At 40.4% G+C, this 110,111-nt stretch overlaps 3 protein-coding genes across 6 annotated transcripts; 1 reads left to right on the forward strand and 2 right to left on the reverse strand.

Moving 5' to 3' along the window:
• The first annotated feature begins 516 nt into the window (after positions 1-516).
• On the forward strand, positions 517-36,868 carry LOC141765672 (protein arginine N-methyltransferase 8-B). Its single transcript, XM_074631825.1, has 10 exons — positions 517-1,645; positions 4,784-5,029; positions 9,166-9,321; positions 18,691-18,754; positions 20,588-20,730; positions 22,208-22,295; positions 23,561-23,676; positions 28,265-28,415; positions 33,292-33,413; positions 33,937-36,868. Exons 1-10 carry the CDS (start codon positions 1,577-1,579, stop codon positions 34,018-34,020), a joined length of 1,239 nt encoding a protein of 412 aa, XP_074487926.1. The 5' UTR covers positions 517-1,576; the 3' UTR covers positions 34,021-36,868.
• A 79-nt stretch (positions 36,869-36,947) lies between these two features.
• On the reverse strand, positions 36,948-57,887 carry cracr2aa (calcium release activated channel regulator 2Aa). Of its 4 annotated transcripts, none has more exons than XM_074631824.1 (18): positions 57,730-57,887; positions 54,029-54,436; positions 51,646-51,757; positions 51,358-51,547; positions 49,666-49,812; positions 49,418-49,508; positions 49,200-49,295; positions 45,923-46,110; positions 45,439-45,510; positions 44,792-44,837; positions 44,517-44,605; positions 44,024-44,357; positions 43,800-43,932; positions 41,672-41,753; positions 40,334-40,448; positions 39,966-40,067; positions 39,517-39,593; positions 36,948-38,340 (listed from the first exon to the last, which is right to left on the reverse strand). In XM_074631824.1, exons 2-18 carry the CDS (start codon positions 54,245-54,247, stop codon positions 38,253-38,255), a joined length of 2,181 nt encoding a protein of 726 aa, XP_074487925.1. In that variant the 5' UTR covers positions 54,248-54,436; positions 57,730-57,887; the 3' UTR covers positions 36,948-38,252. The 4 variants fall into 4 exon arrangements, with proteins under 4 accessions (XP_074487925.1, XP_074487923.1, XP_074487924.1 ...); XM_074631822.1 differs by having other exon boundaries at positions 44,003-44,357; XM_074631823.1 differs by having other exon boundaries at positions 51,358-51,562.
• Positions 57,888-69,730: 11,843 nt separating this feature from the next.
• LOC141765673 (myosin heavy chain, fast skeletal muscle-like) lies at positions 69,731-82,536 on the reverse strand. Its single transcript, XM_074631826.1, has 41 exons — positions 82,501-82,536; positions 82,330-82,361; positions 81,785-82,006; positions 81,565-81,708; positions 81,312-81,468; positions 81,193-81,220; positions 81,005-81,104; positions 80,808-80,900; positions 80,654-80,717; positions 80,474-80,572; positions 80,278-80,381; positions 80,028-80,166; positions 79,797-79,915; positions 77,858-78,007; positions 77,588-77,758; positions 77,199-77,499; positions 77,001-77,065; positions 76,813-76,900; positions 76,582-76,699; positions 76,374-76,497; positions 75,523-75,659; positions 75,184-75,439; positions 74,857-75,099; positions 74,596-74,772; positions 74,371-74,516; positions 74,190-74,280; positions 73,703-74,092; positions 73,465-73,591; positions 73,257-73,375; positions 72,975-73,171; positions 72,448-72,631; positions 72,174-72,339; positions 71,927-72,051; positions 71,505-71,813; positions 71,208-71,411; positions 70,978-71,103; positions 70,719-70,889; positions 70,522-70,626; positions 70,311-70,406; positions 70,057-70,188; positions 69,731-69,832 (listed from the first exon to the last, which is right to left on the reverse strand). The coding sequence occupies exons 3-41, from the start codon at positions 81,989-81,991 to the stop codon at positions 69,812-69,814; spliced, it is 5,793 nt and encodes a 1,930-aa protein (XP_074487927.1). The 5' UTR covers positions 81,992-82,006; positions 82,330-82,361; positions 82,501-82,536; the 3' UTR covers positions 69,731-69,811.
• Between the last annotated feature and the right edge of the window lie 27,575 nt (positions 82,537-110,111).

Consider the following 110,111-nt stretch of genomic DNA (forward strand, 5'->3'; position numbering starts at 1 on the left):
ATGATAAGAAAACGTTTTTTTAAACGGTCAATATATCCTGACAGTATAGTGCATGAGACGGGTAAATCATGTTCCTCTGTGTCCTCCAAGTGTCCTCTGGTGCTCCTAATGGCATCTGCAAGATTTCACGGACTGGAGGAAAACAACCAATCAGAGCCAAGCTGGAGTCAGCTGTCAATCACTCGCAAACTCCGATCAAACTAGGCAGCGCTGATCAAATATGAATCAATATTCTGTTATTGTAATGCCAATTTCTGAAATACTTTCAGAAACATCTTAAAATGAGAAAGTTTGTGACCCGGCAGCCATGTTGAGATCTGTTGAGGAAATACCAAGCACCGCCCACCAGCCAGAGCACAGCCAAAAGGAACGTTCAATAGGAACGCTCTCTCTAAAATGTCATTGGCCAAAGTCTCCCGTCACAGGCACTCGATTTATCTAAAGCCTGAAAACAGAGCCATGATGAGGTGCACAAGTCTAGTTTTCTCTCCGAGCACGTGAATTACAATATGCTGAAAGGTTACTATTTAATTTTTGCCCGATGATGCCAAAAACATTCTGCCTACTGATGCTTTAAGTAGGGGTCAAGTTAGAAAAATATATTTGAGGCATGTAACAGCTGAGAGAGGAAAAAGACATCAAGGAAAGGACTGAGTGAATGTGAGTAGTTCATCCCTGGAGAGAGCAGAGCAGGTGAAGCATATAACTGGCGGACAAACAGCTCTGACAACTGGCCCTCCAGCCAGAGAGACAGGAGTGGTCACTCTCCTCACACTATCTGTGTGTGCGTGTGTGTGCGTGCAACCTGAGCACACAGAGTCCTCGCTTTCCAACAGGGAGTGAACCAAACTCAAACTTTCTCTGCAGGCTGCAGTTCAGCACTTTGCTGGAGAGGATGGAGAGCTTAGACCCTAAACGCAGCTGCTGCATTAAAGAGGAGTTGCATTAAAAATAAAGAAGAACAAGGGGGACCGTTAATGGTGGCGCGTGGTAATAATAAATTCGTGGGCACGTTTTTTTAAGAGTCATTAGATTTCCGTGCATGTCTGCTGTCCTCTCCGTGGCTCTCTGCGAGGCAGCAGCAGCAGCAGCGGAGGACGCGGCGGTATCCTATTTTTAGATCCAATGTTGCAGTGGAAGAATCAATGAAAGTGGTGCTAAAGCAGTGTTCTCATGACAATCTGATGCTTTTTTTTAGTGCTGCAATCCTCTGAGACTCCTCTCTGCAGTTTGCCGGCTGATGGGTGCAGGACGTTTCTATCCATCTCATCTCTGATGCCGAATGATGCCTTTTCCTCTCACGCTCTCCAGGAAAGCTCTCCGGTGGACTGCAAACTTTTGCGCCATGGAATCCAGCGCACTTTATGGCTGCAACGCTTTTGGGACCTCCTCGAGCAGTTTTGTGTCTTTTTTTGCCAGTCTTAGATTTATTTCTAAAGAACACTGCAGTTGTGGGATGTGAATGAGAATTGCATGATAAGGAGAAAAAAATCGTCGAGGCACACACAGTTTTTTTTCTCATCCTCTTGTAGACTTCTATCAAGTGTGAGCGCATTTCTCTGTTTTGCCGGCTCCTATGGGAATTAAGCACTCGTCCCGGTGCATGCTCCTCAGGAGAAAGATGGCGGAGTCTGAGAGCATTGAGGTAAGTGTAAGAAAGACGTCTTTGATTGTGCTTTAAGAGTGCTCCTTGATGCGTCCTGCAGCGTGTTTTCCTACCTTTAGTGGAAGTTGCGCCTCGGACAAAATGCGGATAGTCTGGGTTGATAGGAGATAGGCTCCATCTCTGCAGGGATGCCCGGCTAAAAAACAGGCATTTTTGTGCAGAGGCAAGTGAGTATTTCCAACATCAAGCACACTTGGGAAAAGAAATCATGCATTGTCTTCCTATCTCAAGGTTAGTGTGTTCTGCAGTGGGTTCCACTTTTATTCTACTAAAAAGACAGGACAGGGACAGGATGCTAAAAGGAAGATCTGATCTCCCTCTTTCTGCCCACCGTTCTCAGACAGCGTCTGAATAAATCTAAATGTATAGGAATGTCTTTACATAAAAAAAGAATCCGGTCAATAAGGAGTTATGGTGTGAGGATGATGAGGCTGAACGAGGCAGAGTGTGCTGCTGCTGCTGCTTCACGCTGCGCTGAGAGCAGAATGACTTGCGCTGTCCAAGGTACTGCAGCAGCAGCACCTCGCACACCAACTAAACGGAGAATGCTGTATGTATGGGACTTGATGTGTGGAGCAGGTGTCTTTTGTTGGAGGAAAAGTAGGATGAGCTGAAGACGTGATGTGTCAGCGACGCACGAGTCTGTATTGGCTCCCTATAAGGTCCCTATGGAGATCCTCTTGCAGGGTGCAGGAAATAGTTTCACTTTACCATTTGCAGCCCCCCCATCCCCCTTCCAAATCTGATTCCCAAATGCACATTATGTGATCTACATTCTTTCATTGAAGAACTCATCTACAGTTTTAGCTATAAATTCAGAGCAGCACAACATCAGCAGCCCAATGTTTTATTGAGTGCAAGCCGGTGCCACATCTGTATTCCCAGTGTGACTGCTGGATGAGCAGTGCTGATAAGTAATGCTTTAAAGATTCAAACACCATGTGAAGATGTTGGAGAAAAGTTACCTCAAAGCAAGTTTATTCATGACAAGCCTGCTTCAAACTCTTTAACATTTTTTCAATGCGCTCACGTCTGGCACCTGATACATCATGATAATAGACACTGCCTGGATGGATGGAAGGATGGATGGATGGAGGGATGGATGGATCCTTCCGCTGCTCTCTGCTGTTTTGGAACATTTGTGTTCTCAGAGGCACCTAAGTGCCGTAATGGCAGAGGACCAAACAGATCCTCTTTCCAGACTGTGATGCTGATTCCCTTTGACCTTATCATAGTAAAAAGCCCTCCCTATAGTAGGCAATTACAGCCTTTAAGTCATCTGTCTGGTACCTTTCTCCGGATGTGCATTAAAACACTCATTTCCCTTCCATAGACTAAAGTTTTCCACACAAATCCACTCACTGACGTTATCGCTGACTTCAGGAACAGTAACAAGGCGTCATCCTCAACAGTCAAACAGCTACAAAATGACAGTGCGTTCCCATCCATTATCTGTAACCGCTTATCCCATTCCGGGTCATGGCGGGGGGCTGGAGTCGATCCTAGCTGGCATTGGACGAAGGCTGGGTACACCCTGGACAGGCCGCCAGACTATCACAGGGCTGACACATAGAGACAGACAACCATTCATGCTCACATTCACACCTACGGGCAATTTAGAGTTAACCTAACCTGTGGGAGGAAACCCACGATAACACGCAGAAGGGCCCCAAACTGGATTTGAACCTGCAACCCTTTTGCTGTGAGGTGGCAGTGCTAACCACTGCACCACCGTGCAGCTCCACTGTGTGTTCCCTCATAACAATAGTGCCAATTGAATGTCCTTCTCAAATGACAGTTCTCACCTCCGTGTAGGGACGAGGATCCAGTCTGAAATACAACCCAAAATGTGTTTATCTGTCTGGGGTGGGGGTCAGAGGCAAGGGCGTGAAGCCACCCTCTCCTTCCTGTGTCAGGGGGCCTCTCAGTTACTGCAGCTGCTCTCCTCTGACCGTGCTGCAACCCCAAGTCTGCTTTAATCTGTCTGTTAATGACGGCCAAGAGCGATTTCGTTTTTCTGCATTGCAACTTTTCGAAAGTCCTCATCGATTGTGTATTAAACTTGGCAGCCTTAATCACCGTTTCCGTGGCCTTGCCTTGTAAGTATTGACTCTGAGAGTGATGGTTTGGAGCCAGCTGTTTATCAAATCCTGCTTTTTTGGCTTTCACTGTTTTAATTTATTTTCATAAGATGAATGAGATGAAAAACTGCCTTTTGAAAAGCTGAATGGTCTCAGTTGGAGATTGAAGCTCTGAAAGATACGGTAGCAAAAATAAAACATGCAAGAAATGGTATAAATTCCAGCAGTTTGTATAATATAATATATATTTGCACTTGTATAATTGCAAACTGCAGAGGAAATAACAGTGGAAAATGCTTCATTCTTAAAATTACAGTAGTGTTTCAGATTGAACTACGTCAACCCTTCATTACCTTTCCTGAGTCACAAGCCTTTTCATCTTTTCTTCTTTTTTTGTTTATTCTCCAAGATTAAAAGTGAAATATACTGTTATAATACTGGAGCATCACTGTCAACAGCACCTATTTCTGTCCACCGCAACAATTATTTATAATTTATTTTTAGAAGGGCTAAAAGTTGGAATGAGAATAAACACCAGAATGGCTTACTGGCTCAAAAGTGAGATGCTGGGAGTCCATTTCTCAGTCTCTCTCTCACACACACACACAAACACACAGCATGGCTAGACCTCCCCAGCTGGCTTTAGAGGTGATAATCAGGGCATTATGGGCGTACCGTCTGTGCAGGGATGAGCTCTCTTGCCATCTCGGCCTTCTGTTGACAGACTTCATTTCAGTAATCAGAGTATTCTCCAGACTCAATAGACTCCCTGGACCCTGTTAAAATCACCAGACTGCTCCATGGACCGGTAGACTGACAGTTGAGCTGAGAGGGATGAGAGCAGATGAAATTGTTAAGGGGAATGCTTGATGAGTCGAGCCAATCACTACCCATGAATGCAAACCGTTTTGTGCTATGCCAAGTCGCTGTTACATCCTCGTTTTGTTTCTTACTCGGAAAGTGATTTGAATAACAAAAGCCCAGAGTCCTCAGCCTCTCGATGAAGTGTTTTCCCTCTTTATCGCTCTCTTTCCAGCAACCACAGCCACAGCCGCGGCCAATCCGCATAATTCCATCCCAGTCGGCACAGCCCACCTCGTTGCCCAAGCCGGTGCCTTCCATCCAGCATGCCTCACGGCCTCCTCTGCCGCCACACACGCCCCATGCTGCCAGCCTTTCTAACTGTCCCGGGCGGGGGAAGATGTCCAAGTTCCTCAGCCCGGAGGAGATGACCTCACGAGACTACTACTTTGACTCGTATGCCCACTTCGGTATACATGAGGTATGTCCTGTCACAGTGAGGATCACTGAAAAAGACATGTTTCTGTTTTCTTGTTCCTGTGTCTGTTCTTGTCAGGGATAATTAGACATGCATGACGACTGTTTTGGGCCAAATAGCCTCAGGAACAAATGTCGGGAACTAAAAACTTCAGGTTGCCACCACAGGCTGCAGGAAAAGCATAGGCTCTTGCACGGCATGCAGTTACTACTTGACCCCGACGAAAAAGCGTCGCTCTTGAAACACAAATTTTTCATCAGACAATGGTAATCCGAGCTCCGCATTCATCTGCACATTTTTGCAACAGTGTAAATTGTAGGGCTGTCAGTCGATTAGAATACTTAATGGCGATTAGTCGCATGATTGACCATAGTTAATCGCGATTAATCGCAAATTAATCATACATTTTTTTGTCAAGTAATTAATACTCGTATCAACATGGGAGTGGGCAAATATGATTGCTTTATGCAAATGTATGTATATATTTATAATTGGAAATCAATTAACAACACAAAACAATGACATATTGTTATGTTATGTTGTGTTAATATTGTCCAGAAACCCTCACAGGTACTGCATTTAGCAAAATCATAACATGGCGAACTCAAGCCCAACAGGCAACAACAGGTGTCAGTGTGTCAGTGTGCTGACTTGACTATGACTTGCCCCAAACTGCATGTGATTATCATAAAGTGGTCATGTCTGTGAAGGGGAGACTCGTGGGGATCCATATAACCCATTTTCATTCACATATCTTGAGGTCAGAGATCAAGGGACCCCTTTGAAAATGGCCATGCCAGTTTTTCTTCGCCAAAAATTCAGCATTAAGTTTGGAGCGTTATTTCGCCTCCTTCGCGACATCCTAGTATGACATGGTACCAATGGTTTCCTAAGATTTTCTAGTTTCATATGATACCAGTATCTAGCTTTAAAACTGAGCCCGCTACAGCCTGAATATTGCAAGTTGGGTTAATGCGTTTAAGTAATTAGTGGCATTAAAACGAATTACGTGTTATTATCTCATTAACTTTGACAGCCCTAGTAAATTCACAAATAAAACTGACAAATATACTCATATTTATATTGCAGTGTATCAAAGCTGTCATAGTGCTAACAACTGTTTTTTTCACGCTGCACTGCCATAAACCCTTCTAACTGTTGCTAAACACTATACCTGGAAAGGTTTAGCCGATCAGAAGCAGAGTAGCGGTGGGTCGTAGGGTCACCCAGCAAGTCGGTTTAGTCTCTCCCGCATACAGCCAATAGTAATGTGTGACATCATTAACGCAGGACCCTGGGCCAATCTGCCAGGCCGAGCACATCTGGTACCTACACCGTCTCTAAGACTGGGACAAAAAACAAATCCAACAAATAGATGGGAGGGATCTGTAAAGTCAATAATGTAGGGAGTGGATGAATCAAAATGTGCTGCACGGGTGTTGTGCTGTAAAAACAAGGAAAAGGAAACCAAAAGACATGAAGCAGAGATGTGTGGTGAGGAGATTTGCCACCAAACTGGCTGCTGCTCTGGTTTGTATTCATGGGGCACACCGGGCCCAGGTGTGTCCCATCATGCCGCTGATTAACCTCCAGGTCTGCAGCGCTGGAGGAGAGAGGAAACGCGACAGCAGAGCCACCAAGCAGAGGCCTTTTCTTTCGCCTTTTCACTTCCCCCATAAGTGGCTCAGATAATATAGTTAAACCGCAGACTTCCTTTTTGATCTGTGATGTGGTTTCCACAAAGGAGTAATGATTGATGCAAGTCCCAAGTTGTAAAAAAAAGAAAATGTTATTTTCCTTTTAACGGAGTTCTGAACCATTTTCCCATGGATTTTGTCCAAAGTTTCTATTATTAATTTGGATTGAAAGTAGAAATATCAGGCAAAAACAACTCATCTGCAGAGCAGTCCAGTTTAAATCATATTCCAGGAGTAGCTGACCAGCAGACCATGGCACACTTGGGCAAATGACAAAATTTACTGCATGCGGCCCCTCGTGGCCACGCAGAAATCATGGCCTTAATGGTTTTGTCTGACGGTCTCCAGGTCATTTTTTTTGTTTGCTTCTTTTTTTTTTCTCTTTTTATACCTAATTATTTCAGACTCCTCTATTGTGTGTTTGGTAAGGCACTTCAATGATGATCGTTTGTGATATTTTTCCTGAACTGAGCCTCCCAGCCTTCTCCTGCTCTGGACTACCCCAAAAACCTATAACAACCCAATGATGTCATAGACAGTTAGAACATAAGCCTGGGAGACTTAAAGGGGAACTACGCCCATTTTCAAAATTCATCCATGTTATTCCTTTGGTCTAAGACAGTCCCAAAAATATTAGTAAACATGAACAACTCTCTCCCAAATGCAAAAACTAGAGTGTTAAAACTCAAACTTGTGATGTCATAGGGTATAAAGTGTGAAACTGATCCATAGACAATGAATGGGAGAGATGTTCTAGATGACACTGAGAGCACCCAGGGGAATGATCTGAGTATATGGGAACATTTTCTGTTTCACAAATTAAAACACTACAATAGAATAAAGCTCATTTGGGTATAAAAAAGAAAACAAACATTCTCCCATGCATTGTCTATGGAGCAGCTCCAGACTGTAAACCCTATAGGCCTATTCAATTACTTTTTTATAAGGGCCAGATTTGAAAAACAGTGAAGTGCCAAGGGGCCACACATTTACATTTCCTATCATATCTGCAAAGTTGGAAATTTAAATGTGAAAACAATACACCTTTTTAATCTTAGTAGATTAGCATTTTTAATCAAAATGTTTAATTTAACATCTTTTTTATTCAGTTTGACTCCTAAATTCCCTCTGCTTAAACAGCCTGGGTTACAACTTTTTAACTAAATAAGTATTTATGTGCTTAAGAAGACGTAACTAAGGAATGGGATAATTATCCTACAAAAAATAATAAGCTTCTAATAATCAAAAAATGTGAACACCCATAAACTTGGTGTTATGTTAGCAGGTTATTTAAATAAATAAACAATGATATTGCTTTTAACAATCCATAATAGCGTAGATGGTAATGTTGATGAATAGGAATAAACTCTCTTATAGGAAGAAATTATTATTATTATTTTTTTAAATACTTTTTTTTCATCATTGTAAATGATCAAAGGGACGGTTTGAGGTTGTTCAGTTCAATATGTTTTTTATATAGCGTCAAATCATAACAGAAGTTATCTCAAGACTCTTTTCATATACAGTAGAGCAGGTTTAGACCGTACTCTATGATTTAGAGACCCAACAACAGATCCTCCATGAGCATTCCATAAGAATGCTCATGGAATGCTCTTACAGTGGCAAGAAAAAACTCCCCTTCAGCGGGTAGAAACCTTGTTAAAGGGCCGGATTCGGCCAACGGGCTGCCAATTGAATAGGCCTGCTCTATGAGATCACAAGTTTGAGACTTACTTCTCTGGTTTCGGACTCTGAGAGAGAGAAGTTCATGTTCACAAATATGGTTTGAACGGCCATGGAAATAACATATTGGAATTCTTAATTTTAGGTGGTGTTCCCCTTTAACTATAGCTTAGACAGAGAATGGTGGAGGACTGGTGCCACTTTGATTAAGATGTACTTCAGTCTTGATCAACAGTGAGCCATTATTAAACATCTTGATTTTTTAAAAAAATCTTTCTTTATGTGTCTCATATTTCCACTATTCAAGATGAGAATCTTTCATTAGTTTCGGCTGCATTGTAAGGAGAGGAGACAGAACGTATAAAAAGAGCACGTTCCTAGTGTGACCTGTGAGATGAATCTTTTATGTTTCTTTTATGAAAGTAGGTCAGGTGTATTTTTTTGTCATTTGAATATTCTTCACACTCACACATGCTCTGCACTCGGTAAGAGACGCAGACAGGCTGAGCCTGGAGGCTCATGGGGCTTATTCAGAAACAACCAACTATGGATTTGAATATAGAGCCATACGGCGGATGGCGTAATAGAGAGATTAGGTGAAGGCTGTGTGCTATTTGTCACCGCTCCACTGCAGATGTCACAGCAAATCCAGACCCCCGTTGTCCAGCCAATGTTTTCAATTCAACAAAATAAATAAATTGTCACCCTCCGCAGCTGTGTCAACATTTTCCTGATATTATTTGTCATACGCTAAACCAGGAGATGCTGAAGGACGAAGTGAGGACGCTCACCTACAGGAACTCCATGTACCACAACAAGCACGTCTTCAAGGACAAGATAGTGCTGGATGTTGGAAGTGGGACCGGGATCCTGTCCATGTTCGCGGCCAAAGCGGGGGCAAAGCACGTGTATGGGGTAAGACGTGTTTCCTATAAGTGGAGCGTTATCATGCTGGACCAGCCCGGCCTGACAAGCTGCTCACACTGTTCATCTACTGTATGTATGACTGATTATCTGTATGTTAACCATGTTTTCATCAAGCCTCACCGTAATCTTCCCAAGAATATCTCGTGTGACAGGCAGGTGATAAAAGTGCGTGTGGCCTCTCAGGCAGGTTGACAAGCTGAGCCGTAGCGCTTTAAGAGCTCTTCTCTGTTATCGTGTACTGGAGCAGAAGTAATTGCTAGTCAGGGCATGTCTGAGAATACATGCCGGATACACACCACCAGTTTGGGATAAACCACGTGGAACTTTTTTTTTTTTTTTTTGCTCCAGACAAGTATATTTGCTTCAGGGGAGGAATAATTGACTTGGAATTGCCAAGAGACTTGTTCTGAGCTACTGCTTGACATTATGTGTTTACGTGCGACTTTATGTGCCACATATTTGTTTTCCTTCCCTTTTCTGCTGTTCTCGCTCAGCTCCCCTCCATCCCTCTCCTTGTCCTTTAAACTGAAATATCACTTCAGTCCGTGCTTTGCCACAACACTTGCGTGACTGCTGCCCATCTGGAAGGAATTTATCAACATAAATGGGGCTAATATTTCAGGGATTTACTTCACCTTTGCCTTTAGATGCTCTCAGTATGAGCTCTGCACCGCTGTGCGATACCTTTATCATACCTAAAGCTCATAAAGCTCCATGTGAAAGATGGGCTTGTGAGGTGGAAGGGCTGGGCTTTGGGCCAATAATAACATCACTCTGTCATATGGACCTCGTTACATGAAAAAGGGAAAAGTGATAACCTTTATTCTGGCTCTACAGGGTACCCGTAAAATACTTTTTTGCCGATGCTGAATTCCATATGCCTCAGAGCCATATAATCACGATACACTGAGTCTTGATTTAACATATTTTATTGCTCATCGTCAATAACTAATTAGAATGAAAATAAAACTCAAATGTCTTTTAAAACTAACAATATTTTTTTGTTTGTTCAAATATCTAATAATGTTATTTGCAGAAGGAGTGTACATTAAAACACACAGACCTGTAGCATTAAGGAAACGTTTACCAGCAAGAGAGCAGCAACAAGTCCAGTAAATAAACAGTGTGTTTAGTCCATATGAATCATTCCAGCTTTCAATAACCCCCTGATATAAAACCAGCTAACACGTAAAGACTGTAAGTTGCCCGCCCAGCATGAAATCACAGAGGACCAGTGTAAACTAGATCTGCAAGCAGGTATACCTGTACATCTCAAAGCGACACTGAAATCAAATCATCGTGGAATAGATCTGCAACAGGTGGTTTATTATGTGTCGGGAAGGCTCAGAGGCCTGTTTGCCGTGCACAGTGACAGGATCTGATCCAGCCTTGGACCACAAGGGTTCAATAAATCATTTTGCATCTCATTCACGAGTGACAAAGGGTCTTGTCTTTTAGATAACTGCTCTCTGCAGTTAGTTGAAATTCTCATTACACCCCGACAGCAATCAATAAATCAAATGCTCTGACAAAAGAAAGATAAGAATCCAGCTCGAATAAAATAATTGGACGTACTATACCTGCCTACCTGCGTCCACTCTGCCCCGTGCACTCATTACGCGTCACCGGAGCTTGACAGCTGTGAGTACTAACAATTGCCATGTTCGTTGTTTACGTTCATTATGATAAGTTTGGGGCAGTGTCTTTGGAGGGAGGCCTGAAGAGACGGAACGTCAGTGTTACCGACTTGGCGGCTTTCTCCCTAGATTTAGGGGCTTTTGGAGCTAATGCTGCTACTTTCATTGGAAAAGACTAAGCAACACTTGGCTGTGTTTTTCAGTTTAGTTTTTTTGGTTGGATAATTTTTTAAATCTAGTGTATTCTTGCGAGTTTATCAGCATTATCGACCCTTCCTTTAAAGCCTAAAAGACAAAAGAGCCAAAGTATATGAGTGGTTGGTGAATTAAGCTGTAAAGGCAAAGAGAGTTGCCATCTTAACAACTTTCTTGCTAGATATCACAACTTTTTAGACCCCTAAAGCTAACAAATCTAACCTTTCTTTTTGTTCTAAATTATTTAACTTGACTAAGTTTTGTTTTATACAACAGCATTGATAAAACATTTTTGAACTTAGAAGATTTAGATACATATTGATGAAATGATAGCAGCTTGATAAAAAAAAAGGATGGCTAGTGATGCGCCAGCTACAGTCAGATAAGTTTAGATGTTTTCTAAACTTTGTATGTAAAGTATGTAAACAGATATGCAGATATAGCTTTAGCTACTTTCCATTAGATGTACTTTCCTCAGAATTTGATAGACCATAAATGAGCCAGAATCATAGACTTTATATAAGAAGTGGATGTAATTACCATGGCATCACCCATTGGTTTGTGGACTGCTATTTTGAAGACTCGAGTTCGGCATTTTGGCTGTTGCCATCTTGGTTTCTGCAACCAGAAGTGACAAGAGAGGGTGGACCTAAGTACAACCGAACGGTGAATAAGACATGTTTAGGCGACCAAAATGTTTCAACTAACTTTTTATAAACTGAAAACACACTGTGTTTTCGTCTTACAACTTTAACCCTTTCACAGACAACTCCCAGACCGGACAACGTCGTGGTAGCTTCCTATCAATCACAAGGTAGCCACGCCCTAAAGCATCCCCTGCTTTATGGTCTATTTGACTCTAAATGGGACCATCATTTACTAAATGAACATCATGCTGCATTGAAGAAGACTTGAAACTAATGATTGAGACCATAAACTCATTTTTAAAATGTTTACAGAGGAAATAAATCAAGTGAGAAGTAGGCTCATTTTCTAATAGACTTCTATACAATCAGACTTTTTTTTGCAACCAGAGGAGTCGCCCCCTGCTGGTTATTAGAAAGAATGCAAGTTTAAAGCTCCTCTGCATTGGCTTCAATTTTCAGACCCGAAAGTTGCTGACTGGCCAGAATTTGTTGAATTTCTCCCGAATGTAACATTAGGCTAAATGTTAAATAGTTGATAAGTTAATAGTTTGTCATAGCTTGTTTGTGTGAGTTTGTTGTAGAATTTACCATCAAAAATAGTTAGGATATTTTTAAATTCTCATAAACTAAAGACATCAAACTGAAACTTAAATGCTAAAAAAATGGAACTAAAATTTCATTGACTAGTACATTAACAAGTGTGGCTCAACTTATATCCGACTCACTGTTCTGTATGACTCACAGGTTAAGAGCTCAGATAGAGGGGAGAAGTGCATGACACCTGGGCGAAGTTAGAAACTTGTACTTTGCTGTGTCTCTCCAGAGAGCAGGACCAGTGGGAGCCCACAGGGACGACAAACAATGACAGTGACTGTTGCTGACACTAGTGAGAGGTGCAAGAGGCAGCGCGTGAGGGTGTGTTGACTCTAAACAAGCCTCGAGGCCTCAGCGCTCCCACTGAAGCATGACTCTGACGGACACATGGCTAATGGCTGTCCCTTCTCACACAGATTCAGGGAGGGACGAGGGATCATTGCCAATTAGAGGGCTGACGTTGGCGGCCCTATTATCACAGCAGCGCTCGCTTGCATACACCTGGTGCAACAAGAGGCGTTCCTGTTTGTTTACGCACTTGATGCAGTCTGGTTTTTAAATGGGCAGGTGAGTTAGGTGTTCGGTGTGAGCAGTTGACAGACAGAAGAGTGTGGGCGCCACCAGCAGCCTCCTAACCAGCCCTCCACTAATAGGCAGCAGAGAATAGGGCTGCACCAGGGAGGCAGAGTTAATGTCAAATCCCTGCAGCCCGTATGCATGCTCAGTGGGGAAACTGAAGACCTCAGCTAGAAAGCAGAAGCCAGAATTTCATTTCAGTATGTATATTATACCACAACAAAAATAATTTATATATACACTGCAAATTATTACCAGGATTTCACAAGATGCAACTGTAATAATTCATATTAAATTACATTATAATTACATCACAGGCCTTAACTGTGATATTCACAATATAATACAGTATTCATAATGTTATTGGGAAAATAACGCAAGGCATGGCTATCACAGCCGTGATTACTGGAAGCTACTGTGAATTCATCAGGAGAGGTTTCTCTCTACATGCCAAATAAATGTGTAAAATTGGTCATATTTTTGTGTTTATTTGAATTTAACCTAATTTTCAATGTTTTAAGTTATTGATGGGTTAACAGATAAAACTGTTTTTCAGTATTTTACAATGGTTTTTAAGTGTAAATTTACAGCACAGTACTGACTACTGAGTTGCATTAATGTAACTAGTATAGCCAGTAATTTACTGTCAGTCAAATATTTTACAGTGTACCGTTTACACTGTAAATCTACAACAGCCTTTCGCTAAATCACAGTAATCTAAACATTTACTGTGAAGTTACAGTTAAATACGGTAATTCTACACGCAGCATACTGCTAAATTGCAGTAATATACTGGCATAACTATACTGTGAGCTCACAGTATACAGCTGTCATTTCACAATACCTTACTGTGAAAGTAATGCAACTAGTAGCCAGTAATTTACTGTGAATTTACAGTGAAATAATTTACAGTGCAACCAAGAGGATATCTCTGAATTTGTCCACCTCACAGTTTTTGCTCATAGAGCATGTCTAATCCATCTCTCCCTCCAAAATAAAAGCCCTTTGCAGACCTAATTGTTCCACGAGAGTCTGAGGCAACAGCTGAGTGCTTCTATTTTTCAGCCTGCTCTCTCCACAAGGGTCCCTGCCAGGCATTTTACGATCCACAGCACCTAGAGTTCATTCAAAAGTACCCTGCTTGATTACGACCAGATGGACCTCTTGCAGCATGAATAAGTCTGCACACCTCTGACAAACCGAGTCCCAGGGGGTAGGCGGAACAGAGTGTACACACTCGGGTGAAAATCTATACTCTCAGACTCCCTGATGCTGTAAGAGGTCGGTATTGACAAATGCCTCCTCTTGAATTATGTTCTCGGTTTTGTTTGGGAGCTGCTTACTAGAAGTGTCCAGACGTTAGTCTGATGAATGAAGGAGTTTTATTTTGTGATAACTCTGTAATTGCTGGCACCTCAATAAATCAAGTCTGGCATTGGTGGGCAGATCAGGAAGTGCATAATATGTCAAGCAAGGAGCTCAGGGCTCAGAAAAGATATGGTGTAACAGAGAAGGCGTGGAGGAAATTGTGACAGATGTGCAGGGGTATAGAGCAATGGGACAAAGAAAGAAGCAGTGGGGTGAGGATAATTTAAAAGAATTTAAAATGTCAAAAGACTAATGAAAGTAGAAGTTGAAGGTCCCATCGGAGCTACACGGCTGGTTGCAGTTGAGCAGCGTCTAATCTTCACCGTAATTACTTAGAGTAAGATGCTCTGGTGGTGTTTCACAGAGGCTGGTCACCCTCTAAATTCTATCCCCCCGTATTGTTTTATCTTCCACTATTTTCAGCTTGACCCTTACAATGCAAAATTAACCTCCCTTGTTAGTTACTTGCTGCTGTCAGGCCAACAAAGTCACAATCATACTGTAAGTGATCAAAAGCTTCTTATCGCTATCAAACACTGCAGACAGGAGACAATCCCTTGACAGAATGCCTTCACAAACTCAAGGCTGATTAGCTATTGTATCTCACTCTCCCCGCTTTTTCTTAAAACTGGCAAAGATCCAGCCGCCCAGTTTGCAATTTTTGAAATCTTATGCAAGCGGTGTTGTATTCAGGACTGCAATGGAGGCCACCCACAGAGAGATTTTAAACAAAGATGACCTTGTTTCCGACACCAGAGAGCACCCTATGGTGGCTGCAGTGTTGGACAAACATCCCCGCAAGAAGCAGTACATCAAAAATAAAGATTGGAGTTCACTGTGATAAATCCCTGGATAGCGATACGAGTCATATCAACATGACGGAAGGGATTGGCAGCGCCTGTAAGGGTCTTCCACTAACCTTCTAAGGAAAAAAATAACATCTTGGTACAGTATCTCATCTAAAAACAGCATAATCTGTCTTAAGCAGTGGTGGAAAGTACATTTACTCAAGTACAATTTTGAGGTAATCACACTTTGCTTGATTATTTCCATTTTATGCTACTTTATACTAGGAAATATTCAGCTTTTTACTCTACTTAGCTTCAGCTCTTTTTCAGATAAAGATTTCAGATAATGAAAACTATAATAAGCTTATAAAATACAACACATTGTTTTAAACATTAAGCCAGTTGTTTCCAACCTTTTTGACTCATGACTTGTCATGACCCAAATCCATTATTTACCAAAACAAAAGAAGAAGTCTCACCAAAAAATGATTAAAATTTTTTGTAGCAGAACATGTTTTTTCTCCTTTCCTTTCCCATTAATCGTCCTATGACCCCCCAGATTTATATTGTGGCACTTTGGAGGGGTCTCGACCCCTGGTTTGGGAACCACTGGACTAAACCACCTAGCTGTATATCAGGAAGTTAAAACTAGCTACACCTTGACCAGCTACAACAGTATACGCTACTTTCAGTCCAGCAGGTGCAATCAAACAGTTTTTACTTACCAAAACAGGTTCGGTACACAGGTGAGCAGTCAGATAAAGGCAACTAGGGCTGACAAGGGTAAGACAAAAACGTGGTCAGAGAGAAAAAACAGGCAAAGTTCAGAAAAACAATATAACTAACACTAGGAAATCACTGGAATGCTTGACTCAGGGAACAAAGACGAATTGGCACAGAGATAGAGAAACAGACAGACTAAATCCATGGGGAGGTGAGGCTAATTGGGCGGAGGTGAAAGCAGTAGGGGCAGGGTGAGTAATCAGACCGGTGGGAAACACACAAGTGCAGGAAGTGAAGTTTCTGAAACAAGGAGGAGAGGTTGTTGTTTTTTTATTGATGATAATTCATTCATTTATAAACATTAAGGCATCATAACCTAAACAAGGACAAATTGGATAGGAACGATTTTAACTTAAATTATATAAAAACAATATAATAACTAAATTCAAAGAGAGTAAAATAATTAAAGGAAAAAATAAAATAAAATAAAAATAAGACGGCACTCTTCCATAGTAGCTGTCAAGTTATTGTTCAAGTATATGTGCAGTATCCCAACTTGAGAGAGATTGAAACATCCACTCGAAGATTTTAACTGGAATCCACTCAATGACAAACAGCTTTTCCTTTTTCTCTCCTTGATTTTGTAGGTTGAGTTGAAGGTTCATTTCATTTTGGAATTATTATCCATTAGTCATTTAGTCATTAGTCATTAGGTGAAAAACCTTTGAAATAGAAAAAATACAGAAAATAAAATATACACATTATTACAAAATAAGAACAAATTCGTTTTTTGAGACTTTGCAAAATTCATTAATCCTTATTTAATTTAATACACACACTCCTATTAAAATGCCTCATGTTAAATGCAAATAAACAAATGCCTGGGCTGCCATATAGCCTTTGCCTTAACATAAAGGTAGTATGTATATGTGTATTATATTATTTTATTTAATTACTATTTTTAAGTATTTATTTACACACAAAGTATTTTATAATTACGTTTGAGTTCGTATTAAATCCTGCAGTAATTTTAAACTACATTTCCCATAAGCCCCTGCACTTCTCACCACATTTGTGAATGAATGAACCAGGATATGCCCGCACTTAACAAACAAATCAACACCCTTTCAGCGCTTTGATCGTCACAATTCACCGTGCCTCTCACTGTATTATCTACCGGACATTCAGATGCATTAAACAAACGATCTGCTACAAACAAAGTTAAACTACCGGCACAAACAGCGCTAAACAACAGCATCAGCGATCTCCGCCAGGTAAACAGTCTCTCAGTCTGTGATCCAGTATATTCTTACCGGCTGCCTCTCACACTTTGTAGATGCCCGTTCTGCACTTAGTCTTACTGCAGATCGCATCGCTGTTTGAATGACAGCCCTGCTTGTTAGCTGCTAACTTTTCAGGACCCTTTCTACTGTGACACTGAGAGTGTTACTTTTCTAAACTCCGGGCTTAATTAGATTAATTAGTCCCCTTTGGTTTACTCCATGAGCACTCAGTTTTTCTAGTGGACTTATTCATTTACAAATTACTTTCTGATTTATTTATTTTCAATTTTTTCTTTCTGATTTATTTATTTTCTATTTTCTATTTTTATATTTATATTAATTGCTATTTATTAATTTTTATAAAGCTTAATTTCCTGCAACCTTCAGTTTGACTTGAGAGTAGCTCTAGGGGTCATCATATTATGTTCAGTTCTTCATAAGCTCTGAGGAGACACTTTGCGTGCTTTCCTTTCATTAGTTTTCCAGCACTGAGATGATTAATCTCCACAAGATCCCTTTCGAAAACGGAAAATAGGGGTTTAATTTTCCTCCATTCAGATGCACGAATGAAAAATGTTGCCAGGAGTATCAGATTGTTCAATATCACGAGAATAGAGGTAAGTAACACAAAATAAAACAGGAAATAATAACTGAATATAATAAACAATAAAACACATAACCTAAGGAGCATGACGAGACATGACACATGTCTTTTTTGATTATGAAACAGGTTTAGGTGCTCTATAGATACTGTGAAAGCATCAAAACAATATCAATCCATGGGGAAATGCACACAGCCCGTATTCAGACACTGTGCCTTTAAACGAGCCGTCAGGACGTCCGTAAGGTTGTGATGTCACAACTATACAGTCACCGGTAGAAGTGCCGCTAAATTTTGTGTAATTGACACACACAACGAGTCACCGGCTGCAGTGACGCTGTGAAGACCAGAAACTCTGACCAATCAGAGCAGACTGGGTTTTTTTTTTAGGCGGGGACCTTAAAGGGACAGGCGCTAAAATGGAGCGTTTCAGCCAGAGGGTGAATACAGGTACATTCAGACAGACAGTATGAGAAAAATAATGTTATTTTAGAACATTAAAGCATGTAAGCATGTTCAAGTAGAAACCCCAAATACAAGAATGAACCTGAATACGAGCATAATATGTCTCCTTTAATACTTTAAGTATACTGTGATGCTAATGCCAATATACTTTTACTTAATTAGGACTTCTCATGTAGCACTTTTACTTGTAATGGAGTAATTTCAAGTTGCTGTATTGGTATTTTCTTCCAACGCTGGTCTTTAGAGACTACCACCACATCTATATGGTCAACTTGTGCTGATTGAGCTTTTATCCGAGGCATTCCAGTCAACATCAGCACAGCAGGAACATTTAAATTCCTCTGAGTCTGCTTCATAGGCAAACTGAGGACATGTTATTGTAAGTGCTGTAGACATTCCATTAAAGATATTCATCCCAAAGCAGCACAGTCCTTCATCTACGGTCATTTTATTCGCTTTTTCCTTCCTTTTTTCTGCCAGATTGAATGTTCCAGTATATCAGAGTACTCAGAGAGGATCATCAAGTCCAACCACCTCGACAGCGGTAAGAGCTGCAGCTGTTCCCCCTCTCTCCATTCTGATGACACTGCACTTCATCTGCAGTGAAGGGAGCAACACACTAGCTTATAGTCGTGACAGACGTAGTGGATGAGGAGGAGGAGGGAGGGAAGGCTGGCTGATACGCATGAGGAGAAGAAGAGGAGGGGTGGCGATGGGTATCCCACCGCTCAGGATTTTGAATGATTGTGAGGACGACCTCATTTGTATTCATTTGTGCACAAACATGCTGCCAACTCATGAAACTTCAAAGCGTATGTTTAAATCATAACACCGCTGTAACTACTGACGGTGCATCTATAGCTCCATAAACCACTCTGTCAGCCAATGTTGTGTCTATAAACCTATGAATATCAAGTATGCACAGGTAATTGAGAGGAGAGTGAACACTATATGTTCACTCTTAGGTTCAGACAGTGAATAAGCAGGAAAGCAATCACCAGTTGGAGTAACAGAGGTCGCATGTCATTCTGTAACAACACATTGTATCACCAGGGACACTCTTCAATAACTTCTTGTCAAGGCAGAACAAAAAAAAGCTGAAGTCATCTAATCTCGTCAAGGGCAAAGATCCTGTTCTACATTGTAAACCCCAGCTGGGTTGATTTCCATAAGAACACCATGGCAGAACATGGTAGCAGGGCCGGCTCTAGCCCATTTGGGGCTCAAGGCAAAATTTGGATTTGGAGCCCCCACAAATCGTAGTTTCACTACAACAAGAGTTACAGTGGTGAAAAATGTATTTATTTATTTATTCATACATTTTTACATACTTTGTGCAGAAAATGAGGAAGGGCACGCATTTTTTTTTTTTTTAAATTTTTTAATTTAAATTTACTTTTTATTTTTTAGAGGGCGAACAGCGTCCCCCCAGAAGGTGGCGCCCTGGGCGACCGCTTATATGGCATATGCCTTAAGCCGGCCCTGCATGGTAGCACATACTGTACGAACTGATGTATCACCACATTTTTCTTTCTTTCTCACACATCAATTTATTTCTTGTACACAGTGATACAATATTGTCTTATATTTCACATATTTTACATGTAAAATTGATGTATTGATTTGAGACTTGTGTTTTCAACATGTCCTACTCAATTATACACTTTTAGGCATTATTATTCCTACATTTTAGTGTTAAAGGTGCAGTTGGTAACTTTGAGCAGACACGATGAAAAAAAAGGTATTTTTATAAAACGGTCACTGTATCCTGACAGTAGAGCATGAGAAAGATAATCTGCAAAAAATCCTGTTCCTCTGTGTCCTCCTTGTGCTCTTAATGGCATCTGCAAGAATTCACAGCGCTGAAGGAAAACAACCAATCAGAGCTGAGCAGTCTCTGGGCAGCTGTCAATCGCTGCTTGTGAAACTCGCAAACTCTGATCAATCTGTCAAACTAGGCAGTGCTGATCAAATATGAATCAAGATTCTGTTACTTGTTAAACTTTCTCATTTTACAGCTAAACAGTACACTAAAATATTTATCAAAAGTTTTTGAAAACATTTATGGAGAGAAATAGGCATTAGAATAACAGAATATTGATTCATATTTGATCAGCGCTGCCTAGTTTGACAGAGTTCCCGAGTTTCGCTAGCAGTGATTGACAGCTGCTTAGAGACTGCTTGGCTCTGATTGTTTTTTTGTTTTTTTCAGATTACCTGTCTCATGCAATACTGTCAGGATATAGTGAGAGCTTTATAAAAATAACTTATCATATTTGCTCAAAGTTACCAACTGCAGGCTGGAAAAAAACACTTTTTTTGTCATGCCAAAACACGAGCGTTGATTATGACTTAAAAGATATGTTGTGTGTTACAGTGATCACCATCTTCAAAGGCAAGGTGGAGGAGGTGGAGCTCCCTGTTGAGAAGGTTGACATCATCATATCTGAGTGGATGGGCTACTGCCTCTTCTATGAATCCATGCTCAACACCGTCATCTTTGCCAGGGACAAGTGGCTGGTAGGATGTGTGGAGTGTGTGTGTGAGTGTGTGTGAGTACAATATATGTACAGTAAGTTATCCTGCAGCAACATCGGTAACAAATAGGGAAATAAAATAAAACGATCACTAAAATAACCATGAAATAAATCATAAATGTAATATTATTAGCACATAATGTAATTATACAGGCAACGTAACACGAGTATCTAGAGATTTAGGGCTGAAATTTATAGTAAAAACAGAACTGATAATCTAATAACAGTCAAAATGAAATTCACGGCTATTGTCCTTTAGATCAGTAGCTCCTAACCTTTTTGGCTTGTTTGCCCTTAAAACAAAGCATTATCTTCTTCCCATCCCTCATCATATGAAGAATTTTTAGAGGCCTTAAAACATAAAATTATCCAATTAATTGAAATAAAAACAGCAAGCAGTAGACCAATGTCTGAAAAATTTAATTTTGTGTAGCCTGAATATGTTTTCTGCTTTGCTTTCTTGTCAGTCAACACGTTCTCATCCCAACTTGTCACATACTAACGGTTAATCAGGACCCCCAGCGTGTCAAACTATGACGCTCCACTATGGTCGCAGTAAACACGTGGTTAACGTTGTGAATTCAAACAAAAACACTTGCTTAGGTTTAGGAAAAAAACATGCTTTGGCTTAAAGGTGCTATTGATAACACTGATAGCATTCAGTCGCTAGATTTCGCATTCTCCCTCCCCCGTTCCATGGCATTTACTTCACAACAAGTTGTTGCCAGGCACTTACTGTCAATCTCAGCCATTTATCCATTTATTCCATTTGTTAGAAATGGGAACCAAACGTCATATATCTTCCACAGAGATAAAAAAAAAAAAAAGCCATGCTTCTATTCGGCACGTTTCTAAAAACTCTGTGGATGTATTATTATTTAAAAAAAAATGTCTACATAAAAATGTTACCAATAAGATCTTTAAAATTACTATGTTTGTAAAGTTAAAGTGAAACTTAATGACAAGTGGTTTCACACAGAACACAAACACGCCTCCCACCCGCCCTAAGTGTGTTCGCTCTTAAACTACGTCACCACACTTTGAGCTGCTATTCCATCCATCTCTTGACCCCTCAAAATGATCTTGCTTAACTTGCTTAACTTTATTGTTAATTTAACATGCTCAATAATGCAATGGTCATTATTATATTAACCGAAAGAATACCTGCAAGGACAGGGAAAACATATTATATTAATAAGAAGTCTATAATATTAGCAGGAATGTTACATTATTAACTATTTTATCTTCTGTAATTGGAAAATAATAGTTATAGTCTTGTAGTTATACATCATGAACAGCTCTGCTATTCCAGTCTGCGGCTAGAGGGAACAATAACACCTCAATAATTTAAACTTGTACTTGGCTGAGGAATGAAATGTCACCGGCGCTGTAATGTAGACCTTTTATAATGTGTTCAGGATTAATTGCCGAGTTATTTCCTTGCCTCGTTTGTCAAACAGAAACCCGGTGGATTAATGTTTCCTGACCGTGCCTCTCTGTACGTGGTGGCCATAGAGGACAGGCAGTACAAAGACTTCAAAATACATTGTAAGTTCACTGTGAGAGAGTGTGTGTGTGGGGCTGGATGTGTGTATTACCTGAACCTTGACTGTGGACTGATATTGGCACTGTCCCTCATGTACCAGGATTATGTCTTTGTATTGTGAACCGTGGATGTGGAACGCCGTCCACACCTCCGCATTGTACTCACAAGAGTGTGGGTGTACTCACACACAACCTTTCCAGCTCTGGTAATGATTTTGAACTTTTCCTCAGGCATAACGCTGGGGGTGATAATTTATATTATAAAATAACGAGCCTCTCCATCTCTGTATCATCCCACTCTAAACCAGCCAGGAGGACCGTGGGCGAAGTTTTGCTGCCGGACACAAAGCGTTAGAGTCAGTGTTAAGCCAGTGCACAACCTCGATGACAACAGGCAAACACAACAATAGCCAACAGGCCTCCTACTCACACTCCCCCATACATCTGGGGAAATTATACAAGCACACTGCACCATGAGAAAGTCATAATCACATTGGCTAACTGCGTTGCAGAGCTTTTCCAGTGATGTCTGGATACCATTATTCTGTATTTGAGGTTTACGCATATAGCCGGACCGAGACAAGTGGTCAGACAAGTGCATATATTGACCACAAACTTCTTTCTCTCCGGGCCAAGATGACCTTTAAACTGAGTTGAAGTGGCCTCCTGAAGCGCTCCGGTATTCTAAGAGCATCCTGTGGTCATTAGTGATACTCTGGGCTGCACACTGCCTTAGTTAAGTGGGCAGCAAGGAATGCAAATACAGTACATTACAATTCCCCCGGGGGTTTGTGACCTGTTCATTATCACCAGCTTTCCTACGCTCAAGCAGTTCTCTCTCTGCTTTTGGGTCATGATAGAGATGTTTGCTCACACACTATTTTAAAGGAGCTTAATGAATAATGTATGGAATGATTTAGCCAAAGCTGCGGGGATATTCGAGGCAAGAGCGCAGGCTGCGTTCAAGGAGGCTCATGTTTGCAAATCATCCAGAATACAATGTGACTTTCATCCGTCAAAATGAAAACGGTTCCAAACTGACTGGAGGTCCAACTCTGGGGTCGTGTATCAGAGTAAGACCCGGGCTAATGTTGTTATACAGCTGTGAGTGTACTGTTTTGCATCTCCTGTGGCTTTTTCCCACACTAGAAAACTGAATAAATTGAATCAAGACTTGGAGAGAAGAAAACCATGTCATTTGTTTACATTTTACAAAGATTAACTGAGACCATGCTGGCAGAGTGACTGAGTCATGCTGTATTTACCAGGGTGGGAGAACGTGTATGGCTTCGACATGACCTGTATCCGCAATGTGGCCATGAAGGAGCCACTGGTGGACGTGGTGGATCAGAAACAGGTGGTGACCAACTCCTGCCTCATCAAGGTTAGTTGGGATAGTTGATGATGAATCCTGATGACTTTGGTAATCCCCTGACTTTTCTTTCTAGCGCCACCAGCAGGTCGATTTGTGATTTTGAAAAAAAATGTCTCACAACTATCGGATTGATTGACATTGTAACAATTTTAATAATTTTGGTGATCCCTTAACTTTTCATCTATCTGTCTCTTTTGATCGAGGTTTCAGTGTGTCCAATACTTCAGTTTATGACCAAATACCTGCTGAACTAATGTCTTCCCCATGAGCTATACTTTGAGTTTAGTGCTAGTTAGCACATGTTAGCATGCTAAGACACTAAACAAAGATGTTTATCATGGTAATGATTACACCTGTGTAGCATCAGCATGTTAGTATTTATTAGCATTTAGTTCAAAACACCACTGTGCCTATTAGTACTGTAGTAGTTGTAGTAGTATATGTTCAGATTTCCATTTTTCCTGAGCACTTTAAGGACTTCTGTCCATGGTGGCGTATAAGCTGAGATTCAAAGTTCAGTGTTGACAGCAGTTGAGAAAAAACTACGAGGTCCATTTAATAGCTTTTCTGGAGCTTTCAGTCATATCCCCACAATGATAATAAAAAATAATGGAATTATGAACATGTACGTTACCATGACAATAGGGCAATTTCCATCTACTGATGAAGCTCATGTGATATAATCAAAAGCCCCAAAATGGCTACTAAATGGACCTTGTGGTGAGATTGTTTCCTCAACATTTACATTACAGGTATTCATAGTAGCCTCCAACAGTGGTTCTCAACTTTTTCGAGTTGCAACTCCCCAGAATAATCAGGGTTGGTGTTCGTGAGCCCCCGTTTTGTTTAGTTTGAACAGCTAGCACCTATAGGCATTGTCCAATGTGCTCTAGGCACTGTGGAAATTATATCAATGGTACAGTGCGATGTCATGTCAAAACCATTCCCCCAGTCTAAAATATGTTTTTTCTTATTTTGAATATGCTCTATGTGTTTCGTTTTTTCTCCACAACCATCTGGCGACCCCCTAAAATTATCTTGCGGCCCCCTTAGGGATCCCGACCCACAGGTTGAGAACCACTGGCCTACAACACATCGTTACCATCATCTCCTAATGCTGAATCACTTGTCAAGCTGACTATGCAGTATGTAATGAGGAGTGATTATACTGTACAATGTCAATACATTAGCAGGTGTCCCATAGAGAACTATAAGTGACATTGACAGATTGGTAAACATATTGTAGGACATGCTGTGGCTGGTGAGTACAACCTTGACGTGTGGCTGTAACCCTGTCTGTGCCTCTCACTGTGTGGATTAGACTGATCAGGCTGCTGTGCCATGCATGTCAATAGCAGCCCGTCTAGTCCTTCTGATTGTGCTCCTTGTCATAGTGACCTTCTTATCGCTGCTATTGATTGGACGTCTCTGCCCTGTCTCACCTCTGTCCCGGTGAAAATTGCTGTGTGATCATATCTTGACGTCAGCGTTGCTGATTGTCAAGCACACAGTTTTTCTTTTAAAATGTTCTTTGATATCAGATAGCCTGTAATTTTAGATGCAGCGAGATATTACATAAAACCAGATCATGAGAGGTTAATAAAAATCTCTATGAAGCTACGGGCGCGCTGCTTGTCTTGGGATCTTGTAAAAGAAAAAATAAGCCTTACAACAATGATATCCCGCTGACAAGCTTTATTGTCTCTAAATGGATTACTGACTGACCTCGTTAAAGGAGCATAGCCGAGGAGTAGTACACATAGGACCTCATGTTATTAAACTAGCCTACCGCTTGAAACTCTGGTATCAATACTGAGTGAGGATCATAACATGTATAATCCTGCAGAAATAACCACCTGCATGATAGGGCTGTTAAATGTTTTATTTTGCCTTCAGAGTAATTGCAAACGTGTAAACATTGCATTATATTGCGGTCTTAAACTTTGAAATGTGACTTTGAGAAGTTTATACTGCATGACCAGAGTAAATATCTGGTAAATGTTTTTTATGGGAGTGATCATTTTCCCAAAGACAGCAGGGGGAATCTGACATTAATATTGCATTGTTTTTATTGCCAGCAAACATAAGGCTCGTTCCTCCACAGCAAATGTGACATCTGGCACCAAAGCCAGCAAGCAAGCACTGAATATCTAATAATGACGATGGTACATGAAACAAGATTATCACACCTCTGCCTACACGTTAAACCTGCATGGTAAATGTGGGTTTTCAGGTGAGCTGCATTCCCCTCTGTTACTCCGTGTTTAAAGCTACATGATATGTTGGCGCAGTGCCGCTCACCCGACAGTAAACCAGGATCTGGAACAACATGTTCTTCTCTGAATATGGCCCAGTGGGATGGTGGGTTATCAGATACCCTGTTAAACTGACAGAACCAGAGGACATTTACAGATTTGGAGTTGCTAGAACCATGCACGAACACCTGGACCCTCACAATAGTTGGAGCTCCCAGATGACCCCAGTCCCCCTATCCTTGTCCTACCTACACAATGCTTACTGGCCTCATTCTTGATGGTTATTAGGATCTTGGCGTCTAACGTTGACCCTTTTACTTTCTACAGGTAGAAACTGTAGCCTAATGTGTTTCTCGATGTTGTTTTTTTGGTGTCCTTAATGTAGGCTATTGCATGTGGCATTACATGTAGAATTTGGTTTTGGTTGGTTTTAATAAACAAAGGTCTGGTTGAGGTCAGAACTACTAGTTTGGCATTTTGGGAAATACATAGCCTATATGGTTTGGCTTTTTACTCTTTTCCCAAGAGTTAAAGGGGAACAACGGCCATTTAAAAAGAAAATATTTTTATTCTTTTTAAAGATTTTATTCTGGAGGCTATATAACATGATGGAAAAAATACTGCAACTCGCTCATGTACACGCATATTGCGAGGGCGCGCTGGGAAACCCAAAGGTGGCAGCAGCAACTTTTGCAATATAAATAAACATGCAGTCACTATCTGAATCTATTTTATGTTGACAATAAACACTTATAAGACTGGGAAAACTGTGTCATACCTTTCTGACTTCTTTCGTTTCAAGTCGTGCTGTCCCTTGGAACAGAGAAATCCACTGGAACGGAGTAATCCATGATAGGATTTCAGAAGCATGTTGTGACGGTCATCCCGTGGCTAGCAACCATGCTAGCAACAGGCACGACATATTGGTAGCTATAGAGTTAGATAGTAAAATAACTTTGGCTATAGCTAATAAGGAAGTGACAGCATGTTTATTTATATTGCAAATGATGACGCTGCCACCTTATGGTTTCCCTACATGCTCTTGCAATATGCGCGTACATGAGCAAGATGCAGTATTTTTTCCATTATGTTATACAGCCTCCAGAATGATGTTTTACAAATGGCTGTTGTTCCCTTTTAAATGAGTACGATATCACTCATATGTCTGTACCCTAAAAATCAAGCTAACGCCAGCCGTCTTCTAGCTTGGTTTAGTACAAAGACTGGAAACAGTGGAAAACAGCTAGCTTGGCTCCGTTCAAGTAGTATCGACCTACTATCACGACTAAAGCTAACTAATTCAAATGTTGTATCTAGTTTGTCTAATCCAAAACATATTGTTTCAACATTTTAGTTTTTATGCGTTTTTTAAGCCAGATAGCTGTTTCCCCATTATTAATCTTTGCGCTAAGCTAGCAGCAGCTGGCGGTAGCTCTATATTAAACAGGCAGGCATGAGAGCTGTGTCTTCTCAACTAACTCTTGGCTAAATATTCCTTTAAAGGTACTGTTTGTAACTTCTTACACGTATAAATCACTCGGGTCGGTGTCCCATGCGCGCTCTCATATGCGCGCTCGCGTGTGGTTATGCTGTTCAGACAAGACTCCAACACAAACTACACGGAAGCACCAAAACCGCAAAGTTATTTCTAGCAAAGCCCATCTGTTAAACAGTGTTGGCCCCGGTCGGAGGACCGTAGCTTTGGTCTCCAAGGCCGGAGTCTCTGCTCCTCTGCTCCTCTGCTCCTCTGCCTGCTTGCCTTCACTCAGCTCGCTCCACTCTCACATTTATGCGCGCACACTCCACACTGCAGAAGAGTTAGTTTAACTCTGAGAATATCTAGTGAATGTACAGTGGACGTTTGTGCAGAAATAAATGCTGCAGCTCCTCCAGACCAACAGAGGTTTCCCGTCTCTTGTGAAGTGACGGAGCACCGCAGCGAGAAACGTTATCGTCTCAGACCGGGTGCCGATGTCTCCCCCGGCCGTGGTCGGGAGGCTGAAGCAGGAAAAGCCAACACTAGGATCAGCAGCGATTCATGGAGATACCTTCGTCTGATCAGCTAACATTACTGGCAAGCAGGTGAAATATAGAGTGATATTGTGGTTTTAGCTGACGTGTGTCGCCTCACTGTTTTGACCGATGCTCGTTCATGTCTATTTAGAGCGAGCACAAGCGCGAGCTCAAGGCTGACTTTCATTGACTTAACTGCCACAAGTGTTGCTGTTAACAAGCATTTCTGATTCTTACAAACAGTCCCTTTAAAAAAAGAATGAAATGTGAATAGGGAGAGCTCAATGTGACCAGATATTTGAGAAGACTCCATCTCTTTACTCCTACAGGAGGTGGACATCTACACAGTGAAGACTGAGGACCTCTCATTTACCTCAGCGTTCTGCCTGCAGATCCAAAGGAACGACTACATCCATGCACTGGTCACCTACTTCAACATCGAGTTCACCAAGTGTCACAAGAAGACTGGTTTCTCCACCGGTAAGATGCCTCACACAGTGTCTCTCACTTTACATACAAGGATCTGGGTGTATGTGTGGGTACGTGCAGCTTTAAAGCACTAGAGCTAACAGGATATGTATTAAAGTGATGGTAATGATAATCAAAACAAATATGAATCTCCTTTTTGAGTACCAGCCTTCACAGCAATAAAACAGCACCACCCAGAGGTGCAGATTCTGTATCCCCTTCAACGCCACTGCCGGCACAGCAGAGTAGATACTTTACTGAAACTGTGGGTGCTTTTGGTTCCTCATTAAAAAGCTGTCTTCCCATGATGGCTTCACTGAGCCCTGTAGAGATGAAATTTGCAATGTAAAAGAGGCGGGCCCCCCTGATTCTCAGCAAGGGAACAAGGGAAGGTTATGGCCTAAACTTGAAATCAAACAGCCCAATTTGAATGCATGAAAGCACAGACCTCTGAACAAGTGAATTAAAAAGTGCTCAGCAGAGTATTTTGATGTTTTATTAGGTTTAAATGTGCTGGTAGGTACATGTGTTACCCTCAGACAGAGCCAGGCTAATTGTTTCCCCCCTGATTTAAAGCAGCAGTAGGTAGAATGGGAGCAAATATGATTAAAAAAAGTTATTTTTATAAAACGGTCACTATATCCTGACAATAGTGCATGAGACAGGTAATCTGAAAAAAATCATATGCCTCTGTGTCCTCTGGTGTCCTCCAGTGCTCCTAATCCTAAAGATTTCACAGACTGGAGGAAAACAGCCAATCAGAGCCAAGCTGGAGCCTTGCCGTCTCTAAGCAGCTGTCAATCACATCAATCAATCCGATCAACGGTCAAACTAGGCAATGCTGATCAAATATGAATCAATATTCTGTTACTGTAATGCGTATTTCTCTCCTCAAACGTTTTCAGAAACATCTTGTAGTGTACTGTTTAGCTGTAAAATGAGAAAGTTTGTGACGCCGGCAGCCATGTTGAGCTCAACTGAGGAAATACCAAGCACCCCCAACCAGCCGAGGCACAGCCAATAGGAACACTCCATTTGAAATGACCTGTGATTGGTCAAAGTCTCCCGTCTCGGGCTAGATTTTCTAAAGCCTGAAAACAGAGCCATTAGGAGGTGCAGAAGTCTAGTTATCTCTTAAAACATTTAAATTACAATATGCTGAAAGGTTATTATGGATTTTTTGCCCAATGATGCCAAAATATTCTTCCTACTGCCACTTTAAGTTATGCTGAGCTAAATTAATCGTCTGCTGGTTGTAGGAGGCAGATTGAGAGTGGTATCAATCTTCTATGAAAGTGAATAAGTGTATTTTGACTACAACATGTCCAATAGCCCACTGGAAACGAACAATGAGAGTTGAATACTCACAAACTTTAACTTTACATTTTACATCAATTTATGTTGTCAAGTTTTCTTGCGAAAGGGAAACCAGAGCATCTGAACTGTGGGGTATGGTTCATTCTGGTAGCAAGCACTTCATACACAAGGCTACTGCAAGGGAGTACACAAATGAAAGAACAAGGGAGAATATAGCTGGACTTGTTTCATACCAACTTGTATGAAATTACACTTCATTGGGCAGACAGAAAACATCCACAAGCAAACATTTCATGTGGAACCGAGTGCTCCCAGGAGCCTGAAATCCAGACCCCAAGTTGGACAGCTTCACTCGGCACTTGCAATATTAATGTAGCTCGAGTAAAAGAGGAGTAACAGGCTCCCAGGTTATACAGTGGCCCTTCTAATGTGGTCTGTGCTGAGACTTTGAAGGCAGTTATCACAATTGTAAATGTTATTTTACTTTACATTAGAGCAGTTCAGATCAGGCTGATTGACATGATCCCACCAGTGCTGGATTGGAGTGAGCAGGGGATGTTGTGTCAAAATTGGTGTGTGACTGACCTCTAGTGGTGGTGGTGGTGAATACTGTGCATTGAAATGATATGTAAAGCAACAATCACTGTAAAGGCTGGTTTGAACATTAGATGTGTTGGCCTTCTGGCACTGATAATCTTTTATTTAAAATAAGCTAAACCATGGCATCACCAACCATGGCATATATTCTCCAAAAAAAATCCATCCATCCATCCATCCATTATCTGTAACTGCTTATCCCATTTGGGGTCGCGGTGGGGGCCGGAGCCGATCCCAGCTGGCATTGGGCGAACACATAGAGACAGACAACCATTCATGCTCACATTCACGCCTACGGGCAATTTAGAGTCAACAATTAACCTGCATGTCTTTGGACAGTGGGAGGAAACTGGAGAACCCGGAGAAAACCCACGCTAACAAAGGGAGAATCTGCAAACTTCACACAGAATGGCACTAAGCCGGGTTTGAAACTGCGACCCTCAGGTTGTATATATATAATAATTTCCTAACCTCAACTTTCTCTGCCCTACCTACGTCTCCTATATTGATTTTCTGTAAGCTTGTCTGTCAAGCAAGTTTTCCAATGTCAGACCCTCAGACTCCTCGTCCGCCAAAACTTTAAGATACGGATCTAAACTTACACACAGAGAGCCAAAGTGTGCGACTGATCCCCCACTCGACAGTCGCATCAGACACACAGAGACTCTCAGCCAAGGAGACAAAAAGGAAAGCAGGGGTCAAAGATTGCGGTTCCTGCTGGTCAGTAGAAATGCGATCTCATCTACTGAATTAGCATGAGAAACGCAGCCATAGCCTGTCAGTGTCTTTATTGAACTCGGCCCAAAAGAGCTGAGAGCCCGGCCTGTGCAGCAGATTGGCAACCCCTTTCATCTGTAGACTCACAAAGAGCTCGTCTTTAAAGGCAGAGCTACCCGGCTGGCAGAAATTCAATTTAAGGGCTGTGCTGACCTTTTGAGTCTTGGCAAAGCGATCAGTGATGGTGAGGGCACTGGGGGATGCTCATACTTATTTTGGGGGCTGGGGCATCAGACTTTTACCTGTCCGTGTTTCCATGCACACACACACAAACACACACGGGTGAGTACACATAAAGTGGCACAATAGATACAAAGTGATGAAAGGAGATTGACTCGAGCCACACTGGAGAGGTCGAGAATGCAGTCATGCATTTCCTGCCTTTTACCTCAACGCTGTCATCTTGAACTCGAGTGGAGCTACCTGCTCTTTTTGCACCATTGGAGGACACAGACTCGGTTCAGTGCATCTGCTCTTCCTCTGTAGCTTACAGTTTGTGTTTATCCTCATCTTGACATTCACGCTAGGTAAATAGAAGACTGTATTATTGTCTCTGTTAGCCCCGTGATGGACTGACAACCTGTGCAGGGTGTCTCCCTGAAGCCTTCTGTTTGCTGGCATAGAAATCAGATCCTTGGTGATACTGAAGAGGGTTAACTGGGTGGAGAATGGAAGGAAGCATCATTGACAAGAGGATGACATATTGACTGTTGCTGTGTGCTGCCAAAGTTTAAAACGTTGTTGGTACAACTTTCGTATCAGGAACCCTTTATAATGGATTTAATTGTAACTCACGACTAAATAAATAGTTAATTTAAGTAATTAATAAGAGCAACTTTTGGGTTGCCAGATGCTCATGGGTCTCTCACATTATAATAAGTCAACAGTTATAAATGTGAAGTCATTGATTAAAGGGATAGTTCGGGTATTTTGAAGTGGGGTTGTATGAGGTACTTATCCATAGTCAGTGTATTACCTACAGTAGATGACGGTCGGCACGCCCCTAGTTTGGAGAAGCAGACAGGAGTTACCGCACAGGGGCAAACAAATGTACTGCTGTGGATGGGGGTAACAGCAAAACGTATTTTAGACACCTAAAAGAATGGCTCACCTAAAAAAATCAATATCAGTTTAGATGTACGCTATATTTTGAATATTTTCCGACAGGGAACTGAACTGAAAGTGAAATGTATCTATACTGTTTTTGGTGGTGGAGTCTGGTGGCTTTGAAGAGAGCATAGATAAGTTTCACTTTCAGTTCAGTTCCCTGTCGGAAAGGGCTGTCTGACGGCAAGATACAGCAGTGAAAATATTCGAAATATAGCGTACACTTTAACTGATATTGATTTTTTCAGGTGAGCCTTTCTTTTAGGTGCCTAAAGTACCTTTTGATGCCGGCATCCGTCCACAGCAGTACATTGCTTCGCTCCAATGTGGTAACTCCTCTCCAATCTGGATGAATGCTGACCGCCGTCTACTGTAGGTAATAGGCTACACCTACTATGTATAACTACCCCATACAACCCTACTTCAAAACACCTGAACTACCCCTTTAAGGGTTTATTGTAACTGCAGTAATAAATTGCAAGTAACTAAGTTTTGGTCCAGATTCTCTGCAGCCCTTTCCCAAGAGGTAAGTTGTCTAACAGTCATTGTAGGCTAAACGTGAGCCAAAGGGGTGTTTTTTCACAACCTGGCAACCAGTAAACACTTCTTAATGGCTTATAACTGATTTATAAAGCATCAATAAAACAATTTATTAGCCATTACTAAAGTCATTACTTGTTAGATCTGGGCGGCTATGGGTCGTCAGAAGATCGGTAGTTCGCGTCACGCCGGCTCCTCGAGTCTGCATGTCGAAGTGTCCTTTGGCAAGATACTGAACCCCCAAATTGCTCCTGAAGGTCGTGCCATCGGTGTGTGAATGATAAGATTATAATCGGATGGGAAGGTTGGCACCTTGTATGACAGCCTCTGCCAACAGTGTATGAATGTGTGAGTGGATGGATGGGAGAATGTTGGCATGTAGCTGTAGTGTAAAGTGCTTTGAGTGGTCGGAAGACTAGAAAGGCGCTGTATAAATGCAAGTCCATTTACCATTAGTTACAACTTCTAAATCATTTATAAAGGCTGCTTTAAAGTGGCACCGCTTCGTTATAACATGTACATTTTATAAGTGTGTGTGTGTGTGTCCCAGCACCAGATGCTCAATACACCCACTGGAAGCAGACGGTGTTTTACCTGGAGGACTACTTGACGGTGCGGAGAGGAGAGGAGATCACTGGCAGCATTGACATGAAGCCCAATGAGAAAAACATTGTGAGTATTGTACCGTCTAATGTTCGTATTATGCGAGTAGTTTCTGCCTTTAAGTGATGTGAAGTAATGTAATTTATTGTGTATATGCATATATATATATATAAGAAAATATAAAATGTAAGAAAATATATAATAATGTCATAGAAACAGTGTGTCACATTATTATATGAGCTCTTATCTTTATATCTTAGCTAAGAAATGACTCATGCCCTCGACAGATTGTTTTCTCCTCAGCGTTGCACCGCAGACAAACAACAACCGATTCTATTGTTGACCTTGTCCATGTCCTCTCCTCCCCCTCTGGGATGAAGACGTGGGGCTCGCTTCCTCCTGTTGTCTCACACAAACAGTCTGTGCTTACTTAACACTGTGTTCTGCTGTCAGGTCAAAATGGAAAATCTGACTCTCTGGTCATACATATTTATTTTCTCAGTTTTTGCAACACATTATTTGTTTAATCACCACCTCCCTATCTCTCTCTCTGACAACCATCTTTCTTTTCTCCCTCTCTCTTGACCTGCAGCGCGACTTGGACTTTACCTTCGAGCTGGATTTCAAAGGGCAGCTGTGCGAAGCGGCCATATCCCACGACTACAAGATGCGTTAAGTTCCACCGGGGGACGTTGGTGCCCCACTGAGTACGACCCCTGAGCACCAGAAGGAGACAGAGACACTCCCATGACTCCCATGGACGGACACATGGTGGGTGGTAAGCGGGGCAGAGAATAAGAGAAAAGACCAGGCCAAAGACCAAGCAGAGGTGGCCCCAGTGACAACACAACTATTGTCACAGCAGTGTTTGATGAAAGCAGAAAGTTACTCATGCTGACTGTTAAACAAATCTGAATGTAACGCCAACAAAAAGAGGTCAGGAACATCTCCTCGTCTTGATGAATGTTATTGATTATTGATGTGCGTATATGTGAGATGGAGTGACGTACCTGTGTGTTTTTGCTCAGTATTTGTTTTTCCACAATAACCTGGACCTTATGGAGGGATAGTTGCCATGTTTTTGAAGCAGAGCTCATGTAATCAATTACTGTATTGTCCTCATTCCGCTATAGGTAGACAATACATTTAAGGTGTAATTCTTACGTCATATTAGGGAATGATTATCAGAGTAACACTTTCATTTATAGTTGTGTCAATTTAGCAATGTTGGAACAGCAATCGAACGCCTCAACCAAGGACGAACCTGCGTATATGTGTAACGTGAAAGGTGTTTGCATAGTCGGTGTACTAGTAGCTTTCTGTGGGCGTGTAATAGAAGGTTGCACAGCTTGGACTCCAGATGTTCCCTGTGTTGTCAGTTTGAGCAGTGATGTTGACATGTCAATAACATAGTTACCCCATCCAAAATGCCTTGACCAAGTGCCGAAGTGTTAGTTCTTTTCAGCTTTTCCGCTTTTTTCCCCTATAGTTTCCTATACAATAGATGCTAGCCACTCTCCTTTGATTGGTTGTTTAGATATTAGAGATTTCTTAAAACGCAGACTCAAGCCATGAAACTTATTTGGTCTACATCTGATCTATGTCAAGTCACCCGGTTTGACTGTTATCAGGCCATTAAATAAGCATTATCGGTCACTATAAGCCCCATAGATGTGGGTCAATAGGGGCCTACTACGCCTACTATGTCTACTACGTTGTAAAAGTGAAAGCAAAACTTAAAAGCAACACCTTCTAACACGTTATAAAACTGCATGAAACGTTACGTTTTGAACAATAACATAAAGGAGTCTTTAGGTTTAGGCAACAAAACCACTTAGGTAAGTTTAGGGAAAAACATTGTGTTTTGGCTTAAAGCTTCAGTAGGCAACAATTTTTTGGCATCATTGGGAAAAAATTCCATAATAACCTTTCAGCATATTGTAAATCAAGTGTTCTGAGAGATAACTATACTGTTGCACCTCCTCATGGCTCTGTTTTCAGACTTTAAAAAATCGAACCAATCACAGGTCATTAGCGATCCTATTGGCAGTGCTCGGGCCATGTAAGCTGTGCTTGGTATTTCCTCAACATGGCTACTAAACTATGCACTACAAGATGTTTCTAAATACATTTGAGGTGAGAAATAGGCATTACATTAATAGAATATTAATTCATATTTGATCAGCGCTGCCTAGTCTGACTGTTTGATCGGATTTCGCTAGTGACTTTAAACTAACTACGGTTCAAAAGTGAAAATGAAACTTGACACTTGTGAAAACACTGACAACTACTTGCTGTTGGTTTCACACAGGATGCAAACCCCAGTCTCCTGGGTGAAAACCCTGAGTATTAGGTCCAATCCATCATCCCGGACCTCCACTCCTTATGGAGTTTCACACTGTCTATACTACAGCACCTGACTTCCTCTTCTGCTCGTGTCATAATTACTACAGTCGCTAGAGGTCGCTGTTGACTTTTTCTTATACCTTCTGTCAGTGATCTACCATGTAAATAGATGATAAAACCTGATATTGGGTGTAGTAGGCCCCTACTGACCCACATCTATGGGGCTTATAGCGACCGATAACGCCTATTTAATAGCCTCACAACAGTCTAATCGGCTGGTCAAGCAATCTAACCCCACACATCTTATTATTTAGTCCTAGCAACTAGATGACCTGCAGTACCCCTGTACCAATATCTCGGTTTGAAAATGACGTTTCTTGTAACATGCATACAAGTTTCTTGAGTACTTTGACACAATGTGGTACAAGAGTTTACAGACTGTGCATGTATCTCAGTCTAAATCTTTGCACTTCACCTGTGCTCTTACTAAGGTCATTGCCTATAGGTGAAGACGCGGATCTGGGCAAAGATTACCTCACATTAATATTCCTAGTATAAGCCTCAAACTACTGCTAATATCAAAAAGGGAAACAATATATAATAGAAGTTTGAAACCATCTGGTAATGCATTATCTTTCCCAGATTGTAATGATGTGTTCCGTTGTGTCCAGAGACAGCCTCTATTCCCATGTCTACAGACCCTAATGAATATTTTCAGGGCTGAAACCAAAGTGTACAGTACGAGCACTTGGGACCAATAGGAGGAAACTACATTTTAAAGCATGCAACTAATGCTAGTAACAATCAATAACTGTGATGCTGACTCAGAGCTCACAGTTTCTGTATATTTTACAGGGTGCTGGCTGGCACAAATAAGCAATACAATGTTATGAATCATCAATGCTTACAATCAACTATACATGATAAGTAATCTTATTTATTTAGAATAATAATTGTATTGAAAGAGCACTGTTGGAATCTATCCAGTTACACTTTAACAGAAAATATATTCTGAAAGTTGGCTGCTCAAATGATACCCAAAACTTGTTTTCCTTATAGTTTATAAGTCATACAAATTGTAATAAATTGGCATGTTAATTCCACAAAATATTGAATATGTTGTTTCCCATATTGTCATGTCAACTTAAAAATGGAATAAACAGCAATGTCCAAACTCATCCACTGGGTGATGCTGTGGAACTTATTTGAATTTCATTGTACCAGGATGAAGAAGTCATTCACACATGATATTATTAACATTAACAGTTTATTTATGTATTTGTTTTATGTATTTACATTTTTACATATACATTAAAATTATGTGCAAGACACTGGCAGTAGTGGAGCACTATAGTGCAATATCAAACAGTAAAATCTGAACTTTTTACCAGAACCTTTGTGTAAAATACAGATTACATAACATACATACATTACTTAACATGTTAGAGTGATGCCATTTTCATAAAATACTTGGCACCGAGGCAGATTAAGGTGATGTGAAATAAATATATTCTGTGCTAAACTTCATTTGTTTCTATTGGGGAACATAATTATGTTATTTTCTAGACACACAACTGAGCCAACCTCCCAACTAAATGCAACCTTCAGCACTGTCACAACAAAAACAACACAGAATTACAGATCGGTGATAATGTATAGAGGACAAAATAACACAAAGGCTTTTAAAATAAAATACTAATATGACAGCCCTGCAGTGTTTCTTAATGCAACTATAATATTTCTGTTTATTCACTGTACAAAACACAGAAGCACATTACTTCTGTGCTGTGCTGCATGCTGGTAGTTTGAATTTGACTTTGTCCACCAGGTGAAGAAACTAAGACACCCGTGCAATATCCTGCAATGTCCACATTGTTATTATTACACATTATCATTAATAGATCCACCTCTCAATGTCTCAACACAAACCGAACACCAAAAGCTTCACTAAAGTAGTGTTTGCTGCAAGGTTGTTTGATAATGCGTTACATTTTATAGTTGTTTGTGTTGTTGTGTCTGTGTCATGTGTGTGTACAAAATGTGAAAAAGCAAAACAGCTAAAAAATTACACATAACACTGAATGAATATATTAATACATAGAGTAAAAAGCCCACATGTGACAGAAACAGGGTCTGTTGGGAAGCTAAATAAATATTTGAGAGCCACAGTCAGACTGTACATGGTACATGTAAAAAATGAAAAGTATGACTCAAAGGGGACTCAGTGTATTTGTTCAGTTGTTCTATATTCTTTGAATATTGTTATTATTTAACTATATCTTCCTAAAAATTGCAATTTGAGGTTATTTTCAAACTGCAAACAACTTGGTTAAACATACTGCTTATAAATAGTGCAATGACATCCGTGACACGTGACATACATACAGTATTTATTCTGGTGCTGTGTTTACCCAGAGTGCCACGAGGTGGAAGACTGTGTGAGAAACAGTTGTGCTGACATCCAGAATAATGTGAGCTCATGTGGTTCATGTGGTCCCACTTTCATGTTGTGTATCTTAGTAAAGGGTAGTGCTACATGTATGTGTTCACTGTTTTTAACCGTTAGCAGCAGGATCTCTTCTTCTCTGAGGGGCCTCCGACCAGCTGGACCGTCTTCTCCTTCTCTCTGTCCTCTTGCTCTTTCAGGATTCTACGGGACGTAATGAGGCACAAACAAATGAAGCAGTTCTGGGTCAGGACAGTGAGCTCACATTCGCTCTGAAAACATACACGGCATTTGCGGCTTTTACTGCACATGCGTCAGTTGTGCTCTGTTGTCTGTTTCAGGTCTGTATGAACCCTGTTGGGTCTTTATTTCACGCTGGGGGATTAGTTGCAACACTCCCTGCTTATTTGTCATGTTGATGTGTATTTAATGCTGTTTTCGGGTATTGTTACAGCATGGAGCAAATCTGAGTAGTAGAAGCATTATGTCAAGCAGCACATGTTTACTGTATACCTCTAATTGATTTAAAGAAACTCAGTGACATTCTCACACAGAGGAGGCAGAATATGGTTTAAACAATATGAATATCTGATTGCGCGCTTCGCACCAATGGAACTGTAAACAATGCCGGATATTTTCACTTAGGAGTGACTGCTTTCTGTTGTGTTCTCCGGAACCAGCTGATAAGAAAAGGTCCTTTGTGCCTCTCACACAGAACAAAATAAACATTTGGCTCTCTATGATATGCCTTACTTAAGTGTAGAAATAACCCTACTTTGAAAGCTGTTCAACTTTACTTTACTATATACTTTATTGTCCGCCCCAAGGGGAAATTCCTTTCCACAGCACTGCACACATCAGACAGCAGTACATACAACAGCACAACAATAACGACTTTTGGGTGTATAGTCTTTCTAATTACGTGATCACTGATACTTCCAACTGTTTTACAACAAACTGTGACTTTCTTGACTTGCGAAATTATCTTTTCAAATTGACAAACATCATATGTGTGATTCATAGCGCATTCAAAGGGGATCAAAAAAATATTTATCTCTCTCCGTTGACTACCGTTCATATTTTTTCCAAAATAAGGTCCCATGGGGTCCACCGGAAGGGTTAGACTTGTCCCCTGGCAGGGATCCGTCTTTGCCCAAAGCTAACCCTTCTGCACCTCGGTGCTCTGTATTGATTGGGTGTGTGATGTCCTGTTCTATTGAGGTTGCAATGTGTGCAATGGCCTTATTTATTTAGCTGTGCGAGGTTGGGCGTGGGGAGATCAATTATCCTGGCTGCGTGAGTGGTTATGCGTGCGAGTTTGGCCCGGTTAGTAACGGATAACATGTCAACGAATGCACAAAGGCCATTACTTTTGCTCACCTGGCTAAATGAATCATGGACTCCACCACATTGTGTCCGGAGCACGCGCTGCACTCATAGAAAGGCATTTGGCAGTCCTGAAAAAGAAGGCAGACATGTTTCAACTTTTTGCACATCGATCAGAGTCAAAGTCAGTTCTGTTCTAATACTGCAGTTGCAAAAGCACAAAACATTTTCTCATGTAACAATATTAGCTCACGTGGTCTTTTCCAGTCACCATAGAAACTGCATGACAGACCAGAGACTAGAGGAGTAAAAAACTAAGAAAAGAAAGATGATAAAAAAAAAAAAAAAACTGAATCATACTGGACTCGCTTCCAAATAAAACTCTCTATTCCGTAATCTTTAATTCATCATAACTAAAAGGAAGCACCACGTTGTTACTGTGGTCTGACGGGCTGGACACTGATTTATCCGCTAGAACTTTGAGTTTAGCAGACAAAACAGACCTTGGCTAGTCTGTCGCCCACTCCTTTCTGAACTTGTCTCTCAATCTCCTTGTCCGTTTTGTTTCCCAAGAGCATGATGGGGATGTCTTCGCCAGCGCCCTCCTGTGAAAAAAGAAATTCAAAAACTCAACAAACCGATCTTAAAAGAGTCCTTTTCAGATAAAAGACAAGGCCACCAGCTTCTCTGTTGCTATTGGCTCCACAGTGGAAAACCAGCCAGGTGTATAGAAGCATCGCTGCAAACAAATACAGCAACTGACCTTTATTTGTCCTGTATGAAATATATATTCCACACTCTGCTGTAAGGAATCAAAATAGACATTTCTGTGAAGAATGTGTGCAGCACAGGATGACTGTTACCGTCTTACCTTTACACTCGTCAGCCACTGTCTGACAGCGGTGAAGCTCTGCACGGCTGTGATGTCATACATCACAACCACGCCATCAGCCTTGCGAAAGAATTGTTTGGTGATGCTCCGATACCTGCAGGAGGAGAGAGGGGGGAAGTAGATGAATAAAGGAAGTGTTGTGTTGTCACCGGTACTTAAAAAAAAATCCTTGAAAACTGCCTCTTGGCTTCACCTGCGTTTGTACAACTTGCAAAAATATAGGAATAATGTTTTCAAATGAGATCTTGCTGAGGTGCATCAAGTTCAAAACACGTATTTTACAAGGAGACTATTTGATTCAATGGAATTTCTAAGAATTCAAGTACACTCTTTTGAAAGAAAGTAGTGGCACTTATCAAAGTGCCACAGCTCAAGCTAAAGTAGTGTTGCAGTACATTATAGGCTCTTTCTCATTTCTCCATTTTGTGCCTCCTCATCTCCTCCATCCTCCAACATGTGACCCGGAAATCAATCTCAGCGCTCCATCGTGATGGACGTCCCAATTCCAAAAAATGCATCTCGAGGAGCGAGGAGGCTTGTTGGAGGAGCATTAAGCGAGGATACACCGGTGTATTCTTTGCAGAAGTGTTTTCGGCAGCCGCGACGTGTAAAAGAAGCGTGACACACAGCTGGAATAATCTCAAACCATGGCAGGACTCTACAAATGTAACAAATGTTCCTTTTATATTCACAAGTTGTAGTTGTATTTAAGATGATCAAACTCTCTGCCCTTCACCGTTTGTATAGAGCCACATAAGGTGTTGCTCGTACCACATTCCTTAATGACATTTCACCTTGATATGTTTTCATCATGGAATGTAGGCTATACATCCAATTCAACTGCTATAATTGACAAACAGTGCAAACAGCTGCTAACGTCAAATTATTATATCAATAAGAACATTCTCTTACATTCAGGACTAATTTGTTGTGTTGTCATATAGATAGATAGGACATTATGCCACGTTGTGAATTGAACTAAAAGTAAATATATAAGTTGTCATGAACACTGTTATGCTCATCTGACAGAGATCATAAAATACAGCGGTATATAAAAAACAATGGAGAGATGATGCAGCTGTGCCACACGTCATATTTAATTGACGTCTTTAAAATGACAGCTCCGAGGAAAGGATTTCTCATTTTGTTAAATACATGACTCTCTCCTCACGTCTCTTCTTTGCCTCCTACGCTCGCATCTCCCGTGGGCGGGACTGAGACGCGAAGAGAGGAGGCGAGGAAAGAAATTGAGGGTGTGGAAACTGGGAAATGAGAAAGGCCTATAGACTCTCTTTTCAAATGTGATAATGTCCTTACCTCTCCTGTCCTGCTGTATCCCACAACTGCAGTGCCACCTGGCTGTTGTCCACGGCTATTGTCTTTACACTGTAATCTATACCTGCACACACAGACAAGAAAAATGTGAGTCGGCACATTCTGTTTTATTATTGTTTACTGTATACATACGTACCAATATGCAAATCTATACATTGACCTGAATGCACGTGGTTGTTGCATCATGTTAAGGTAACACTTTTTAACGTGATAATGGGCCTCGTGCAGGAAGCGAACAAATTTCCTCTTATTTTTGTTCGCATCCATAACTCATTCTGAGTTTGTTGGTACCCATTGATTTCTGTGATTTACCAAAGTTTTCTTATTTTTGCTCTTCCCTTAGTTAAGAGAATATTGTACAAGTGGTTGAGAGCACTCTTACCAAGATAAGAAAAAAACATTTTGTTTTCACAGTGCATACATTGTTTGTCCGACGCAAAGAAACAACTTTTAAATTTAAGGAACATAAAAAAATGCATGGATATCATAATGATCAAATTTAGATTTATGTATGTTTTAGAGTGCTTATATAGTGATTGGATTATTAAATTTGTGGGCTAAAGAAATACTATTGGTCCATTGATTGATATAAAAACCCCTGGATGATGTGACAGCCTTGTCAATATACTGTAATTCTCTGTCTTGGCCTGCCTGTTTGACTCTTTCAGTCCCTCTGATTGCCTGGCCCCTCCCCTCTCATTAAGAGTTTGGCCATACCTGCTGGGAGCATGGATGTAGGCTGGGAGCAGATATAAGCAGGGTAATTCCAAGATGGCCTCCCTCTCTCCCTCATGGAAGGCTGGTGCCTTTCAGGCTCCCAACTTTAGTTTCACATTACCCATTACACCTCACTACCGACTACTGACTTTACACCCCTATTGACTTTATTTTGCATCAGTTAAATTATCTTCAATAAACTGACTTGCTTATTTAAACTGTTACTGTGTGGACTTCCCTTCTTTGTTATGCTCTTGAACGAGCTGGGCATAACAAGTGGGGGGTTCGTCCAATCGTGAACCTGAAATGTCAAAATTTGAGGTGAATTTGAGTAGTAGAAATGTGTTGGAAGGCCCACAGTGTAGTGATTGCGAGCTGAAGCTTCATGAAGCATTGAAGCTTTCCAGCAAATTGGTTTGGAAAAGGGTTCATTTCTTGAGGCTTCATGTGAACACGAAACCACCTGGTGGTCAAAGAGTGTAAAACAGGCAGATATGATCGTAACCATGTCATCTGTGATATACTGTATTTTGCGCCAGTAAAGGCTGTTGGGAATGACTATAAACAATGAAAAAAATATCTATCACCATGTAATCCATTTATATCTATATAATATATAATATAATGTCTATTTTCTAGTAAGTACATTATGAATATATAACATACATGTATAATAAACTGTAATTGTTTTGTGAGTAATGCATCTTAAGTGTGTAAACCAATCCTTTGGTCAATAATTGTATTGTAGTGCAGTGTAATATAATATAATAATGGGAGGAGGGGTAATATTAGTGTTCTGTGTTATTGATTTAACCAGTGAAGATCTGAACCACTTCCTGAACCAGTCAGCGGTATGGCCGGGCAGCGAGGCTTCGGGCGTCATCAATGACGTCATTGGTCTAAAACGATACAAGCCTCGATACGCGCATCACGGAAAACTTCCTCGATTACTCAACACACGCTCCGAAGCCTCGGCACAGCACGTAACATCACTACCACAGTGACAGTTTAGTTCTATATGGTGATAAGATTCAGAGAAGTTGTGTATCCGTTAAGAACGGTGCGTGTGGGTTATGCAGTACATGCTGTGAGGAGGATTGTAGTGGGTTAGCTGCACTATTTATGCTTTCTGGCTGGAGCTTTCATTTGGTTCCACAGATAGGTTGTAGCAGCAGTTATCTCACAAGGAGGAATTGCTGGTTTGTTGTTTTCAGGGCTGTTTGTTATTTTTGTGTGTTGTCTGTGTGGTTAGAGCAGCTGTGCTCAGTCTAAATGAGAAAAAAAATAGTTTTTCTCCAGTGCTGCATTCAAGTGCTTTGTAAGCAAACACATACAGAACCTGAGGTCAACAACAGGAACTAACAAGGGTGTGTTTGCACTGTACAGAACGTACCCACAGTAGCAGAAGTGCCAGGGTGGAAGCAGTCGTCACAAAATCGCCGAAGGAGAGAGGTTTTTCCTACACTGGAGTTCCCCACCAGGACGATCTTGAAGAGGCGGTCGGGCTGCGAGGGACCACCTTCCTCCTGAAGAAACGGGCAGCAGAGATTGAAAAGGGAACCTTTTGCAATTAAAATACATCACGTAAATACTTACAGTAACTGCCTTCTTGCTTACAGTTATACTGGTCTCCTTGCCAACAGGCTGACCCCTCGGAGATGTGGGGGTTTCCCTTTTCTCCACATCTGCCTTCGTCTTCTGCTGCTGGGCAGAAGACGCGCACGGGTAAATATCGCTCATCACCAAGTCTATATTCTCCTCCTCGTCCGAGGCTTCCTCTCCTTCACTGCACTCCTGAAGCGGGGTTTGGGCCTGACAGTCATTCTGGAGCAAGTGCGGGAGGTGGTCTTCCTCGATGGAGATGATCCTCTGGAGGTGCCCTCTTGATTGGCATGACCCATTGGCGAGGTGGTGCCTCACAGAGCCGGTGGTCTGCTCCTCCTCATCCTCACTGCAGATAGAAAGTAACATCATAGCTCACACTGCAGTTCTGATGGAAACAACGGAGATCCAACTGTACTGTACAAACTGTGGCTTGTGGTCAATTTGATGCAATCTTGACAAAGACTGATGAAATTTGAATTTCATGCGTCACTGAATGATGGTTTACCTTCTGAAGATATTTGTTTTTGTGTGTTTCACAAGATTGATTGAAGGCCTCTGCTTCATACTCTGTGTTTTCATAGAACTCTTTGGAATCTGCAGAAATAAAACATGATGTTTTTATTCATATTGCAGCAGCATGAAATTCAAGGTTCAATCTAAATCATGGGATGGCTATTCTGGGCTCCGTTTATCACCTAATCTTTAAAAAAAGGACATATGATGTGCAGACAGGGGGAATTAAATACAGCATATTAATTTGCTATAATAAACGGTACATACCTGATAGCGTATATCCTTTTCATCACGTAAATGTTTGTTCATTTCCCTGGAGACAACAAATAAAGATATTAAAGAGAGAGTGAGAACCTGAAGTCTTTTCATAAGATTTAACTTTTACACAATTTTCAATATTGTGTAATTGCCCTTGTTTGATATACTGTTACGTTTTTTCCCGAGTTAATCCCAATACGTCAGTTAAGTAAAATTAGAAGTCTCTAGCTTGAATCCCTGGAGCAGGAGTTTTTATTGTTGGCTAACAGTGGAAGGCTGCAGAACAAGCAGCTCCCACGTAGAAAACATTATAGCTAATTGACTGTTTAGCCGGAGATTTCTGAAAAGGAGCTGACATGCTCAACAAGTATTCCACCTAAATATGTTCTGAAGTCTTTGTACTGTGATCACTCCACTAGAAAGAAGTGAATTACTGACTGAAATGTTACTGTAAATTAGTTTTGGCTGAGCAATACTGTTTTTTTTCACTATGAGTACTGATTCGACTGTCGATTATGGACAAGGCTACAAGAATGAACTAACTGTGCTCAATGATTTCAAATCACAAGATAAACATCCACGTCACTTCTCTGTATTGCGTTTTGTTTTGTCTAAAGCGAGGCCAGTGCAGCTGCACCTCCACTGTGGATCCATACCTCAAAAGGTCCAGTTGTTTGAGGAGGCCTGCTCGCTCTCGCTGGAGTCCCTCAGTCAGTCTGTATATTTCACTGTGTGGAACAAACAACTTTATTACAAATAATCTATGACCAAACACACAAAGTAGAAGAGGAAGAGGAAATATGACCCAGAGCATATTCTCTTCAAGATATAAAGTATCACAGCATTTGAAATATAAGACTTGTCTTTATAGTATAATGTAATATAATAATGTAATAAATGATGTGCATTATACAAGATGTGGAATCAACATAATGAGATAGATAGAACTTTCTCAAGGACCCCTGGTTGAGAACCACTGGTATATAAAGTACGTATCATGTTTTACTGCCTCTCTATTTGTCATAGCAAACCATGTGATTGCATCCTGACCAATGAGCAAGAAATTATAAATTGATTGGCCAATTAATCAAGGCAGGCGTAATGAAGAAGACATAGTAAGTAAGAACCGCTACGACTCACATCTCCTTCTCCTCGTGAAGCCGTGTGGACTGATCCTGCAGCAGACTCAGCTGGTCCTGGGCCAACATCAGCTCTTGGCTGGTATGGTCCAGCTCCCGCGCTAACTCGTCATTCTTGTGCTTCAGCTTCACGTTCTCCACCTTGGTCACGTGTTGCTCACTGTGAAGCTCCTTGCACTGATGCTCCGTCTGGAGACGGACCGGTGGTCAAAAAGAAACAAGTAGAGCAGGCCTATTCAATTACTTTCTCATAAGGGCCGGACATTTACTTTTCCTGTCTGATCTGCAAAGCTAGGAATTTAAATATAAAAACAATACATCTTTTTAATCTTAATAGGTTGTTGTTTTAATAAACACAATGTTGTATTTGACAACTTTTTTTATTCAGTTTGAGTCTCCTAAAGTCCCTCTGCTTAAACAGCCTGGGTAATAACTTTTTAATAAGTATTTATGTGCTTAACAAGACATAACTAATGAATGGGCTAATTGGCCTACTAATAAATTTATGATCTTCTGATAATCAAACGATATGTTGATTGAGGCAGGTTTGATAGCAGGTTATTTAAATAAAATTATTAAATAAATTGTTATATTATTATAGCAATTATATTGCTTTTAACAGTCCATAACAGCGTCAAAGTATGAGTGGTGAACGGGAATAAACTCCCTTATTGGAAGAAATTAAATTATTATTTTTTAAAGTAATATTTTTCATATTTATAAATGATAAAAGGGCCGGATTGAGGTTGTTAAAGCGCCGCATTCGGCCCACAGGCGGCCAATTGAATAGTAAAGATACTTTGGGATTTCTTTGGTTTAGATGAAATGCGTGTCATAGTGCTACACACAATGATCGTGCCTGTTTATTGAGGCAGTACTCATTTTTAATTAAATATCATTGAATCACTGTAACACTATACGTAGGAAGATACAAGTGTCCGACTTTAGTGACTCCTAGTGGTACACATTCACACAATCTCCTCCAACCATTGTGCTCTCAGCTAAAAAAAAAAAGTGCATGGCTGTTAAACATACAGTGACCTCTTTGACCCACAGTCATCAGATGAACGTAAGTAGACAGCACGATGTGAAAACACAATACCTTCAAACAGCTGACTGCCTCTAAATATTTTCCGTCATTAACAGATAGCGAGCAGAGCCGTACTAAATGCTTTAAAAGGGGTGCCAGCCTGTGTGGACTGTTCACTTGGTAAACAGCTGACTTATTAATTAGAGGTGATAAGGAGCTGTGGAAAGAAGAAAGTCCTTGTTGGCGTGACCAGAATTAATTTCAGTTCACTAATTAGCCTTAAAAGCCTGAGTGCAAGTCTGTAAACGGAGGTGTGGCAGAACCTATTAACATCTAACAGCATCCATCAACACAAGCTGTCGTTGCTGCTGCTGCAGAGGAAGAAGAAGCTCACTGGAGAAGTATCAATTAGACTGTATTTGATAACAACTCCATATAAGTGAGTGTTAAAAGGAGGTTAATGCTGCTATGCACATCGGCTCTTTCAAGATAGATGGACTGTGGTAATGAGTATGTTTTGACATCCATAACAATCTGTTTTTAACAAGGTTATAATAGTTTTGGATTTTCAATTAGTTTTTGTATTTTATTTTAATTTTGACTTTTCAATTTTATTTTAATTTAGTTTCAGTTTATTTTCAGTTTTTCAGAAAGGTTTAGTTTTAGTCTTTAAATATTTAGTTTTACTGTAGTTCTAGTTTGTTTTTGTTAGGGTCAGCTCATAGAAATAGAAAAATATTATTTTTCTATGGGCCGGCTATAATGTCTCAGAAGTATGTACTGTAGCTACAAATACATACAAAATACATGGTTGGAGAACTGTAAATGCCCATAATGTTTAATCTTTGCGCCACTTTAGTGAAGCAATTGCGGCATAGCACCATCTCCTGGAATGTCAAGTCTGTTCAATTTCTGTGGTTCAATGTTACGAGAGTTGACGGAAATTCATGCGGTCTCCTTTTTTCAGTTGTGATATATTATAGCTAAAAAAAACTAAAACTGAAGCGAATTTATGTTAATTTGTAGTAAATTTGTACCCCTGCAGTACTGTTTCAGTTTAGTTTTTCTTAAAGGATATAGTTTTTATTTAGTTTCAGTTTACTAAAAATTGCGTATTAACGCAATCGATCTTTAGGAGGTTGTAGTGGGCTCAGTTTTAAAGCTAGAGTATGAAATTAGAAAACCTAAGAATCCATTGGTACAACCAATATAGTATATAATATAGTATAGTATGACCAACAATGTCATACTAGCTTGTCGCGAAGGAGGTTAAATAACGCTCCAAACTTGTGCTAAACTTTGGTGAGGAAAAACTGTCATGGCCATTTTCAAAGGGGTCACTTGACCTCTGACCTCAAGATATGTGAATGAAAATGGGTTCTATGGGTACCCACGAGTCTCCTCTTTACAGACATGCCCACTTTATGATAATCACATGCAGTTTTGGGCAAGTCATAGTTAGGGCAGCACACTGACACACTGACAGCTGTTGTTGCCTGTTGGGCTGCAGTTTACCATTTTATGATTTGAGCATATTTGTTTTATGCTAAATGCAGTACCTGTGAGGGTTTCTGGACAATATTTGTCATTGTTTTGTGTTGTTAATTGATTTCCAATAATAAATAAATACATACATTTGCATAAAGCAAGCATATTTGTCCACTCCCATGTTGATAAGAGTATTAAATGCTTGACAAATCTCCCTTTAAGGTACATTTTGAACAGATAAAAAAATGTGTAATTCATTTGCGATTAATCGCGATCAACTATGGATAATCAGGTGATTAATCGTGATTAAATATTTTAATCAACTGACAGCCCTCCTAAAAATATTCTTCACTGCTTATTTTCATTTTAGTTTCAGTTTTACTATAATAACCCTGCTTTCTACATATCAAATATGTAGAAACAAATTATGTACTCAACAAATTGTAGAATTTCTATTGTTTGGTGCTTGAACATGCTAGACAATGTCTTTGTAGGGCACTGGGCACAGCCATCTATCACTGTGTTATATGATGATAGTTTACTAGGTGTGTTTATGGTATAGTGGTACTAAATCACTTTATTAGCTCATTTACAGCATCCTGTTATCTGTCATCCTGTTTAATGTGTCTCACATGTATTGCTGCTGTGACAGCTGGATTTCCCTACGGGATACCTGAAGTGAGTAAGTGTGAAGTGTTTCTCACAGGCAGTGAATACAGCAGCCACTTTCTGAGAAATCCTTTTGCTGTCTCTAACTCACCCGTCTCTGTTTCTGAAAGAGCAGATCCAGCTCTTTCTCCTTACCAGACAGCTGCAGCTCCAGGTCCTGACTGCGAGACAGGAAGCGCTCATAGTCCTTCAGTGCAGTGATGAAAAAGGGAGGCGGGAGGACAAAGTGACAAGAGGTGATGAGGAAGAAGATGATGTACGGTATTTGATAGATTTAGCAACAAAGAGAAAACCTTGTAGATGAGGTACCTGCAGCACAATCCTGTCTTTTTCATGTTTTATTTGCTGCTCCATTTCCTCATAAAGGCGCTGGATCTCATTATCGTGTGTTGCTGCTTTCCTGTATGGATGCAATTCAGATGTGAGGATGTGCAATGTACAGCGTGTACCTCAAAGTGTGCATGAAACAACTGCCTAGATCAACACACTTGAACTCATGCAGAATAGTTTTGAACGATCCCGTTGACGTGCCCCAAGAAAGGTGACCCTCCCCTGACCTCTTGAGAGCGCTCTCCATCTCCCTCTTCTCTTGGTCGGCCTCTTTGATCTGGGACGTCACTCTGGCCAGGAAGTCCTCAAAATTGGATAAAAGGTGAGGTTCGTCACGGCGCAGCTGGGCCCACAAACTGCGCACCTCAGCGGGACTGGGGGGACAGAATGAAGAACCAGGGGTTACCGAGTGCAGCATCGAAGTCAATTTCTTTAAAGAAGACCTATTATGCTTATTTTCAGGTTCATACTTGTGTTTTGGGTTTCTACTAGAACACATTTACATGCTTCAATGTTAAAAAACGTTTTACTTTTCTCATACTGGCAGTGCTGCAGAACCTCTTTTCAAACTAGTTGCTAGGCAGGTATTATGCTAATGTGTTACTTGGTGACATCACCACGTTATGGAAGAAAAGGTGGGACTTCAATCAAGGTGTTTCAGGCAGTTCAGGAGCAGTGTGGGGGAGAGTAACTCTCTTTGGCGCGGACTTTGTAACAAACGTGTATTGTAAAAAACGATATAACAAACCAAAGGGAAGGAGAAAAGCACAAAAGCATGATAGATCCCCTTTAATGACATTTGCAGTCTTTGTCATGAGGTTTCATGAGAAATGTACTATTTTTTTTTTTTTAGATGACAAATAGAAAAAAATGTTTCAAGGACATAGGTTGAAATTCTAGCACAGCAACAGTCCAACACATAAACATACATAGAGGCAGCAGCTCAGGCACTAAATCACTGTGGTTTTTAAAAGGACATGATGTTCTTTGCCTTGAAAAATGTATCAATCCTTGCAGCAAAAAAATCTGACACTTTTGTCATAACTGCGTGTTTGAATGTTTTTATGTGTTCTGCAGGGTCTGCAGCTAACGCACTGACAAGATGGCAAAACACTGAATAAAAACAATGATTTAAGTATAGAAATGTGATGACTGAAATGTAACACTTCTGTAATTATGCTTCCACAAGAAGCAACATAATGTGCTTGTAAGCCATGATAAGGTGGGGAAAGTCAAACAAATCCCCAGAAGACTTTTCAATACTTACAAATACTTAAACTCTGGCCAACATCAATATGAGTTAGTGCTGCACAAACTGATCTGAAATCTAAAATGTCAACTGGAGCCAACCGGGTAGGCGGAAGCCGATAGGATGTGTAAATCTGGCATCCACCTCCGCCGCTGTTTACTTTTATTGAGTTGGAGTTGTTTGTTAAAGGTGAGTCTAGTCATGCATTTTATAAGATCCTGTCATTATCCAGTATATATCTCTCAGTCGAACAAAGCAATGTCTAAACTGACTTCAACAAGAGGTACTAATGCCTATTGAATAGTGTATGAAATCATACCAATGCAGATAAGATTGTGAAGGCTTTTAAGTTGTGACTGCTGTCTGGAAATAAAGCTTCTACGCAAATCCTATGTTTCAAACACAATCCTATTAAACAGACTTGAATATTCAAGAAGTAATACAGAGAGGCAGAGCACAGATTGCTCAGAGAGGGAGCGCAGGAACAGCTTTGCTTGAGAGTGGAAACTTCCAAATCTTGTTTAGTTTGCACAGCTGATTATAGTCTCGGGCTAAGTCACTTAAAATCCAGTGTAGACTCGAAGCAGAAGTTAACAAAGTGTACAAAGATATGACGTGGACCTACACGCTGTTAACACAAGAACACGCGCACGCTCTGTACAGTACTCACTCTTCAAAGACACTTTTGGCCCCGAGGCTCTCCATGAGCATGCAAAAGTGTTTTTCCTCTTCATCCTCATCTCCTCTTGCCAGGCTCTCCTCCCACTGGGTCTGGTACAGGACCTCCGCCGGGCTTTTACAGGCGCTCCTCTCCCCCATGCCTTCCTCCACAGAAATCTTCTGACCGGATAAAAACTCACCTAGAAAAATCAAGACTTTAAGCGCACAATCAAAACATCAGACTAGACCTACTGGTGATAGCAGCATTGTTTTAAGTATAAACACAAAGAAAACGTACTAAAGCCGGAGGAGAACTCCTCCAGGGTTAGGTATCCATTGCCGTCCGAATCAAGGGTATCAAATACGTTTTCCATCTCCTCCGCACTGAGAGGGAGCTCGGCGTTCAGCCTCTGTTTAAAAAGACACAAAACACAGTTGATATTGGCAAGAACAAAGCCTGAAGGACATTAACAATACTGTAGCTATAATAACTGTCACTTGAGACTTATAAGGGCAGTCATTAGTGCAGTGGAACAGTTGGTGATTCTTTCCCAGTTATTTTTACCAATCAAAATAGTCTATAGTAGACTAAACAACTAGGGCAGTCAGAGTTAATGCAATAATAACGCATTAACGCAAATTTGTTTTAACACCACTAATTTATTTTACGCATTAACGCAACTTGCGTTTTTTAGGTTGTAGAGGGCTCAATTTTTAAGCTAGAGTGAAGACATTCTGGTATCATATGAAACTAGAAAACCTAAGGAATCCATTGATACCATGTCATTCTAGCATGTCGGAAAGCAGGTTTAATAACGCTCCAAACTTGCGCTAAATTTTTCCAAGGAAAAACTGGCATGACCATTTTCAAAGGAGTCCCTTGACCTCTGACCTCAAGATATGTGAATGAAAATGGGTTCTATGGGTACCCACAAATCTCCCCTTTACAGACATGCCCAATTTATGATAAACGTGCAGTTTTGGGAAAGTCATAGTCAAGTCAGCACACTGACAGCTGTTGTTGCCTGTTTGGCTTGCCATGTTATGATTTTAGCATATTTTTTATGCTAAATGCAGTACCTGTGAGGGTTTCTGGACAATATTTGTCATTGTTTTGTGTTGTTAATTGATTTCCAATAATAAATGTACACATACATTTGCATAAAGCAAGCATATTTGTCCACTCCCATGTTGATACGAGTATTAAATACCTGACAAATCTCCCTGTACATTTTGAAAAAATACAAATTGTGCCATTACTTGCGATTAACTATGGACAATCGTTATTAATCACAATTACATTTTTTAATTGATTGACAGTCCTACAAATAACACAGAGGATGCCGGTTATATTCCAAAATAGCCTCATTCTCCTTGTTTTTCCAACCAGAAAGTGTTTAATGGACATGCATCATCTTCAGTAAAACAGTGCTTCACACTCATAACACCTGGAATCTTCCCAGTGCAGCTTTAATGATTGACCACTGGGCAGCTCCACAGGAGCAGATGTTGGCTCAAGTGAGACTGTCAAAAGTCCTTTAACAGAATATTCTAAGTAGACTGAATACTATTTGAGAGGTGAGGAGAGACAGCTGCTCCTTAAACAAAGAGAAGAACCTCCCTAAACAACCTTCTGACCATGACAGTAACTGCTGGATTATTTTATAAGGAAAGCCAACACAGCCACACCTCTGTAAGCAGCCTGGGTTTTATTCTGTGTTTACACTGCCACCAAAATGTTGACTGAGGTGACCCATACAATCCAGGGGAGGGACAGCATCTGCGTGACATTATCAGCTGTTCTTGTAAAGTGTGTTATCTGGGAAGAACATATCCCTAATGTCAGCAAACAGTAGGATTGTAAAGCTTGGTGTGAAAACGTACATTTAAACTGTGGAAATCGGTTGTGCTTGAAAATGCTGCGAGTGCACATAAGCAGTACCTCTCATTTAGCATGTTAAATCATCTGCAACCTTTGACAGATGTGTACCAAGTGTAAAACAAATACAACTAACAGTATCAAGCGCTGCATTTAAGTACACATTTCACTCTTTAGTGCAAAATAGAGGTGGGAGGGACCGGCCGCTGTCCTGCTCGCCATCTAATTTCCAAGCCATTATCATAAACACCAGATCAAAGCGTCCATTCTGTGTATTTATGCTCCTCTGAGCGAGCGCCGGCTACAAGTGCTTCATCAAAGGATTGGCTACGGTACGGATGAATATCAGAGGGGGCAAGTGAATCTGCACAATAATGTGAGTGGAGGAGTTGCATGACAAAGCTTCCGCGTGTTTCAGAAGGTCTCTTTTGTGCCGCTTTGAATAAAAGGTGCACATGTCCTACGTGTGTCCAGTTCAGCATCATTAATGAGTGCACAGAACGCCCCTGCATGTTATGCTCATTCTGGATGAATAAGGAGTTGCTATCCCTAAAAATTATGGGAAATGTGAATGTGATGTCCACACAGCACTGATCTGTTCTCATTTAGGTGTCTCCACACGTAATTAAAGTTAGTAACAATGTGTTTCTATTAGTTTCTGTGGCATTAAGACACCAAATGTTATCCAAGCTAACATTAAATCATTGATTTTATTTTATTCTAATTATTTTCATGCAGCAAAGTACAGTACTTTAGACTTAGAGTTCAGTCATGTCAGTCACCCTTGCATCAGCAACCTCACCTGCATGTCACGTCGGTTGATGAAGCCCTTGTTCTCGATGTCACACATCTGGAAGAACTCGTGGGTTTTCTCCACGATAGTGTTTTGTCCCACGTCCCCGTTCTCGCATCTGCCCGCCTCGTCGCCGCTCCCTTGCCTCTGCCATGCAGCAGTTCGGGCCACCGTGGCCGTGGTCATCGTGGTAGTGGCGGTGGCACAAGGAGCGGTAAAAGCTGCCATGGTATATTTGTGAGTCTGTTGATACGAGAGCGTTTCCCGCGTCCTTCACATGAGCCGGGTACAGACGTAGGTGTGGAGGAAAGAGATCCTGGAGAAGTGGAGCTTCAGGCTGCTCTAACATCAGAGGCTCTCACCAATGTCACAGATTGTTATCTCTTAGCAACCGCCTCTTTAATTAGTCGATGAAACCTAGGAGAGAGACAGGAGGAGAGTCTTCAGTTGAAATAAGTACAGCTCCTTGGCTGAAATGTTAACAATATAAAAATGTATTGTACAAAATGTCGAGTCTATAAAAGGAAGCTGTTTGAACATAATAAATCAGAAAAATACTTTAAAAAAATACATTTCATCATTGTCTCCAGCATGTAAATAACTCAATTTACATGCCATCTCTCACACATATTATCAGTCTGTTTTACATTTAGCTGTACAATGTCAAACTGCTTTAGACCTAAAACTAGGAACGTACCGATCCAACTTTTTCAGTTCCGATACCGCGATACCTGGGCTCTGGGTATCGGCCGATACTGAGTACTGATCTAATACCATTTTAATTCATTTAAATTAATAAACTGCATGCCTCACTGTGTGGAAGTGACTGGATCAGGCTTGACATAAACATTACTTTCTCAACTTTGTAAAACAAAATGTAACAAATAAATACATAGATAATATCTTACGTAATTCTATTAAAATAATAAAATTGAATAGATCGGCCCCATTGTCACCGATTCCCGATCCAGCTATTTGAGTCCACCCGGTATCAGTGCTAAATCCTAAAACAACTGCTGCTCTTCTCCTTTACCTCAGGGACGATGGCCCTTACTGAGACTAATGTCATCTGACAAGTAAAAGCCAAAACTGAAAGGAAAGTTGTGGTATGACTACGAGGAGGGTCCTGTCTGCCTGGAAATATTGATTGCTATAACTCACTCAGTGGTGGGTTTCATGGGGACTACAGCTCTGTGTGCACTGGTTTGGAAGACTGCCTTCCTGTCGGAGGCTGTTGAGCACCGTGAGTCGGCTCAGTCGATTCATGAACAAGAGCATCAGACAGTGTGTGTGTGTGCTGACCCACGCAAATGTAGACGTGTGGGACTGGTATAAGTCAAACAGAAAAAAATAGATATGCATGTAGGCAGGTAGAACCACAGAGGAGAATGCAGGGTGAGACACATGATTCACACACACCGTCTAACTCTAATACTGGTACGGAATAATTTGGTCCGTACGATAAAATTGAAATTTTATCAAAAATCGCAATACAGTTTACTACAACTTTCAAATGACAGTATTTCTGAAAATTGCAATATGTGTTAAAGGCGGAATTTGTGTCAAAATTCCATTTTAAATAAAATATTGTGGTGCTGCAGAGATGTCCTGGCCTACACATCATATTTTACAGGATTAAGAAAACATCTCAATTGCAATATCAGTCAAAATAATTGCAATTTTTCAAAATCGTGCAGAAATAATCCATATCATTTCCACATAAAGCTCACTGAAGCATTTTGAATTAATACATTTAATCTGAAATTGAGTTTACTGTCCATATCTCCCATTTATATGAAGATATACAGGACCTCAATAATAAAATAAACATCTAAAAAATATATATTAATGTTTATCAAACATTTGGTAGTCAGAGAGGTACTTGAAAATGAGTGTAAACATTTATATCTGTCTTGACATTTCTATAAAGTGGCGTAATACTTGCTTGTCATGCTTGGATGGAAGTTTGAGCTAAAACATTGTGCAACATATTGCAAAGCATGACAAACCTCACGAGGAAAGTCACCAATGCACAATGAGCAACGGACTAAGCTTAAGTATGAGAGAGGAAATAAGAAAGGGAACTAAGGTGAATTGGTGTTTTTGTCCCCAAGCACACGGTAATACATAATATTATCTAATCTTTACACACTGTCCTGTTGGCCAGAGGCCACAGAAACGTTTAAGGCTCCTTTGTTAAAACTTGGTAAGTGTGTTGAGACAGGTGGCCGGTGACCTAAGACTACAGTAGAAGGATATCAGACAAGAAAAACACTCATTCATGCTTTTACACAAATACTTATTATGCAATGGAAAGACATTTTGTCCAATGACCACATCTGGCACATGATTTAACTTCACTAAATTGCACTCAATTATAAGTTTAGGGAATACAATAATATTTGTACTAAAAGTATTTGTCATTTTCCTAAGATCTAACTTTTAAATGCTGGAGCTTGCTGCTTTGCATACAGTTCCCTTATCTCTTTTAGGGTTTGACATGGAACAGCTGTGCTACAGCAGCACTTACTATACCGGCTAAGTATAACTTCAACCAGAAAACTCTGTTTAAAGCAACACAAATGAACTCAAATGCATAAACATTTATACGTCAGTCCATCTGTTTAATATAATGATCAGGCTTATAAATGATTGTGCACAGATAACCCTAAAAAGCCACATTCTAATCTACAGGATACCTGCAAATGAGATTCAGTATGTTCAACAGACATGATGAGTTTCTCTTTGTCTACAGAGGCCACACACTGCTGCTGCTCATGAGGGGCAAATTTAGTTTGTGGTCTGCAGTCGTGACCACAACAGGTTTCTGCAAAAGACGCTTCTTTTTGTTTCGTTTGCCCAACTCACTATCAACAACAACGGTATGATTTTAAAGAAAGCCACAGACAACAATGTCAGTCTTCTGTAACATAACCAGGTCTAAAAGAGGCACAACTGACTTATTGAATTTAAGTGAAATTCTCCTATCACATTCAAGGTTATGCCTTCTTCGGTTACATAAAGTTGGTTTATATATATATATATATATATATATAGCTATATTTTACTTAGTAGTTGTTTGTTATTCTTGTACTCCTGTAATATCTCATTGGACTACTGTATGTTGCATGACTTATTTCTAAGAAATACATGTCTAAATATGTCTAAACATTTGTCTGACACGCTGAAAGTATTTCAGGTATAACTTAAATCCACTTCCTGGAGAGAGGTCACGACCATTTCAACATAACAATCATCTTCGTCATCTGCAACCACTGGAGGTATACAGTAGGCTTTGAGGTACTACCATTTGCCTGTTACACCTGTCAAGTAGTACTACTTCAAAATCAAATCAAGTCATTAAAGCCAACAAACGCTTGCAGTGTGTAAACATAGTGGCAGTAGAAGAGAAGAGAGGTGGCAGACAGACAACAGGTTCTAGTTTCACAAAAACACGTGTATCAAGATAAAGAAACGTTCACTTCCTTCACTCGAGCGACTCTTTGTTTTATTGTGAAACTTCCTGTGAAACTCTACTATTGTGTAAATAAAGTTAACATTAGCTAGAAATGTACTTCCCTTTAACATCCTGTAGTAGCTGGTTGTAATGTTGGCTAACAGCAACAACCAGAGAACACACGGTCAGGTTCATTAGACTAAACTAAAGTGCTATAATAGCTATTAAGGGAATAAACGTGAACGTTACGTACCGGTGAATGAAAAGTGAAGTTCAGGTTGGAGGGATTCATTGACTTGGTTTGTATCAGCCTCATCCGCTGTTAGTTGACCTCAGTGTTTACTAGTGAGCTGGTGTGTGAGTGCAGGAATGTGCCCGAGCTCTGACGGGACAGACCTGGAGGAGGGACTTCAGCAAAGTCATCGTTGGCAACCATAGCAACGCTAACCAGGAAGTCCACGCGCAGTGAGGCTTCTCTTTCTTTTCTTCTCTGTGTGTGTCTTTAGCAAACTTTTCTCAAACACATGCCAGAAATGCTAAAGACAACAACACTTTATTCTTTTATAGATTTGGACACAGTATGATAACAATATTAAATGTGAGATTGTTTCATTATTTTCTCAATTAAAAACCACAGGAGATATATATAGCCTATATATTTATTCCTGTTTGTTGAGTAAAATGTCAAGTCACGTCACATCTTCTACCTTATCTTTGTTAGTAACATAGGCCTATGAGGAAATAACCAAAAGCCTATACTGTAGCCTACAGTATAGAGATTAATTTCACCATCATATGGTGTCATGTGGATATAGAGCTATTGTTGATCGTGGTGCGATCAATGAGAAACAAGTTTTAAAGTGACTGTTTGTAACTTCTTACACGTATAAATCAATCCGGGTCGGTGTTCCATGCCGCTCGCGTGTGGCTACGCTGTTCCAACACAAACTACACGGAAGCACCAAAACCGCAAAGTTCTATCTAGTGAAGTCCGTCTTGCAAAACAGTGTTGGCCGCGGTCAGAGGATGTGGGGGAGACCGTAGCTTTGGTCTCCAGGGCCGGAGTCTCTGCTGCACTCTGCTCCTCTACCTGCCTGCTTGCCTCCACACACCGCGCTCGTTCTCACTCAGCTCGCTCCACCTCTAGACGTGCATGCGCGCTCACTCCACACTGCAGAAGAGTTAGTTTAGCACTGAGAATATCTAGTGAATGTACAGTGGACGTTTGTGCAGAAATAAATGCTGCAGCTCCTCCAGACCAACAGAGGTTTCCCGTGTCTTGTGAAGTGACGGGGCTCCGCAGCGAGAAACGTTATCGTCTCCGACCGGCTGCCGGCGTCTTCCCTGTTTCCTCCGAACGCGGTCGGGAGGCTGAAGCAGGAAAAGCCAACACTAGGATCAGCATTGATTCATGTAGAGACCTTTGTCTGGTCAGCTAACATTACTGCCAAGCAGGTGAAATATAGAGTGATATTGTGATTTTAGCTGATGTGTGTTTCCTCGCTGTGCACACGGGCGAGCACAAGCAACAGGATGCTGACTTTCGTTGACTTAACGGCCACATGTGTTGCTGTTACAACCAATTTCTGATTCTTACAAACAGTCTCTTTAATGTGACAACGTAAATTCGAAATGCAGTGTTGACTAAAATCATATTTAAAAGTACGTCTACTCTGTCGGTGACGTTACACCTAACGAGGCGTCATGTATAGGGATATGTGTGTCCCGTCCATCATGGATGTATAGGCCTATCTGTTGTCCCTTGTCTGTTTGTAACATGTTCTATTTTGCTCTATTTTTCAATTTTTCTAATTGTCTGTTTTTGACGTGCTTTATTTCATCATTTTTGTAACATTGTAAATAAAGGTTAAATCAAATCAAAATAAATATAAAGGGAACGCCGTCTGTACGTCTAACTGTGGTTCTGGTACTGGTGCATGCTAAACTGTGGGTCTGCGGGGAGATGATATTGCTGCAGGTCGGGGTCGAGCATGTCGTCCGCAGGCCGCAGCATTGACTGCAGTTCACATTTGGTGCTGGATGCTGGATATAGCCTGCTAACGCTACAGGGATGCTACCAACCTTTTTTTACACTTCCCTGGAGTCAAAGAGTCAACTAGCACCACCGGATAGCCTACCTGTAACAGCGCCACTCTGCCATTGTGTAACAAATAGGTGTTGAATAGGTTAAGGTCATATATGGAGGACCACAAGAGTCACGTAAACAGCAATAAAGCATTTAATTGATTAATAACTAATTGTACAATAAAATTAGGAATTAATACATTTGTTTACAAATTAATTTATTAATCTATGAATAAATGGACTACAATTAAAATGTAAAATAATGAATTACTTTGTAATTTAGTCCATTTATTCATAGATTAATGAATTAATTTGTAAACACATTTATTAATGCCTATTTTTTTTATTGTATAATTAGATATTAATCAATTAAATGCTTTATTACTATTTCTGCGACTATTGTGGTCCTCCATGGTCAGGGGTCAGCAACCTGCGGCTCCGGAGCCACATGCGGCTCTTTAGCCCCTCTCCAGTGGCTCCCTGTGGGTTTTTAAAAATGGAAATGAATAGCTGTTTTTTTGTTTACATTTACATTTTTATTTATCATTGTTGTAGGTCGATGGTACGACGGAATATTAGGGCCACATTGAGGAAAAAAAATAAATCTGAGATTACAAGAATAAAGTCATAATATTACGAGAATATAGTCATAGGTTTACGAGAAAAAATCTGTAATATTATGAGAATAAAGTCATAATATTATAAAGTACTAATTTTATGTGTTATTTTCTTTTATTCTCGTAATGTTGACTTTTTTCTAGTAAAGTTATGACTTTATTCTCGTTATATTACGACTTTTTTTCTCGTAAAGTTATGACTTTGTTTTTGTTATATTATGACTTTTTTCTTGTAATATTATGACTTTATTCTGTAAATCTCAGATGTTTTTTCCCTCAATGTGGCCCTAATACTCTGTAGTACATTTGCACTTTGGCCCTCACTGCATTAGACTTATATACTATATACTTAGATTAGAATAGAATGGTAGAATGGTCATCGCTTGTCCACAAGCGATGACCATTCTACTCTGTGTCCTTGGTCATAAATGCAGGTATGTTATAGTATATGCATGTGGCTTTATAGAGTGTGGTAATATTTTAAACATGCAGATGGGGTATTTTCTATGGTGTACTTTATGTGTAATGTAACTAAGTTACATAACTGTTATCACAAAATGACAAAAGCTAAAAATATAAGGTAACAGTCTGGTGTGAGAAATCTGTATTAATAGCCTGTATTGTTTCTATTTTGTGTATTTTCTCTTCTTAAATTTAAGAGAGGGACAGTTTCTGTTTGTTTCATTTATTTTATTGACATGAATCTAAACCCACTGTATGATCACTGTGTCAATGTATTGTACAGAGTATAGATTTTTAAAAATGTAAACATACTGTAATCCTAAAAAACAATGGAGGATTTACCACAAGACAGAGCATGCGCTGTCTCTCCACAAGAGATGACCATTCTACTTTGTGTCCCTTGTCATAAATGCAGAATTGGAATAAACTGTCTGTTACCACAAGCCTGACGAGCTCCGGGTGATTTATTGAGACAGGAGACATCTCAATGGTCGCAATTACAACTCAAATTGTGTAAGTTTTTGCCAGACTAACTTCTTAACACTACCCCCCCACCCTCTCAGCATGTTGGAGACTATTCCCGGCCGAGACTGACTGAATCATAAATATGCTCTGAATCCCGTTTATAATTTATTTATAACTATTAAATAAACTATAAATGGAATTTAGATTAATAGTAAAACTATTAATACTGCACGGTAAAAGTCTTGCATTAAAATTTGTATTTCAAGTGACTAGTCAAAGAGGGGCATTATCAGCACAATGTACTTAAATTTATTTAACGTCTGTTCAAGGTGGATTTTGAATTCTAATATGATGCTTGATAGTTTAATGAATAATAATGCATTATATTTGAATTGTTATGTTTTGTGAGTCAAATCTGAATCTGCAATGTAACCAGTTGCATCTCTCTGTCAGGTAGTAGTACTACTTTTCCTCTGAAGTAGAAGTACACAGCAAGTAGCCAAAGTAGTATAGTTTCGGAGCACAATGAGTCAGAATAGTAAGATAATTCAATACTTTTCATATATAAACTAGGGCTGTCAATCGATTCAAATATTTAATTGTGATTAATCGCATGATTGTCAATAGTTAATCGTGTTAAATCGCAAATTAATCACACATTTTTTATTTATCTCCTCAGGTAGACTTCTCAAGTATTTAATACTCTTATCAACATGGGAGTGGGCATACAGTATATGCCTGCTTTATGCAAATGTGTATTTAATATCGGAAATTAATTAACAACACAAAATAATGACAAATATTGTCCAGGAACTCTCACAGGTACTGCATTTAGTATAAAAAATATGATCAAATCGTAACATGGCAAACTCAAGCCAAACAGGCAACAACAGCTGTCAGTGTGCCAGTGTGCTGACTTGACTATGACTTGCCCCAAACTTCATGTGATTATCATAAAGTGGGCATGTCTGTAAAGAGGAGACTCGTGGGTACCCATAGAACCCATTTTCATTTACATATCTTGAGGTCAGAGGTCAAGGGACCCCTATGAGAATGGCCATGCCAGTTTTTTCTTGCAAAACTTTAGCGCAAGTTTGGAGCGTTTTTTATCCTCCTTGATTTCATATAATTCCACTATCCTCACTCTAGCTTTAAAATTGAACTCACTACAACCAAAAATTTGCAAGCTGTGTTAATGCGTTAATGAAATTAGTGGCGTTAACACAAATTTGCGTTAATGCGTCATTATTGCGTTAACTTTGACAGCCCTAATGTAAACATCATAATTTCTGACTATGCCTAAGGTGTGTGACTATGTCATGGCAGGTGTATTGCTGAGGACCCAAAGAAGTGCAGTGTCGAGTATGAAGTTGTTTGTATGAGCGGTTCTCGAGAAAGCTGCAAGCAGCAACATCACAGGTCAAGCATTCAACCCACTCCAAACAGGCATGTTTTGAATGGGCACTGCACTAGTAAATTGTTTTGCAGTTGTAATACCAATGATCCTCAGGTGAGGGCAGCAAAGGACCTGTTATGGATTCATTGAAATTAAATGAATAGCATTTCAACACCAGGTTTTTTCCACTATAAACCAGGAAACTCACGTTTAATCAGCTGCTTTTGAAGGAGTCAATATTATACTTATTGACCTTCTAACATTCTGCAGCAGGTTTTATACTGTCCATTTGGACAGATATAGTCTAATAAATGGCACAGATGAGCTTGGACCCAGTCTTGTAACAAGTGGGTCTAATCTACAGGGGGAACACTCTTATAATGTACCATAAAAATGTGTCTGCTCCATTGCACAGCAGCCAAGCAGGTGTAAAAACTCTCCCGTGCCACGTCTATGGCAGTTTCCCACTTCATGGACTGAAACTACATAGATGTTCCACATGTGTGGCGGTGATGAGGACCCTTGAGCTTTGACTTTCTCATCGTCACGTTGTTTTGGAAAGGCTGATTTGCAGCAAACAGATGTATGCGTGGCGGCGACGCTCCAGTTGAGATTTTCGGAGCCAGATGTGTTTACACTTTGAGACACTGAGTAATGGTCTTTGGAATAGCACTCATTTCTTGCATGAGTGAAAACAGACAACGGCAAGAAAATTGTTGTGATAATTCGCTATTTGATCTTGCTGTTTTTCAATTCTATTTTCAGTGAGTGTGATATTTTTCACAGTACATTATTTCTAACCATCTGCTTTAAAGAACTTTATTGATTGTCTCCTCAAGTTTTGTTGAGAGGGATATATTACTTCCAACCTTATCATCCACGGAGCTCACATGGGGATAGGAAACTACAGCCACGCTGTAAAGTCGGGCAAAGATCCACTACTACAGGACCTCTGGGAGCCGGAGAGGAGAACTAGAGCAGAGTAGCAAGGAAGAGAGGAGAGGGAGAGACATACTGTAGGGAGGGTATGCAGCCAGTGTCACCACACTGCTCTGGTTTAAGGCCTTGGAAGGACTGACATCACACTTGGAGAGTTTCATTCTGCTCTGCATTTCAGAGTATGGGAGGGTGTGTGGTTGGGGGCTTGGACTCATCTGTGGCACTTCTTTAGAGGTCTTTCAGTGCCCCTGGGATCACGCTATGTGGCTGTGATCAGAGATATGCCAGTGCCTGGGGATGTGGACAGTTCTTCCATTCAAAGCCGTGGCCTTTGCTGAATCATTGTGTATCTTTGTGGCTTCGGGTTCGGGTTTTTGGTTGTGCTCTTTTGTGCTTTCAGTCTCGGGTTTTGTGCCAGGGATAACTGAAGAACTCATTCACATTTCTGCGCCGCAGCAGAAAGACTATAAAACTTTATGAAGAGTGCTTGATCTTTTGTCATTGCACCTCTTGCAGTCTGGGTTAACAATTGAAAACTTTCATGTAGGTCAGACCTACATGAAAGGGTTGTTGTCACCTACAAGGTCTCCAAATTTAGGCCATTTCTGACAGCTATGATACAGTGTGTTTGCTCCTATTTTCACCTAGTGGTTCCCAACTGGCACTCAGGCTTCATTTACTTCAGTGCCCCTTTTCTTAAGGTTCACTGGCAGCCTCAAGACAACTTTAGCCTGATTGTCTTCACAAATGCATATAACCTCATATTTGTACATGCATCATAAAAGATTTAAATAGTAACTTTAACAAAACTGACCTAATGAATGAACCTTTTTGTAATCTAGGAGTTTTTTCAACTCTAATTTCCTTGAATGGGAGCCTCCCCTGGGCTTTCACTTTCTCACTAGATCCTCTAGGTGGCACTCTAAAGAAAGTTAATGCTGTGAAAGAGTGCAGAGCTCAGCACCTGCGGACTTCATTTGCAGCCAGAACGCTCACACTAATGAGCTCTGGATATGGAGATAGAGTCCGTCATGGTTAATTTATTGTTGCTAAGTGGTATAAATTATTTTATGAATGGATAATCTAAGTTCTTCTATTTTATTATCTAGCCTACACATTTCTGCAAGACTCCAATGTGCTGTTCATTCATGTTATCTTGTGTAACAAGAATTATTTTTTAGACAGAAATACAAATTCTTCCTGCTTTGGTTTACTGGGAGAGTAAATATGAAGCGTAAAATCTAGATTTGTTTTGTAGCTTTATTTTTATTTTTTTTATGTTGTCTGGGAGCTTTGGTTAATTTGCTGTTACAGCAAAAATACCACAAGTGGCATTCTTCTGTTACAAAACAATTCCATCCTTCATGTTCTCCCTCAGTATGCTGCTATTTCAATTTCTTTTCTAAGTATTTTTACATTACAGCGACGAATGATCGGACCAAGCTGGCTTATTTTCCCGGGATGTGGTGATGGTTGGCGCACACTCATGTGGCAAACCGGCCTCTGACTGTTGCCGAGTTGGAAGCATGGCAGTGTGCATGCAAAGCAAGCATTATGCTGCGATCGCTTCTTATCACACAACGTCTTATTGTCTAAGACAAGCTATTACACGCTCCATTTACAGGATGACTGCTGATGCACTGAGGGCCAGAATATTTAGCCTGATGTGTGACATAATGGAAAGCTGCCATTGTTGGATTACACATCCGTACCAGTTAGTATTATGATGAACACTTTACCTCCAATTGATATGGTCACCAGTGTTGAATATCAGGTATCCTGTAGTTGAATAACTGTACATTTGCTTCCGGGATTTCCATTCCCTCTTGAAACTGGATTCATGCCACTAGACATGATTGCATGTAAGTACCACTTGCTGTAGTCCCCTCCTCTAGGGACTATAGGAACATGTGTTTCCCATTGTTTCATGGGTTTCTTCATGTGTTCACACTGACCACACTGACTTTCCCATTAGCTCACTGAGCTTGTATACCTCGACAGACTCTTTTATCGTCTTTGCAATTTGCCTTCAGATTATATCACCTGAAGGAGCTACACCAATAAAGAAAAAGAAGTAAATGAGTGTTAAAGTAACTGTAGCCTAAAGCTGGAGTGGTATGCTTATTCAAACAAACCCAAAGATTTAAAGGAATTAGGGATGTCACAATACCAGAAATTTAGTCGTTGATACCAATACCAGTGAAATTCCACGATTCTTGATACCAATTCGATACAGGTCTATATTCCCTCTCTATTATCTGTTATGTTTGCTGTGAAAACATCTCCTTCAAACAGTTGTGTTTATTCAAGTTTCTCGCCAAAAACTACATTTTACAACATTACATTTGAACACATCATGATAACGTTCGACTTTACCTTCGCCCAATGCTCATTTTTACTAAATAGAACCTGCCCATCATCAGCATCATTATGTAAATCAATGGCACCTCCCATGTTGAAGTCGACAGGACAACTCAAGTTGAATCAACGTTAGCTGTTAGCTGCTGGTGAGCAGCACAGTGAGCACACGTTAACTAGCTTGCATCCTGCTGATTTCAACATGGATTTGTTGTTCGCAATGTAGCATTATCAGGGAAAAAATAGGGTGGGTCACCTGGACGGGTCGATACTGTGTCCCAACACATTTTTATATTATCCCCATGATGACGGAATGCCGTTAGTTTCGAGCCCTGACGGTACCTGCGGTAATGTAGAAAAACGAGTATCGGCACGTTTTCAGAATTTTCGCATCGGCTTGCTACCAAAGTATCGATTCTCGTGACATCCCTAAAAGGAACAGTTTGACATTTTGGAAAATACACTTCAGAGAGTTATATTTGTGTGGCGTAAAGACTGGAAGCAGAGGGAAATAGCGAGCTGCTTCATTGTTTGTACAGATTAAACAAACAAGATACAGCAATGTGTTAATTTGTCAAATTTAGAGGCGCAAGTATAGGCACATTTTTCAGAAGAGATAGGCTAGTGGTTTCCCCCTGCTTCCAGTCTTTATGCTAGGCTAAGCTAATCACATATGAAAGTGGCATTGATCTTCTCATTTAAATCTTGGGCAAATATGTCCAAAATATTCCTTATATTCCTATATTCAAACTATTCCTATAACCTCATAATCTTTTCACTTTCTATCCCTTAACTGATAGTAGCCTTAAAACCAACAAAGCTGATTCCAACCTTAATAAACTGTAATCTGAAGGAACCAATTGACTTTTAGATCTATAATAAAGTACTTTTTATTTCATAAAAGAACACTTGAGCCTTGCAGAACCATTTCCCCAGTTACTAACTAAATGTGGTGTTTGAAAAATGTATCTTCAGTCACTTTCATAACCTGTGCGAGTGAAAACATTATCTTTTTATCTTTTATTTGGCTCAAGCTTTTCACAAGTCCCTTTTTACAACCCACAGGAGTCAAATTCAGTACTCATAGGAAAAAAAAGGGCCAGTTTTCTGGCCTTCACAGCTTCGAGATAAATGCTGCTTGCAGAAATGAGTTGCGGGTGTTTTTTCAATCATGCCACGGCCCTGTTTTAGGATGAATTGTCTGAAATTGTTAAGCAAAACTGAAATTTTTTTGCTGTAAAAACACAGGAGAGACCATAATAAAACTACATCTCCATTCTTCATGTAGTATAAGGTCGTAGTTCACGCTTTACCTGGGAACACACTTCCTGAGCAATAATGTTTTTGAATTTGACACGTTTCACAGAGAAAGAGCTGGATGTGCTATTTCTGTTAGTTATGCTTTTGCTGAACATGTTTTGCTTTTCAGATATACAGTATATTTCACACAGCAGTTTTACAGAGTGTCTCATTTTTGGCAAGTTGTCAGAACAGAATACAGTATGGTAGAAATATAGTCAAGAAAAGCTAAAAAAAAAATGCATGTTGGTACAGTTTGTTACCTCGGTCTCACCTCATGAAATCAATTATCCAGTCTTCACTGACTCATCTGCTACAGTCACTTATATCCAGTATGTTTCCAACCACTCCCCCCCATCTCTGGTCCACTGCCCAGTTGTGTGTGGAAAGGTAATGGTTTTGGGCCAGAGAGTAAGATGACATCAGAGGTTTCCCTTTGTAAAACGGAAACCTGACATTTGTCTAGTTCTGGTGACTGATAAAATAAAACAGGCAGTAGGTGGATAAGTGAAATGAAACATGCTTTGGCAGAACTAGCTGGCAAAGCACCACATTGTTTAACTAATCTGAATACAACATTGCGATAAAGCAATTAAACACCTTTTTACGAGTACACTGACACTTAAATTTATGTGTATCCGGTAATAAAATTGAACTCTGCACACCATTTTAACACCCACTTACTTTTTTATTGACCTTTGACCTCTGAGAATAGCTGGCCTCCCGAGTGTTTCCTAAACTTTTCAAACCAGCTTATATCAGTGTTATACAGAGCAATATGCAAGGTGGTATATATGTATACATATATATGCCTGACCATAAATATGTGATTGATTTATTGAAGCTGGTAGCCAGCCAGGTGAAATAGTCCACTTCTGTCTCTCAGTTCACACAGTCTCTAATGCCTGAGTCTCAGTCCTCTGTTGTCTGTAGTAAATACACTTGGTTGGCCATAACTTCGATATAATATAAATGATCTTCGGGCCTATCACGAACAAATAGTCAGAGGATTTGATAGGGTCTTCTTGAGGATGACCAGATCTAAATCACATTGCTGAAAGATCAAGTATGTGTCAAAAGGAAAACACTTAAAGAGGTGAATACGATGAAGTAAAGTACATGTCAATATAGCATGCAGAGTATACCTCGTGCTGCGCTGCACATCTTGAAATGGTTTTGAAGTTCCCCTATAGTCAGCAGTGTGTCAGATGTGTCTGTGTGCAGCAGCACCCGTTGTTTGGTCAACAAACCCAGCATGTGACAGCCCTCTCTCTAAAATAGGGTGTTTGTGAGTACAGTGTCATTTTTCCTGTGTTCAAGAGAGAAAAATGAAAGGCTGCTCAGAAGTTCTGTTTGTACATCCCAGTGTTTCCTAGTATAAAGCTACTTGGCAACTTTTAGCCAAAATAAATAGTTGATAAGCTGCTCCAGCACTGGGAATGAAAGAACGAACTGAGCCAGCAGGCATCACCTCACTGTTGCTGTAAAAGCACAAACGCAGGGATTAGTGATGACAAACAAGTTCAATTATTTTACAAGACATAACATGAGAAAAATAATCTACAAACAGAAAAAGTTAGCACCTTACTGAGAAAGGAAGTGGAGCTTTTAGCCGATAAAGAGCCAGATACTTTACACATTAACCATAGCAACCTAAAAGATGATAATATATCAATGTCTTACTGTAAAATGATGGTAAAAGGTATAATTTTACCTTTCGGCTACCTTTCTGAGTGTCTGTGATTTACTTTTTGTGAATTCGAAGCTGCAGCACTTTAAAATTAGAAAATTTGCTACGGCCAGTGGGCGGAGCTTTGCTTTGGCCCGACTTTTTTCAACATGGCTGCCGGGTCACAAACTTTCTCATTTTACAGCTAAACGGTACACTAAAATATGTTTCTGAAAACATTAGAGGCGAGAAATAGGCATTACAGTAACATAATCTTGATTCATATCTGATCAGCACTGCCTAGCTTTACAGTTTGATCGGAGTTTGCGAGCTTTGCAAGCAGTGATTGACAGCTGCTTTAGAGACTGCTCGGCTCTGATTGGTTGTTTTCCCTCGGGCGCGGTGAATTCTTGCAAATGCCATTAGGAGCACCGGAGGAGGCAAAGGAACATGATTTTTTCACAGATTACCTGTCTCATGCACTGCCGTCCGCCCAGCTCTGGTGACATGCTTGTGTGTACAGTATGTGTGTGCGTGCTATGTGAGAATCTGCATGGGTGCAAGGTATCAGTGGAAATATGGTATGGCATTTAATTGATTTGGGCATTCTCTCAATAAGCCAGCAGAATGGATTTGATAATGAAGCACTAACACAGTGCTCTGAAGAGCGCAGATCGGACAGACGATGCACTGATTTGTGACATGGTAAAAGTTGGGGGGTCTAAACTAATGATTTTAAAAAGTGGGTGGGACTTGTCTTGACTCCCATGATTTTTGGTCATTGTTGACTTTAAAACAGCCCATACCTGTACCTCAAAAAAAGTATGCAGCATTACTTATGTTATAGCCAGCCATTCCAATAAAGATTGTAGAATTTTGTTTAGCTGTGTCACAAAGGATCTAAATCTTACATTTGCTCTCTCTTGGAGGAGACAATTAGATCAAAATAACACAAACGATGCAATTTAAGATGCAAAAAATATTTTATTGTGGTATATTTCACATCATATTGTATGATTAGAAACCGCCCATCAGATGCAGTGCTTTACTCAGCTGCCTCTTTTCCCTGTAAAAAATAAAATAAAACAGTTAATATATACAGTGCATAGAGCATGTGCCTATATTCACATCATAATCTGTAAAGGTTTTGTCAGTCATTAATTTTATTAAGCTTAGGGCTATAATGGTCATTTTTTGCTTTCATAACAAAAGAATTATGTGACATAAATTAGAATAGGAGGAGTTTAATTTAATTTAATTTTCATTAAGCTAAAATATGTATATATTTACCTTGCCAGAGTCACGGCTCTTGGCTCTCAGCTTGTTGACCTGCGACTCTGCAATGTCAGCACGCTCCTCGGCCTCCTCCAGCTCATGCTGGACCTTCCTGCACTTGGACAGATGAGTGTTGGCCTGTTCCTCCTGAAAAAACACAGAGATTGACATTTTTTAATGTCCTAAAAGACATAAGGTCTGCTTTGTGTGAAATAAATCTGCCACATTATCAAGTTTTCCGTGATGAAAAGGAAGTAAGTTTTCCTTACCGCGTCCTCAGACTGCCTCTTGTAGGCCTTCACCTTGAGCTGCAACTTGTCAACCAGATCCTGCAGCCTGATAACGTTTTTCTTGTCCTCTTCAGTCTGTGGAAGTTTATTTAAAAGTGAAGTAGAAAGTAAATGTACATGTTGACATGTTTTTAGTATAAGTTAAATCGACATAAGTTGATTTGTATGTTAACTTTAAAAGTGATTGTACCTGATAGGTGAGCTCCTTCACCCTCCTCTCATATTTGCGGACACCCTTGACAGCATCAGCTCCACGTCTCTGCTCAGCCTCAACCTCTGCCTCCAGCTCACGCACCTTTGAAAAAACAGAATATTCATAGAATATTTAGAATCCATATATTTTCCTACATTTGTTTGATCCCGCAAATCTTAACACAACTTTCTTACCCTAGACTCCAGTTTCTGGAGCTGCTTCTTGCCACCCTTCATGGCCAGGTTCTCAGCCTCATCCAGGCGGTGCTGCAGGTCCTTAACAGCGACCTCCAGGTTCTTCTTCATCCTCTCCAGGTGAGAGCTAGTATCCTGCTCCTTCTTCAGCTCCTCAGCCATCATCGCAGCCTAAAGGAGACGGCATAAAATATTCATTAGAAATATCTTGAAAAAACACATTGGAGTAAAAGTAAGACCAAATTGAATTTAAACCTACATCAGTGATGGCCTTCTTGGCCTTCTCCTCTGCATTTCTTGCTTCCTGAACAGTGTCATCCACTTCACCCTGGACCTGGACCAGGTCAGCCTCAAGCTTCTTCTTGGTGTTCAGAAGGCTTGTGTTCTAAAAGTTAAAAAAGATTTAGTCATTTAATTTATCATGTGCCTCACGTTATTTAGAATCTCATTAGATTTTTAATTATTGAAGAAATGATCGGATTTGTTCACCTGAGAGTGCAGAAGTCCAACACGCTCACTGGCGTCCACAAGCTCCTGCTCAGCGATCTTGCGGCTTCTCTCTGTCTGTTCCAGAGCAGCTCTAAGTTCCTCAATTTCAGCCAACATGAGACCGTTCCTACGATCCACCATAGCAGCTTGTTCCTTGTACTCTTCCTGGGCTCTGACAGCATCATCAAGATGCAGTTGTGCATCCTGGTGAAAAAATATCCGGAAATTATTCACATGAATGCCAAAATGTACCTGCACTGACCATAGGCTGTGCAACAACTGTGTGTCTTACAATACCTTCAGCTGTGATTGCACATTCCTCAGCTGCTTCTGGGACTCAGCTGCCTGGCGATTGGCGTGGCTCAGCTGAATCTCCATCTCGTTCAGGTCTCCCTCCATCTTCTTCTTGATTCTCAGGGCATCGTTCCTGCTCCTGACCTCAGAATCCAGATTGCTCTGCATGGCGTCAATCACCCTCTGGCTGTTCCTCTTGATCTGCTCCATCTCCTCATCTTTCTCTGCCAGCTTCCTGTCCACCTCACCCTTAATCTGGTTGAGCTCCAGCTGGACACGCAGGATCTTAGACTCTTCGTGTTCCAGAGTTCCCTAATGATATCAAAGAATGAGATATTCGTCTCTGGCTTCCAACCTTTTATAGTATATTTGTCCATGATTTTTTTTTTTTTTGTTCACAAGATCTCCCCAGAAAAAAAATATACCTCAGCCTCTTCAAGAGCTGTCTGGATCTCAGACTTCTCCGTCTCCACCTGCTTCTTGGACTTCTCCAGCTCATGGATGTTCTTGCCAGTCTCGCCAATCTGTTCAGTCAGATCTGAGATCTCCTCTGCAGAGAGATACATGTGTTTGATATTGTTAAGCCTTAAAATGTAAAATAGAAGTACTTAATTCTAACACATGCACACATGTAATGAATACAATGTAACTGTTACATAATGTAAAACTCACGTTGCAGGTTCTTGTTTTCACGCTTCATGGTCTCCAGGTGATCCAGAGTTTCCTCATAAGAGTTCTTCATCTTGAACAGCTCAGTGCTGAGAGAACGAGCCTCCTTCTGTGCTCCCTCAAGCTCTGCCTGAGCCTCCTCGTACTTCTGTTTCCACTCTGCCAACACCTTAATGTCATAATTAATACAGTTCAGTTGGTTAGCAACATCAAGACAAATCAATATATTTATGTCATTGTTTGTGTGGCCTGGTCACAAAAAAGTAAACAATGCTACCTTGTCAAAGTTTCTCTGCTTCTTGTCCAAGTTGGCAGCCAGACCATTGGCCCTCTCCACATCAATCATGAGGTCCTCCACCTCACTCTGGAGCCTCTGTTTGGTTTTCTCAAGAGAAGCACACTTGGAATTCACTGCCTCAATCTGTTCCTCAGCCTCCTGAAGGCGCTGGGCCAGCTTTTTCCTGTTTGGAAAAGGTAAGAATTGTCTCTCAATGAAAACTAGGAAGTTACCCGAAGCCTTCGTAACAAGAATCTACAAGGTGAGCTCTTGACATATTATGTTACAGCTGAATCCGTATATAACATACAAATACCGAATCGCCCCGATCATAGGACATTTTTTTTTTTAGAAATTATATTACAAAAGGTGGAGCTTGTATATTTGAGCACTGTTGATGTTTATGTCTTCACAACAGCAGATATTAAATTTGCAAGTATTGATAAAAAACAATGCAGTTGTCAGTTGAGTTATGCTAAAATGCTTCACTTCTGAACTGGCCTTTTAATTGTTTGAATGTTACTCACTTGGATTCCTCAAGCTCCTCAGTGCGCTGGATAGCATCAGTTTCATACTTAGATCTCCACTGAGCCACCTCGCTGTTGGCCTTGGACATTCCACGCTGCAGTTCGGCCTTGGCCTCCTGCTCTTCCTCAAACTGCTCCCTCAGCAGATCACAGTCATGGCGAGCTGATTGCAGTCCATGGGCAAGAGCATTCTTGGCCTGGTGTAAGAAATATAATTGAATTCACAAAATGTCCTCATCCCAAACGAATAATACAAATACACACTAAGTTGCGGTTTCTTACCTTAACCTCCTCTTCAGTCGTTCTCTTCAGCTCCTCAATCTGCTGTGTGAAGGCCTGTTTGCCTCTGGTCAGCTGAGAGACGAGAGCTTCTTTCTCTTCAATTTGACGGCCGAACTCACCTAGTGTGAAAGATGTCACAATACATTAGTTTATGTTACGTCTCTCAATAACCTACAAAACATTTCATTCATTGATAACGGGTAGATACCATTTTCTGTCAGGAGACGTGCTTTCTGTGCATTTGAGTCATTGATTTGACGGACATTTTCATCATTCTTGGTCTTCAGTTCGCTAAATTGGTCCTCAAGAGTACGGCACATCTTTTCAAGATTTCCCTAATGAGGAAAAGAGAGATGAGAGCCGTGATCAGATTTTATTTATAATGTTAATTACCTTATTTACAATTCTAATTTGTGTATTAAAATAGCATATGATGCATTGTGTACCTTTGCTTTAGCAACATTCTCCATGTTGCTGGAGAGGTCATCAATCTCCATCTTGTATTCACTTTTTTCCTTCTCAAGCTTCTGCTTAACACGCTGGAGGTTGTCAATCTGCTCTCCCAGCTCAGCAACGCTGTCAGCCTGCTTCTTGCGAAGAGCAGCAGCAGTGGCTTCATGCTGCAGAGTGGATTCCTCAAGGTCACGACGGAGCTTCTGGAACTCAGCCTCACGCTTCTTGCTCATCTCAATCTGAGCAGCAGTGGCACCACCGGCCTCCTCCAGCCTCTCACTGATCTCCTCAAGTTCCCTGGAGAGGTCAGCTCTCTGCTTCTCAACCTTGGCACGAGCAGCACGCTCAGCCTCAATCTCCTCCTCCAGTTCCTCAATACGAGCCTGTTGAATAGATGTAATGTCTTTCAGTAAACTTTGACTTTTAATACACAAAATAGGAAATGTATACAGTAATGTTTTGTGTAACACAATATGTCACCTGAAGCTCCTTGATCTTCTTCTGAAGCTGAGCACCCAGTGACTGCTCATCTTCAATCTTGCTAAGGAGCTGACTGAGTTCAAAGTCCTTCCTGAGAGTGATAGATAAAGTATAATGAGTTCATGCAGTTGACCACAATTTTAAAAGAAGGGTTATTGTACAAATTAAAAAACTATATTACTTTTTAATTTTCTCATCAGACTGCTGCTTTTCATTTTCAAGATCCATGACGGATTCCTGGGCCAGTTTCAGATCACCCTCAAGCTTTCTCTTGGCTCTCTCAAGGTCCATACGCAGTTTCTTCTCTTGCTCCAGAGAACCTTCAAGCTGTATAAATAATGAGTTTTTAATTATCACATTCAAGAAGAAACTTGCTTTGCCAATCCAAGTGTCTTTGTAAACTTACATCATCCACTTGCTGCTCAAGCTTGGTCTTGGCCTTGGTCAGAGTGTTGACTTTGTCTTCCTCAGCCTGCAGGTCATCAAGAGTCTGCTGATGAGCCTCCTGAAGAGCTTTCTTTTCCTTGGTCAGCTTAGCAACGCTCTCATCCTGAGAGGCCATCTCCTCGGTCAGGTTCTTCACCTAAGTGAGCAAGAAAGTACTTGTCAATAAATGGTAATCACTATAATTGTACTTGATCTGATGGACAGATTATTATTTGCGAACCTTGTTCTCAGTGGCATGTTTCTCCTTCTCCACTTTGGCCAAGGTAAGCTCCAGGTCATCAATATCCTTCTTGAGCTCAGAGCATTCATCTTCCAGCTTTCTCTTCTTGGCAGTGAGCTCAGCATTGACTTCCTCTTCATCCTCCAGTCTCTCAGTTGTCTCTTTGAGTTTGGCCTCCATCTGGATCTTACTCTTGATAAGTCCCTCACATCTCTCCTCAGCGTCTGACAGATTCTCTCCTTCCTAGTCCATTTTATGAAAATAGATGTTACCACATCAACATTGAAAAACGTGAAAAAGCTCAACTGTTTGTTGATGTGTACTTACAGATGCGATTTGCAGCTGCAGATCATTCTTCTCTTGCAGAAGGGACACCATCTTCTCCTCCAGCTCCTTCTTCTTTGCCAGGGCAGCAGCCAAGTCAACTTTCATCTTATCATAGTTCTCCTTCATATTTGCCAGCTCCTTCTCAGTTTCAGCAGTCTTCAGCAGAGGCTTGATCTTGTAGTACACCTTCATCCATGGCCAGTGTTTCACATTCATGAATGAGCGGATATTGTACTGGATGGTATATATGGCTTCCCTGCAGAAAAGAAGTAGCTGTTATGGACAATGTTGCTTGTCATTTTTCATATCATCATTCAGATTGAGCTGTTTTAAACATGCCTCCTCTCTGTCATCTTCACATATTCCTTTCTCATGACGTAACCACGGCACAAAGCCTGAGTCATGGTGACCAGAGATGCCAGTTTTTCATCTCTCATCTCCTCAAGGGTACCCAGCAGACCGGCCTTGAAGAACACCTGAACAAACAAAAATTAAAAATGAATGTAGGATGAACTCAGATAGTGAATACGCTGAGTGAATACACAGCCTTTAAAAAAAAAAAAAAAGTTTCCCACATGGTTCAATCAAAGGTGTTTTCTAAATGGCCACATGCTGGTTGATGTGCCTCTAGGTTAACTATTAATCACCTGTTCTTCAGCACCAAATTCATTACATTCATGTAAGTGTTTTTTTTAGATATTCTGCTTTATTATTATCAGATATAATACATAACTAGAAAAGTGCACACAGTAGAGTGCAGATCTCTGTAAGGCGTATCTGCAATGACCACTGCTGTATTGTTTGATTGAATAAATACAAACCACAATAGATTGAGTTAGTCATTTGCTAGTGCAGTGAACACATTATCGCTCCTGGGGCGACGGAACGCTGTTAGTCTTGAAAAAATCTAAAAAATCAATCAAACACTGGACTGAACAACTTAAGCTTGTTGATTCTTCTTCTTCAGTAAAATAAGCAGAGTGTTTACCTTGGTGTATCCCCCATCAATGCCCACATGGTGGCACAATTTTAACTTTACTCCTTTCTTGGCCCATGACCAAATTTCCAATCACAATCATTTAAATTAAGTAAAATGTTTTTGAGATGCTCTTCCATCTAACAGACTTAAACATGGACTGACCATCCTTAGTAAGTACTCTTAAGTATATGAATGCAATCATGGTACTTACCTTGGTGTGTCCGAATTTGTACTCGTCATGAGGAACATCAATTGATCCAAGCAGCTTCTCTGAAGCCTTCTTGTTGTCAATGAACTGTCCCTCAGGGATGACACTGGCATTCAGTACCTTGTACCTTTTTATGAGATAATTAATGGTCAGTGTGAGCATTTTATTTCAATGATCTGCATCAAATTGTTATTAAAATGTCCATTGATACCTCTGTTTGAAGTCAGCATAGAGGATTCTGCTGGGGAAACCTTTTCTGCAGATTCTGATACCCTCCAGCACACCGTTACACCTGAGCTGGTGGATAACCAGGAAGTTCTCCATGAGACCTGTAAAAAAAGACATTTCATAACAACTTCTTTGAATAAATAGTCTCAGTTGAAGCGGCCCCATTTTAAGTAAACCATACCAACAAAGTGTCGAGATTATGATCTCTATGTACCTGGAGTCTTTGACTCATTGGGAATCAGGCAGCGCACAAAGTGAGGATGGGTGGCCCTCAAGTTAGTCATCAGCTTGCCCAAGTTCTCCTGTAGATGTAAAATGGTGACTTTTGTCATAAAATGCCACAATTGTGAACTTGACTGTAAACTGAGATATATAGGATAGATTTGCAAAGTTAAACCTTACCCTAAACTGTGAAGACACAGTCTGCATAGAACCACCCTTCTTCTTGCCTCCCTTCTTGCCAGCCTCTGTTGATAATTTTAAGTAGACATGCTTTTTTAGAACAACACATCAAGTTTATATGAACACATGCTACTGATGAAAACATTCAGTATCTATAACCTTAAAATGTGTTTTAGTTTACTGTGGAAACTATCATACCCTCAACAACAGTAGGATACAGAACAGGCAGCAGTTTCACTGAGGACTTCTGGTACAGCTGCACGACAGACTCATTCAGTGGATCCTTGTTCTTGTCCAGCCAGCCACCGATATTGTAGTCCACGGTACCAGCATAGTGCACCAGGGAGAAGTGGGCCTCAGCCTTGCCTTTGGCGGGCTTTGGCTTCTCAAATGCTTTGTTTTTGCCAAGATGCTGGTCATACAGCTTGTTCTTGAAGGATGTGTCTGTGGCCTTGGGGAACATGCACTCCTCTTCAAGGATGGAGAAGATACCCATGGGCTTGAAAAAAGCGGGAAGAAGTGTCAATAAGTGTTACATTACATCAAATTAAGAACAATTATATATAATCACAAAATTAAGTGATTACCTTTTCAATCAGCTCGATGCAGGCAGCCAAGTCCATGCCAAAGTCAATGAACTCCCAGATAATACCCTCCTTCTTGTACTCCTCTTGCTCCAGGACAAACATGGTGTGGTTGAAAAACTGTTGCAGTTTCTCATTGGTGAAGTTGATGCACAGCTGCTCCAGTGTGTTGAACTGCGAGGAGACAAATACTCAGTATAATCTCTTGTAGGCAATAAGAATGATTCTGTCATGGAAAGTATTGGCTGGTCAATTGTTGGAAATGAAGCTTACATCAAAGATTTCAAAGCCAGCGATATCCAGGACACCGATGTAGAACTGCCTCGCCTGTTTAGTGTCCAACATCTGGTTGATACGGATGACCATCCACAAGAACATCTTCTCATAGATAGACTTGGCGAGGGCAGTCACTGAGTTCATCACCTAAATAAAAATAAGGATGTTATTTGATTGTCAGTCAATCATTTTGTAAAATAATGGATTACTAGTATTTTTAATTTGTGAGATAGATGAAACAAAAAATCCATCTAAGATGATCCTTGACTTATTCTGCATTATGCATTTATCATTCAATGTGTAAAACTCATCAAAAATAGTAATAAATTGACATTGCATTTCTTTGTTTCTAATAAATCCTACACTACCTTATTTTAGTAGAACGGGTTCAGAGCAAACAGATCAACAGCAATGGCATTAATGGAGCTAACAGAAGAAATAACCAGTTGTATTGATAACAAGAAGTATGCGGTAGGAGTATTTATAGATTTAAAAAAAGCATTTGACACCATTGATCATGATATATTATTCAATAAAATGGAAAGGTATGGTATAAGAGGGGTAGTGCTGAACTGGTTGAGAAGTTATATAGGAAACAGGCAGCAGTACGTGCAAATAGGGGACTACAAATCAACATGCTCAGGTATTACTTGTGGGGTCCCGCAGGGATCAGTATTGGGTCCAAAATTGTTTATTATGTATATAAATGACATAGGTAGGGTATCAAGGACACTGAATTTAGTTTTATTTGCAGATGACACAAATATTTTTTGTTCTGGGGAAAATCTGCAGCAGCTTTTGGAGGTGGCCACATCAGAAATTAGAAAATTGCAACGGTGGTTTGACAGAAATAAATTGTCATTAAATTTGGACAAAACTAAATTTATGTTATTTGGAAACCAAAAAATAGACATACCAGTACACATGATAATAGATGATGTGACTATTGAAAGAGTATATGTAAATAAATTTCTGGGTGTAATACTGGACCACAAAATCTGCTGGAAACCTCAGATAAGTTATGTAAGAACAAAGCTGGCAAAGAGCATAGCAGTTTTAGGGAAAACAAGACACACACTGGATCATAAATCACTGCACATTCTGTATTCTTCACTTCTATCACCATATCTGAATTACTGTGTAGAAGTTTGGGGTAACACTTATAAAAGCAACTTACAACCATTATGCATACTACAGAAGAGAGCAATCAGGATAGTAAATAATGTGGGATATAGAGAACACACGAACACACTGTTTTTGAAGTCACATGCATTGAAATTTATGGATTTGGTCAAATTTAAAACCGCAATAATTATGTTTAAAGCAAGACATAATTCACTTCCGGGCAATATTCAAAAAATGTTTTGTGACAGGGAGGGGGGTTATAATTTAAGAGGAACATTTAATTTTAAAAAGCATTGTGTTCGTACAAAAAAGAAGAGTATGTGTATTTCAGTTTGTGGGGTGGATTTGTGGAATGGGTTAGGTGATGGGTTGAAGGGGAGCACAAATATAAATCAATTTAAAAAGCTATACAAGAAAGATATTTTTGGGAGGTACATGGTTGAAGAAGAGTTGTGTTAAAGGTTGGTTATATACTTTTTAACTCCGGATGTATTTGTGGGTTGTAAATAAACTTGGGATGCTGTTCATATATTCAACTTGGGATGTAAATAAATCTGAGATAGTTTTTATATTATATTATATTATCATTCTATGATATATGAGTTAATAGAGGAGAAGTGAGAAAGGGGTAGGGTAATATAAGTTTTTCTTCTACCTACTCCTTTTCGGACACTATAACTCTTGTTTTGTTTGTTATTATTTTGTATCTGTTTTTATTTATTATATGTTCGAAATAAAGTCTTTCATTCATTCATTCATTAGTAGAACTAACTAAATAGTAGGATATTGGATATTGATAATTTATGTTTACCTGATTTACAGTTTGTCCCTTGGTGACATACTCATTTCCGACTTTCACTCTGGGATAGCACAGAGCCTTCAGCATGTCAGCCGAGTTCAGGCCCAGCAAGTAAGCAACCTTGTCAGCCTCTGAAAATAGTTCAGTGATTTCCATCATGATATGAACAGAAACAAGTATGATTAAACTTTTTTTTACTGTTGTTCCCAAGCTATTCACTTTGAGCTGACATTAAATACTCACCCTCTGTGCCGTCTGGCTCAGCCTGCTCCTCACGCTGCTTCTGCTTGAACTTCATGTTACCATGGTGGAGGACAGCACCAGTATTCTTGTAGATGCTCATCTTCTCTTCATTAGTGAAGCCCAGGATATCAATAGCATTCTGAGTACAAAAGATGTGTCCACACAAAACATAATCATTATAGAAAATGCACTTTTGATGTTGCATTTAATGCAGAATATATTTAAATATTTTGAAGTGAAGATCACTCACATCAGTGGCTTCCAGCTCAAGTTTGTCGTCAATGCTGGCCACAGTGATCTGACCCATGCTGCACATTGGGAAGTCGTAGGGGTTGGTTGTGATGAGTGCCAAATCTGGAGATCAAAAAAGGGTGAAAATGTTCATAAAATTTTTTTCATATGAAAACTATAAGTATGTTAAACGTGCAAATTCTCAATCTGTTTACCAATCAACTCAGGTTTGTGGGCGGTCATCATCTGATAGAAGACGTGGTAGCCCCTCTCAGCAGGAAGCTGGAATGTCACTCTAGACTTCTCCAGCAGATCTAAAAATATTGTTCGTAAGTCACAGCCCGGTCAATTGTCAATTCCAGTCATTTGTATGTACTTTGAGGATTGTTACTTACATGTCTCAATATCAGCACTAGACAGTTTGCCAGTTGTGCCGAAATGGATTCTGATGAATTTACCCTGTTTGGAACAAAGGGATGTTTAATATCCCTCCACATGGACAATCTTTAACAAGACCTCTCTCATTTGTAGAAATCATTTCATACTTACAAAACGAGAAGAGTTGTCATTCCTCACAGTTTTGGCGTTACCATAGGCCTCCAGCAGGGGATTGGCTGCAATAATCTGATCCTCCAGTGACCCCTATAATCCAGGTTTAGAATTTATTTTTGGTTAATGACTTTATTTTTCTCTGGAAAAATATTCCTTAGGTAAAGATCCTTGAATTGTAATCATCAGTAACATACCTTTGAAGTGTCCCTCTTCTTGGCCCCCTCAACTGAGATTGTTGCAAAGTACTGGATGACACGCTTGGTGTTCACAGTCTTTCCAGCACCAGACTCTCCACTAGGAATAGACACAGACATATAAGAATTTGATCCAGATATTTGACTATGTTAAACAGAGTCAACAAATGTAAATGTAACAAACTTACGTGATCAAGACAGACTGGTTCTCCCTATCTGTTGAATCCAAAACAAAGGAATTAACTATGTTTTACTGCAACAGAAACCTCATAGTGATAAATTCTACATTGTTATAGTCATGACTTACCAGTAGCCATGAACTGATAAGCGTTGTCAGAGACAGAGAAGATGTGGGGTGGAGCCTCCATACGCTTCTTGCCTCTATAGGCAGCCACACATTCAGAGTCGTACACTGGGAGCCACTTGTAGGGGTTTACAGTGGCACAGAACAACCCAGAGTAGGTCTGAAAGTGATCATAGATATTCACCCGTTAACTATGTTTCCTACCAGTATAGACATTTTCAATAGCTGTCTTTTCTCATAAAGCAGATTGTCTTACGTAGATCATCCATGCTGCATAACGCTCTTTGAGGTTATACAGCACAGAGGCTTCATTGAGATGGGTCATCATGGCCATGTCCTCAATCTTGTCATACTTTGGAGGGTTCATTGGCGTGACGTCAGCTTCTTTGACTACCTTTTCCTGTAACACAACATTTGTCACAATGAGAACTGATCATATTGAATTCCCCAATTGACTCTGACTTTATGATACCAACCTCCGAAGTGTCAAGGACTTTGACGGTGACTTTGTCACCATCTTTCTTGATGATCGTTCCCTTCAAGTACAGCTCCTTGACATCGGCCACGTAGCAGGCACTCTTGGCATCAAATGGTAGGGTTTGAGCCTCAAGCCTCTCCCTCTCTGGTTTACGAAGGAAAATGGCAGCCTTGCCATATTGGGCCATCTCCGCGTCCGTACTCATGGTGCCGGCTGATGTCTGTAAGATAATTTCAAAGGAACTGCCAACATTATAACAATGTTTTAAGGGCATGTAATTAAACAGCATTCTCTGAATTCTGCTGAATAGTAAACATATCCATAATGAATCCATGTCTGTGTATCGTTACTGTACAGGTGGGCTTCAACTTTACACAAAGTCCTTTTCAGACTTAGAGGTTACTGAGAATAAATACTAACATATTGTCATGTTTTGTCAAAATGTTTTGATGAATAACTCTAGACATGCAATGAATGAGACAAATTTTACATAAGTAGTAAACGCTTGTAAAGAAAAGTTAAACATTTGAAAGTTGTCCTTACCTGACCACCTCTATGTACAGTATTCACCAATCCTGTTCAAAACAGTTTTTATTGTTATTGAGTAGGTGTAAAAACAAGGTATTACTCAACAAATGATTCTACAAACATAACTTATTTCTTTAATGAAGAACACATTAAAATGGTCTCAAGATTAAGAGCATAAAGTCTTACCACAAGGAGGAGCTCAGATCTTCAATGACACACACGGTTGTGTTCTCAAGCACCCTTTATATTGAATCAGATTGTGATGACTCAGTAGAAGTTAAAATGGTATACACACCAAATGTGGTAGGGCAGCCAGGCAGGAATAAAACATGTTGAAATTGTATCAGCTGATGTTTCAGGTTTCAGTTATTATGGCCAGGTCTTGATTTTCATTACTTCAATTTAAGTTTATTTAAGGCTCTTGAAAAACATTTATATAAGGTATAATAATTTAAAAATACATCGGTGTTCTATTTTCCTAAACTGTTTAAATAATAATACTTTTTTCTTTTTAAAAAGTAATTGTTTTTAAAGTATAAGTTGTATAATATTTTTTAATTTACAGAACCTTATTGTGATCATACAATTTAAACAAAATAATGTAAGTATGTCATGAATGACTAAAGTAGTATTTTTTATTTGACTACTAAGCGTGATTGAGTCTTTCAGTTTTGAATCAGCATGAGCATAGCATTGTGACCAGTGACCATAGCACTAAACAACCACAGCAAGAATCAGTAATGTAAAGAAACTATTACGAAAAAAAATAAACAATTAAAATAACAAAGATCCTTGAAATAGTATCAGTTAATCCACTATCTAGGCTACTCCTCTTTATCTGATAGAAGAACAGTGATCTCAGTGTGGAGGTTAAATATTCTCTGAACCGTTGATATATATGCTTTCCTATCGAACACACAAAACTCCCTTCTCTGACACTTTTGATCACTTTTGGACTTTTCTAGCTGGATGCATTTTGATTAAGGCTAAAAGTGAACCCTCAAGCTGTGCTGGGATGCCAGAATTCATTTAACTGTCTTATTCAAAAGTGTTAGCCTCCAAAGAAAGATTCTAAGCAAGAATTTATCTTGAATTAAGCCACCTATACATTTATGCCAATGCAACATTTTAATGTTGAAATTACAATGACAATAGTGAAACTCATTTTTCCCTTCTCCTCAAACAGTTTCTCCAACCTCCTGAAGGATCTAAGTGCTCTCAGATATTCTTGATATTAAAGTCTCTGGAATCTCTTGGCTCTTATATTAATTGCCTGTGCTTGGGACCTATTTATATATTTATATTTGCACATTGGGGGCACGGTTACTATTTTTCCAGACCTCAAATGTAACAGATGGTTACATCAGCTATATATTGTTGGTCATTGTTGTTTTTAAAACAACCCAAACCTGTACCTCAAAAAAGTATGCAGCATTCTCCATGTTATAGCCAGCCTTTCCAATAAAGATTATAGAATTTTGTTTAGCTGTGTCACAAATGATCCAAAAAATTATCTGAAATTTGCTCTCTCTCGGAGGACACGACTGGATCAAAATAACACAGACAATGCAATTTAAGATCAAAAAATTGTTTTGTGATTTTATTATTGTATGATTAGAAACAGCCCATCAGATGAAGTGATTTTCTCAGCTGCCTCTTTTCGCTCTAAATAGACATGAACAAGCATCGGTCATAAAACCACGATATGACTCTATATTTCACCTGCTTGGCAGTAATGTTAGCTGACCAGACAAAGGTCTCTCCATGAATCACTGCTGATCCTAGTGTTGTCTTTTCCTGCTTCAGCCTCCCGACTGCGGCGGGAGGGAGACACCGGCACCCGGTCAGAGACGATAACGTTTCTCGCTGCGGAGCCCCGTCACTTCACAAGACACGGGAAACCTCTGTTGGTCTGGGGGAGCTGCAGCATTTATTTCTGTACAAACGTCCACTGTACATTCACTAGATATTCTCAGAGCTACGAAGACTTTTGCAGTGTGTAGTGTGTGCGCATGAACGTGAGGTGGAGCGAGCTGAGTGAAGGCAAGCAGGCAGAGGAGCAGAGGAGCAGAGTACAGCAGAGACTCCGGCCCTGGAGACGAAAGCTAAGGTCTCCCCCACCTACTACGACCGCGGCCACCACTGTTTTGCAAGACGGGCTTCATTAGATAGAACTTTGTGGTTTTGGTGCTTCCGTGTAGTTTGTGTCAGAGTCTTGTCTGGACAGCGTAGCCACATGCGAGCGCGCGCGCATGGGACACCGACCCGGGTGATTTATACGTGTAAGAAGTTACAAACAGTCCCCTTTTCGGCTATAATGGTAATTTTTTTCAACCATAACTGGATAGAGTGACAGTTTTATAAAATAACTTTTTATTATATTTACTCAAGGTACACACTGCAGCTTTAAATAATATGATATTTGTATTTTGTGTTTAAATTCAGCTGTGAAATCACAAGGAAAACACTGCAAAGTTTGTGTATGTTAAGGTAAGAAGAAAGTTTTTCCACTCTGGTTTGTGTTAGGCATTATCATGTATAATTGATACCTATATCAATCTGGCTTCTTCCTGGAACGGTAAATACTTCCTCTTGTGGCCAAATCCAGCTGTGGTTTCCAAAACACTAAAATAAAACTCCAGTTTGTTCATTTATTCCAAGTTTGTCAGTCTTATGTAAACAAACCTGAAAAGACTGAATGAATTAATGCAGTTGGGCAAACAGTTATGATAATGCTACAACCAAAGATTTGGACTTTATAGTTGAGTTAGATTTTGTTGACACTACTTTTTACAAGCCACATTACACAGTTCCTACCTTGTACAGAATATTAAAGAAACTTCTGTTTCTCTCGGTTTACCGTGAGCCGAGAATTGTGCAATTGGATTGCTCACTTACAAATATAATGTCATATCATATTATACGTTTCTGGAAGTGCATTTTAATTTCATCTATTTTTTTTTAGTAGCTGCAGAGAAACATCACATTTACTTTCTCCTGTGAGAAATGCCGTAATGTAACTGGTTTCAAAGCTCTCTCAATAAGTTTAATATCACCCTGAAACTCTGCTTAATAAGAGTGTGGTGAGAACTGAATCCTCCTCAAGGGATCAGGAGGCTTCAGTTTAGAGCTACAGCTTCTTTTCCGCAGCCTGGTTCCTACTGATACTTTCCACCCTGGCCCTCTGTCAGTGCTCATGCCAAAATGCAATCTCTTTCACATAGCAAGAGTCTGTAAACCGGAGAGTGCTCGGCAGCCTCAGAGACTTTCAGTTGTCTGCAGGGGGTTAAAACAGCTCCGACTTCTCAGGGCGGGGTTACTGGTTTTAGGTTGAGTTATTGAGTGCATAGGTTGTGTATTATGGTTACACCTGATCTGAGGACTCAATGCCATATTATGTCTTATAGTTTGACATGGAGTCATAAGGAATGTATCTTTAGACACTGTCGGATAAGACATGCAATGAGAGAGACAGAGAGGGAGACACTGACTGGACCTCCCAGTGATAATCACTGTGATGAATGGGCACTGCCTTCTCACTGGGTGGCACGTCTCGTAAATGTCTACTCCGACCAGAAGGCAAATACCACAGAAGTACCATGCCACGTGTTTTGCCAGGCTCTCTGAAGGCCGTGGCATCAGTCAGACTGAGGAGCAGGCCAGAGAAGAAAGGTTCCACAACCTGATGTACAGCAGGTTGTTATTTTAACTGTCCCGCGGGAGGGTTAAATACTTGGATTCCTGAGTGCGGTATGACTTTCATTGGCCTTTCAGACGTGAATTAACACAAGAATCACACTAGAATTTAGTAAATGTTGATTTAAAGCTGCATGAAATGTCTTCCAAATTTTAATTCATGGATATGATTCCAACTAGAGCTGAATTTCATCCACGTTATCCATTATATGTCACATTTCTGTGCTAGATTTGATAGATTTCCCAACTCAAATATCTATCATACACCGCAGCAAGGCATCCTATGAAGTCAGTCTATTTTCCAGAGAGTTCTTTAACAGCAGAAACATTCTGTTATTCGTGCGAGTCATGATTTAGGATCGTGTCCTTTGGTCCAACGGAGAACCTTAAAGATAATTTAAAACAATTGGATATATTAACTTTTGGCTTAGGGTGATAACTGTAAATGTCAACCAGTGAGCCATAACTCAAAGATGTTTTCTGGATGAGTTTCGCAGTAGTGGTATGTAGCCTACAGTATTTTATAGATGAGAGAGCATTGCTATTAATCCTGGTTAATGTTTCTGCTTTTTCTGTTGCTATCGGAAGCCCTGAAGGGATCTTGTTCTTGTCCTGTTGAATCTTTAGTGAGCCACTCTCCTGCCAACTCCACAACATGTTACCAAAGGGCTTTTAGGGGTGGCAGATGGCGGCACACTTTTACGCATCAGATTTAAGTGGGTCACTGATTGTGCTTGGATTGGGATCCGAGGACGGATGTGTTTCAGAATCTACTAAAATAAAGAAAAACTACAATAAAGCTATGGGATTCAAATTTTTTACTTTGTATTTCTTATCTTCACTATTGGGGAAAGTTACTTATGTAATTAATTATGCAGATTACAAACTGAAAAAGTAATTGCATTACTTTACTAATACTCAATAGCAAAAGTAATGAAGTAAGAGAAAATTAAGTAAGGGATAATAACCGACAAGTTGTACGCTCCATGATCGTAATGGATGACGAGGTGGCTAAGAACTACCCGACAAACCTGCTTTGTGTCGGTTGGTTCCTTACAATCATGGAAAGTATAACTTATCACACTTGTTACGAGTGAAAATGAGACATTGTTTGAGACGTTGTAGCATTATGTTCCTTCAGATCAGTACCTCTGCTGGTGCCATTGTTCAGACGGCCAATTATTCCAAAACCCCAATAGTCAGAAAAATGTCCCATTTGTCCGACAACCCAACAAATGCCCGTTGTTCCGAATGCCCATTGCTCCGAAACCACAACAAACAGAAGCACATGGCTAATTATTATTCAGAATGACGTCACTGAACCTTCCCGGTAGCAATATTTCTTTCCTATATGGCGTAGGCATGACCAACCCTACTTTGCCACTGATTGTCTTACCCTGATATTCTTACCCTAAGCATAACTAATTTCACTCCTCATAACTAAACCTAACCAACTCAACCAACAAAGGCAACGAGTGCTAGCCATATTGTCATTGGATATTGTTGAGCCCGATATCAAGAAAGGTTATACACCGATTTCAACATGGGCCAAGGACGATGCTGAAGGAGCATGGGGCTGAGGGAACGTAGGCCTGACCCCATGAAGGGCTAGCTTAATGTGACTGGTGCACTGGTGACCAGGCGCAGCGCCCCAGAAGTCCCATTCTCACAGTGAAGCTGTGGGTTCAAACACCTTCCAACAAAACCCGGGTCACGCCGAAATGTAGGCTTTCCAGTGGCTCAAGTCAGCAAGCTAGCTAGGAAGACACAACATGTTATTAAGACAATTTTGGAGTTACTGGAGTCACATTTCTTCATTTTTTGGTAGATGCCTCACACCTCCAGCCCCTGCGGCAAGCTAACGTGTATCGCAGCAGTCTCTCGACTGAACACAGAGAGACCAAACTGATATCAACCATCCGACAAGACAGCGGACAAGCTGACGAACAGCGAACAAGCTGACCTCCAACTGTAATGCAATTACTAAATTTCAAATTGTAATATCTTACACAACTCTGACTGAAAAAAGCAACCATTTTACTGTAACGTGTTAGTAAGTTCTGTCTTACTGCCAAACACTGGCCATCTCCATAAACGTCTTTAGAAGCAGTGCTAATATCTTTTACACCCTTGACAGGGGATCATCTCTATGTTCCCAGGGTCCTCATTGTAAGAGAAAGGTAAGGGTTGTCTCAGTAGTTCAAATTGCAAAAGAACAAAGTGAGATAGACGTTTGAATGGTAAAAAATCCATTCAGCCACTGTGGAGATATCAATGTTTAAAGTCAAGAAAACAGTATATCATTTTGAGGGCAGAGGTTTCAGTAGCCTAGGCTATAAGCTGTAGGTGGGTGATTCCTATCATGTTGACCCAGGGAAACATACATTGAACATTTGACCTAGGGAAAAAAGGATGACTGAAAAAATAAAAAACCCTTTAAAAGTCTCCTTAATGAGGATATTGAGCTGGTTAGCCATGGAAACAGAGATACACTCCCCCGACAGCTGGCTACCCAGCTAGCTCCATTGGCATAACGTCAGGGATATTTGGAGAGGTGCTGAAAAGTTGCTGTTGGCTTCGGAGGCTGACAGTTGGCAGGACAGACTATTCTGAGGATAAAAATGGCCTGATTCATGCCATGAAAGAGACTTATCCAAGTGCTGCTGCACTGAGGGATTTAGTGCTCCATGAGTGGCTTGTTTACTTCAGTTAAAGCAATTTCAAAAACTTAACACTTACATGGTTTGACCTTTCATCCTCAGGGGGTCTGTACTGTCTCAGAGTATTATATTCAAGGCCATATATAGTGAACGATATAGATCTTAGTCAACATTATACAGTAAATTCAGAGTCCAATTAAAGGTGGATGTTTGATGTGTTTTACGTCTGTCAAAGTGTGAAGTGAAATGGGAGCTGTCGGAACTCTCTATCTCAAACCCAAGCCACTTAGCTGCAATTCCAGTATGCCCTAAAATAAGTCTAACTATAGTGCCTTTTCTCTCGGCCACATCCTGGAGCTGTTGCAGATGTTCCTATGAATAGACCGCGTGTGAAGTATATCCCGGTACTTGTAACGGATTATTGAAAAGATTACCATGTAGACGTCCGCACGGATCACAGAACTGCAAGTTTTACACCAGCTCGTGTCTTACAGTTCGCTCGTGGGAAAGTCAATTTGAAACGGTGTTGTGTGAGTCATAAATGTGAACTCATTTGTTCTACAGGGAAATACTAGACAAAGCGGTGTTCTGTGCACAATTACTGAGACATTCTCAAAACAATAACAAAGCACCGTTGACTATGATGTAATATCAAGAGAAATGCACCCACTTTCCAATTATTGAGCCTTTCAGACTTTCAGATTTTTTTTTATTGTAATTTCTGGTAACACCCTGATTAAATTAGTAAAATAATCAATTTATATTCTGAACTCATAATAAAGGATGTCCAGCTTTAATCATTACTAATAATCCCATTGAACTTTAATATATCCATGCTGCATAGTGATGTAGCTGGCAAATGTGTCCAGAAATTACTACATTAAATTAATTAGATCACCCGTTGCCATTTTGATGTTCGCGATTTTCCATGCTTAAGTTTCACCCCCTCTGAATCCTGCTACATTCTTTTCCTCATACAATCACGCTGGCCCAACATATCACATTACATATTCTAAACATACACCTGACCTTGAAGTAAAACAATTGGAATGAATGTAATACGAGTCTGCAAGGGGGAGAAATACGTCCAGCTATACAGAGCACATACTGTACACCCCTACAAGTAATCACCTAAAATGAAGTCATTTTTAATCCATGATGGATGACATGCTCTTGACTTCAGTTTCTGCTCCTTAAGGTTTGTTAATGGCAGAGTTGTGCTGGCCCCTCTCAGAGTATTAATCATGTTTTGAGTGTTGCTAGTACAGGGACCATTTTGGACCTGTTTTTGAACAAGCTCTTGTTCTGGCAGAGGAGGTGCAAAATGCTGTGAGGAAATGAACTGCGAGGAATGATAATCTGACTGTGGAGGAGTCTGTTGCAGCTTCAATCAGCAGGACTCTCACAGGAATCTGGCTCTTCTAGGGATCTTAATAATTAACCGTGTAGCCATTAACCGACATGAATCATTTTTACCGATAAATGCTGTCGGTTTAATGGTTAAAAGAAATACTAAAGAATAAATAAAAAGCAGATCAAAACTCAGAGGAGCGACTTGTCACTTAAAGGAGAATAGCTGGTCCACCTTAACAGACCACCTTAAGTGAGCCGCTGTTGCAAGATACAGGAGCTTGGCTTGGGTCTGAGAAGTACAATGTCACCTACAACCCCACACTCACCGCCGCCACACACACGCAGCCCGCTGAACACTCACTGACGTTACACCAGGCTGACAGACTGTATGTGTGTGACCACGTCGAGCATGAAGCCACCAGCAACGCTGCAGCTATGAATGCAGCACATACACACAAACACGGTCTGTCGGACACTCGCTAACATTACGCCGGGCTGACAGAGTAGCCAGGCAGACACACCGCTGACAACCTTGCAGCTAAACTACAAGTTTTCACTGGGAAAGTAACTCTCCCGGACGGGTAAACTGGGGACTCAGGTGTCTGTTTTGTACATACACTGCATGGCGATAAATTATGAATTTAACCTGTTTGTGCATCGGCTCATCGTTGCAGCTGGGCGGCTTGTTAGGCACTATAACCGTATCACGGCTGCATGCAACGTACTAATCTTGTCGGTTAACGATTAATAATCGGTTAACGAGGGTCGGCTATTGGTTAAAAAAAAAATCTAAATTAGCATCCCTAGGCAGTGCCAAAGAAAAATCTATAAACAAAACAAAACACTAAAATCTGAGCACCCACCATGAAGTCCAGATTTGCAGATGCCTGTAGTTTAATGGAAAGTTGGTGAACATGTTTGTTGTACATTTCCATTAGTCCATTCTGCTCTGGACTATTTCATTCTATTTTAAAACATGCTTGTTATTGTCTAAGTCCCTCCTATCTCTTTTTTTGCCAACAGACAGTATAAGGTCCCATAAACACCTACAGACAATGGAAAAACAAACACAGCGTGTCTGGATGTTGAGATATATTTCCTGTATCCTGATACCTTTTTTTCGTGCACATTTTCCGCAATGCAGCACTGATTATCATAAATCATCCTTCCCTTGAGGTATATCCTTAGAACACATCCAAGACATACTAATAGTTTATTATTGAAATAATATCTTTAAACGGTTGAAAAGGATCTCCTCATAGGATGAGATTATTCCTTTTTTTTCTCAAGTGTTTCTTTGTTTAAAGGCCGATTTGTTCGTCATCTGCCTTGTTTTTTTGCCATGATAGTAACTTCCTAAAACATGCCAAATAAAGAAACATGTGGAATTCATTAATATTGGTATACCTTTTGTAAGAATTAACTGCCATTTCCTCATTTTAATTCAATATTTCAACAGCTGACTATAAGGCTGAATTACCTGGAAAAAAGATTTTTGTTTTCTGCTGTGAAGGATAAATACAGTACTGTATAAGCGGTCTCATTGACTTTTGAAAGCTAATATACATTCAGACAAGTTGTAGAGAAAGTGGGGGCATTTCCACATTAAGTGTGCTGTATACAGATGACCTGAGGGCCTCAGGCACTTGCAAATTAAAAGTTGTTTTCCCTAAATTGGCGCAACTTAATTCCCCAAAGGGGCCTAAAATAAATCACTAATCAAATCAATCTTTTAACCTTTCAAAGAAAATCCTCCATCAGTCACTTTATGACCACTACGTCTTTAGTTGAGGATTACCTCATTCTCCTCACCTCGATCGTACACGGAACACACTGAATCAATAAATAAATTAAGAAGGCATTTGAAAACAAATGCTCTTTTGTGGCTGAGCAGGGAGAACGCAGCAGGTCATTTTGGTTTTGTTCCATCTCGCCACATGTTTCCAGTTTTTATTGTTTTTTTGCTTTTGAAAAGCAAAGACCGCTGTCAGAAAAAAGATAAGAGCCATCAAGCTGAGCAAGAGACCATGAATCAAACCTCTGCTTTTCCAGCGTATGATGAAGTATCGTATGAATCTGCGCACCACATGGTCGATAAATTCTCGGACTGTACCTGGATGAAAAGGCTCGGCGTTATTCCGCATGCAATCCCTGTTTCTGTCTGGGTGGAGAGGGGTCAGCCAGATGATGGATGCAGAATAAGATTTGTTGCACAAACAACAACTGAAAAGACATTCTTTGATGCTCGCATACTTGTTTGATGGGCAGCTCCTCTTTTGTTCTGCGGCATACAAATTAGTGTTTGGTGATTTATTCCAGGCTCACTGTTGTTTTATATGCTTAAGATGTCCTCTGGACAGGTTTTTTTTTCTAAGACGTGATGAGTTGTGCACATGGGTCACTGTTCTCAAAGAGCATTATCATACAGCGCAACATGGGAGCTAATTATCCCCCCTGAGGATGTTGCATTGTGCGGACAGCCAGTATTCAATTCGGTCCTGCATCACAGTAAAGAAAAGTACAAATATCTGCTGCTGCAGTCTGTTTATTGTATAAACGAGTCCTGAAGCAGTGCCAGATTGAAAACATCATAATGGATATCATGGTAGGGGGGAAACTATGTACAGTATTTTCCAGACTCTAACTAATCTCTATAAACAGATTCTGCATCCACATGTAGAATCTGTAGGCAACGGCACAAGATTTTGGAACCGGAAGGTTTCCGTTTGTAGTCCGAGTAGTATTGACCAATCAGCTTCGAACAGGCTTTGGTTGAATGCAGGTAAACAATCCGTCTGGAGAGCAAAAGAGGCGGAACGCATTAGCCGAAATGCAATCTCGGAGCCCACCGGCTATCGACGATGGTTTAGCTTTTTATTGGTTTGAAATTAGCTTGTAAAATTGCTACTTGTGAAACAATCCGGTCGTACACGTCGTCTCTCAACTCCATCTCCAGTCTCGCGTCTCAAGTTGCTAATTGGACTGTAAACAATGAGCAGCGCACTGAAAAGGATGTTTTAGCCAGGTTATCCGCTGGCTACACCGGAACCCTAAAAATATTGCCCCCAGAGGCTTATCCGTCGTCAGACCGCCAATGGGTTCAGAAATTGGACTTTAACTGACCTAAACATATTCATGTTTTATGTCATTTTTGAATTTTTTTTTTCGCATGCACTTACAAAAGTATGTTTGAAAGCCAGACTTCAATCACATTTAGGGATGCACCGATTCTGGACCAGATATCGGGCCGATACTGACTCAAATAGCTGGATTGCATATCGGTGACAGTTGGGCCGATCTAGTCAAATCAATTCTATATTTATATGCTATATAAATTATATACTGGAATTGTAATTCCTGTTAATTTTTAAGATTTTTTTACCAAGTTGCTGGTTTACGATTTATTGTTTTAATAATAAAGAACAATTCAGTAATTGTATATCTACGTATTTATTTGTTACATTCAGTTTTACAAAGTTAGGAAAGCAATGTTTAAGTCAAGCCTGATGTTGCCTTACACATAAAAGAATGATCCCAGTCACCTCCACACGGTGAGGCATACAGCTTATTAATTAAACACTGGTATCGGATCGGTACCCAAAGCCAAGGTATCACTATCGGGACTGAAAAAGTCGGATGGTGCATCCCTACTCCCTCACTTGTGTTCTCTTTCCAGAGATGCTTACAGCGACACTAGCTCAACATTACAGAATCAATATAGATTTTTTTCCATGCCAACCCTCCTTACAGACACATAATTAAGGGCTTAGCTTCGGTTAGAGGGAACTTTCAATGAAGGAAAATGTTCAAAAAGACTCCTCACTTCTCTAATAGGCGCATTAGCTCTTATTTCAAGAACATATTCTTAAATGTTTTTTGCAAATCATTTCTTACCAAAGCGGGATATTGTGTTGCAGCTACAATACATGATGGTCATTAAAAAAAGAGCTTTGGGGGCATTTAAGATGTCAGTCACTGAAAGCAAAACCTCTGTCAGTTTGAAGCCAATGACTTTCAGATGGTAACACTAGGCGATGTGGCTTTGCATGATGTCCCCGGAGAAGGGAACATTTTGGCTTGCTGTGACGTTCGTGTGGGTTCACCATACATGTGACAAGCAGTTGTTGTCTCACTCAAGGTTGTCATTACCATATAGGTACGTAGATCATTTTAGATCTGAATGTACTTTGTTATGACAGACTGTAAATGTGTATGATCCCTGCTCCAGACACAGAGATTAGAAATAGCTTGTTCTTTAGATGCTGTTACATGAATCCATCAGCAGAAAAGGAATAGTGACAATATCTGATCAGCATGCAAATTTCAATTGAATATGTTTTTAGTATGAATGTAACTGTTTTTTTTGTTACTCAGAATGTAGAAATTAGAAAAGATTGGATAAATATCATGTTGCTTAGAACCTGAGGATTTCAGATGTTTGTCTTTGTCATTGTGACATATTGCCATTGTTTTCGGCATTTTGACAGGTGCAATCAATATACTGTCTGATAAACCAAGATCCTTGGGGTGTATTTAACTTTGAGAAATGCGTTGCAGTGGTTGCAGGGTGCCCTCGCATGGCAAACAAGTCTAACTGGAAGGAGTATAAATTGCACAACATTACACAGATGTACTACGTGTCATGAGGACATGTGTAATTTTTTTTTAACAAAACTACAGTAACATCAGCAGTTAGGTTTAGGCAAAAAAAACACTTAGTAAGGTTTGGGAAAAACGTAATGGTTTGGCTTAAAAATGAGTACGTAAATGAAGTAAGACACATACATAAACAACGTAACAGAAGTATGGAAAACACGTCACAAACGTTACAAAAACACGTCAGAAACATCACTAACATAACTTACGAAACGAAACATCAGTCTTGAACACGGGTCTCCTGGTTAAAAGTTGTGTGTTTGTTGGACCCATTCAACTCCCCTCCCACCCACCATAAGTGGTAGGGCTGTGTATTGGCAATAATCTGGCGTTACGATACGTATCGTGATACAGGGGTTATGATTCAATATTTTGCGATATATTGCGACACTGTTAGCAAGGCGATATATATTTTCATACACTTTCATCAGTTATAACAGTGGGAACCGCATTAGCATTTCTCACAGTCCCTCACAGTCCCATCCAATATCATAGCACTACTTTCAGAGGGCACATATAATGAGATGGCACATCTTTGCCAATGAAATAAAGTATTGACTGAGTTAATCTTTGCATGTAAACTATTGATTAAAAATCAATAGTGTTTTTCAGAACCGATACAGTAACACAAAACATAACATTGCGATATTCAATATTTTCTTACACTCCTAATAAGCAATCATTCACGCTTTTTGTTCTACGTCACTGGCTCTGAGCGTAGCATATTTACACAGATTTATATCGCAGTCAGTACAGACTACATGGTATTCAAATGACATGCCAAAAGCAAGAAAGGCGTTCTTATTGCACGCTAAATGCCTTGCGCATTATCATGTAATTTATACACCTTTTCGCGTGAATGGGCTGGACATGGATTTAATACTTTTGACTCTTTGCAACCAGCTTTGCTTGAGATTAGATCAAAGAAAAGGCACATTTTCTTAATTAAACGTGCATTTTATTATTTGAAACATATATTAGATTGAGCAATATTTTTCTTCTTATGCATTAGATTCTTGTTTATGTGAACAGCATGCATTTTTATCGTATATTTTATTATGACTATAACATCTGAAGATGTAAGTAAGCACCTTTTTAATTATTTTTTTCTAAATGTTCTGCTCCAGTGATGAGGGTGGAATGCAGCAGTATCAAAGCAAAAGGGGAAAAATATGGATTCTTTCAAGTTTCCGTTATCTGTCATCTGTTCAAAACTCAAAGCCAAAGTCCAGTCTAATAATGGATCACATGTGAACAGTTTCTTTATGTTTTATGGCCAAAGTTTACGATAAGGGGACTGGTACGTGTAAACACCAAGATAAATGATGAGAGTGGTTGATGTGTGTTACATGTGGGTGTGTAGTAAAATAAAACTTGGCTCAGGAGAGGCTCATCTGCTGAACTTTCCGACAAACAGACATATGGAGTGAGAAGGTAAATCATGTCTCGGACTCTGCTTTTCAAATAATTCACGAGTGCAGTGTTCTAGGCCTCACAATGGGGCTTTACACAACCCAATACAGTCAAGGTTTTATTTCATTTTTTTCCCTCATATTAGTCTGCGTTTCACAAAACATATGGAATATTTCCTGGACGTTTGGTAGAAAATAGTCTAACTTGTGTGCTTGGAAGCTTTTCTGTGTCTTCAGCACAGACTTCAAACCAACAGCTGTATAGGAAGCTGTATAGGAAAAAGAGAAGAAACACACATAGAAGCAATATAAACCCCCAAGGCTGGTACTTCGCAAAGGTTTAGTGTGAAATTAAATTCTCCCAAACACAGGAAATTGCACCATTTGAGCTAGATTAAACATATACACAGTTCTACTTGTGATGTATTGCACATACAGCTAATGAGCGACGGGGCTACTGATTATGAGTCATTGCTTTCTCACTGCATGTGCAATCATCTGAGCTCTGATCTGTTTGTCAGACACAGAGCGCCCCGCCTCCTAACTTATTTTATTATTGTACCAAATACTATGTGACTGGCTGCAAAGAAATCTCCTACAGTGAGTTTTGATGTATATGTATATATATAAAAAAAATATCTGATATGTATTTTTTTCCGACTTCATGCTATTATGAATTTATTACGATCAGTTAAATATATGATAAAGGTTCAAACAGATGTTTTGGTATTGCAGTTTGCTTTCTTCTAACTACTAGCTTGTTTCAAACAAATAAATTACTAAATCGAGTTGCACCATTAAAACTCAAGAAATGTCTTAGCTAGTAAAAACTTAAGTAATATGCGAACTGGTTTCTAGGAGACAAATTTAGTGCTGTCCAATTGTGTAAAGATGACGTCACTGTAGCATAACTAACTGTGACATAAATGATAAAAATTAAAGTTGAAGTGGGGCAACAAAGGATATATTAAGCCTATAACTGCCAGTCCTTTGCAAATGTAGGTGTGACTTTGTTTTATGTGTATATGCATACATGGAGAAAGATTTGTTTTTTAGAGTTTGTAGTATTCGTGTTGTAAGTGATCGTTGACTTTAAGTTTCACACGTGACACGAACAGCGGTCTCCTGGGGGAAAGTCCTGTTTGTACTCGTTATTATACCACGTAACTTTCAGTAACGGTGTTATTGAAACTGTCATCCTGTGTGAAGCCCTCCTCAAAAAACCTTGGGATGATTTTTGACTCTGCTTCTAAGTTTGATAAACAGATAAACTCCGTGGTGAGAGGCAGCTTCTTTCAACTGCGAAGCCAAATAAAAATAAAACCCTTCTTATCTTTCCATGATTGTAAAGGAGTTATCCATGCTTTTATTACCTCTCGCCTTGACTACTGTAACTCCCTCTACGTGGGAGTCAGCCAGTCTTCACTGGCACGCCTGCAGTATGTGCAGAATGCTGCCGCAAGGTTTTTAACTGGTTCCCGGAAACATGAGCACATTTCCCCCGTACCCGCTTCCCTCCACTGGCTCCCAGTCACTTTTAGAGTCCATTTTAAGACTTTATTATTTGTCTTTAAAGCACTTCATGGATCGGCTCCCTCCTACCTATCTGCCATTTTAACTCCCTATACCCCACCTAGGGCACTCAGGTCTTCCGACCAGTCACTTCTGGTCGTCCCTCAGGCTCAGCGGAAGCTCAGGGGCGACCGCGCCTTCTCAGTTGCGGGCCCTAGTCTTGCCTTTCCACATCAGATCTGCTCCCTCTACAGAGTCTTTCAAAGCACAGCTCAAGACCCACCTCTTTTCTTTGGCTTTTGAATATACTTGAATTGCGATTACTAATTGGCCTTTTATAATGCTCATTATAACAGTCTTTTACTCATTGATTTTATCTAGGTCTCCGTCTGTGGATATGTGTGAGATTTTGTTTTCTGCTCTGTTGAACTGTTTTTATTCAGTTTTTATTCTGCCTGTATGTCTGTAAAGCACTTTGGTCAGCTCATGTTGTTTTAAATGTGCTATAGAAATAAATTTGACTTGACTTATTCCACGTAACATTCATCAACGGTCGCTTGATGCAGCACGTCAGCTGCTGCGGCCTTCCCCGGACTATCATTACAAACGTATTTGTGATACGTCAAATACAAACGTAATCTGTGACAAAATATGTTTCACTCCAAACATAATTGAGAATGCAGTTTAATTGTATGGGAACGTCATTTTTAGGAGACAGGGCTGACTAGAAGGATTTGGAAATATCTAATCAAATGCTGTTGCCTAACCTAGCCAAGTCATTTACTCTTACGATATTGGCGTAACATTTTGTAATATGAGGTATAAAGTGTCATCGGGCCTCATGCAGGATTATTTTCGTATTCTTTTCTTAACTTTCTCTTACTTTTTTTTGTATCATGCGCTCGTATGAGTGTGCCACGTCAGCAAACGCTCCTTCAGATAACTGTGTAAATGACCTGCTTAAACAACATGATGAATGCCACCAATGCGCAAATGAGAAGGCGTACATGAGAATTGTGAATTAGCATAATTACCACCCAAATTATAGCATATTAGGCAATGCGTCTTGCCCCATTCATCTGTCTCTGACAGTATATCAGCACAGCGACGCACTCTCTTCCATGGCTTCCAAGTCAGCCATGACGCACCAAGTTACACTTCTTGTTGATCTTATTATGTAGAGAGACAAATTAGCTCTCAATTAGTGCATAATTGAAGTCATTTTGAGGTTTGAGATGTTAATATTGATATTGTAGTGTTATACAATATCATCAATGGCCAATTTAGATTAATGATGATATCGTTAGGCTATATTAATACATTTAGAGTTATATTATTATAATTCAAATTTCAGAGTCAAACAGGATGATGTCAACATAATTATGATGTGTAATTTGTATGGAATTTTTCAACTCAAAATTACTTCAAAGTAATGAAATATACAATCCATCAGTGAAAAATGTAGGTCTGGATAACAGCAGACTAACTGCACATGACTCGTACAACAGGTCTGCACCACGCGTAAATTGTGTTTGTGTCTAAGAGATGATTAAAAATAAGACAAAACTGGTGAATGCAACAAATTTTCCTAAATCACTTGTAGCCATTTCATTATCTGTTTGTACATGAGGCCCAACATGGGCCAATATGAGGCCCATTGTTGTAATTTAACATCTTTCCAGTTTCCATCTTTATTAAACAGCATTTTATCAAGTGTCAGACCAGCTGTGTCGACCATATTCTATAGGCGCTTTCAAGACAAGCTTTTCAAAATAAGACCAGCTTTTTTTAGCTTTTTTTTATGAAAAGGGCCTTCTTTCATTTTTGGGGCACTAATTTTTCTTAGCGGGGATGTTCTCCAAAACAATGGAGGAGTATTTCATGACAATCTTCAGACTTCTAAGTTCAACACACTGACTGCTCAGAGTTGTGTTACGATGACTCACATGTGTTGTGAAAACTTCGGTACATATTTTTTCATGCTGAGGTTGAATGGGTTTTGTCTATATCCCATCCAGACCTTCCTGCCACAACGCTTCAACACTGACATCCTCTTTCTATGGATAACAGCACTTAAGACATGTGGTTCACCCCCAAAATGTCACTGTCAAGTTAAGGCTCCTCCAAACAGCTGCTTTTGAAATGCAAAGCAGCTCTGCTCGTATTGCACACTGTCGTATCGTAAGTTAAAACTGCTGGCAGCAGCTCATTTATTTTGTCGCACTTTGCATCACTCGCTCGGTCAGTGTGTTAAAGGAGTGGAGTTGTATGTTTATACGGCAAACATCTGGCTTTAAAGCAAACACCTATCCATCATCAAAAAAGGCCTGGATTGGCCCCCCGGTCTTGGTCCTGTGGGTCAGCCTTAGAGTGACCTTACTCTTATTATATTTTTGTAGATCATTGCATCCTTTCTCAAGATTTATTTTAGTTAAGCACTACATGACTTGAATTGTCACACCTGTATACATTGTATATGTGTGTGTCAGGCGGCAACCTCCGGTTCTGAAAGGTGAAGCCAATGCTGAAGTGCCTTAAACTTGCATTCTTTCTAATAACCAGCAGGGGGCGACTCCTCTCGTTGCAAAAAGAAGTCTGATTGTATAGAAGTCTGTGAGAAAATGACCCTACTTCTCTATTGATTTATTACCACAGTAAACATTGTAAACATGAGTTTATGGTCTCAATCGCTAGTTTCAAGTCTTCTTCAATACAGCATGATGTTTGCATGATTTAGTGAATTACGGTCCAATTTAAAGTAAAATAGACCATAAAGCAGGGTATGCTTTAGGGCGTTTCTACATTGTGATTGACAGGTCGCTAACACTATGTTGTCCGTGTTTTCGTCTTAGAACTTTAACCCTTTCACAATGTGTTTTCAGTTCATAAAAGTTAATTAGAACACATTGGTCGCCTAAAAATGTCTTATTCAGCGTTCTGTTATACTTAGCTCCACCCTCTCTTGTCACTTCTGGTGGTCATGTCTACAAGGTAACCCGCAGGTTGTGAAATCTGATCGGAGATCTGCAAAAACTCTTGTGAGACTTGCTGCCCGACGACCTATACTAACCATTCAAGGTCAATACTTAACCTTAACCACTCGAGGTCAATGCCTAACCTTAACTATTCAAGATCAATGCCTAACCTTAACTATTCAGGATCAATGCCTAACCTTAACTATTCAGGATCAATGCCTTACCTTTACTATTCAGGATCAATGCCTAACCTTAACCACTTCTGTTTGCAAAAAACAAGATGACGATGGCCAAAATGCCGAACTCGAGGCTTCAAAATTGTAGTCCACAAAACCAATGGGTGACATCACGGTGACTACGTCTATCTATCTATCTATCTATCTATCTATCTATCTATCTATCTATCTATCTATCTATCTATCTATCTATATATCTATCTATCTATCTATCTATCTATCCATCTATCCATCTATCCATCTATCTATCTATCTATCTATCTATCTATCTATCGGGCAAATCATACATTTACCATTTACTCCACTCTCAGGTAATCTACTGCATGGCTTACATTCTGGCACATGAGGGGGCAGTTTATGGCACTATAAACCCTCTGGTACCTCAGAGCATCCAGATTATGGCATATCTATGGTAAATTGGGGTCTGTGATACATTACCACAGCATTTACTCTTCATATGGTACTGAAACATCGTACCACAGGACATTTTTGTGAGGGTTACCGCTACTCTTCTTCTACAGTCTAAACGGGTCACTTGTTAGCAAGCTAACGTTAGTTTCATTAGCTACGAAACAGTTAGACCTTGCAGTTACAGGTGGAAATTACAAATCGCTTTGCTGACTTGAGGCCACTGTGGCCTTCGGCCGTTCCTGTAACCCCACACCCGGTGTATCCTGGTTGATGAGTGTATGGGGAGCTGTGGGAGTGGGCTGTGGGAGCACACTATAATCCACATGTCAAACGAGTGAGGGAAGAGAACACGTCCTCAAAACTGTTCTGTATGGGGAGAATATGGTGCGAGTATCGAAACAGTCTTTGTCGGAGATTGTTAATTAAACTGATATACTGGCCGTTTGCACGACATAAACAGACACAACTGCAGAAGTAGTAATCCTTCTTTTCATTGAGGAAGATAAATTGTAATTAGAGAGCTTGAGACAAATTGTCTGTGCATCCAAGCAAATCAAATGAGAAACACGTGAGCCCCACAGTGTAGATGATTTTTTGTAATTTCGCTTGTTTAGCAGAGGATGGTGTGGGGCTCCGGCAGTACTCTACCAGATGTTGTTCTTTGATTCCATGAAGTGATTATTAAAACATACTTTTCCACCAGGGTTTGGTGGCTGCTGTCAAAAATGTGTCTAATGAAACTGGGGATCTGGGTTGTGTTATTATTATTTATGTCGTGAGGTTTATGTTTACAACAGAGTATACATGATTAACTGCACCAACAGTTCTGAGGTGTTGTAGCCTGGGGAAAGGAACAGCTACTTATTTTTCATTTATGCATCTTAGAGGTATTTAATGTTCCCATTTAACATCAACGTGTTATCGTCTGATAAATTTCTCTTCGGCAGATGGGTGTCATGTTCTGGCTGTGCCAGTCTCTGGTTATTTACTTTTGTGATTTTGGATTTGGTGTCTTCTATATTATTCCGGTGTTTCCTGTTTTATTTTGGTAATTCACTCCTACTGTCTTGTCTGGTTTTACTTCCCTCCTTTGTTTGTTTTCCCGCCTTTTGTTGATTGTCTGCCCCGCCCTGATTTGTTTCACCTGTGTGTAATTATGTCTTGTATTTAAGCCTGTGTGTTCCCCTCTGCCCTTGTCGGTTCGTTTGTCTCTCCAGCCCTGTCTACCTTGTCCTCCGTGTTCCTTGTTTCCTCCTGCTCTGATCCTGGTGTTCCTCGTGTTTCCCTGGTTTGTGATTTTTGGTTTTGGTCCTCTGTTTGGTTTTTGTTGTTTGTTTCTATTTGTTCTTTTGGTACTTGGTTCCCCTCCCTGCCTTTTGTTGTTTTGGATTTTTCAGCTCTATTAAAGCTCGCTTTTATTTCTAACTACCTGTCCTGCCTGTTACTCTGCGATTGGGTCAACTTTGTAAACTCACCACACGACAATGGGACCGATTCATTACTGGTATTCATTCTTTATCTCTGCATGTGCACATTTCGATTCTGTATTCCTCAAGTCACTTATAAACTTTGTTGCTGGTGAAGAAAATCTACGAGTAGCTGCTGCAATTTTAAACCGGTTTCCCTTTCCGATGACCATTAGTTTTCACTTATCCAGTGAAATATCTCAACATTTACTTGATGGATTGGCACAGACATTCATAGTTCCCAGGACAAATTAATCTCGATGACTTGGTCCCCTGACTTATAGTGCCACCATGAGGTTCACATGTGAGTGAAAAGTCTTGATATCTATTGTAATGGATTGTCGTGAAATTTGATTCAGGCATTGATGTCCCTCCAGGTAGAGCGTTGATAACTTTTGCGATCTCTAAACTTTTCTTCTAGGGCCGTCATCGGGATCAAAGTTCTGAATTGTTGAAAGTGTATCACTTTGATCCATACCTGCATAATTTGTGACTCTCCCATCCATCTCAACTGTACATTGTGTTTAGTGCTAATTAGGAAATGTTAGCATGCTAACACACCAAGTGCCGAATTCATAAAGAATGGATTGTGGCCGCTGATAGTACCATGAATTGCGCATCATTTGCAACCACTATCTTCCCCGTCTTAAGTTCCGATTCACAAAAGATATTGCAGTAATGATAATACAGCGCAAACACGCCCATAAAGTTTTGCAGCTGAGTGCAATTTATTTTTGCAAATATCCATGTGGCAAAGTATAAAGGTGCTCGAGGCCTGTGAGTGGTGAGTGTCAGCCTGAGTCAGAAGCCCCGACGGGCCCTGACACATTAAGTCGATTCGGGACAAGCTCTGACCTTTTGTTTTTTATAGACTGGGATCAGGTTGTACTCCGGCTCATTTCACTTCTCTCCTTTCATTGTGCCCATATGCGCCGACAGAGCACATATATGAGGGTGGATGAAATAATACATCATTAATGAGGAAAATTGATTAGATTCTCTTTATTTTAAGAGTCTTCTGAGACATTTGAGACATCTTTTGAGTTACTTGAATAACTGCAGCAATCACACAGCAGCAGAAATGATGAAGTGCGTCTCCCCATTAAGAGAAATGCTGTGCACATTTACAGTACAATGCACGAGGCACAGCAGCGTAACTTCATTGATTTTTCAAATCTTGTTTTTTGCGTAAATGCCACTGAAGCATTCAGTCCACTCAATCCACACCGACTCCTACATCTATTTGGCCATCTTTGTTGTCAGAACCAGTAGCTCCCGAGGAGCCGCTGCTAACAAGTCTTCACCAGGCTGACTGTAGTTTTCAAGTAGGCTGCATGAGGATTTTACAGTTTTTTTTTTTTTATGATTCATTGATTTTATTTCTGTCTACAGTGAAACTAGCCAGCTCATAGCAGCACTGGGAGCCACACCTTGATTAATCAAAGATACTAATTTTGTTTTACCTTTACTTATTCAAGGGGAGTTTCACTGAGAGCAGTGGAACGCCCTGATCACATTCACACAGTTACACACATTCACACCTGGAAGCTGTCCAGTAGAACCACAGTTACTGTTAATAAGTTCACAACATAAACAGCAGGAGAGTTGTGTGATTTAAACGGCTGCCTGTCTGTGGAGATTATGCTTCACTAAACACGCCAAAAAACAAACAGACTCCACAGTGTCCTGGGGTGACGTGCATCCCGCAAGCGTGTCTCGGAGTCAGTGTGGAGTGATACAATGATAAAAGGGAAGTGTATCTGTTCATTAAGACGGGCGAGTCATCAAAAACACTATTATCAGTACGATGTCGCTCACGGTTACCGCCCTTGGAACACTTTCATGTGGTTCAGCATAACCATCATAGCCTTTATCATTTGTCATTTTTAAGGTACAGTACATTCAGACCAGACTGCATTTTTGCAGGTCAGGTCAGATGTTCCTCAATATGTATCTATCTTTCATTTTTACGGCTGATGGTCTCATGGATTTCATTTTGTGGAATTTCCTGTATAGGCTAATGCATTAAAGATGGCTAAGCTGCAACAAATCAACTCCACAGCTGAAACTTTAATAGGCGTAATTTTTTTTCATGTTACAAGTGATATTTAGGTGGAGTCATGATTCATCAATTGCTGTTTTGACCTTTTTATAACCCAATAAGGCTAAATGTTTGTATTGGAGAGATGTGTTGATGATTCATGGTTGTGACAAGTCAAAAACAGCCACCTGCCAGTTTTCTGCAAACATAAAACAGCCAAACACTTTTCTTGACTACAGCCCAAAATCACAGGGGAACAGCAGACATGACAAGCGAGCCATTACGGTTTAAAGCTCGCTGCTCTGGAGGCCACTATGACACAAAGGGATTTCACTTTGTCACATAATTGCGTCATAAACAGTCACACCTGGGGCCTCTGTGTTTCCAAACCTGCCGGGAGAAAAGCCGAACCTCTTGTGTATTCAAGTCCACACATTATCTCATGTTCTCTGAGAAAGACAGTCTATTGCTGTGTGGGAGTGTGAGTGGTGAGTTATGGACATGATGCAATGCCACAGAGAGGCGATGGCTCCCTCAAGGCCTCTGATTTAACGTCCCTCCTCAGCCTGCTGCATTGTTTGCATGTCAAATAATTCCTCAGGATGGGGGTCTTGGCTATGAGCAGTAGGTTGCTCCGAATGAAAATTTAAAGACATGTTGACTTCATCCCTTTAAGGCTTGAACATAGTGTGAATGGGTTCATCACAAACAAGCACAACAGAGCTGTTATTGATTTTCAATGTGTGCGGGTTCTCTCTGGATAGATGTTACAATACCCAATGGGTCGCTACTATAGATGTATCTCTGTAGCGGCAGTAAAGCCTGACAGAAAAGAACTTCTTTGCACAGTGCAGCAAACTTTTTAAACACAGCTGAATTACAGATGTTTTCTTTTTAGCTACATATCTCTTTTACCGTGTCCTGTGAGCATAACAGCACTGATACATCCACATATCCAGCCTCTAGCAGTAGTGTCTACTTTCAGCAATAACTGTCTCTACGACAGTGGATACAGCAGTTACAGATGCAAGAAAGGGACAGATGCTGAGCTGAATTAACGAGATTTTTGAACTGGTTCAGAGGTGTATAACAGTAGAGTTGAGTAGCGGAGACTTTTCCAGAATTGCTCGACGATAGTTGGAATGTTGATCCACCCAAAACACATTAACACAAACACACACATGCGCAAAAAACAGACATAATGGATAGGTACTACATCAGTCAGTATAACATTTACAGTAATTACAGAACCCATTGTAAAGGCTTAATTACTGCAGAGGAGACATTCATCTCTGCGTGTCCTTTAAATGTCACTGAGTCTGTTCTGTCTGTGAGATACGACCTCGTACCTGAAGTGCTGGATCCTGATGCTTTTGTTCCAAATGCAGATCAGCTCACTTCAGGAGGCTTCATTTTGTCCGTGTACGCCATTAGTATAAAATTTACATAAATTTACATCAGTGTTTAGTCATCGTCCCCTGGGTCTCATTGATCAATAGCTCTTTAGAGATAATAATACTGTACCTAGACATAAAAGAGAAATGCTACACCTGTCTATCAAATTGCTTGATTTTAATGAATACCATTAACATGTGGTCATTGTATAACTTTGTCCGTGTGTGTCTTTGTCCTTCAAAAAGGTCAGTTCATCCAAATTATAAAAAAGAAATAACATCCCGATTTAATTCAATGAACACATTTGGAACATGACAGGTGGTGTTAATGACAGGGTACTTGAGTTCATAACCTGAAAAACAGGTTGGAATCCGCCGTACTATATTATCTGTGGTACTTATTTTACATTGAATCGACGATGTGTGCAGCAGTAAAGAACGTTATTCTTGGTGAATAAGGAAGTCTTCAGTCTTACAATAATATAAGCTGGTTTTCTATGCTAATGACGTTCAACATCTTGATCTTATTTGTTTGGCACTTTTATATGAAAACCACTTTAGGGTAACAAAAAAATCAGACAAAGGTCAAAGATAGAGGCCCCGTAATTGGGTCGACTGAATATCTTACTGCTATTATATATTATGATGTGTATTATGAACACTAATTATAATTCTATAAATAAATAGGCTTGCAGATTAATGTATTAATTTTTACGTTCTGGTAGAATCGCTACCCAGTTTCTCCAGTTGTTCAGTTTCACTATGGAGACCTTTAATGTTTACGTTTACTTTAGATATCTTATACTGAAGAGGCCAGGTGAATGTGAACGTGGAATATTTTTTCCGTCAGTAAGCACTGCAAAAACACTGTGACGCAGCTTTCCGACGCCAGCTCCAGCATCCACGCATGCATTTGTTACGCTGTGGGCACCTTCTGATGTTCATGTGTTAACACAGCTATGCTTTCACAAAAGCTCCCCGCCTTGAATAGTCGTTTTTATTTATATGACAGTTCAGAGGCATTATTCTGAGCAACAGTCTAACATTCCCGCATGTGCTCCGTCTTGGTGCACCGCCAGCACCTGCACCATGTTTGCTTTGCTTGAAAATATGAAACATTGAACTGCGAAACCGTCAAAGTGAAATGTAGCTCGCTAGCGGGAGACTTTGAATCCGAGGTAAGCGAATACCTGCCTGACACGCACCGAGCTGCGAGTTACTCAAACCCAATGTCGAACTGAGCTTACGGAGTCAAACTCCTCTTTGAAGCGTGGAAATGCGATGCTTGGCTTCGCAGAACTTTCCACTCCTAAGTCATCTCACTGTTTGCTGCGCGACCCCTCCCCTCTGGTACACACTGTCTGTATAGTGCGTGTGCGTGCATTGTATTTTATAATGTAGAAATCTCATGTGTGTGCACAGACGAGCCTATGTTTGTACAATGAGATAAACCGGAGTGATATCATGTTTATTCTCTTGTACACGGGACTTGTGCGAGTGAGGTCAATGCCTGTGAGAGGGCCTTGTGTGTCGGGAGTGTGAAGATGGGCTCCAGATGGCTGCATGGTGGAGATTTATGGATGAACAGTGGCTTTGTAATGCGAGTGTGTGGGATGGGAGAGAAGATGTGTGACCTCAGTGCTGCTGCTTCCACACTGCGACGAGTCTGTCTCCAGGTTTTGCTCTGCCTGGGAAGCTCTTCTCTGGGACACTGGGAGCAGTGATTAGGAATCCAGTGAGAATAAATCCACATATTCTACAGCTTCAGTTTTTGGGAGTGGATTTCACTGTATCACTGTGGAGCACTTCTTCTCTGCAGTCCTAATTCATCTGTCGAAAAACAGTACACCTGCAGTTTCATTTTCCTTTTTCCTCACTCAATCTCTCCTGCAGGAGGTGCTGTTTTCCTAGCTTCAAGAACACCTCGTCTGCTCTGTTCCTACCGTGAGGACAGACCCCTGGTCCTTATCATCAAAAGGATTTAGCCAGGGGCTAATTGGTTTCTCACAGGCCTCGGCCCACACTTTCTGGGATGCCGCATATGGGTGGAGTGTGTTCAGCCCGCCACTTCTAAAGGAGAGCGGCTGCATGGAGAGAACAAAAAAGAAGCCTTGATGAGATTAAGCGCTTCAAGATGTTAGCATGTTGGTTTAAAGCCGAAAGAGAGAGAGAGGGCCACTCGGGGCAATGCATTGTCACATCTTGTTGATTGTAATGGTGTGCGCTCACTCACTCACTCTCTGATGCTCACGCAAAGCATGCAGATGTACAATGGCAACACTGTCCTTGTGCATCTGGCTTTGTCGAACAAAACTCCATCGCTCCTGCCTCCAGATACAGGAATAAAAGAATGAATATTGGGAAAGACGCACTTGACAACTTTTGCTGGCATCAAGAAAAGAGTCTTTATGGGAAGTGGAAAGTGGAGAACTTGTAGCACAAATAGAGTGGAAAATTAGTCCTATTGGCTGCCCTGAGGTCTTCTTCGACATCTTAAACACATTAGCTACCTGCTCCAAAGGCATAAAAAGTTTCCGTGTCATATTAGCACATGGCAGGACTTTCACATTCAGTCGTGGTTTCGAAGCGGCGAGTCATAGTCCAAAACAAATGTGGTTGGGTTAGTTAATTTTAGGCACGCAAAGCAGCGCACATGCACACATACTGACACAGCCTAAGGCAAGGCCTAGTGTCCCAATTTCTGACCTGCCAGAGATTTCTAAAATAGCATGCGTTTCATTTCACTGTACAAAAGTTCATTACACCTCTTCGCTCCAGTAAAAAAAGGGGAACTAGAATGACTTCTTTGTGTTTGGCTCTCGTGGCGTTATTGCACGCTGAGTGAAAATGACCAGTGTTTAGAGTATGAGGCTCAGACTCACTCACTCACAGACTGTGAGTGGCAAGCCCAAGACAGTAATCACGGCTAACAGAGAACTGGAAGTAGCAGTGATGAGAGGACTGGGGAGGAGAATAAAGGCCAGGGAGAAGCACAGGGTCAAGGCACCTACATGAAGCCCTCCCAATGGAACGTTACACTACATAGCCAAAAGTATATGGACAGACACAGAATGCGTGTTTCCTGCCTGTCCAACTTCGAGAATAGTGATTATTGCATATTACCTCTAGTACACCCAGATTTGGCATTGATGTTGCACATTGAAACCATAGACTGTATAAAATATGAACGTAATCTCTGTGACGTCACCCATAGGTTTGTGAGGAGCGATTGTGAAGCTCAAAGTGGGCAGCTCTGTCCGTCATCATCTTGGCAGTGAGGACACAACTCCCGGCTAATCACAAAATTGGTCAAAGCGGTGGATCGTCGATGGAGCTGAGGCGGGCCCGGGTGACGCAGCAGAGGAGACAGCTTGCAGCTAGCGACAAGGTACAGCACCCTCCTGTCACACAAAGCGGCCACGCCCTCAGTTATGCCTAACTTTAAGTCTTAATATAATTGAAACGGGTGAGTTCAATTTAACAAAAATTCACCCCTCGTACAGTTGTCATGAATGGGGAAATTAGTTATAGAGACCAACATCTTTTTTTTGTACCCGGCTGGAAACCTTTCTGCTGTAAAGTTGGGCATTTTAGCATGGGGGTCTATGGGGATTGACTCACTCAAGTGGCCATTTGAAGAACTGCAGTTTTTGGCACTTCTGCATTTGCTCCATTTCTCAGCACCGGAGGTTGCTGCTGCTACAAACAAGCACTTTGTAAACGTTACTACTATTCTATATTATTTATAGTACAAACATAATGTTTGCCAGAGCTGCACCACTGGATGTCTTTCACACAAACATCTGCACAATTCACTTATATGGTCTAAAGATTTATCTTATGTATATAGCTTTTTAATGTAATTTCTCTACTTTGTTTTAGTTATATTTTTCATTTCTATTATCTTACATTAATTGGAGGTAGAGGGCCTAACCCAAACCATTAACAAAAAGTTCCAAAGCATGAGCGTCCACATACTTTTGGC

The sequence above is a fragment of the Sebastes fasciatus genome, chromosome 4 (assembly GCF_043250625.1).
Source record: "Sebastes fasciatus isolate fSebFas1 chromosome 4, fSebFas1.pri, whole genome shotgun sequence".
Lineage (NCBI taxonomy): Eukaryota > Metazoa > Chordata > Actinopteri > Perciformes > Sebastidae > Sebastes > Sebastes fasciatus.

What these genes read in the sequence shown, in the direction of transcription:
- LOC141765672 (XM_074631825.1), top strand. Translation starts at nt 1,577, where the DNA reads ATGGGAATTAAGCACTCGTCCCGGTGCATGCTCCTCAGGAGAAAGATG. An exon ending in GTCCAACCACCTCGACAGCG is followed by an intron (nt 18,755 to 20,587) that starts GTAAGAGCTGCA and finishes TGTGTGTTACAG; the next exon opens with TGATCACCATCTTCAAAGGC. An exon ending in TTGCCAGGGACAAGTGGCTG is followed by an intron (nt 20,731 to 22,207) that starts GTAGGATGTGTG and finishes TTTGTCAAACAG; the next exon opens with AAACCCGGTGGATTAATGTT.
- cracr2aa (XM_074631821.1), bottom strand. Translation starts at nt 54,247, where the DNA reads ATGGCAGCTTTTACCGCTCCTTGTGCCACCGCCACTACCACGATGACC. An exon ending in GGAGTTCTCCTCCGGCTTTA is followed by an intron (nt 51,563 to 51,645) that starts GTACGTTTTCTT and finishes GTGCGCTTAAAG; the next exon opens with TCTTGATTTTTCTAGGTGAG. An exon ending in TAAGCAAGAAGGCAGTTACT is followed by an intron (nt 43,933 to 44,002) that starts GTAAGTATTTAC and finishes CCGTTTCTTCAG; the next exon opens with GAGGAAGGTGGTCCCTCGCA.
- LOC141765673 (XM_074631826.1), bottom strand. Translation starts at nt 81,991, where the DNA reads ATGAGTACGGACGCGGAGATGGCCCAATATGGCAAGGCTGCCATTTTC. An exon ending in CTGGCTTTGAAATCTTTGAT is followed by an intron (nt 77,759 to 77,857) that starts GTAAGCTTCATT and finishes GTCTCCTCGCAG; the next exon opens with TTCAACACACTGGAGCAGCT. An exon ending in TTGAGCAGCAAGTGGATGAT is followed by an intron (nt 74,517 to 74,595) that starts GTAAGTTTACAA and finishes TTATTTATACAG; the next exon opens with CTTGAAGGTTCTCTGGAGCA.